General features: G+C 31.6%; 2 long non-coding RNA genes across 2 annotated transcripts; both read left to right on the forward strand.

The window, feature by feature from the left end:
- The first annotated feature begins 55,830 nt into the window (after nucleotides 1-55,830).
- LOC143079689 (uncharacterized) lies at nucleotides 55,831-69,513 on the forward strand. Its single transcript, XR_012979462.1, has 4 exons — nucleotides 55,831-55,974; nucleotides 64,679-64,782; nucleotides 65,272-65,494; nucleotides 66,719-69,513. It is a non-coding gene; the product is annotated as an uncharacterized LOC143079689 (long non-coding RNA).
- A 22,561-nt stretch (nucleotides 69,514-92,074) lies between these two features.
- Nucleotides 92,075-100,063, forward strand: LOC143078159 (uncharacterized). The gene is made up of 3 exons (XR_012979078.1): nucleotides 92,075-92,105; nucleotides 96,089-96,229; nucleotides 99,153-100,063. It is a non-coding gene; the product is annotated as an uncharacterized LOC143078159 (long non-coding RNA).
- The last annotated feature ends 24,413 nt before the right edge of the window (nucleotides 100,064-124,476 follow it).

Consider the following 124,476-nt stretch of genomic DNA (forward strand, 5'->3'; position numbering starts at 1 on the left):
TTTTTTTTTTGTTTTTTTTTTCATTTGTCCATTGTCTATACACTTGATTGATTTAATTACCCAATTCTTACTAAAAAAATATAGTTTTGCTATAGAATGAACACATATCTGGAATGTTTACTTCATCTGTCGTATAAAAATATTTATTTTTTTTTTTATAAAAGTTTGATCATATTAAAAGATGTATGTTGATACTTTAGGATAACATACAGTTATCCTTGTATTTTTAACATTTTTTTCACTTATTTCCCTTGCCTATAAATTTATTCGGAACTTTAAAAAAACATATTTTGTGTCAATAATCTCGATTTGTTTTTTAGTTTCTTTAGGGCAAGGTATATGGGGTTTGTTCTCCTAAATTGTGTACTGTGACCTGCATCCAAAAGCCATATTAGTGGTGAAGTAAGACATATGGAATTTTTATCTTGAATAATAATGATCGGACTTTAAAAAAAGACAATTGCATCAGATGGTATCGGATAGTCTATATTTAAAATTAGCGTATATAGATTTTTCTATGCTAAAATAGTAGATTTCAAACTACAATTTTCCAAAACAATCATTCTAGATAACGATACCATTGAATAATTTTTTTTGGCAAATAATACATGAAAAAATGATTTTTTTTTTGTGTAACTATATTTCATTTTGAAAATATTTAATTCCTTCAAAACATGAGAGAACTTGATTTATAAGTTGAATTCGGGGTTTGTTTTGGCTTTCAGTAACAGCGACTATACTTAAATCGATACCTTTTGTCTTTAGTCCTTTTGTCATTTGCTTTTGTACTCAGTGTCGATCTGATGAAACAAGCCCTTTCAGACAGATTATACATTTTGTTCTTGTGTTGTAACACCATTGTTCTAGGTAAAGAATAAGCGCTAACAAACATTTTGAGACGTAAACATCGCCACATTCTTTATTTTTTCTCCGTAAACAGGTTGTCATTGTTTTATGGGTATAAAAATTTCATATTTGTATTCAATTCATTGAATATATCAGTTTGATTTTTTTCTCTTTTGAAATGTTTCACATTTTGACATTTTGGTGACTTTAAAGCTAACTACTAGCATGTGATAAGAGATTGCTCGTATTTTGAAAGCCGACTATTGATCTGTATTTGTTCAGAGCTTTATACTTTGGATTGCAGATGGTTGCCTTATTTATGTTTTTGTTCCCATTAATAAATCAACATTACGACAGCTAACAGCAGACAATTAATATCAAATAGCTCACTTTTCACAATTCACTGAATTGTTTCACATTTGTCATTTTTTGGCTTTTAATAGCTGACTATGCGGTATGGGCTTTGTTAATTGTTGAACGCCATATAGAGACCTATACAATTGTAGTTGTTGATTTATGTGTCTTTGACTCTTGTTGTGAGTTTTCTAAATGGCAATGATTCCACATCTGCATTTTATATTCACTGTCTAATACCTTGAATGTGTTATATATAAAGAAAATCTGACATGATTGTAAAAATACTCAGAATATCAAGATGTCTTAAATTTCAAATAAAAGCTTCAAATTTGCCAAAATAAGAGTTGTCTTATTATTTTATTTGGAATGAGCCACCACTTTACCCAGTAATATTTTGACGTTAGATGATTAAACAAAGATTTTGATATAAGTTTTATATTTTTGGATGCAAAAAGGTGTTTCATACTGGATGGTGTCAAAAGCATTTTCTAAATTTACCAATATTGGCCAGCTAACATGTTTTGAAACCATTTGAATATGTACAGTCAGGGAATACAACGTGCTCTCATTTCAGCTGTTCGTTTGAAATGTCTTTGAAACACTCCTCAATATAAATAAAAAGAGAAAATAGGCACATCCTGATTAAACAGTATCCAAAAAGGTGGGCATTACCCGATCATTATACGATCTTCACTATGTGCCAAGACCTAATTGACCTTAGTCTACACATATTGTGTCTGTATACTTGCGATATGATGTTGGCGTTTGTTCATTAATGAATATCGTTCTAAAACCTCCTGACGTCTATTTGGTGAACAAACGTTGTTTTGTTGTTTCATCGCCTAAGGACTTATCAGGGATGTACATTGAAATGCAGAATAAAGTATGTCAGTTGAAGACGCTAGGGAACAACAATTCATTAAATTAGTTAAAAAAACACTCCTCCCAAAAAAATAACAACATAAAAAAAACTTGATGTGCAAATCCTTCTAAAAATGTAGGAGGTGAGTAGCACTAGTTTAAAAAATCAAAATAAAAGAGGATTTTCTACATTATATTTGGTAACTTCTATTTATATGTGCTAACCATTCCCCGTCAGAATGGAACATTATAAAGAGAATACTTTAACATTTAATCATTATTGACTCTGAAGTCGTATGTTTTCTTTTAATAGTTTTCCCCGTCTAGCATCAACTTTCAAGACAGCAATTTGAAAGACTACTGATACCTTAAAAATTACATTCAAGAATATGTTTCTTAATGGGTTTTTTTATCAATCCTTAAGATGGTAGTTGCTCTTTAACCTTGTTGAGATTGTAAAAATTATTAATGTTCAGTCGCTACTGACAAATTGATCCCAAATATGTTATGAACAAATACGCTTAATGTTTATAAAAGGTAAATTTGTGTTTACTCTCTGCCATTTTCTCTTTATTCTTATTTTTTTTACCTGTCGTTAAATAATTTTGACAGCCATAGCGACATAGATACAAAATTTGATGTTTCTTTTGCTATATTTTCTTACTAAGTAAATCTGTAGGTTTCTTTATCTTTCTTGCATCTTCCTGATTCATCACTTCTTAGATACAAGTAAACTCATCACATAAATAAATCTCTGCTTGTCAAATCATTTTAGGATTTTGAAAAGTGTAGACAAAATTGCTTGTATTGTCACTGTGTTGTTTTTGGTAAATATTCAAAAAGACGGTGCGCGATCATTGTCACTGGAACACGGTATAACATCATGTTTTGCATGTTTGCTATTTCTGCTCAATTCTGTCGTGAATCTCATTTACATGTAAACTTTTTGAACCGTGTCCTAGACTTTTCATACGGGCATATTATTATATCTCAACACCTTGATTTGACATTTATGTCATTATTTAAATAAAGGCAACAGTAGTATACCGCTGTTCGAAACTCATAAATCGATAGAAAAAAAAACAAATCCGGGTTACAAACTAAAACTGAGGGGAAAGCATTAAATATAAGAGGGGAACAACGACACAACATTGAAATGTAACACACACAGAAAAGAACTAAGCATTAGACAGAATCCGATGAGAATAACAAATATAACATCAAAGCTAGATACATGAATTTGGGATAGAAATGTACCGTGACACGTCTTACAGTAATGTAAATTCACACTCAAATATAAGAGGAAAGAAAAACGACACAACAGAAACATAACGTTTTTAAAATGTAACACACACAAAAACGAACTTGTAATGCCCGTATGAAAAGTCTAGGACACGGTTAAAAAAGTTTACATGTAAATGAGATTCACGACAGAATTGAGCAGCAATAGCAAACTGTTTCCTCTAAACTAATAAACATCAGATATCAAACGTCTGGCTATGGAACGGGTTCAACTTTTGCCAACAGTTGCTCCTTCTCATGTAGTCCCCGCTTTATTTTGTTTTACGGCTTGTTAAATCCACTACCAATCTAACTTCTTTAAATGTTTAGTTGCAATCTTAGTTTTATAATAATAACATGACTTTATGACGAGAAATTTAGAGTAAAGGTCGATTTTGTAAGTCGTGCTATGGTAAATATTTTATACTCTTGTTTTTCCTTTTTGGTAATGTGCTTTATCAAATGCTTTTTGTGTTCATGTTACATATTTGTTTTATAATGATTAACACATTATTGACTGCTGTACCCTACTTTTGACATCTCAGCCTCTTAAGTCTGTTTGTTTTGTTCACACATCATTGACAATATAATGAAATTTTATTCGACGGTTATACAAGAGAGTGGTTTAGCTAGCTATAAAAAGAAGTTTAATCCATACATTTCTACATAAGAAGATGCATGTACCAAGTAAAAAAAAAGACAGTTGTTATCCATTTGTTTGATGTTTTTGATCTTTTGAACTTGCCATTTGATTACGGACGTTCCCTGTTTAGTTTTCCTCGGAGTTCGGTATTTTTGTTATTTTACTTTTTTTCTATTTCAACACTGCAGAAATCTAAAACTTGTTTGAGCTGTCTCTCGGAAAGAATTATGATTCAAAATTACAAATGTACATTTTCCTCTTTTTAATTTGAATATCCGTTTGGTATTTTTTAGCACATCTTCAAAGATACTAGGCTTATAACTATGAGTACTATTTACACTAGTGCGAGATTCGTCTTTTTAATCTCAAAAGTTGAAAGACCAAATTGAATACGAAGTTGAACAAAACGAAAAACAAAAATTAAGAAAACATAAAATAAATACATTTGGGTAGAAAACCTTAGAATTTCGAATAATTTAACATCTAAATAAAAAAATGTATATTGAAAAAAATCAAATATCAACATTAGGAGGACAAACTGGGCAGTTTTTTTTACTTTGGTGTCGAAACGTCCTTCCATCAGCAGTGGTTGTAAAACCAATAAAAAAGGACAGGCTTATAATTTAGTTTCGTCTTTATAACTTTGTACTTGTTTGGCTTTATAACTATTTTGATCTGAGCGTCACTGATGAGTCTTATGAAGACGAAACGCGCGTCTGGCGTATTTAATTATAATCCTGGTACCTTTGATAACTATTATATGATATATGATATAAGTGGCGTTCCAATCAAAACAATTAAACGGCCAAATAAAAAACAAAGTTGAGGTTCATTGAATCCTTACATTTCAGAAAAACTTCATACTTAATTTGGCCTTTTTAATTTTTTTTATTCGAGCGTCACTGATGAATCTTTTGTAAACAAAACACGCATCTGGCGCAAATACAAATTTCAATCCTGGTATCTTTGACGAATTTATATACATGAAATAAAACAAAATTAATTACGAAATACCACTTTCTATACCCCTTCCCTTTTTGTAAAGCTGCCATCATAACTGACTTTGTTTTCTTCATTTATTCCATATATGTATTATGATATTTCATTGGAAAAGTTAAATCATTCAATACTTTTTCATATATGTATATTCAAATATATATACTTCGTCTCAACGCCTAAAAAGTGTACACAACAACACCAATAACAAAAAAGGAACTATAAATGTAAATATTTATAAATATTTCGGATAACAGATATCCTACATCTGTATGATTGTGATGTTAAATGAATCATATATCAGTCTGCTAAGATTAAACTATAACAATCTTGAAATTTATAAAAGTCCAACCAACATCAAGACGCTTGCACAATTCTAAAAAATTGTGAAACACGACGTAGGTTATATGGCTAACTACAACAGAGAGTTCAAATATATGCTTTAAATAAAGATATAATGTGAAATATGAACTAGTACAATTCTAAAACTTTAACGATGATGACAGTTGTGATGTTACAAGAACGATTGCGTCAATAAGAATTCCAAATAAACAGCACTGAACGATCTAAATTTGTGTATATTTCAAATTTGACAACGGTAGAGTAGTTACAACAGAGTCTGCGTATTTAAACATCGCAAAAAACGGCCGTTAATATATAATAATAATTTTTTACTTAGGTTAATTAGTTAGTAGACCAAGCAGAGTTGTGGTCAATGATTGTAATGGTCAGTCGATTGAGATCTGCCTTAGTGTGGCCAGGGCATCTTGAATGTCGACTGAAAGGGAGGTCTGGCTTGCATTGGTAGTCGCTACGATGACCGTTCGTTCGCTTGTGAAACGGCTGTTCTGACTCGACAACATACTGTTTACAAAATTTACACTGCAGGAGATCCATAACATCTGTAGTCTTGCAATTAACAGTACAAAATATGGTGTATTCTGTACCAGTGGAGTGACTGTTAAAAGTCTGGGTATCCAGTATTTTTTTGCAAGTCAGACATCGTTTGTGTCCGCAACCCTTGTAAAACCCCACAGACGAAGAGCCTGCTTGAGAAGACAAATCAGCTCTCACCAGCAAGTCTTTATGGCTTTTGGGCCTACGGAAAGCCAGTACAGGTGGTTCGGGAAAGATCTTGGATAGTTTAGGATGTTTTCAAATTGTTTCCAATTTTCGCGGATAAAGTGAGATAGGTTGCCAAATTTTGGATGGTAAGTCAACACAAAAGGCACCCTCCTGTTGACCTTTTTGTCTATATATTGTAAAAGTTCATCTCGGCTGATGTTGTTATCACAAGAAAAACCTCTTTTTGCAATATCGTTGGTGGAGCAAATCCTTTCAATTTGTATGGCCTGTCTGTAGGGAATGCTCTTGGTGCAATGTATAGGGTGACAACTCAAAGGATATAGATATTGATGTTTGTCTGTGGGCTTGCAATACAGATCTGTAAATATGTTTCCATCCATCACTTGCGTTGTAGTATCAAGAAATATGATCTTAGAGTCAGAGATGTTATCTGTGAATTTTATTTAAATATATAAATATCTTATGAAACCTTATGACCCGATTATAAATATTATAAAAGTTTTTGTTTCATTTTATGTAGATGCATGCAACATTTCGTTTTGATAATCACAGCGACTGTTTAAAAAAGGTATTCACTGGATGAATACCTTTGCGTCTACAATCCAAACCAACAATGCTATAGAATGAAATTCAAAACAGTGTGGCTGTGGCCATTGATTGACAAATTAAATTCATCCATTGACTGGGACAATTTATGTGAACGTTTGTATGTAACGACCACTGCTCACTATGTACTTTTTAAAGACACTTAAACTATGGGGTCACCAAAGGTTCTCAACACCTTAATAAAGTAATTCGAAAAATTAATCAGAAATAACACGATGTTTTGATTTATATCAATTATATTAATCAAAAACATAAAGGTTATTCCTGATTAATTTTTCGAATTATTTTATAATTAAAGGCGTTAAGAAACCTTTGGTGACCCCACAGTTTAAATGTCTATCGTAGGTACGTCGTGAACAGTGGTCGTTACAGACAAACGTTCACGTAAATTGTCCCAGTCAATGGATGAATTTAATGTGTCAATCAATGGCCACAGCCACACTGTTTTGAATTTCATTCTAAGTAATGAATTAAGAAATTATTAAGAAAGTACGATATAATCTTTTTTGCAAAACAAATACCCCTCGATTATTAGAAATTTGTTTCGTCGTGAATAATCTCATCATAAATACAAGATTAAGCATAAGATGATTTGTTAAAACGAATGCCTTACTTTCAAATATTAGGGTTAAAGCGTCCCTGTTAAGGTTAAATATTCACATTTGTCCATATAAGAGAGAAATGATATATAATTATAAATACGATAACACGATAATCTCACATTCGACAACGTTTTTTGTTTTCTTGTGTAATTCAAATAAGCATATTCTGAATATGTGGGATAGCCCAACCAGCACAATAAAATCTGGCACTTCAAATCATAAATCAACAGACACAAGAAAAGGAATATGCAAAAAAGGCAAGAAAAGCACCAAAATATGTGCGGGGATAAAATTTAATCGGTTACATATTTTTCTCCTTGTTAACACGGTATTGTTTTCAAACCTTAAGAATTGATTGTAACGCTCCCATTTGTTCTATGTTGGAGCTTTAAGATAGTTATTATACTATTAGCGTATCCGATGGAGGATTCGCTTGCACTTTCAAATGTATCATATATTTACATTATTGTTATTAATCTCTAATTCCATGGTTAACCCGTATTGCTCGATTTTATACATTAATAATTTATGATATGAGATTACTGAATTATGCAATTATTGTTATAGTCAAATATTTCCATCTGTAGTCGTTGTCGCCTGTTTAATTTTCACAAATCTTGGAAATACTTGTCAGTCAAGGTATTTTTAAACACACTGGTGCTTTGCGTTTTTTTGAAATTATATTTCTATTTGAACGACTTTTCTGTAAAAATTTATAAAATAACATTCTAAACAATTGTTTTAAACGTAAACTAGGATGGTCTCATCATATTTTATCAATAGGATAGTAATTTTCATTTACAAGGATCAATCCTACGCAAACATTTCATGTTTTTGTAAACAACCAAGGATCAAGATTGCCTACCACAATCTTGTCTAGACTGGACGATTCCGAGGTCGTTAAACCAGAGGTCCTGGATGGGGTTTTGAGAATAGAGAATAATGAATCAAAATAAGAAAGAATACAAACAAAATGGACATAAAAAAGAGAATGATGGGGTGTTAAAATATGGATAACAGTGAATTATTAGCGAAAAATTCAAAATAAAGATACCGACTAAAACTTAAAGAAGGAAATACAGCTCCCCTTTCTATAATCCAGACCTCAGGTTTTTTTATGTTAATGGGTGAATGTTTTTGTATCCCATGTTTTAATGTAAAATTTTAAAGGACACATAAAAATAGGTTTCAAAATAGAAGTGTTGAAAACTATCTAATTTCACATTTTTATGGACAACAAAACCATACATTATGATAAGCAATAATCCTGACAAACATTGCAGAAAAAGCATGTTCTTTTCTTGTGTACAATTTGGCAGTATTTAAAAAAAAAGTCTCGTTGATTTTTACGCTTTACCCTTATACTGTTCATGCTCAATTGAAAGATCAAATAAATCGTCTCATTAAACAGTGCTTTTCTACAAAAATAGAAAACGTAGACACAAATTACTTGTTTGAGGTTATGAAAATCTTAAATGCTGGAATTTTTTAAAGGTAACATATTTCTTACCGACATGTTTTTGTACGCATATAGACTTTAGTCTTTTATAGACGAAACGCGCATCTAGCGTAAATACAAAATTTAATCCTGGTACAGTATCTTTGATGAGTTTATATGAAGCAGAATTCATACAGAATCTTCTCAAAAGTTAACACATTTTGCAAAATATTTTCAATTTCAGATATATTGATCCAGTTCTGTCAATTAATGTAACCCACAATTTAATGAGTTCTTACTCTGCTGTCTTCTATTAATGTAGCACTCCACAGTTGGAAAAATAAAATTAAAATTGAGCCACAAAATGTTTAATCATCTTCTATTCTTGGCTCTCTAATACATAAATCCAACTGTTTGTCTCATACATGTTCATATGAATGTGATCAGTATTTTCCATAGATCTGATTTTCAAAAGGTTAAAATAGTCAAATATACTTCCCTTTTTGTGTAACCGTGGCAACATTTTGCATTTATTTACCATACAATATTGCAAAAAGTGGAACAAAATGTCATATATTCCCCCAAAATTTGGTTCAAACTAGATTTTCAATGCTTTGAGTAATATCTTTTCTGAAACTGTTAACATTAATCTAGCAATTGATCAAATACAAAATGGGTGTCTTTCGCCTCATTTTTTTGTCAAATTTTATTACAAAGTTCGTGCGAGGAAAAGTTGTAAAACCATTACAATAATTGCGGAACCAATGCTTGGTCTGGATATGAAAATACGGACTGTCATACAGAGAACAGGCCATATAACATATATTACATACTCTTGATGTTCCTATGGACCCACTATGAAGGCTTTTAATTATTAGCTATTAAATAATGAATTGTATTGCACACTATCTCTGTAAACAAAATTTTGAATATAAATACTAAGGCTTTTCTACCTCAGGCATAGATGACCTTAGCTGTATTTGGCAAAACTTTTAGGAATTTTGGTCGTCAATGCTCTTCAATTTCGTACTTTATTTGGTCTTTTTAACTTTTTTGGTTTCGGGCGTCACTGATGAGACGAAACGTGCGTCTGGCGTCTATACACAATTTAGTCCTGGTATCTATGATTAGTTTATTCTCATATTTGAAAAATCTACAGGGGCTAAAATGCAATACTACACACCTAACTGGGTAGTGCTACCTAAACCTGATATAAATTATAATTCGTACAGAAAAAGGTCTGCTTCGCATCTGGATCTTTAACTCAATATTGACACAGATGACTAAAATCTAAATTAACGTGAAGATTTTAACTTTAAAATGTCTATCCCTCATTTCTCAAAAGTAAAATACCGTCTGTACCATCACGTTAATATATCTAAGTTAATAAGTCTATACGGACTTCATTAATATGTGCATGGTCCTAAAACAAAACTTGCTTAAACATAGCTACGCTGAAGAAAGGACTGATATCGATGCTACATAAGTTGTACGGTCACAATCATTAAGTGTTTGAACTCACTAGCGACATTTTAAAGAGGTCTTAGGTCTTAGATACTAGTATAGTCGACTGCTCCGTAATTGTACTGATTGTTTTATACCATGAGGGCAAACGTTAATTTTTACTGAGTGTTTATGTGCCGTATTTATAAACACATAATTGAACGAGCGATGACCTCTCCTTGGTTGGTATTTGTAGGCTGTAGGTGATTAATGTACATCTACGCAACAATAAAACAATCAAACGTACGCACAGAACGACCTATGAAGTTATCCAATCCAGTCAGGCTAATTGATGTATAATTAAAGGAAATACAATTAGATATATTGTTAACAAAATATTGAAATGTAAAACTGTACAAGCTTCAAATGTGTAGTATGAACACTATTCTTACATATGAAATAAAACAAACAACATGAAGTTAGCGTTACAGGCAACATACTAATAGTTGATATGTTCTTAAATGATAAGTTAAATTACATCATATCGAAGACATTCACTGACCTAGACGGAGTGTAGATGTAGTACCGTGACTTCTAGTTACAAGTCTTATAAAGATACCAACAGGAATATTTATAACTCGAAGAGTTAAATATAAAACCTCGAATGATGTGAATCTAATAGCAAAGCGAGCATTTCAGAAAATAGCATTGACGATGGCTCGAAGCATAACAATGTGTTACTTCTAAAACCTCTCTATTGGTGACATGTTCAGCACTGGCTAAGCCCATGTCAGAAATACATAACTCACGCAAACTTAATAATTACTTATCATTTATGTTTTTTTTTATATTATTTATTGACTTGTTGATTTGTTCACCGACAAGAGGGCTTGCTTATTACCAGTTTTATACAGGGCTGCTTAACAACTCGTGGTTGTCTGCTGTTGTCTGCTCTATTGTCGGGTTGTTGTCTCTTTGGCACATTCCCCATTTCCATTCTCAATTTTATAGCATATGACGAATACTATGTCGAAGCGCCCGTCCTGTCTCGCTCCTTTTGGAGTTCATGAGATTCCTTTAGCTTTTGTTCGTTGCCTTAATTTTTCAATTCATAACCTGATTTATGTTGAAAGCATCTATCCCATCGAAGTAGAGATAACGGATACAACAGATACAGTAAAGTCGGCCTCATATCTTGACTTACATCTACATGAGGGTCGGTTGAAAACAAAACTTTACGACAAAAGAGATGATTTCAGCTTTCCACGTGAACTTTCCATTTCTAAATTGCAACATTCCACCTGCATACGGGGTATATATCTCCCAATTGATACGATATTCCCGTGCTTGCATTTCCTATCATGATTTTCGTGATAGAGGGTTGTTGCTCACAAGCAAGCTATCAAACCAAGAGTTCAAAATGGTGAAGTTGAAATCATCCCTTCATAAATTTTACAGACGCCATCGATATCACTAGTTGGTTGACCGTTATAGAATAACCTTTTCACAGATGATATCGGATATGTTTCTTACGTCGTAACTACAATCCCCTTCCCTTTCATGAATGTGACCTACCAAAATTAGACTATTTACTGGATTTGTTATAACATGAGCAACATGACGGGTGCCACATGTAGAGCAGGATTTGCTTACCCTTCCGGAGCATCTGAGATCAACCTTGGTGGGGTTAGTGTTGCTTATTCTAAAGTTTTCTATGTTGTGTCATGTGTGCTATTATTTATCTGTTTTTTCTTTTTCATTTTTAGCCATGGCGTTGTCAGTTTGTTTTCGGTTTATGATTTTGACTGTCCCTCTGGTATTTTTCGTCCCTCTTTTATTTGCAAAACAATAATAGAAAAAAAGATTATGATACAAATAATAAATGCCAACCACTGAATAACAGGTTTCTGAGTTGGGACATACAGAATTCAGCGGGTGTCCCTATCTGTTCTTATCCTGTGTAACCGATTTAACAGCAAAACATTTGAAATGACTTTAAATCAGATAAAAAGGGTTGAACTCGTCAAATCGATACATAATGCAAAAGCATAATTGACAAAATGTACATATCTGGTGAGAGTACTCGCAGTCTTTTTTTTAAATTCATTTTGGTTTTATATATTTTATATTGTAACGAAATTGTCTTTAGTATCAATAAAAAGTGCTGAAAAAGGTTGTTTTTTGTTTTTTTCATGTGTCATTCTGGAACTAGGATTGAATAATGTGTCAGTATTGCTTCTTATAATTTATATTGAAATAAAAGTTATAAGTTATGACTTGAACCTATGCAATATTGATATTAACTTAAGGAGATGTGGTGTGATTGCAAATGAGACAACTATTCACCAAAGTTCAAATAAAGGGAATGTAAGCAATTATAGGCAATCATACGACCTTTAACAAAAACCCATACCATAATTTAGTCAGCTATAAAGTGCCCCGACATGGTAAAATCAGAATCAATTCAATTGAGAAAACTAACTGTCTAATTTGTAACAGAACAAAACTATATGCTTCTGACTTCGGAGAGGCATATAGGAATGTGACGAGATTGAACATGACCAACTGAAACATATAAATGGTATTCTAAAGAACGTATAAACAATTGATGGATTATAGAATAATACACTTATATTATCATTAAACCCGTTCGGTAAGAACAAATAAATTTCAAAAAAAATCAATATACTATGTTATATGTTGTATAATATTGTCATAAAAATTGAAAACCACACGTTAAATAATTTCTTGCGTCCGAAGCGCTTTTCTGCATTTACCTTCATCAGGAACGCTTAAAGCCAAACAATTGAAATCCGAAGATGTATAAGTACACCTGTATTATAGAAGACATTGAAGATTTCTAGTGCGGTGACTGAAAGCAGATTTTTTGGAATTTAATCTCCCCACCGAACACACACCTACATAATATATCATTGGAAAGAGGAAATCGTGTACTATAATAATATGCCTGTCGTCAGGACTTGATGTGGTCACATTTTTTTTTAAATTGAGGTCAAAGGTCATATGTAAAAATCTGTGAAAGTTTGGGAGGGTTTCAATTTTGACATTTTTTTCTATTTTTAAACTCTACCTATATATAAATGATGCTGTTTTGGCTTTAGTAATGTTTGTTTTTATACATAAACCTTAATCATTGAGATTTTTTTTATCAAAAAAAATCCTAAAACGACGTTTTATAAACAAAACTTCAAAAATCAAGTTTTCAACCTATAAAATGTAAAGCACCTTAACCTTATGAAAAATATCAATTTCAGGTAAAAATCAAGTGTCATGCAGGACAATACTTTAAAATTATTTTTTAAACTATCATAGTGGGTGAGTCATCAAAACAAAGCCATAGAACACTACAGTCAAATATGACCTCAAATTGAATTTGCGAATACTTCAGTTTTTTTTATAGACTACTCGTTGCTTTTGGTTTTTTTTTCACAATTATTACTGCTACCATAGTATTATCTTTTGTTGTGTATTTAACTCTGGTTAATATCTATTACATTATAGGTTTTGTAACTATATCCCCCCTTTTATCCCTTGCAACGTACCTCAAACTTCAAAAGTATTCCATATAAAAAAAAAGATGTGATATGATTGCAAATGAGACAACTCTCCAAATGAGAACAAATGAGACATAAAACAATTATAGGTCCCGTACGGGCTTCAACAATGAGTAAAATTCATACTGCATAGTCTTCAATTCCCGAAATGAATAATGTAAAACAAACAAAAACTCTAACGACCTGATTAATGTACAAAATAAATAAGAAAGACACAAATATAGTATATAGAAACACTGCATTACCGTCTCGTGACTTGAAACAGACACATACATATATTGGCGGGGTTTAACTTTTTTGAGGGCACGTCAACACTCCCCTAACCTCGGACTGGAACCGTGTGTACCAGTGCAACAAGCTTTATACCAAACCAACCGTTATCTCCATCATCTTCATTTTCATCAACCGTCACAAGACATGTTTTAATATTTCTACACATTTCACTCATGGCCATAGGTCTGCACATGAAAGGTTCTGCTCAAAGCAAACACTTTATTTTGAGTTTTTCTTTACAAGTACAGACAAGGTATTGTAGGAAGTCCGAACACATTTGTTCCTAAAAAAATACCAGCTTCAAACCATCCCTATCAATTCATCCAAGATTTTAAAAGAGATCTAAAAGGGGGTTTAGGAAGGTGTGATAACATCCATATGCTTGTCTGCAAAGATGCTGGGGAAACATTATACGAGACGTACGCACTATCTTGAATTCGCTCAATTTCATGGTTGGCAACACATTAGATAGCGTCGCACTTTACTTTAAGAAGCATAAAATCCATTGGCATTCAATGTTTTAACAAGATGTTTTGAACCAAACTCATGGTACATTTGTAAAGCCAATCCTAAATGAAAAGGAGTAAAACAAAAACGATTGCCTCAACAATTGCTTAGCTTTTCCACAATTTCTCTGGTGCCATTTCCTGAGAATAGTCTTGGCTGTATGCATTTTCATTGAGTAACCATAGAATGAATTGCAATAAATACGAAGGCATTGGCTGAATTAAGAACGAAGAGACAATTCATCCGAAATTGGGTAGTCTTCTTTAGAGTTTCGATGTCTTTTCTAAGTAAACTTGCAGCGGAATGAAATATCTGTCCGTTATTTGTGTCTATTACAGTTGACATTGAGATTTTAAGGTCAGTTTTCAATTGACTAGAAGCTTATATGGCATCTTAAATAGTTATTTTGCTATTAAATATTATGTTACATTTGCCTTGAACTTGCTGAAGTTGTTTGACAACTGAATTTCTATAGAAATAAATTAGTTTAGACTGCATTTTACATGTAGAATATTTTAAATTAGAATCAGCCGGAAGAAATGATCTATATTTATCGAGTAACGGTGTCATGAGGAATGACCAATGAGGAATCGTTGTCAATAGCCAAAATAAAATTACTAAAAGCAGTATCGTGTTTTGAGATATCTGCTTCCACGGGTTTGGATTTTTTTTTACGTTTTAAGCAAATAATTTGTAATGCAACCAAAATGACAGAGTGATTGAAGTTTAAAAGATGGACGGGAAACTATTTCAACTTTAACTTTATCTGACACGGATAAAACATTTTTAATACGCTCATCTGATTCAAACTTGAGTAATTTTCTACTTTCTAAAATGTTTTGTTGCAACAAAATATACAAGCGCTCCAGTTGAACGACTGCATTCTAGAACGTGTACAAATACCCGAAACTGAGGGACAACAGTCAGATAATTGTATGTCGTCATTAAATATTAGACAAGAAGCTTCCTCGCTCTAAAAGGGGGAACAAATATGTTTACTTGTGTAAGTTTTGTAGCATGAACGATGAATAACTGCCTGCACGGAGTTTTTCAAATTAACAGCTATTGCATGAAACAGCTTGATGTTCACCTCATCCAATCTTTTATGCAATGCAGATACAAAAATCAACTTCCCTAAACTGGTAAATTGACTCAAAATTTCAATCGAGGTTTTTTTATTTGGCATATTATGCACTGCATAAAATGCAACGACTTTTGTCTTTTCTTTGAACTTAATGGAGCAAGTTGCAAAGGACTTGACATATCACGGAGTATTTACTGAAACTATCCGTCAATTATTTTAATTTTACAATAAGACTTTTCTGACAAAGTATATTTGATGTTTTATAACGAAAAAACATAGAATATAAACATATACACACAAAGTATGTGGCATATATCAGTGCACTGTAATTGAAAATATGTGTATATAATAGCGAAAAAGGTAGTAATTTCATATATCATTTGAGAGCAAATTATTGACTAATACACAAAATGTGACGGAAGGCAAGTGATTGAGTTCCGTGTTGAAATTGAAGATATTTACTCCATTCTTTTTCCATTGATTTCTTAAGGTTTTTTTCATATTTTGGTTCCGAAATTTTTATCACTAATTAGTTTTATTAAATATTATATGCTTAAAATATTATGGGATAATTTTTATTACTACTATAAAGAGGAAACTAAAGTTTGAGTCTGAATTTGCAATTAAAATTACCTCAATTTCAAATAGTCTAAACTTCGCAAATTTTATAGATTAGAAGAAAATAAAATACTGAATGGAATATTTTGACATATAAAAATAGCTTCAGGAAAAACTATTTCAATTAAATGTAAGCAAACATACACATTTTTTTCATTTTGAAAAAGGGGGGTTGAAACTCTCCAATATACTACCAGTCATTAAAACGACTTTTTAGAAAAAAGTGACCGTACGAAATTCTGACGACAGGGCAAAAACTAAAGAAGACATATTTGTCTTTAAGTTAAGACCATTTTTAGCCGTGTGTTATTTGGGGAGATTAAACGACTTTTTACACTTCTGTCACCGCACTATTCATTCAATGCCATTTTTCTTGTTTTAAAAAAAATCACAATGTGGCAGGTAGGGTTGTTTGTTCAATTAATAGTTGCTTCCCGTACAGCGATTGATATTTTATTGATATTTTGAAAAATTACATTTTCATTCAAATAATAATAATGCGTGTAGGGCACCTTCATTAATTTTCCTACAATATTTCCCTTAAATAATTTTTACGATATAATGATATAAATCTATTTAATTTTCTTTATATTGTAAAATGATGATTAATTTTTGTCAGACTTCGTTATTCCCTTGAAACCTATCTTTTCATCAACAGATGATTTGTCCACAGACATATAATAGATTTCTGACATGGCATTAAATACGTGTTAAAAGAATCTAAATTAAACCAGGAAGACAAATTATGTCCTAACTAAACGTCCTTAATGATAATGATGGTGTATTATTTTATAATCCATCAGTTCTATATGTTCTCTAAAATACTGTAACACTTCCATTTCTATTCCAGGGGATGAGTGTATTGCAAATTAATCAAGACAAAAAATCTCCGAGAAAACAAAGTGTAACTTTTAGACAGTTTTAGACAGTCTTTGAATTTAAAAATAATGTTAGCAATATGTTGTGAAAGTGTTATACTTAATCTAGTTTACCTTAGCTGTTATACTTAATCTAGCTTACCTTAGCTGTTATACTTAATCTATATTACCTAAGCTGTTATACTTAATCTAGATTACCTTAGCTGTTATACTTTATCTAGATTACCTTAGCTGTTATACTTAATCTAGCTTACCTTAGCTGTTAAACTTAATCTAGATTACCTTAGCTGTTGTACTTAATCTAGATTACCTAATCTGTATTGGCGAAACTTTTAGGAATTTTCGGTCCTCAAATTAATGCTCTTCAACTTTGTACTTTATTTGGCCTTTTTAACATTTTTTTATTCGAGCGTCACTGATAAGTCTTTTGTAGACAAAACTCGCGTCGGGCGTAAATATAAAATTCAAAAAATTTAAAATGGCCAAATAAAGTACGAAGTTGAAGAGCATTGAGGACCCAAATTCCTAAAAGTTTTGCCAAATACAGCTAAGGTAATCTATTCCTGAGGTAGAAAAGCTCTACTATGTCGGGTTGAGAAGAAAGTAAAAGAGAAACATAATAGTCTTTATTATGTTAAAGTGTTCGTATGCAAATTGCAAATGATACTGCAGATGATTGGTTTTGTACAAAATTATAATTTCCCTTTTCAGTGTTGTTTTAATAAAACTGCAACAAATACTTACTTTGCCAATCTATGGCATTTAGTTATCATAAGAAAACATAAACAATAGTTGGTAGTTGTTTTAAGGCTCCGAATGTTCATTTATTAAAAGGCGGGGGTAAAGTTCATTGTTTGGTCCTTAACTTTTTTGTGGTATTTGTAAGGAAAACAAATCAATATATTACTTCCATTATTATATAAATTACGTTTTTGATCGCAACATAATAAGACAAGATATACATTACATATCATGTGGTTAAAGATTAGCAGCTTCAACCCTGGTATCAAGAGATGATACAATGATAAGCTTCTCCCGAATGCACTTATATATAGTGTATGAACCATGTGCTTTTATTTACATCATTTGATAATTGGCTATGACTCTGGGATTTAGAATAAATGTGTAGATGGATAAATACTTTGAAATAATTTGATAAAAGAAATTTAGGGGAAAAAAACATCATAAGATTGTAATAAACGTCCAGAAAAAATCAGCAGCTTAAATAGACCTGACTTTAGTGATACTTCAAATTGTCCAATTTTGTTCAATTCATTATCATCCGAGGTTTTAATATTCTACTGAATATTATTATGGAGAAGCTTGGAAATCAATACCCTCAATGAAACTTACATTTCATTTGAATTCTATCATAAAATGCATACTTCTTTATTTTATTTTCGATTTTTAAAACTATTGTTGCGTTTTCAATACTATCAACCGTTTCTGCATGATAGCTTAAAGATACTGAATTGTAATTGCAAAGTAATGTGATTTTGGAGATTTTAAAGCCAATTTTTCCTTCAACGGAGGCTTCAGACTAAAATCAGTTAAGCTTGACTTGGAATAATAAAATTGGTTAGTATCAGTTTAGATTCTTATTAAGAAAAGTAAATATCAATTGATTGTTCACATAGTGGATTTTTCGTTAATTACAAAGCTACGGCGTAATAAAAAAAAATCTACTCACCTTCCATTTAACTATACTTCATTCCAAAGTACTCATATTCTTTCTTTTTTTTAACAAAACAAATAACACACTTATGATTTTTTAAGTCACGAGGACTTTGATTTACCTAATACAGATCAAAAAGATACGAACACACAAGAAAAGAAGTAATAATTTAGACATTTGTACTAAAGTGTTCTTCGAAAATGTTCTTTTGTCAGTATACTATATTAAAACCATCAAATTCTTGAAAACAACCTTTAGCTACGGCTTGCAGCACCGAATTAAAGCAAACACGTGTTTTTTCATAGGGTGTGTGGAAAATGTTTACTTCTTTTACTATTAAACATGAAGATGAAAAAGAATAAAACATAGTTTAGTGCACTGGGACACTCGTATTGTTGATTTTAACATTTAAGTTGATGGAAGTTTTTTTCTTTACACTATGCCTACTTAAATAATCAGCTCTAGACAACTTAACAAAGGTGTCTTAATTAAGCAGTTAAGTTATAGTGACCTTTCATTTCCTTAAATAACCACAACCGGTACACTCTATAGCTTTCTGAATTAATTAGATATCTGTCTTAAGCAATGTCACCTTGTATATTTCTATTTTAAAGAATAAACTAAACAATCTCTTGAAAAGGTCAAGTTCATAACTTAGACAATCAATTGTCATTACAGTTTTCTTGATTGAATCATAAGAATAAAAAGAGATAGTTGGTATTGTCAATAAAGCAGTAACTCGACCACACCAAAGACCAAGTGACATGAAGCAGTCAATATACAGTTTCTAACAATAAACATGATGGTCTCTTTATTAAACTAAGAGATCATTGATCAGCCTGTATTGTTTTTTTTTTTTTAAATACTTTGATCAATATATATTTTTCAAAAGTGCATAAATTACAAGTCTTAAATACAAATCAAACACAAGTATTCTGAAACTTTAAGAACTTATAAATCCGTCTCTCTTTCTTTTTAACCACGTTTACGTTAAACAAATGAGTGAGAAAAAGATAGTCTGTGCTTGACATCCCTAATTGGCAAAACTTCCCAAAAGGAAAGCAAGAATCTATTGACTAGTCAAAAGTTAAACTTGTGACCCAGTCTTCGTTTACTGTAAAAATTTAATAAAAATGTGATAAAAAAATTCTATTGGAAGTATCGCTTATTGCAGTATATTGAGCGTCATAGATATATATCGAGATGTTCCCAACTGTTGAATTGGCGTTTAGTTACCACGAGACCCATTTATTTATGTTGTAAACCTATCAAGTTAACAAATAGGCAGCAACATAATCTATCTTAAAAAGTTAGTGCTAAAATTAGCAGATGACATCTTGAAGGACTGGACCAATATTTAAAACAGTGGTAGCATCCTGTATGTTGTAAGTAAGTAAGTAAGTAATTTTTATTGGTTTGAAATCCAAAATTACAGGATTGATACCAAGACAATACACATTGGTTATACACAAACATACACACATGTATATCATACCAAATTCATAAACATTGTATATATATATATATATACAACTCGTCTAAACCCAACAATGTTAGATCTGTAAATTTGCTTTCGCAAATTTTTTGTTCTTCCCTCGTCGGGATTCGAACCCATATTACTGAGATATCGTGACACCAAATCGCCTGCACTGTAGCCGTCCCGCTAGACCACACGACCACCTGGGCTTCACAATAATAAAGCTTTCGGTGGCCGTGTGTTACCTTTCCTCGTCAGTTTTAATCTAGCGGCGTACTACAGTACAAGATATATAAGGCATGGAGATGTTTTTGTTACAGATCAGCTCATATATATGAGGAGGTAGTACCACAAAGTTATTTAGTACTTAATAAAGCATTTCTAGAAATGTTCATGTACATGTTGCTAATAAATTTAACAATAATTCTAATTATATCAGTCTCACCACACGTATACAAAAATTTAAATTTTGCTTCATTAGTTATATTTAAAAAGATGGAACTATTCTACTAATTTCGGAAAACAATTGGTCTGTAGTTTTGTACATTTTAAAGTGAAATGAAATTATTATAATATGTGTTGTATGACACTGATTAGTTTCGCATTTCGACATCGCCCTGTTTCGATTTTTTGGACTGGTCGTGTACTATGTCTGATTTCCGCTCAGCCATGCTGTTGGGAACTCTTTACAACCTTTCCGTTTTTGATACATAACCATAAACTAGTAGTCGGCCCCCTAGTACAATCCATGGAAAAGATTATTGCACTGGTAAAGTTTAAGTTATATAGAATCATTGGTTTGTTCTTTGTTAATTGAGGGGAAAGTAAAATCACAAAAATACTGAACTCCGAGGAAATTCAAAATGGCAATCGCAAAAGCTCAAACACATCCAACAATTGATATCAACAGTCATATTCCTGACTCGGAACGGGGATTTTCTTATGTAGAAAATGGTGGATTAAACCTTGTTTTAAAGCTAGCTAAACCTGTCACGTGTATGACAGTCGCATCAAATTCCATTATATTGACAACGATGTGTGTACAAAACAAAGAGACATATTAGGCATAAATGTCAAAATAGAGGTAAAGCAGTCAATATTGTGTTATAATCTTAATCATTGTTTGAAAACTGAGCTTGCGGTTGCTTAATGAAAAATTGTTCTTTTTCGATTTTGAAGGCGTAGAATGTTTTATTTCTATAAACGGCTGTGTTGTCTATTTTTCCGGTTATAAGGAACAATAATGAAATAATGCTACCCTTCCGGCTATCCGAACACTTGCCATTTCTTTCATATAATACCTTTATTCTTGCCATACATAACAGAAATAATAGAAATGTGTTATATTTTTTAAGAAAACATATTCGAGTTAAAGGGTAATTTAGAAATAAGAACAGCTGTAGACTGGTATGTTCAGAGTCAGAATAACACGTCATGTTAGCTTATTATAACAGAATAGTCATTAAGATACTGAATCTCAGAACTTCAGAACATTAGAATAGTGTTTAAAAGAGTATCATAAAAATGTATTGTTCGTGTTATTCATTCATTTATCTCATATTTATAAAATTCTTCATTTTATTGAGTACATAAAATTAATCTGATTACTTTTATATGAAAATGTCATCAAAATCAACGTTTTCTTTTCTGTTTCGCCTACATGTTCCCTGCCAAGTTAGGAGTCAGTAGTTGTCACTTATGCTTATGAATGAATTGAAAGCTTGGGAATGGACCAATGAGACAATGACTGATAGCCTAACATGGCAGTAAATGCCATACAGGTAAAAGAAACTGTGGCAGTTTAACCCATAATAATTCGTTACAATTAAGTAGACTTATATGCAAAATTTCTTATGACATTTTGGTTTATGTTTTTTGAACATAACCTCTATATAGCCAATTACCGGCTGATTGTGGTGTTTAGTTTCACACCTTTTTATACAGTTTGTTTACATCGTTAATGACACGAATGGCCACTAATAAACAACGCTCTTTCTGTACTTAGATTTGAGCAACAAGTTGATGAATAGTTATTCTAGCATGGACAAGGCCTACCAGCATTACTGAATAGATTATCGGGTTTTTTACACATTGATATCTTGAATATCAACCGCGATCAACAATGTGATTTTTTTTTTTGGCGAGGGAGCGCAGCGAACGTTCTAAAAAGCTTCAAAATGTGTGGAGCGTATGATATTTTAAGATATCTATACGAAGACAACCAAATTATCTGCGTATCGTTCTATTACTGGTCTTTCCCACCCTCCTTAAAACAGTTTTACGCTGGACGAAATCAAGCTAGATAACGTCTCCTCACACATTGTGACGTCGCTTATAACTTCTCCTTGAGTAAGGTGGTATAGGCGTAGGGAAGGACGATAAATCGCAGTATCACACGGATAAATTATACAGTAACGGTGTTTAATAAATTCATTGCTTCTTTATCCGCTTCCGTGATTTCGGTTTTCCTTGCACACACTATTTGTCTAGAGGTTTTTTTCTATAGAATTCGAATATCTAATTTAGTTCTCACTTTTTCCTTTATGGATATATTCAAAACCAATAACAATATCCAATTCTTAGAAAATCCTTCGCATTCGTGCGTTTTAAATTCTACACCTCATCTGTGACACATATAACCGAATAATACTACTAGTTATATCAAACATTTGTACAAGATTAATCGCATTGACAGTTAAAAACAGATTATAACTTTCATTCCAAATAGCAGAAATAATGCGAATTAAAATCAATAACATGTTTTCAGTCTGTAAAATGTTTTGTTTAAGATTTGTGACATGGGACTGTTCAAATACAACGCGGACTACAAATGTACTTATTTTTATTATTCTTGATTATAAAAAGTAAGTAACAAAAATACCGAACTCCGAGGAGAATTCAATATATAAAGTCCCTTGTCAAATGACAAAATAAAAAGCTCAACACATTTAACGATTGGATCACAACTGCCATATTATTATTTGACATATGCATTTTGCTGATTAAACCGTGTTTTATGCATAGCTTAACTTTCTTACTTCTAAGCCACTATGTCTTGAATCCAAATGCTGGTAGCCATGTAAATATACAATGGATTCGACACAAACATTTGATTCTTTCGTTCAATAGGTAAATTAATAACAAATCTGAATTCTTTGACAGAACCCCATTATTAAATGTGTCAACAGATTAAACTGTACCTAATAAGTATTTATAAACACTTGATTGATAAAATACACAAATGAGACTTAAGAGCTAATATTAATTTGTTTGGTCTCAAAAGATATCCGAAAGCTTTTATTTATATATCAATGAATTTAAAGCAATTAAAATTAACTTTAACGGTACCGAGTTCACTGCAATATAATATTTAAAAATAAAAAAAAAATTAAAAAATTAAAAAATTAGCAAAAACGTCGAGACCAAAAATGGGCATTTTATCCACAGGCACTTGTCTCAGAAATTTTTTTTCTTTCCTATATACCTTAATATAACACAAGGTACTTAACTAAATTTTTTGAAAAATGACACCCAGTCCCGAATTCCCGTTATTTTTCGATTTCTCGGTTGTCAAACCTACTTAAACTTAATATGGCGTAAATCTAAATTGATTTATCTACACAATGGTATATGACACGACTATCATTGTTGTCGGGATCATTAGTAGCAGGTCTCAGAAGTCGGTCAACGGGATTTTTTTTGCATTCGTCTCAAATTTTGGCAACACCCAGTCCGCATGTAATTTTATACTGGTTTCTCATTGGTCAATCGTCTGGCTAAAAATAAATGTGGGAAATTTTGGTCAATTTATAACTGTACATTAGTGTCGTTGTGTACACGTGTGTTTCATAACAAAATGAATGTCAAACAGCTTATAGCATTGAATGAAGTAAAAAATGGTCATAACCTTTTGCTTCTTGGGCAAAGTGGAACGGGGAAGAGCCATTTGGTCTGTACGATAGAACAAGAACTAAAAAAAGGGGGAAAAACGGTCGCAGTCACAGGAACAACGGGAGTGGCTTCCTTGAATATAGGTGGGATTACTGTCCATTCATGGTCCGGTATAGCAGATGGTCATTTTTCTAACGACAAACTATTACAAAAATTAACAATTGATGAACATTTTCAAAAATACAAATTGAACATCAGGCAAACAGATGTTTTGATTCTAGATGAAATATCAATGCTTTCTGCTAAAATGTTTAATCAGATTGAATTTATATGTAGAAAAATCAGAGATAGTGATCTTTATTTTGGAGGTATACAAATAATTGGGTCAGGAGATTCCAAATAACAGTTAATATAATGAGGCTATAATGGAATTTGTAGCAGTGGAAATTGCATCAGATATCATACATGTATGTCCCACAAAGCAAAACATCATGCAAACAAATGTCAAGGATAGAATTATAGATCATTGTATCAGTGGGACCACAACCATAGTTATATATCCACTTGATTTGAAGGCAGCTGCTGGAGAGTGGCATCAATTGCAATCATACCAAATCTCCTTATTTTGTGGGATTAGAATGTATATAGAATATAACCATATTCATTTGATTTTCCACTTCAAGGGGTTCTGCAAGTTTAGGATTTTAAAAATGTCAATTACCATTCAAATAAGGATTGACATATGTTTTTGTTTTGTTTTCCCTACTCAAAATGATATTAAAATGTTATTAGAAATATGCATACCATGAACAAATAGCATTATTAGCTAAATACATCTTTTCATTCAGTTCCATACTTCAAAATTTCCCGCTTTTTAAACCTTTTGGAGTTATCTCAATATCTTATGTAAAGTCCAGAGAGAGTCTGAATGATGTCAATAAAATGGGAAAATCTGAGTTCTAAAATTAGAAACTCCTGACACATTTGACAGACCTCAAAAAACACTTATTTGGGTTTGTTTCACATAATCTGTAAAGAATTTACAATAAAGATAATAATTGATAGTCAGAGGGAACCTGGCAGTTTTTATTTTAATAATTTTTATAATAATTCAATCACTGCGGGCTGGGTGTTGCCAAAATTTTAGACGAATGCAAAAAAAATCCCGTTGACCGACTTCTGAGACCTGCTACTAATGATCCCGACAACAATGATAGTCGTGTCATATACCATTGTGTAGATAAATCAATTTAGATTTACGCCATATTAAGTTTAAGTAGGTTTGACAACCGAGAAATAAAAAAATAACGGGAATTCGGGACTGGGTGTCATTTTTCAAAAAATTTAGTTAAGTACCTTGTGTTATATTAAGGTATATAGGAAAAAAAAATTCTGAGACAAGTGCCTGTGATTTTATCTACCTAATCCGGACAAGGAATTAGATATTTGCATGAGCAAGATATGTTTCTTCATTCGAAATGAATTTCTTCATTTGATGACTCGAAATTTTAATCTCAAAATATCCTTATGTTACCATCCCCTTTTCCTTGCATTTTACCTCACATTTATGTTACATATCTGCACATATATGTCATTAATGTCTTTCATAGAATTTGATTTCCAGTAGTTAAGATGGTTAAATATATCAAATTGTTTTGCTGCATTCATGACAACAATTTGCAATTTATTTGCTATAAAATATTGTGAACAGTGGTGCGAAGATGACACATATTTCCCCAAAATTTGTCACGAGAAGGATTCCAATTTTTGTTATACTTGTTCTGAAACAATTTACATATATCTATCAAGAGATTAAATAAAACAAATATATGTTTTATCCCATTTTTCGGAAATTTGAGTCAAAAAGTTCGTGGGAAAAAAGTGTTTGTAAACATTACAATAATTTCTTGGCCTATGACTGGTTCAGTTATGAAAATACGGAATGTCAAACAGAGAGTAACACATAAAAGACGAAGAATAATAATAGATATTTGGCTTTATAAATATTTTGATATGAGCGTCACTGATGAGTCTTATGTAGACGAAACGCGCGTCTGGCGTACTAAATTATAATCCTGGTACCTTTGATAACTTATTCAAATACAACCCATTTGAAGCTGAATTAGTAATCAGCTTTCTACAAATGAATTTCATATTGAAGCAGTTATGCATTTTGACAATTTATGTCTCTTAAGTGGTGCTAGAGACCGAAATATTTGAAATTCCAAAGTCTAATAAAAACGTTATTTGTTTATTGATTTATTATTTTTTTCACATAAAATCTATCAAGCCCAAGATGTAAAATTCAAATCAACATATTGATGACAACGTGTTAGTCAATATGCCATCCGATGGCATGTTGAAACCACTTACATAGAGAATCACGTGCAATATTTCATTTTGTATAATGATTATCCTGCATGCATATGTAGTAATCATTCATTGTAATTAAGAGCTGTATTAAGATGAATTGTTTGAACTTCAATCTTTGTTTAGTAAATAACACATTTTATTAAGTTTTTACTAAGTATCATCCAAAAGGTGCATGTAATGTGAACGAATAAGAAAAAAAAATATGTTGGTATATTTACGATTTCAGAGATGTATTACGATTATCATTAACCAATGGGATAGCATAAACAAAAATACGCTACCAGGAACATGTTGGTTTATATTGTCGAGCATTTATAGCGAACCACATGCAAGTGTTCAACAGAGTCATCAGCTTTTGGTTGGGGTATATAAACTTTTGTGTGCTCTATTGTCCCGATGAATAAGGACAAAAGCTAGTGATGTCTTCGTAGTTTATTCACTGGGACCTTCTAATTTCTTCCAGAAATCTATCATTCATTGATTAAATTTCTTGATCAAAAACATCTTTTAATTCATCAAAAAACATGTATGTTTAGTTGTTGTCATTTGTTGATGTGGTTCATAAGTATTTCTCGTTTCTGGTTTTTTATATAGATTATACCGCTGGTTTTCCGTTTGAATGGCTTTACAGTTGTAATTTTGGGGGGGGCCTTTATAGCTTGCAGTTTGGTGTGAGACAATGCTCCGTGTTGAAGACCGTATTTTGGCCTATAACAGTTCACTTGTCTCATTGGCACACATACCTAATCTCCTTATATCTTTTAACTCAGAACAACTGCATGTGATGTAGTTTTTAATAATTACTGATAATATGTTTTCAATCTCTTCAATTTAAACACAGATTTAATTATAAAAAAAATAGTGTTCCAATGAATTTGAATAATTTTTTTTTTTGTTGTTCAGTTAAAGAATACATTTATGAAGGCTTTAAGCTAAATATTACCATCTTCAGGTTTTCATTTGTCCAACATAGAAAAAATTTAATAGGTAAAATATTCGAATCATCAGAAATCAAAAAATAATTTAGCAATCAGTGTTTATATTTATCAAATTTATTGATTGATTGTTGTTTGCAGCATTAGCACAAAAAGGCTAATTTGAATATTTTTACAATTTAAAGCATATTTCAAAATCAGACAAAAGGTCCTTCAATTAACTAAAGTTCTGGACTAAAACAAATTGATTATTAACAAATAAAAAAACAGTAAAATAACGTGATAAAAATTACAATCGTTTTAAATATAATAACATTTTTATGTTTTATAATATACTCCAACTTCTTTTTAGAATGAAACGATATTTTTAAATGGAACATTATTAAATAAATCATATATATTATTGACATTGAAATGCTACCTACGAATATCAGCTAAGTCAATACAATTGATAAAAACATGTTTAATAGTATACTTGCAGTTGCAAGGTATACATTGTGGTTAATCTCATTTTTTTTAAAGATATTTGTGTGTTATTATAGTATGACCAATACAACATCTAGAAATAACTAACTGATCATTTCAAATTGAAAATGTAGTATTGATATTAAATAAATATATCACATGCAGTTTTGTGAGTCCTTATTTAGTATTGGTACATGTATTTTCATCATTAAAAGTGAAATATTTTGTTCAGATAAATTTATCATTAAGCTATTGTATTTATTTGATGTGACAAAAGAACTTGCAAAAGTTTAAATCGACAGCAACTTTCAAGTGAATTTGTGGAAAGGTTTAAACTATTTTGCAATATTTCGTCCGTTTTTTTTTTTTTTTTTCTTTTGCTCCTTTTTAAAATTTACCTTGGAGTAAGGTAGTTTTATTTAAAACTCTTCCTCTTAAATATACAAAACGCCATATGTTTTACCAAAAAAATATTCGTTTTGTCACCACGCGTCTGGCGTTTACAATTGTTTTCCTGGTATCTATGATTAATTTTTTAATATAAACATTATAAATCGTACTGGGTTCCTGGCACAATATTCTCAAAATGTACAATGCAGTTGTTAGACCTGTGAATATGTGAATCTTGCAACATCGAAACTGCTTCACAAGGAAAATATTTTGTTAATAAGACAAATCAGTTTAACACAAGTGAAAAATGTTATGGCTTGATTTCCCAGAGGGTAAATTTACTGTTCACAAAATTTAAAATTTTTGAAATACTAAGGCTTTTCTGCCTCAGGAATAGATTACCTTAGCTGTATTTGCAAAACTTTTAGGAATTTTGGTATCTATAATGAGTTTATTGAAATCAGTCCTTGATATTTAATTTCAGTCATAAGAATAACTAGTTTATTATTATTTTGAAATTAAATAACACTAGTTGATAATTTTCTTTTTACAATTACTATCTTTTGATACGGTTTTGACATAATAACGTATACATGTACACTTAAACACAAACGACGTTTTGAGCGGTAAATAAACTTTATCCATAGTAGAATATGCTTACGATATACTTATATATTCAAAATCTAATTCATTTAGTAAAACCTACCAAATTTCTATCAATATGTTATATTATATAAAATTCACCTATGAAACCTAAAATTGTGCACAAAACAAATGTGTTTTACACATGACGTCATACAGGGGATTAGCAATGTGCCTTTGCAATCGTGATTGATAGCGATAGCACAATGTATGGATTTAACAGAACGATATTTGTAAAAAAGAAGATGTGGTATGATTGCCAATGAGACAACTGTCCACAAGAGACCAAAATGACACAGACATTAACAACTATAGGTCACCGTACGGCCTTCAACAATGAGCAAAGCCCATACCACATAGTCAGCTTTAAAAGGCCCGATAAGACAATGTAAAACAACTCAAACGAGAAAACTAAGGCCTTATTTATATAAAAAAAAGATGAACGAAAAACAAATATGTAACACATAAACAAACGACAACCACTGAATTACAGGCTCCTGACTTGGGACAGGCACATACATAAATAATGTGGCGGGGTTAAACATGTTAGCGGGATCCCAACCCTCCCCCTAACCTGGGACAGTGGTATAACAGTACAACATAAGAACGAACTATAAAAATCAGTTGAAAAAAGCTTAACTCATCAGATGGACAAAAATACAAGTGGACGTGGCCGGGTACTTATACATCCCGACACAAAAAGACACAAAGAACAGATCTGAGAGTACTCGCAGTTATCTGACAGCTAGTTCAAAGCCACTAACAACTAATAAAAAAAATCATGCGTCTAAGACTAATCTATCAATCCGTACACATCCAACTTCCAATGTATTTAGTGTAAAGACGTCATTAACAGCCAGAGAAAAACGTGACCTTGTGCAATGCCAAGTAACGGGTATCGACAGATTGTAGATCCATGAATATGGATATGTATATAACATACTAGTAATATTTAGTTAGCTTTTAATTTACTGATAACAAAATCAATATTTATACCAATAAAAACAATATTCAATTATCTCATTACCGTGTTGAATAGGTAACCTTTTAGAATAAGTTTATTTAAAGGAACGACAAGTTTACATGGATCATTTCTAAATTTTAGGGCACGGTTAACAACATTTCCGTAAAACTGAGGATGTGCTATCCCTTTTGAAAAAAGCTTTCTACAGGTACAACCAAACTTCAAAACGAAATCCTTATATTTATGGAAAAAATTAGTAAAGGTTTTAAGTAATTTATGGTAACGATATCCCTGGTTTAATAATTTACCAGTTATACATAGATTGCGTTCGTTAAGATATATGTGTTCATTTCTAAATATTTCTTCTTCCGGTAAAGAACCTGCCTTCATTTTGTCCAGTATCATTTACATGTCAAAATATAAATAACGACTTCCAAAAGTTTACTGAATGTGGGGCAAAGCACATACCAAACAGTAATTCGACTGCAGTTGAAAACTCGGTCATTAGTTAGTTAATGTCAAGGTTGCATGTCATAAACACACCTATCTGCAACAATCATTACTGACGTAAACGTCATTCATAACAATAATTATATACTTTAAATATACTAATTACATCATGTCATTTAGTAGCAATGTTACTCAAGTCGAAAACACCTGTCCTTAATTTCCTGTATTTGGAAACGGTGGGTAATTCCCGAAAATTAAATTTGATTTCCATCTTTGTAGTACAAAAAGCATGCATTTTGTTCAATAAAAAGGTAATAAGTGTTTAATGATTCTCGATTCACAAAGTGTCAAAAATCAAAAGTTCAAAGGGTTAATTGAAGCCCGAATCAAATTTAAACTTAACCATAACTGATGTATACGTAAACGGGTTTCACATGTGAATCAAGATCTGATAACTTATTTGTTGGAGCACATAAATGAACTATTCAAATGAGATAATTGTTGCTGAGAAAGGAATCGTATTCACATGATTTCACGTCCCCTGTGAAGCAAGATAGCAGAATCTCAAATATTGCTAGAAAAGGAGAAATGTATAAGTAAACATGTTTACATTCATTTATGAACAGTTCACCTTAAACCGGTAGTTAAACTTGCACAGGCGGTCATAAAACTTCTATATTAAAAAAAAGTGTCAGAGTGTATGAAGCAATGACTAATTAAATTCTATAATAGAAACGAAGGAATTTGTCATTATAATCTACATCCAGAATCATTAAAAACATAAATACTTCACAATAATACTAAAGTATGTTGCATTCTTCAAATCATTCGACATCACCTTTCAAATCCGTTCTTCACCGTCAATCTTCATCAATTCAGAAGTAAATTTTGCTTTTAATTGTGGGGAAAATGTAGAAACAAATTAAATCAATTTTGAATTTGCAATTGTGGTTTTATTAATTAAATCAAGTGCCACATGTTTGTAACAAGGTGATTTTTTCTTAATTGAAAATATTTGCAATATCATGTTATATTCATGTCAATTATAAATCAAAAGTCAAATGGATTTCAAGGACAAAAGGTCAAATAGGAAATTTTCGTTATGTAAATACTGTAAAATGTAACTTTTTGGCCATGCATAGTACTCTTTAAATATATGTATATATATTTTTATTCTTACTATTTAATATATTTTCTATTTAAATATTCAAAACAACTTGAAACTTTTCTCTCTCTCTCTCTCTCTCTCTCTCTCTCTCTCTCTCTCTCTCTCTCTCTCTCTCTCTCAAGACAAATCATAAAGGCGGGTTTGTATCATGAATGTCATCACTCAGATTTTTTTAGCAATAAGAAAAGTGGTTCTGTCCAATTTAATTTTAAAAACCATTATCTGAAATATGTATTGTAGTCCTTTTTGTGATTTAACCTAATTATGAATGTTTTTAACCGTGTGAAATTTATAAGTTAAACCACAATGTGCACAAAAATGTACTATAGGTGTATCAATTTTGTTATACTTTTGTATATTTATATAGAATGATATCATTTGTTTATATGTATGTAATAGTAGATTGCCTGTTTTGTTCATGATAGTGTATGTAGAATTGGTTTAATCCAAATGAGTTTCTCTCTTTAAATAAAGATGGTAATTATTATTATTATTATTATTTATTATTATTATTATTATTATTATTATTATTATTATTATTATTATTATCATCATCATCATCATCATCATCATCATCATCATCATCATCATCATCATCATCATCATCATCATCATCATCATCATCATCATCATCATCATCATCATCATCATCATTATTATTATTATTATAAATAATGTTATTATTATTATTGAAAATTGCGACGATAATCCAAGAACGTTTTTATTAACAGGTAATGCTAAATAAAGGATATCTGTTTCTTAAAATGAAGAAATGAAATCAAATTTAAAGTATCGATTTTACGGAACCAGATGATTTGTTTGACAAACCATGTCTTTTAATGATGATCGAGGCCAAACTATTTGAAAAAATAAAAATCGAATTCCGAACAGCAACAGAACACTTTGAAAACTTTAGTATTAATGTGAAGTGTTTAGGTTTTTACTGGACTAAAGATACACTCAAGGACTTCCAGTCCAGCGGTAAACGAAACGACCAATCGTTAGTAATTGCATAGTCTGTTACTGAGAAAATAGTCATAACATATTCAATTTAGTTATGTAGCTTCTTAAGTATTATACATTCTTGGCTTTATATAGGAATGTCAAAATATTTAAATGAAATAGTAGAGTACAGAGTCATGATACTCACGAGTATTTGAGTTTTTGGATAAATCCTTAATCAGTATCGAATTTATAGGAATGCATACATAGAAAAAAAAGAAGGTCTGGTATTATTGCCAACTCTCAACAACAGACTATTTTAATTTATTTATTTTTATTTATAATGTAAGCTATTTTTTCCATTTAGTTAATGTAAATATGAAATAAAAAATATACCTTCATGTGCTGTTTTTAAAGATAAACGGAGTCTATTTTTTGAAAATATTGAAAATGTCGGTTTCTTTGACATTTCAATTCTTTGGAAAGACATTCCTAATCTTCAATTTGATAGTAAATGGACAAAGACGACGATAAGAAAAATCGTACTTCATAGTACACACCATATAAAGTATATACTTTCTCGATAAAGTACAAATTTAGAAAAAAGTAAAATCACAAAAATACTGAACTCCGAAGAAAATTCAAAACGGAAAGTCCCTAATCAAGTGGCAAAATCAAATAATAAAACACATCAAACGAATGGACAACAACTGTCATATTCTTGACTTGGTACAGGTTATTACAAATGTAGAAAATGGTAGATTGAACCTGGTTTTGTAACGCTCAACCTCTCACTTGCATGACAGTCACATCAAGTTCCATTATATTTACAACGATGCGTGAACAAAACAGAAATAATAAGTAAACTTGTCAAAATAGGGGTACAGCAGTCATCACTGCGTCACAATCTCAATTAGAACAATACAAACAAATATTTAACAAAGAAGCACAAAAAGAATCTATCAAATGTAACAACCACATACATTGTTTACTTATATACGCATTTTGAATCAACCCATTAAAAAATTATAAATGAAATAGTAAACAAAATTGAAATTCATTGTAGAAGCCTCGTGTGTCCCAATCGTACCATAGGATGCACCGGCAGGATTGATCAAATTAAATAAAACAATACCAAAATTTTACGTATGTCCCAAAATCCTTAGTCATTTTCTTTTTATTTAGGCGTTTCTGTTAACGTTCTTTTATGTCATTTAGCTGTTTCAAACTATATATATTCTTGACTTCTTTTTTTTAACAATCGTGATCGCGATGAAGGAAAATTTTAATAAAACAAGTGCAATGAAGATCTTTTAGATTGCCCCACATTAGATCAGATTAATTTCATCTTTTATTTCAAATGGGCACTTGGTCAGACACAAACTGCATCTTGTAGACTGTTATCCCAATAGTCAATGTTTCGACAAAAAAAATAATAAATTATATCAATTTTTCACCGATTTATAATATATATATATAGAAACTAAGATTTAAGCCTTGTAATACAAAGTTGACTTTATAGGGTTTAAACAAATAAATATATATATATATATATATATATATATATATAAATGTCTAAGAATATAACTTAAACACGCTAATTAATACATTAAAAGTTCTATTAGATTTTAAATAGAAATACGCAATATTTCACTAAACAAATTAGCTTCATCAGGCGTGTGCATCTCTCAGGGTGAAATCGGATGCATGACAAAAAAATATTTTTGTAGCTTAATCTATACAAGATTTGAGGAAAAGTGTAACATATTGATTGATGTTGCAGAAAATATGTTTGTAGCTACAACTACATGAGGTTGGAATAAAAGTTTAACACATTTATAGATGTTCGATTAATTGTATGAATTTCTATAAATTAATTTGTATGATTTCAAGATAATTATGGTTTTGATTTGCTTTTAAATCTTTTTTCGTCTCTCTCATTGAGTCCATCAGGTTCAAGAGTTCGTTACTGGTGCATCCAAAATCTCTCTCTTTTTTGTCTTTCTTGTGTATCCCAATTTTGATTTTTCTCAATGATTTGAAATGTGACATTTTCAAAATCATGTCCTGCTCTTAAAAGGTGTCTTGTAATTGGGCAGTTCCTTTCTTTTGTATAAAATGACCGATGGTTATTTAGTCGGATGTTAAATGGTGTTTCTGTTTTACCAACATATTGTAATTTGCAAGTTCCACACGTTAGAACATAAATGCAATTTTACGTTTTGCAATTTGATGTTATAAATATGTTGTATTTTTTCTTTGTGGCTGTGCTGACGAATTGGATTTCTATGTTGGCGACTTTGCAGCACTTACAATTGCCCCTTCCGCATGGTTTATAACCTCCGATTGTTGATATCTCCTGTTTAGATACTTTGGATGTTACTAGAATATCTTTGAGGTTTTTGGGTCTGCGGTAAGCCATAACGGGAGGTGATGGAAAAATCTCTTTTAAAGAAGGATCATTTTCGATAAGACACCAGTGTTTGTGGACAATTGATGAAAGATTTGTCAAGTGAGGATGAAAGCTAACAACAAACGGGATTTTATTTGTCTGGACCGTCTTTTCTTTGTATTCAAGTAGGTTTGTTCGGTCTTTTTCTTTTGCTTTACCGAAAGCTTCTGAAATATTTTTGTTCTTATAACCTCTTGATTTGAGTTGCTGTCTAAGTTGCCCCAAACGATGGTTTAATTTTGATTCCGATGAACAAATCTGTTTTAACCTGATGGCTTGGCTGTACGGAATGCTCCGGGAGCAGTGTTTCGGGTGACAACTCTTCGGAGAGAGAAATTGGTGTTTATCAGTTTTTTTGGTGCGAAGGTCGGTTGTCATGACTCCATTTTCTAAAGTTATGGTGGTGTCGAGAAACGCAATTTTCTCATTTGAAACTGCAGATGTGAACTTTATCGATTGATGAAAGTTGTTACAGAAATCGAGAAATTCTTGCAGACGTTCTGCAGTTTCGTTCCATTTGATGTCGATGTCATCAATGTAACGGAGCCAAGACAAGGGTCTGTATGGTACATTCGAAAGGATACGTTCTTCGAGACTCCCCATGAAAATGTTGGCAAAAGAAGGTGCCATTTTGGTTCCCATACTGTTACCGTCAATCTGCAAGTAGTGCTGGTCGTTGAATACAAAATTGTTGTTTTCAAGCACTAGTCTCAGCAACTGAACCAGACAGTCTGTTAGGGGATGTTTATCCTTACGATTGTTCCATACTTGTTCACAAGCGACTATTCCTTCATTTTTGGGAATATTTGTGTATATAGAAGACACATCCATCGATACCAAAATTGTGTTGTTTGGTAAGGGATTTAATGAATCCATTTTCTTCAAATAACTTGTAGTATCTTGAATGTAAGATGGCATTGTTCTAACATGTGGTCTAAGATGGTAATATCAACAATTCAGTGTAATAAAGCGTCCGGGAAACGCTCAGAATGCATGATTTTACGTGATTTTTCTCGGAGTGTCTGGGGGCCTTGAGCGATCCCCCGACCCCTCGCCCAAAATTTTTCGCGGATATATTTTGCCTCACCTTTATAACAGGCCAGTTACGGCCCTGAAAGACGGCCCAGACAAATAAAATCCCGTTTGTTGTTAGCTTTCATCCTCACTTGACAAATCTTTCATCAATTGTCCACAAACACTGGCGTCTTATCGAAAATGATCCTTCCTTAAAAGAGATTTTTCCATCACCTCCCGTTATGGCTTACTGCAGACCCAAAAACCTCAAAGATATTCTAATAACATCCAAAGTATCTAAACAGGAGATATCAACAATCGGAGATTATAAATCATGCGGAAGGGGCAATCATTAGTGCTGCAAAGTCGCCAACATCGAAACCCTATTCGTCAGCACAGCCACAAAGAAAAAATACAACATATTTATAACATCAAATTGCAAAACGCAAAATTACATTTATGTTCTAACGTGTGGAACTTGCAAATTACAATATGTTGGTGAAACAGAAACACCATTTAACATCCGACTAAATAACCATCGGTCATTTTATACAAAAGAAAGGAACTGCCCAATTACAAGACACCTTTTAAGAGCAGGACATGATTTTGAAAACGTCACATTTCAAATCATTGAGAAAAATCAAAATTGGGATACACAAGGAAGACAAAAAAGAGAGAGATTTTGGATGCACCAGTAACGAACTCTTGAACCTGATGGACTCAATGAGAGAGACGAAAAAAGATTTAAAAGCAAATCAAAACCATAATTATCTTGAAATCATACAAATTAATTTATAGAAATTCATACAATTAATCGAACATCTATAAATGTGTTAAACTTTTATTCCAACCTCATGTAGTTGTAGCTACAAACATATTTTCTGCAACATCAATCAATATGTTACACTTTTCCTCAAATCTTGTATAGATTAAGCTACAAAAATATTTTTTTGTCATGCATCCGATTTCACCTTGAGAGATGCACACGCCTGATGAAGCTAATTTGTTTAGCAAAATATTGCGTATTTCTATTTAAAATGTTATAGAACTTTTAATGTATTAATAAGCGTGTTTAAGTTATATTCTTAGACATTTATATAATTTTAATTCAGTAACTGTATCAGTTTATTTTCCCAAACTGATCCACGCTTAGATTGATTGAATGTTGAGTATTTATTTATTCCTTAATTTCAAATCATTGAGAAAAATCAAAATTGGGATACACAAGGAAGACAAAAAAGAGAGAGATTTTGGATGCACCAGTTACGAACTCTTGAACCTGATGGACTCAATGAGAGAGACGAAAAAAGATTTAAAAGCAAATCGAAACCATAATTATCTTGAAATCATACAAATTAATTTATAGAAATTCATACAATTAATCGAACATCTATAAATGTGTTAAACTTTTATTCCAACCTCATGTAGTTGTAGCTACAAACATATTTTCTGCAACATCAATCAATATGTTACACTTTTCCTCAAATCTTGTAAAGATTAAGCTACAAAAATATTTTTTTGTCATGCATCCGATTTCAACTTGAGAGATGCAAACGCCTGATGAAGCTAATTTGTTTAGCGAAATATTGCGTATTTCTATTTAAAATCTTATAGAACTTTTAATGTATTAATTAGCGTGTTTAAGTTATATTCTTAGACATTTATATAATTTTAATTCAGTAACTGTATCAGTTTATTTTCCCAAACTGATCCACGCTTAGATTGATTGAATGTTGAGTATTTATTTATTCCTAAATTTCACATAGCTCTCCAAGCATTTATTGCACTGACTCTCAAACTGTAGGTTTTGTGCATTCCAGATAAAGGCAAATCTATGAAAGTCCTCTGGACAGACAAGTATTATGTATTTAATTTATACATCTGCGTTTCTCATTTTAACTGGTCTCTTGATTTTTGAAACATTAACTTTAAAGGAAACATCAATGACCCAGGTCGATCGGGGCCCACGTAACCAGAGTCGACCTAATCCCACAGTAAAATAATGAATATCTATTAAAGTAATCGGACGGTTTTGTGACATATGCGATGGATCTTCAGTGGAATTTTCACATGAAAATTTGACGATCTGTGTATTTCATGCGCATATAATCCCTGTTATTATTTGCACCATTCGAAAATTTATGTTTCTATGGATGCCATAAAGAATATAAGTGTTAAACTACTAATACATAATGAGAATCCAACGTGCGGTACAATAGAAATTATATTGTCTCCGTACATAAAATTGTTCAATATAAATATTCTGTCATCTATCAGAACGGATTTGTTTATGTTAGACAAAAAATATGTAAAAATAGGAACATTGTGTTTTATCGGGAAAATGAAGTTTTAATAACTATTTAGCCTCGAGGTGTATATAGTTTTTGAAACCTTTAGAATCAAATTCATTAAAACTATTGCCCACTATGTTATCGTTATGCTCTGTGATATCCATACTACATTTAGTTTAAATTGGTTCCAGTCACTTTAATCAGGAACATTATCTTTTGTTCATTCTGCACGTTTTGATGATATTTTTTTTGTTGTCTGTGTAAACTCTGATTGTCTCATAATGCAATTAGAGAAATAGTTGTCTAAAACCCATTTTGAATCCAATAACCTCATTCCTGCGCACAAATAATCAGCTAATTGTTTGACAAATCTAGGTGAAATACCACCAAATCAAACTACGTCACATCCGGTTACAAAAAACAATATTCCCTTGAATTTGACAGTTTTAGGTAATTAATCCTACATTTCATTGCATTTAAACATTTAAACATTTCTGGGTCATAATATACAAAAAGAAGATGTGGTATGATTGCTTATGCAACAACTGTCCACAAGAGACCAAAAGGAAACCGACATAAACAACTATAGGTGACAGTACATAAACATATATTTTGGTATTTCAAAGCATAATTATTTTTTTATTTATGGTTTCTATAGAACATTTTGGGAACTTGAGGTTACATGGTTACTAAAGCTTGTACACAGGTTAAATAAAGGGGATAATTTGAATGGTTAAGTGGTTTTTTTCTTATATGCAATGAAATGTAATGTGATTTTTTTTTATATTGTACTGGAGAGTATAAAACTTTACTTTTGTCAAGTATTTCTTTATTTGAAACAAAGATGAATTCTGCACAATTGAAAAGTGCAAATTTAACAAAGGCTAATATGGGGGAAATCAATGGAGGTCTCAATTTGAACTTTTCCCTACATTCAGATTTTGTTTCTTTTCACGGTTATATTAATATAGGTCAAATTTTCTTATCTTATTTGGTCGTTTTCTTGCATAGCTCTGACTCATTTCAAGAGAACCATCTAGTACTTTGATATTGTTATTCCTTGATCCTTTTCGAAAGTTGGAGGTCTCTTTCATTATCTCGTTAATTGTGATTTTTTGTGACTCGGACAATTTAATCTGGTTTGTCCCTATGGTTTTCTAAAATCCATTTGAACGCTTATTAAGAAATGAAGTTGAGCTGTTATAGTAATTATCTAATGAGTAGCTTTTATTGAGTTCTTTCAACTGAACGGCGTTTTGACCATTGACCTGGTTATGTGTCTGAGTTCGAATAATGAACTAAACAAATAGTTTATAATACGACGGAAGTAAACACTATTCATTGTATCTTATGTGCATATCTGAATAAAATATTTTCTTAAATTACAAGAGAAGTCATTAACAGCTATTTTTGAGGTCATTTTTAGTAAATTAAAAAGATTTGCAAACGAAAACCACAAATCTTTTAACCATTATGTTTTAATAGAGGTCGGTCATTTTAAGACGTATCGACCGTATCGTTTTCGTTGACGTATCCGCATCTGCAGATTTATAAAAAAAAACAGTATATGATCTCGAGTTTTAATTTTATGTACTATCAATAATGCAAATGAGCAACTGATTAATTTCTAATGCAAAAATTAACAAAACAATTAGGAAATATCGAGTTTTTGAGGAACATGTAATCCGACTTTTAAAGATATTCCGGATAGATGGAACAGCTTACAGGCATGATAGGAGTGAATACGGTAAAATCGTTTATTTGTGTGCTAACTTGTGCTCACGTAGAACCAAAATTGTTGATTGACAAATAGAGTGGTACTCAGTACTGTTTTATTTAAAGTACATGTATTTACATGACATCTGAAGACAACTCGTGTTTCTATTACCTCTTATGATAACATCGCAAATGAACAATATTCAAAGTTCCTTACATGTATATATAAGTAGTACATTTGATTTTTTGTGTGTGTTTATTCATGTAAGATCTTGAAATATTTTTTAACTAGATTATTAAAGGATTGTTTACGATATTCGTGTATCTGCCCTACATTGGCTTCCTTTTAAGGGCATGTAAAAATAGTTGATAAACCCCCTTATTATTATTTTTACAAAACACCACTATTGCAAATTTTGAAAGTGAATGTTTGATTGTTTCGAACGTAAAGTGTTCTTAAGCTCGGGATCACATAATATTTTTTGATAAATCTGCAGATGCGGATACGTCAACGTATACGATACGATTGATACGATTTTAAATGACCGACCTCTACTGATAACTATTCATCATTTTACCTTTGTTAACAATTCTAATAACTACGACTTTTGTATGACAATTTCCTTTATTTTTGGAGAAAATATGTTTTCAACTTTTTTTCACATATGCATCTATTAGTTTCTTTTATGAAACATTCGCTTTATTTACATAGTTTGAAAATAAGTTTGAAACGACTAAGTTATTGTAATGCACTCAATTTAACACCTTGGTAAGTAATGAGACTAGCTAAATTTTTAACAGTTTATCTGAGAGAGAGAAAATAAACAATGCTTTTATTGATATTACTTGAATAATTTTCATTTCCTGAGGACTTGTTCTTAATATCAGGGGAAACAGGAGCACACATTTCAATTCATTATTTGTCATATCACACGGTAAAATGAAAAATGAAATAAGAACGAAAACAATTCTAACTGATGAAAATAAAACTAACGAGTTGACAAGTTTGTAAGCAAGAACACATTAGAAATGCAACAAACGTATAATTTTGTTTCCTGTTCACATATTTATCTGTGTATGAAACGAAGTTATTTCGAAAATTGCCAATAGAAGAAAGTATGCAGAGTATACAAATTTAATCTGTTAACCAGTCCATATCAGGACCAATATGAACGAGTTATTAATAAGAAAATTGGGAGATACAAAATTTAGGTAATTCCACAATAAATAGCCAAAATAGCCTTCATTCAACTCCGTCTTTTGTTGAAATGTTATAAAATTATTCGGTTGTTAAATCAATAATTTTTATTCATAGTCACAACACTGAACTCTTAGCGGTTGGTTCGATCTTTTCGGGGAATACTTGTGATACTTTTCGTTACAAGGTTAAATGAGTATCCTTATGTGTAGAAATGTGCATGTACATTTGCACTCTATGTGGGAATGTTATCATTCGATGGCCTGCATTCAACCGGTATACACATTTAAGAATGTAATTATTCTTAAGATCTGTTTGACTTTCTGTAAATAATTCTATTTCTGATCGTTGAATCGTAGGGTTTTTCCCTGAGTTAAAGTTATGATACTAATATGTTTAAAACAACTGATAGAAGTTGTATAACATGTTATTTTGGTTACAAATACTAGTACATTAAGCCCATAGTAACTTCGAACGATATTTTACCATCTTGCGTACTCTTTGTCTACCCCATATCTAGACCATGATGATAGAAACATGTACAATCTTCCAACTGTGCTGTTTTGCTCTTTTCGTCTGCATCATGCAATGCATAAGAGCAACAGCAGAATAACATTATACAACAATTTGAGAGTTGTATAAGTAAATCAGAGGAAGTTACTGGTGTTGATGCAACATACTTAAATGTCGTTGGAAACGAACTATTAATTTCCAATCAACATTGTGTTTCTACTGTAATCATCTCGTTCACATCACAAAACTCTGTCCATTTAAAAGAGTCCCATCTGCAATAAACTGATCATCTATACCAGGATTGAAATTTTACATTTGCGTTTCTACTGCAAAAGATAAGATAATTTATTCCTCAGGTAGAAAAGCCTTTAAATAGTATGTCAAAAATTCAAAGATTTGAAAACAGTTAAGTTATAATTACGAACATATCAATGATTGTTATTCAAACAACAATCAATTAATCATTCCAGGTTAGCACTGATTATATCTTTCAGGAAAAATCTTTTGTGTTTGTAATTGTTTAAGGATGAATTATGAAATCATTTATCTTTTGAATGATATTAAAATATCAAGGAGCAAATACTAGTAGTATATCTGACGGTTTACTTACATCATTAACGAAATAAATCAAATAAAATAAATAACTGCTGGTCAGATATGCTTTGACACCCGAGCAAGTTTATGTCGAATAATAACATGTATTAACACTCGGCGACACATTAAATCTGTTATTTCATGTAAGATTGATTCCTACTGAATCATTTTTACGAAAATATGTGTAGGCGACTTATTCTTATTTGTCAAAACTTGTTCATCCAATTGAAGACCATTCATTATTTACATTAGTACAAAAGTACTTAATCATACTGCTTCATCCGTTTTGCATGCAGTTAAATTGCAACCCCAAATCATTCTTCCTCCTCAGCAACAAAATAGTATCTGCTCAAAAATCTTACATGAACTCTTTTATCTTATTAATTATTTTGCTGTTTGTTTGGTTTTAATAGATATTTTTTTCTAAACCTTTGCGAATATTTAATATTTTGATTATTACCATAAACAGTGGATTTTTAAAATTCGTTTTATATACACGTGATTTCTCTCTTTTTGTTATACAGAAAAGAGGGTGTCCGCACGTGAAATTCGTTTAACATCACTACATGTTGTTCCTGTTCAAAGGCTTTTACTGAACAATGTCCGTAGTTGTTTTTCTTTGTTTGTTTGTCTGATTTTTTTATCTGATGTATGGTGAGTGTGGTTTTTTTTATACTGTTCGGCATGTTTTAAAGTCAATTTGTGTTCTATAAATTTAAAAAAAAATATTTTTCTTATTAATCGAGTTTATATGTAGTATATGAATTTCTATTCCATCTTTTTCTTATTGCTATACACTCTCGTACTGATTGTAGTGTCAATCAATAACAATTATGTTGGGCATTGCACAAATTCTTGGTCTATCAAATCTCTTTTACTACATATAATTTTGCCTTGTGAAAACAGTCTAGAAGTTCAGTGTTAAACAGTAAAATGATGCACATTGCAAACACTTGCAATGACCTGGATTATGATGTGATATGTATGTACATCTGTAACTTGTTTAAAAAATAAGGTTACAAAAATAATAACAAGACGGTCGTCTACTGAAAAACATGTCAGCCTTTGAACGACCCTGAAAAATATATTTAGACAAATGACAAACTACATTTTAAATAACCTGCTGAAGATATATACTGTACCTTTATTGCAAATTTTGTTTATTTAGATGAAAACAATTCTCCTTCTCAGAACTATTACGAACATGTCAACCTGACAACGACCATGAACAATGTATTTAGACGCTTGACAAATTGCTTCATGAACAACCTGCTGAACCAGATAATAAGTGGTAACCTTAACATGTATATTCACACCTGCTTTAGACGAAAAACCTGTTTATATGTATAGTTACAAAACATGTCAGTGTCTGAGATAAATGTGTGGGTTTATTTACAAACAAAAAACAAGGACGTAGGTGGTGAATGCTGGTCAACAAAGTTCAAATATCTCAGTATGATAATCAGTCTAACGATTTTGTTCTCTTCAGATATGTTTTTTGTTTACTTTAAAATAATCGGTAAAATGTTAAGTTTTTTTTTTTGTCGTTAAAGGTTTCGGGATTGGCAAAAGAAAGACACCTCCTTTACGGTCGATTTTTAAAAACTAATCCTCGCACTCCTTGGTGTTTTAAACGACATGAAAACCCTTCAAACATATCTATATATAAATGTAACCGGACAATATATCATTTAAAATTATAATGCAACGAAAACTGCCTTTTAGTTGTAATTGTCTTATATTTCAAAGTGCCTTCGTCGAACGAGAAATTGTGTTTACTTAAAACGCCTTCACATTTTTGCTGTAGGAGAAAAATAAAGGCAACAGTAGTATACCCTGTTCAAAACTCATAAATCCATGGACAAAAAACAAAATCGGGGTAACAAACTAAAACAGAGGGAAACGCATTAAATATAAGAGGAGAACAACGACATAACACTAAAATGTAACACACATAGATAAAATCCCACGAGAATAACAAATATAACATATATATATAACATCAAAACCAAATACATGAATTTGGGATAGACAAGTACCGTGACACGTCTTATCGCAATGTGAATTTACACTAAAAATAAGAGAAAACAAACGACACAACGTTATAATGTAATACACACAGAAACGAACTATAATATAACAATGGCCATATTCCTGACTTGGTACAGGGCATTTTTATAGGAAAAAATGGTGGGTTGAACCTGGTTTTGTGGCATGCCAAACCTCGCACTTTTATGGCCATGTGAAATATAACATCAAAATGACAACACAGGACTACAATATAAATAAATTGGAGAACACAATTGACAAAGAATCACACGAACAACAGCCAACAAAAGGCAACAAGTTCAAAATTTTAATACGCCAGAAGTGTATTTTGTCCACACAAGACCTACGTGTGACGCCCAGATACAAAAGTTTGAAAGCCGAAACGAGTACAAAGTTGAACAGCATCGAGGACCAAAAGATCAAAAAGGTTGTGCCAAAAACGGCAAGGGTTTTCTGTTAGTTGCCAGAAAATCCCTATAATTTAGAATAATTTATACTTTTGCAAACAGTAAATTTTATAAAATGAATATTCAAAAGATGTACATGATAAAACTGAAGTATTAACTAATTACAGGAAACAACTGAAATACATTTACATAACCAGACATTTGAAACACAAAAGTAGACACACCCGAATAAGTTTAAAGCTCTACGCCAAGTGACGTCCTATTTGAAACTGAAAAATGACGAAAAAATGACGTCATTAGAATTCGTAAAAAAGATTTTGGTGAAAAATCACTGGTGTGTTTTTTAATATATTAATTATAGTAAGTTAAAGAATTATTCAGACAATTCAATATTGAATCCCAGTACCATTGATAGTTAAATTATTGAATGTTGAAGTTACAAGTTAAAGATTATAAAGCCATGTTAAGGGAGTGTAACAAATAAAATTGAGAATGAAAATAGAGAATGTGACAAAGAGACAGTTCAACCCGACTATGGAACAGACAACAGCAGAAGGTCACCAATAGGTCTTCAATGCAGTTAAAAGTAGTTGCTTCACCGTAACAAACATTCAATAACATATGCGCATCTTAGCAAAAACAGAAGTTTTGGTTAGAAAATGGGAATCATACAAGTGCACACACTTTTTAGTCTTAAGCAATTATCCACATTTCAAAACATAGTTAGGTTGCATTATATAATACGAATTGTATTGCCGAATCCTAGCGAGTCGGGTCCCAAGTTTTATATTTTGCATTAGTTACCTCAGTTTTGAGACAAGCGTCAAATGTTTGTCAATTATCCATTGAACATGTTGAATAATAGTTTATAATTTGGTATATATATCGATCACATATTCAATGCATTATAGTTACTAGAACACACCCGAGAAATCGCGGGCATTTAGAGCTTGGTTGAAAGTATGTAAACTGTTGAAGGGAGAATTTTGGAAAAAGATTTTGTTTCTGGAGAATTTCAGTAAAAGATCTCATTTCTGGAGAATTTCAGAAAAGGTTTCAAAATTCATAGGTACCGTTGGAAACAGTTTAATCCCGCTTTATTTTTTATTTTTGTTATCTTTCATACGATTGGATCTCAATGTTAAAACTGGTAGTCATGTCTGACATAAAAGTCGGCCTGATTACGGAACAATATCCGGCCACCTTTATTTTCGTTTTTCTCCCAAATAACCCAAACCGAATAGTCATAAGAATGGTTGACAATTGCGACTATGCATGGTACCTATAGGACACAGAGGCGGGATGATTAATTTGTTGTGGGAGGAAGAGAAGCGACACACAAAATGGGGTCCTCCCGTTTAATATTATAGACAGAAGATATCCGTCAATGTTTTATATCAGTGGTATCGGTATGTATTGTTTCAAATACGTCTTTGTAAGTATGCTATTTAGCATATGTTCAATTTGTATAAAAAAAATCGTTAACAATTCTATATAACCCCTGTGTCTGCTGCTGTTACTTTTAAAGGTTCTTGTTGACTTTGAAAATTTATCCCGTTATCAGTTGAAATATATTTTGCTCAGGGTGCTATCTTTTTTATTAAATAAAAAAGTCTTTCAAAGTCTTGTAAAAATTCCAACTTTGTTTAAGCCTGAAATGTTTAACTACACACTACCTGAATGTTAACTACAAAACAAACTTAACCAATTTATAAGTAACATGGAAGACACAAGTTCATATAATTACATCTCTTGGTCGTTCATGAATAATGTGTTGTTGTATTTTCCAGAAATTCTATAATGGGTTGAAAAAATTAATATATGTTTCAAACGATTTATATCTAGTCTGTATCTAAATGTGAAATCAATTGTGTTCATTTATAATGAGATACTAAAAAGTAAACAAAGTTGCTATCTAAATATTTTAAACATGTTACTGTATCTTAATTTTAACAGAAATTTTATATTTATTCTCCAAATGCTATCTCTTAATCACGAAGAAGCTTTTTTACATGTTTTACAAAAACTCAGGAAGATTTGCCAAAGTTATTGATGTCTTAAAAAATGTAACTGGTGAAATCAAATTTGAGATCTATTCCATTGGTCAGTTAAAAAAAAGGAAAATGAGACCCAAAAAATCCAGATTTAACAAACACTGAATTACAGGCTCCTAACATAGCACAGGCACATACACAATTTGGTGTGGTTTAAGGTTGCAATCTTGTAACTAACTGCTCCATATGCTTACATTCAGTACACCTGATCTTTGAATTTATTTTAAAATAAATGCAACATAGAAATGTTTTTAATCGAGAAGAAAATGGGTCTTGCCACGAAGAATAAAAACTTATGAATGCCTGAAGTCAAAATTCATATTTCTTTTTCTTTTTATGTTTGCTGTTTTTATTATGCCGCACTACCTAGATTAAACATGATGTTCTTCACCTTTCCGTAATACATATCCCATAAAAGATGCAGTATTATTTTTGTATATCTATTAAATGTTCCAATTCAGCATAAACTTTTAATCAAACAGAAAAGAATGAGCCCAGAAAAAATTCAGAAAAAATCATCTATTTTATTTTTACTCCATGTTTTGACATGTATCGGAAACTGAAGTTGTTATACAAGACTGGTACCTAAACATCTTAGTAAAGTCAATATAAAATACCTGCTTTACATGTTTCATTTGTTATCTGGAGCATACAGATTAATTCCAGGTCAGATGGTAAATGAAACATATAAATCATTTTTGATTTCCACAATGAATGATTGTTACCTAATGATTGATTTTATTTCTTTAATATGACCTAGCTTTTGAGAAACAGTCGTCTCACTTACCCATTTAGGTGTGATGGTTTTAACAGACTATGAAAACCAAATGCATGGTAAAACATGTTGTTGTTGAATAAAACTTTCAGAATACGAAGTCTAATACTATGGTTATGAATAGAACTAAGGTAAGCTTTTAGTTGTAGGATTTTGGTATGAGTAAGGGTCAAGTTGACGTCATTTGTGTTCAAGTTGCTCCAAAAATTTGCCCGATAACATCGTTTTCCCCGTTATATTAAGGGCTAATGATATAACTGTTTCTATGAAAGTTATTTGAATTTGCAAATATTATTGTAGAGTAAAACGGTAATTAATTCGTTGATCTCGTTAAAATAAGCGTACAATGTAATGAAGTTCAGTGAGAGTTATAGATAGATATTTTAAAGACAAATAAAACTTGTTATTTGTGTATAACCTCATTATTGATAACCGATTTGCAGTTCATAACACAACGTCTGAAAAATTAGAGAAAGTCTTTTCTAACTTACATGTTGAAGGAAATTTGATATACAGAGTGTGGTCATAAGTATTCGTCACTTGAGATTTTTTGCTATATATTGTATATAAAAGATATATATTGGGGTCATTTTTTGAGTGATTTTAAGTAACTTGGTACAAATAGAAGCAAAATTGTCACAGGTTTATTTGTTTATTTGCTATTTATTGAACCAAATTAAATAATAAAACTTTATTGTATGTGTTCACATCAAAAGAAAACAAAAACACCTATAGACAAAACTATTACCAACTAAACAAACATACTTAAGACAATTCTACGTTTTTTAAGGCTTTGTTGATAAAAATCCAACCATAAATGCCTCCAAATATTTTTTTGAAAAAAATGTATTTTTATATGAAATAAATAGCAAAAAAAATGCAGGTGACGAATACTTTTGTACACGCATTTTATCTTATAATAATAGTAATTGATATAAATTTGAACATCGATAAAAAGATTCACTACAAAAAAACATTAAACGTTATATTGTAGGCTAATTTACATCTCCTTTTTACTCCACGAACTGATGATGGATTAGTATTTGGATTTCAATTCTATAGTACATTGTTATTGGTCAAATGTACCACAAAAGCAACTTATACACATATGATGCCGATTTCACCCAAACTCATATGATAACCTTACTCCTAAACTCGTACATTAATCCAAACCATTATATAAAAAAAAAACGTCTTCAAACGACGATGTGTTGGTGACACGAATTTTCTCAAAAACAAGTTCATATTGCATTAAATGTATTATTAAAAAACTGTATTTTAGATAATGTAACGAATTGCTACCCAATCGTACAACTATGAGTTTGAATGTCATGTATAGTAATTTCTAAACTGGAGTTAATGACGTGTGCCAGTCACTATACTATGTCAGATTATATCAGCATTCTACTGGTCGACTTATCTTCCTGTATTCTGAAATCGTTGCTATTTTTCCATTGCGCAAATAGGTGTTTCATATGCGCCAATAATACAGGTAAATAGTATAAATACTGAAAAAATAGGGAAGTAAATAACAATGTTATAACATATTTTTAATAGCATAATAAAACATATTCATCATAAATAACATTCATAAAAAATGCAATTAAAACACTATACACTGATAAATAAACCAAATATATATTATTTTTTATAAATTACTTATACGAAACGCGCGTCTGGCGTACTAAATTATAATCCTGGTACTTTTGATAACTAATTATATTTATCATTTGCTCGTCATTTGCTTTTTGTGTTAATTCAGCGTTTGTATAATAATTTATAATATACCACAGGTTTCACAATCCTCATCTTGCAACACTTCTTTGTTGACAAAAATAGACTTCTACATTCGATAATTGTCAACTTCGAAACCATAAAAAAGGGACGAAAGATACCAGAAGGACAGTCAAACGCATAGATAGAAAATAAACTGACAACGACTGACTAAAAATAAAAGGACAAACAGACAAATTATAATACAGAAGACACAACATAGAAAACTAAAGACTAAGCAACACCAAAAACTGGGTTGATCTCATGTGCTCCGGAAGGGTAAGCAGATCCTGCTCCACATGTGGCACCCGTCGTGTTGATTATTATATTACATAAAGTTGTAATGACAAAATTGACGGTAAAAGTATATTATATAGTCCGTAACGGCGTTCGGCGAATGTGATGAAATTATTAACTCTTCTCGACATTGATTCAGTCATGGTCGTCGTCAATGTACATCACCTACTCTCCTTTGTGTCTCTGTTGATGACATGGTGCTATAAATACAAAAGCCATTAGGTATTCGTCGCATTCGCTTTATTCGTTGCCTTTTTCAAAAGTTCATTATATGTGCAACTTTGGAAACCATTGTTTAAACCAAAACAAACTTACTGCTATCATATCGGATATTGCAAGACACCGACTTTTCAATCCAGTTCGCATTGGAAAAGACTAAAAGAAGAAAATTATCATTTCTTAAACTTTCCTTTGCCAATGAAGGTCTCGATGTCATCAATTATAACAATATCATCATCATAAATCAGTTCACTCGAGAAAAACCTGCCTAATTTACAAATTGGTCTGTGTCTATTATTCCTTATACATATACCAAAAGCAATTGCATCTAAAGATTTCCATTTCAAACACTGTTGCTTCAATGATGCACATCAGAATTAACTACTGAATCTTTTCAGACCAAAAAGGTACAAAAGACTTGTCCTTCCTCTGAGGCAAATATGTTGTGTACACGCAATCCAGAGGAATCCTGGATAAGCATAGGCCTGTTTTATGTTTGCCTTAATTGTTTTGAATTTTAACCAAAGATGAAGAACTGGATCTTCCTTCACTGTATTGGAAACCTAAACTACATATAAGTGTCCTTACAAAAACGTTACATTCAGTTTGTTGGGTCTTCCAAATGCTCTACAGAACATCTTTCAAAATTATTAGCATCAATATAATCAGTAGTCAAAGCAAGGCTTCAAAGTTATTATAAAACACTCTGATTCAAAAAGAAAATCCCTGAAACGGGCAGTATTCTTCAACTTTTCTTTTCGATTTATTGATAATATTCTCACACTAAATAATTTAAAATTTAGTGACTATGTTGAACGCATCTACTATAGTATGCCATCGAATTTGAGATAAAAGATACAATCGATACAGTTAAGACTGCCTCATATCTCGACTTCCATGTAGAAAATTACAATGAGGTTCTAAACAAGATTGTAAGACAAAAGAGGTAGTTTCAGAGTCCCAATTGTGAACTTTTCATTTATATTTAACAATTATTCCTAAACCGCCTGCATACTAAATTTTTCCAATATATTTTACATATAAAATGGCACAAAAGCATCAGTTTTTAGGCGCGAATGAAATGAAACCGTGTAATACAAGTAAAAAACTGCATTTTTCATAATCTGACGCAAAAGCAATTGAATTCAATAACCTACAAAACAGAAATCAATATCAAGAGAAATATATCAATGTCGAAGTAGTAATATGTGCTGAAGGCAGACATAGTTATCCATGAACAGACGACAATATCAAAAATATTAAAATGAGAAATAAGAAATAAACCTGAAACTTATATTATGTTTGTGGAGACCAATTACTTTTAAACCAAAAGTATAAGGTTAGCAAGGCCGAACATATCTTTAAGTGCAATATACTAAAGTATCAAACAGAAATAATAAAACAAATTTTGGTGTAGTGACACCGGCCGCTAACTTTTTAGTTCTTATTAAACTCAATAAAATATCAAATTAAATATCTTAATTTGAAGGTAAACCAAAAACAGAATTGAACAAAAATAAGCCCGAATCATAAAAATATCGTCCGATAGAACACAGAGGTCAGCAATACATAAACAATACTTATTCGAGTATTCCGGTAGAAGCAGAAAATCTACTAATCATGTTTTTATACTAGTCCACCCCATAAAAACATAAAATATCAATTTTTGTTCATGAAATTTAATTGTTTTATCTTTTAATATTTTTTCATTTAATTTGACATTCAGATATATTGGTGATGTTCTTTTAATTAACTATTCAAACTTTTCTGATTGGTGTCCATTAATATAATATCCTCCAGAACTAAAAATGAAAGAAACAGCTCGAACGGCGCCCTCTGTCTCATTTTTAGACTAACCCTTATAGTTTGACACACGCAGTTATCTCAGTAACAAAATCTATAACAAACTTCACCTGTATATGGGATATACATTTTCCTATTCCTTTTGTATTCAGTAGCTTACAGCTGCTACTTTATAAAACGTCTCCAAGGTCTAAGCAGAAAGTTGATTAACAAGTGTTATGTCAAAGAACGTCATGTCCTTTTTCTAAAAAATAGAAAGTTCATTGAAATATACGAAGACTTTGTTGATAAATACAAACAAGTAATATAATTATAAACTTCACAAATAATACATGATGGTCTTCATGTATAGATTATAGGTACTGAAATGTTTTTCTTCAATACTTATTAGTTCTATTTTCTTTTGTTATTATATTCTTTTGGTGTGGCTTTTATCATTTCAAGCCGCCATTGTGTTGCTGTGCAATGGTAATTTCTTGTTTTTCATTTTTGTTTATCTGCTTTGTCTATTGTATTTCCTGGTTTTCAAACTTGTTTGTTTTACAGTGATTAAGATTATTATAACACAATGATGACTGCTGTGCCCTATTTTTGACATTTACAGACCAGCAGAGTGATATCGAACCAGTGCTAGAAAACCAAAATATCTCTTTTTTTAAATTTTGGTGTGTTTTCAATAAAACTTTATCAGAAACGCGAAAATCGTAAAATTTGAAAGTCAAAGACAACCACTGTTGCAGTGACTTCGACGAGAACTTGAATATGTCACCAGTCTTCTCATTTCCATGAAATATAATTGATTTTCATTCTTTTATATGCATCGTTGCATTGCTTCTTTTTTTCTTCGTTTCGCTGTTAATTTAAACTTTTGGCTTTTATCTTAATTAATAAGATTGATTGTCATCGTACTTTTAAGATACGATTTTGTTGGTGCCTGTTTTCCTTCTCAAAACAGATTGCAATTGATTCTGTACTACAAAAACTTTTGCAGTAGTTTGTATTTGCCAAAATAAGTATATTTAATCCAAACAACGTGCAAAAGTGTGTCAGATCCTCTGTGACTGTTGAATGGCATGATATAAATCTAATTTTATTCGTCTTATGTAAGAATTCATGCGAAATATATTAAAATTTCATGAAATCTATAAACAGATAGATTCACACGTAAATGTCAAATTTAGACCACCGCTACAGTATGAAGTTTAATCGCAAAATATAAATAATAAATGTATATTTCACTTAATTGATCATCAAATGAAATGAAATATAAGTTGAATATCCACGTGAATTTGTATGTAAACAGAAACTGTGTGTTGAATATGGGTTTGTATATTTCTTCTTGAAAGTGAGGGATGTTGTTAACATTTAGATTAAAATCGTCCCGTTTCAATAGATTCTGGTACTAAGATGACCGCTTATATCAATTTCGTTTTTTTCGAGGATGTATTGGTTAGTTTATAAAAATGTATATACTATGAAATTTAGATCAAGGGGTTTGCCCGGATCACTTTATTTCATAGTATATTCATTTTTTATAGACTTTCCAATTTTGGCTAGATTGCGCTGTACTCTTTTCATGTTTTATGGAGCATATTTGTAATTTTTTTTCTTTCGAATATATCTTAAAATCAAAAGATTTTCTAATAGCTTGTATATGGTTTATAATGTATCTTATTTCTTTTTAAAGATGTCTTTATCAAATACTTTATAAACAAGTCTAAATTAAAAACAACGTTCAGACCTATGAGTGCGTTGGATAAAAACCGCAGTTTTATACGTGTGCATGTTAGATAAATTTCTTGCAGAGGGGTCTAAATACAGCACAAACAACATTTTCCGAAAGACCAAACAAGTGAAAAAGTATATTTTAACAAAACGCATTACAATAACAGGTCGAACAACGGATGTTCTTAAACTGCCATTGGCCATTGCAATTGATCACAAGATACTTTATAAGATATCTTATGCAGGTTATATGATTTTTTAAAAAGTATATAACATATCTTATTTAATCATCGATATATATTTTCAACTTTATAAGATATCTTATAAGCAATACAATATATCTTGAACAATTTATTTATAAGATATCAGATATCTTATTTAATATATGAGATATCTTATTAAAATATTTAAGATATCTTGTTTATTATTTAAAGTATTTTATTTAATATATAATATATCTTATTTAATATATTATATATCTTATTTAATATATAAGATACCGTATATAATATATAAGATGGTATCTTATTAAATACAAAAGATATCTCATATATTAGATAAAGATATCTCATATATTAAATAAGATATTTCATAAACCAAATAAGATATATTATTTAGTTATAAATATATCGCTATTCACTTATAGAATATCTTATTTTATATATTCGATATATTATATAGTATGCAAGAAATCTAAATTACTTTTAAAAAAAGATATCTAATAGATATATCTTATTAATTTGAAAAGATATCTTTTTTTATTAAAAAAATATACTATTTAGTTTAAAAGATATCTTATTGCGTTGAATAGACAAAATATATCTAAAATATCGTATGTTGTTTATAAAATATCTTTGAAAACAAAGAAGATATTTTGTAACAAAATGAGATATGATCTTATACTCAAAATAAGATATCTAATTTCATTTATAAAATATGTCTTATTTAATTTGTAAGATATCTCAACTACTTTATAAGATATCTTACTTAATTTTAAAGATATCTGTTTTAACTTGATCAGATATCTTGAAAATGGAATCAATATAAGAACGGCTTGTTATAGTACATATCTGTTAAGGTGTTATTTATCACTGAAGATTAACGTAGAACATGACACGTCGAATTCGAAATATCAGATTGCGAGAATGACATGTTATCTGCACATCAAAGAAGCGCCATGAGAACTTTTTTGGCATTACAAAAATACTGTTGGAGTATGATATCGATAATTATATCTCTTGTGGAATATTTTAAATTATCCTTATTGAAGGAGGGGCAAAAAATACCAAAGGGACAGTCAAACTCATAGATCGAGAATAAACTGACAACGCCATGGCTTTGGAAAAGGAAAAGGAAAAAGACAAACAGACAAATAATAGTAGACATGACACAACATAGACAACTAAAAACTAAGCAACACGAACCCCACCAAAAACTGGGGGTGATCTCATGTGCTCCGGAAGGGTAAGCAGTCCTACTCCACATGTGGCACCCATCGTGTAGTTTATGTTTTTTACAAATCTGGTAAATAGTCTAATTCGGTAGGTCATATTCGTGAAAAGGGATGGGGACTGTAGTTACTACACAAGGAACATATCCGATATATCATCTGTGAAACAGTTATTCCATAACGGTCAACCAACTCATGATGGTGTCCGTAAAATTTACGAAGAGATGATTTCAACTTCACCATTTGGAACTCTTGGTTTAATGGCTTCCTTGTGAGCAGCAATAGCCCTCTATCAAGGAAATCATGATAGGAAACACAAGCCCGGGAATATCGTATCAATTGGGATAGTTGTTCATCATGTCTTGAATGTCTTGAATATACTCTTGTTATTTTCTGCTTTACAGTAAGCAATTGACATTCAATATAACAATATCGTTGCACTACCGGATACAATCCCTGGCATCGTTTAAAATTGTAGTGTTACGATATGAACAACGTCGACAAAATTTTTAACCAAAAATACAAAGGTAATAAAGTTGATTTGCATCTTTATCTTATAAATATTTTGTAAAATGTGACAAATATGTGGAATAGTCCGTTTCTTAGAAGATTCACTGACTTCTAAAGTATGAATTACATCACAAAACATAATAAACGACATCATTAATCAACATTTCTACTTCATTAATATGCATTTTACTTAATGAACGAGCGATCGTGGTTTCTTCTTTCATATATAGTTTGTTGACAACGTCGTATAGCACTAACTAACCTTTTACACAGTTCGACTTTTGTCTTTGCTCTTCTATAACACGATATGAAACTTAAAACTGCTTTGTGGTTAACAAGGCTTAATTTACGATTTTGTACTGCCGCTCAATCTTTTTTTAATGTTTTGAACAATCAATTATTAGAAGATTTCCAACATCAGTAAAACCATGTATTTAGTACGTCACAAAAATGTTCAGGCGTGTCACGTGATGATATGCGTTTCATTCACGGTGTATTGTAATAATGGAAATGATTGGATATTTTTCATTAGGAAAAGCATTTATAAAAGGATGAATGAAACACATTTGTCAAAGTTGAATTGTTGGACAAAGGTAATAGATATAAATCTCAACACTACTTGACCATACATAACATAAGTGTATAGCTATTCTTTAAAGATACTATTTGTAAGTACCTTTTTAATAATCTTATTTATATATTATTTTGATGCTTTATTTATACTTTTGTTGGTAAAAAGTTATTTATCTTTTATTTAACAAAAATACGTTTTCTTATTCTGTATACGAAAATAAACGATTCGGTTATTTTAGATAATTATGATACAATTATTTTTTAGTAAATTGAAGGCCGAAACCGAGCTAAATGATCTTAAATTCAAATTTAATTAATATTTTATATTGCAAAAATACCAACAAAGAGAAAAGGGATGAATAAAATAGTTGGTCAGTAAGCAATAACTGTAAATTAATCTTTTAATTCATTTCAACTTTTATATAATAAAAAAAATATATATAAAACACCCCTACCGTATACATTATATTTTGCATGCTTAATTTATGTTTTGCAATACTAGATAGTTTTATTTCTGTTTAACGAACTTATATTTTCCTATTTGATAATTACATGCACGATATTATATGTGTTTCAACTATTAAGGTTTATGGCCACATTATGTAAAGGAGTCCGAGTATTTCGCTATCGCCGTTTTTTGTTACATTTCGTCGCAATTAGTTTTTTAGATTGTTATGTTTCTGTTCTTGATTAGCTTTTTTTAAGTGAGTTTTTTTTCAGCCTTGTGTCCATTTCGGCCTTTCAGCTGCCAGAAAAATAAGTGGTTTATTAGTTCACTGGGTCATAGAGAGGGCTATAGGTCGGCACAATGTCAGTCATAAAGTCCGTTTGCCAGATTTCTCATGACCATTTGAGTAATTAGATGCATTTATCATATGCATCATGGTCAGTAATTTAACAGTTTGAGCGTAATTTGATACATAATGGTTTTACGAACCCCTTCCACCAACAAACAAATTCCCTGAAAAGCTAGCTATACATTTGGTATTTCAATGAACCCCTACAAGATAACCGTGCGAACCATAAAAATAACAATCTAAAGTTATTGTTTTGTCCCAGTCAAATGAAATTTTACAGTTTTTTGAGTTAAGTAGTTCGGTAGATTTTTCAAATACTGCTAAATATCAGATTTTATTTAGTACAAGAATATGAAACGACAAAGATCGATTCAAGTTTGCTCTTGGTTCAGTCTAGTTAATGAAAATTTCAGTAAGTTAAACCGTATATAAAACAAACTTTTTTGGTTGGAGTCTGATTTCAGTATACCGTCTTAGATTTATATTGAACTTATTATTTGTAATGGGTTTCGATCTTCGAAGATTATACTAGATTTACAGGAGTGGGATCAAATTAGAATAGAATTGTCTAATATTGTGTTGAAAGCTAATTGTTATTAGTCTAAGTTAAAATTTTCACGGCTTTTCAGAATCAGGGTAAACGAAATATTTATAATTTTGCTTAGCAAATCTGAGATTTGTTTGTCAGATGCACTTTTGAATACCTTGATAAAGAAATTACGAGGAATTGACAATTTGCAAGTTTTTCAAAATTTTAAATGTCGCTTAATTTTCATGCGATACAATAGTCAAATGCTTGAAATTCGTGAAGATTTTCGCGTGAAAAATTAGGTCCACTTGATATTTTTTTCATATAAAAAAGAAGATGTGGTATGATTGCCAATGAGACAACTATCCACAAAAGACCAAAATGACACAGACATTAACAACTATAGGTCACCATACGGCCTTCAACAATGAGCAAAGCCCATCCCGCATAGTCAGCTATAAAAGGCCCCGATAAGACAATGTAAAACAATTCAAACGAGAAAACTAACGGTCTTATTTTATGTAAAAAAAAATGAACGAAAAACAAATATGTAATCATGCACGGATTATCATTTGCGAGAAATGTACATTTATTATTTATATTTTACCCGTTAAAGTAATATCAAGGTATTATAATTTGACGTTCACGTGGATTCTTTCTGTATATATTGTATGAATAGTTGATGTCCTTTCACATGGTAATATACATTACTCGGACAAAATTTGTTTGAATTCACGAGGTTTTAAACGGTCACATAGGTTCCCAATTTAATGGTAATTCCTTAAATTTTCTGAGGTTTAAACGACAAATTATCTGTGTTTTTGTTCTACTGTCCCTTAGGTTTTTGGTTTTCTATGTTCCTCATTTTTGATATACGATATCTGAGTATCCGTTTATTTCCCCATACGTCTCTTAATCACATGTAGGCATGTTTATTCTTAATTGTGTAAAAGAAGTCTTTGAATATTTGGTGTTATCGTCTTCTCTTGTTTCTCAGAGAGTTTCTAAATTTCTATTTTATCTGATGTTCTTGGCATTGAAAGAAGTTCTTTAATAGTCTTTTATCAATTTATTCACAACTATTTTGATCGATACGAATCACAGCTTGTCACATCACAGCGATACGTGTCGTTTGTTGAATATATATCAGTGATCTCTAGATTTATTTTGGTTGCTTGTATATGTGCGTTAACAACATAACAAAGGGCGTATTACACTCTCTCCCTTTTTTTTAAATTGCAGTATTGCTATTACGCAAAAATAATTCATTATTTTTTCGCAAAATAAAATATTGAGTTTACGCAAAAAAGTACATAATTAATTTCCTCAATTTTATTGACTAGTTACCTTCCTAAAATTTACTCTATAGAAAATACCTCGGGTATAGAAGTATAGTCACATGGACAGTGCCACCCTTTCTGTGCGTGAGATAATCCTTGAAACAATTTATTTAAGGAGTTCGTAAAGAGGTGTTCCAAATGTCTTCCTATCCAACCTGACCTCTCTTAACGGTTATATTCCACCATCCTTCATCCACGTCGACCCAACTTGCAGAACAACGTGATGTAGTAATTGATTCTGTCCAGAATTGGCATGAAATATCTTTCACTGAACAACAAATCATTCGTGTTGGAAACAAATTAAGAAACAATAGATGCAAGGTATACTTTATTGTAGTTTTAACATAGATAGGCATTATATTCGTGATTATTTTTGCCCGAGCGATATTGAGGGCTAAAATAACACGAATATAATGCCTATCTATGTTAAAACTACAATAAAGTATAGCTTGCATCAATTATTTCGATTCTGTTCTGAATGGGACAATTAGGGTAGTTACTATGTCCGATAAGTATAAGTGTAAAACCGTTTGTGTAGGCTCTTCCATGAACCTCCTTTTTTTTGTTTGGAAAGAAGCAAACGGCTGGCACTGTGATTTTTCAAAGGGAAGAGTTTGAACAGCCAGCATGAACGATTGTCGTATCTAGGTCAAATGTGTCAATTTCGGAATGCAACACATTACAGTCATAATACATAAATTAGTAACATTATGTGCACCATTTAAAAGTTGAAAGTGTTTTAAAGTTTAGGAAATATATTAAGTACATGATAATTTGATAAAATTCATTATTCTGAAGTAGTCAATATACGCATGTGCAAACAAATTTTATTGGATTTAGAGCATGGGTTTGTTCACAAAGAGAAAGAAGCACGTCATATTAGAATGCCTAATACAATTAGTGAACATAGCTTAAGAAGCCCAGTTGAATAACCACCGTCATCTAAAATTGGTGCAAACCAGTAGAAAACACATGAAGTATTCAATGTCAATTCTGATCACCCCCCCCCCCCCCCCCCCAGTTTTTGGTGGGTTAATGTTTCTTATTTTGTTTTATTTATTGTGTCTTGTGAACTGTTATTTGTCTGTTTGGCTTTTAATTTTTAGCCATGGCGTTTTCAGTTTATTTTCGATCTATGAGTTTGACTGTCCCTTTGGTATCTTTCGCCCCCTCCTTTATGTTGTAAAGCAACTAATATAGAATCGAATTGCGGCATTTGTTTTTAAATGTATACCATATTCAAACTGAGAGCAAGTGGTGTTCATCATGTGGATGATGCGCTTCTTGCTAAGATGTGACCATCTCTTGCTTTTATTTTGTATAATTTTCTAAACACAGTTTTTGATTCTTATTTGTTTACAGATATTTGAACATGTGGATGATGCGCTTCTTGCTAAGATGTGACCATCTCTTGCTTTTATTTTGTATAATTTTCTAAACACAGTTTTTGATTCTTATTTGTTTACAGATATTTGAAAATATATATAAAGATATGTTTTTAACATTCTGAAAGTAAAAGTCTCAAATAACAGAAATTTGCTATAGAGATGAAAGCAGTATCACCCCTTGAAATGAATTGTACGTTATGTAGCTGAAACTGGTATAATGAAGATTTCTAATGCTCGTGACATTTTCAAATTATTGAAAACGTGATTTGTTAAAACATACCCGTTACACGAAGAAAATGTAGTATTGATTGATAAGGTGGGCAAAAGCAAAATATTGTATAATCTTGTGCCGTTTTCATACACATTACTTAATTAGGTTAAGAATTTTGTTTTTTTCAACGTTATTTTACATCAGATAAAAAAAATGTAATATAAAACAGTTACCGATTTAAAATTATACTTAACGGTCGAAAATAATTAAAATTTAAAACACCACGGTCCCGGGTAGGGGAGGGTTGAGCGTTTACAAACATGTTAAACCCCGCATTATTCTTATTGTGCCTGTCCCAAGTCAGGAGTTTGTAGTTTAGTGGTTGTCGTTGGTTCACGCGTCATATTTAATTTTTCGTAAATTGTAATTGTTATGAATTAATCCGCTTGATATCTCAAACCCCACTCCATCCTTCCGCCTTGTTAGCTTTCTTCGTCGTACTTGAATCTACTGTAATTCCCAAAAATAATAATTTATTAAATTTTGAAAATAAAGATATCTTCCGCTTATCTGACTGCTTAGAAAAGTTTAGTGGCGTACTTTTTAAAAATTATCCTTATTTTCGAAGTTTCTGCATATACAAGTTAAAACCTTTTCAAGGTAGAATGTACTACTGATTTTAAAGTACACGATTATAAAAGTACCAGATTCAGGAAGCAACACATCTGTATTGTTAAATTATAATTTCCTTATTGTTATTCTTTAATATGTCAATTATATTGGTATTCTAACAAGCGATTGTACCGATTTAAGTGCAACTGGTAAAAAAGAACTTTATGAAATAAGTTAATCAGAAAATATGTTCGCGTGGGAAACCTTGAATACGTTCATTCAACTTTTTTACTTTGTTTACTATAATTTTTCGTAACCTGTTTACTGAAGAAGCTAATTGGTTCAAAAATGTCTTAAGGATTGATAGCTTTAAAGTAACAAAACACGTCAGGCTGTCAGTTTTTAGTGTAATGATATCTTAAAGAGTAAAACTATGTACACTTTTAACATGAAAAAGATACTAACTATGCAAAGGAGTTTGCATTATAGTAATTAAACTTTCTAAAAATAATTATAACGATTTTTTTAAGTACTACAATTTGACAGATAAATGATCGTCATATTTTCTAGCAGATTGTATACAAAATGGGTATTGGGCCCTTGACTGAATACCTAAAATATTTGCAACCGTTTTTGCCCTTCAAAACATACCGCATTTATGAATGAAATTTCTCAATTAACCAAATTCCCACTTCAATTAAAAATGATTAAATCAAAGTCGATCTGTTTTGGGTTTCAATTTTGTTGTTTTGTAAACACGAGAACGAAAGTGATTTGAGCACAAAAATATTTAAAAGGAATGGATTCGATTCGTTCAGATGAATTTAATTGCATAAGTTTGTATTCATTCAAATAACTAAAACCAAAATATTATAATACAAAGAATTTTTGAAATACATGCTATTGAATTTACAATTAAAAAAACCTCTTGGATACTTTGTATATGCATAACCATAACTGTGAATTGACACATGAAACATTTGCGCACATTAGGAATTTCCTTTTTTTTTTACGTTTCCTCGCAAGATTTTCATACATTTGCACATATTTGTTTCTCAGACAACACCGAGGTAATGTATATTGTTCATGATTAGCCGATTCAATTTAAAAAGAAACGCGTTTTTATTTATTTATTTTTCATATTTGAAGTCACAAATATGTGATATTTTCTCGAAATCATCTGTTATAATCTGTGAAATTAATGCGGGCAAAGATAATAAAAAGCTGCGCGCACAGCCATGTTCTCCGAATATTTCGAAATATGAACTCTAATACTAGAATAGGACTTCGTATGGTTTTCGATGGATAAGAAATGAGTGGTGTCAAGCCATCTGCATCTAAATGTATTACAACTTGAAGTGTTTTTAGAGACATCCAGGATTTGCATTCTAACATCTTTATTGAAACACTTGTATAATTCATGCTCCACTTATGAAATAATTGCCGTTTTGTCCATATCTTTAAATGTTGTTAGTTTCGACGTTTTCTATTCAAATAAGGATAGTCAAGACATTGTGAATTCATTAGAGTAAATTTTATTCAATATTATGAGGTTTTGAAAATTGCAGATCTACAAACATGCTCAATATTGATAGCATTGTTTGCAAGATATTCATAAGATTCGCATATTTTGTGGTTCACATTTGCTGTTTAGTAAAGTCGTCTATTTATGATATTTCATTAGTATGTCTGTCAACGGAGCGTTTGAAAAATGTCGTCAGTACGTCTACATTACTTGTTCATCACCTTCAATGTCGTATGCTGTGAAATTTATCACATATTTTACATACCTCACAAACATGTTCAACGTTTATTGTTGACACACTTATGAAAAAGTGCGACCTATGAAAGGTAATAAATAACCTTTACATACATCAGTGAAAGGTCGTTTCCGCATATCATTTTTCATTGAACGACCATATAAACTCCGGAATGTAAATATATGTTTATAAAAAGTTGAGAAGAAAAATAAAATGGCAACCAAAAATCACCAGTCGACCATAACAGAAAAACACCATGGCCAAAACAAATGACGCACAGAAAAACAATAGTGCACAAAACATAACACTTACAACTAAAGAATAAGCAACACAAACTTATACAAAGTTTTAAAATCATTCTAAAACTGAAGATTTGTAATGGGAAATCTGATTTATCAAAATCTACAATAATTGTATTTTTACGTCAATGCCTATTATTAAATGTTCTTGTAAGATGCTGTATTTCAGAAGCATATCATTTCAATTTATTTTAAAAGAAAATTGAATCTACGAAAAGTTCAATCACAATAATTTCCCCAGTTTACAGATTATAATCATTGTACATGACATGTTTATGTTTTTCAAATTGAATTCTAATTGTTTATTAATGTTAACTGTTATTGTAATCAAAATCTAGAACAATTATGTTCCTTTTCACAACCAAAATCATAGTATTGTGCATTCTTTGTTTTTAATATGTCAAACACTTGTAATAATCCATTCTTTGCTGTCACATAATAACATAAGTGATAAGTTTTATTAAGAATCGATGCTTCCATCCATTAATAATTAATGTCAGAACTAGGTCCCATGGCATTTGTGACAAGAAGTCTAGCATGTTTTGACATATCACTCGGGAGTGTTATTTAAAAAAGAATCATCTTATAATTTCTTCATTAACGTGGAGGAGGAATGATGTAATAACTAAAGTTCAAACTGTCATTAAAAAATCGCCATTCATATGTTGCCTTCAAACGAGATACTCGACATCTGGCTGTAAATCAGTTAACCAATTATCATACTAATAAATCCCTAGAATGTAAGTTAGTAAAAGTTCATCTTCGCTTGATTGTCAGTAGTGTACTGTGATATTCAAACGTTTACATTCAACCGTCTGATTATTTACCTATTATAAACATACAGGTATTCAATTTTGTGAAAATTCAAATTAAAGTTGGATTCCATTTTGCGAAGTTGCCTTATAGGATTTTATTTGTTTTCTTTTTATATCCATTGTTTGTTAAAGTAGAGAAACATTCAAATCTTCACTCGTACAGTAGATAAAATCAAACCCTTTACTCATGTTAATGCAGTAAGAATATATACTTTGAACATTGAAAACAATTTTTCCCCCCGTACAAATCGGTATGAGGAAACGCCTTTAACATGGAGTGAAATATGAGTGCTTGTTCTCTGCGCCTAGCTAAAGGCTCAACTATATCTTGAAATTAAGAAAGACATTGAAAACCCTACATTGCTATGGGTTTTGTAAAAAAAAAATGGGTCATTAATAATTCACAATATCTTTTCAATTAAGAGATTATTGCCGTATTGTAAAAACAGCTCAAACAAATTAATTGTGATAAAAGAATGATCTCTACTGATGTTGGCTGTTCTGTTCGGCCTTTTGATGTTATCTAATTGTATAGTTCACGAGGAACACGACGGAAGCCACTTGTGGATCAGGAATTGCATACCCTCCCACAACCCATAGTTTATTTCTGTTTCTTTGTAAGGTTAGTGTTGCTCAATATTTAGATTTCTGAATAGTGTTTTATGAACTCCTGTTTGACTGTTCATCGCTTTTCATGTGATCAAGTTTTCTTCGGCTTATCTATTCTTTTGCTTCCATTTGTGTCTTCTTTCCCTTTGAATGCACATATGCTATTATTGTTTGTCCGTTTGTCTTTTTAAGTTTAAGCCAGGCGTTGTCAGTCTATTTTCGATTTATGAGTTTGACTGTCCCTCTGGTATCGTCCGTCTCCTTTTACAACGGTATCCCGGTATTAATTTCAACTAAAGTAATACAAACTACTTAAAGCATGCGCTTGGACGATTTATTTTATATATGCTTCCCCTTTTTCTTTCCTAACAGTTTTCATAGATAATGTTCTGTTTTTACTTAAAAGATGTGAAAATGATTTTTATTTTTTATTTTATAGATTGAAAGAACGAAATGTACAAAGTCGTTTTTGTTGTTGTATTTTTGAGTACATGTCTTGCCATGCCTCGATTTAAAAGGAATACATGGAGAACACCGCCAAAGGTAACTCATACAAAATAGAAACTCTAGAAAAGAACACTGTACTATCGTCTAAATTCCAAACACGTCCATAACAACAAAATCAAAAAATCCATTGCTAATTTCTTACACATTCTAACAAAGCTAGAAAACAATTAGTAGTGTTTTATTTGTTAAAGGAAAATATATAACACACGGCCAGCGAAAGCTCTTTTTAAGAGAGCCCAGGTGGTCGTGTGGTCTAGCGGGACGGCTGCAGTGCAGGCGATTTGGTGTCACGATATCACAGTAGCTATATATATATACAGAAATAGTAGCTATAATAAAAAATTAAAATGACATTGACAATTACATTCTATAGAAAACTAAAAACATATCTTCCTATGGTCTAAAAGGAGTGATTTTGCACATGAAAGCAAACCCAGCAAACTTAAGAAAACTAATTTAATTGCTGTTTGGATATTTGTCATTTCATGGTAATCATGTTTTGAATATGATTAATTTTATATTTAGAGAGCATCAGACGAGCCAGCAGATACTAACATGATGTATACCCTTTTAATGAACGAGATGTATATGTATTTAAACGCTGATACGGCCACTGGAATTACTGCAAGTGATGTAACTCGTTTCTTCGAAGAAGTAATTGGAAAGGATGCAAGAATGGCTGATAATTTTGGAGTAGATTATATTTTCTGGGGAGACCAAAATGGTGATCATCGACTTAATCGAACTGGTATGCTTACATTATCAAGTAAAATATAATTGTTGATTTATTGTTCTGCCTTATTTGGTTTGTATTTCATTGTCCTTTCCTCTATATCCCCTAGGACAGAATCAACAGTCAGTTACTCAGGGGATATAATTATTATCTTTCCCTTTCGTGTATTAACCAGGTATTGATGTTTGAATCCCCGTAGAAACATAACTTTATACAGGTTATATATCACATCCCTATGCATATGGCAGTGTTGTTTACAGAGCCCATTATATACAACCCATGTTAACACTGAAGTTAGACCTTTGAATATTATCTTTATTAGTATTGAAATCGATTTTGTAATTAATAAAGTAAAATGTTAACCTGTAATGGTTTTTCTTTTACAAATTGTGACTTGGATGGAGAGTTGACTCATTGGCACTCATGCCACATCTTCTTATATCTATAAATAGATATATAATGTATACATTGATGAATACTTACGGTCTCATATCATGTCGATACTTATATAGTCATTGTAAAAAGTACTGCTTTTCTCACTGTTGATGACAGTTGACCGCCAATCTACGATGTTAAAATCTCGTTAAAGGAAGAGAAAATCAAGATACCAAATTTAAAACGAGAGAATATCAAAATAACAAAAGGAGCGAGGCTAGACGCATACCTTTGCCAAGCCAGGAGCATGCAATTAAGTGTTTGTCTTTGTTTGCTGTCTGTCATATCAAATGTAGCTGTTGCATCGACAATCGCTCACATCTCCTTATTTCAAACTTATTGCGCATGTGAGGCAACACACATAAAGGCATCATAAGCACCTTCAAAATAATAATATTTACAAGGAATGATTATTCTTCTGGGACACCTGAGATCACCCCAGCTATTTGTTGTGGTCGTTAGTTTTCTGTGTAAGACTTTGTAAACTGATGTCTGTCTTTTCCTCGTTTTTATTGGCTGATGGGTTTGGTTAATTTGTATCTTCTCCGTCTATTTACCATTCATAATTTTTTTTATTCCAAGAAATAGAAGGTCTTTGCTCATCAATTATTATATTTAACGATTATTGATATATTAATAAGTGTTGGTATTATACTAAAATATGTATATGCATACTGTAAACTAACATGCCATTAGTATTACGTTAGCTTCTGTAAGTCCTGCAAATCTAATGCAACATGTCAACAGATAATTTTTCAAGTGTTTTTGACTTATTATTCAATCCATATTTTCTTTTCATTTCAGAACTTCTGAGAGCAATGAAGATTCACAAAGTATTTGAATACATATGAGCGTCAGCAACCACGTGAAGTATTGCCTTCCTTTTGTTGGCAATGAATTGTTTTCAGTAACCGTTGACATGGAACCATTTTATGATCGGCATCTTAGCTTTTCCTGCCTTCAGCTTTCCTCCTTTGTTGTTGTTGGCTGTAGACCGAGCTATTCCAAAGATTGGTCATGACAGATTTCCAATGTTGAAAGTGTGTTTGTGTGGACCTGTAAAATCGTCTATGTTTTTTCGTTGATTTTACGTTTGCATCCGACAATCACGCTGTGTGAGTTTAAAGTTTGGTTTTAAACTTGTTTAGATCGTTTGTTTTTAGGTTGTTTTGTGATTTGTGATTGTTAATTTTACACACATACTGTGTATGTTTTTGAACTGAAATCCATGCGCTAGAATGTGATTAAGAATCAACAAGATTCAGAAAAGATGAAAAACACGAAGTTTTTTAAGCGTGGGATTTGTGTTTACATTGCTTTTAAGCTGTATTTATTTGGTGCATTACATGCAAATATTATTTATTATTTATTTATTTAAAGTTGTTATTATACGTGTGAACAAAATGTATGTGTTAATACAAATGATACGACTGTGATATACTTTGGTAATATTTATTTAAACTAATATTTTCTGTCTTCATCTTTAAAAGTCATTGTTGTTTGTTACTTCATAGTTTCCTTTCTAACTTCATAGTTTGTTTCTTCTTAAATTTTTTATCCATTTGTCATTGGCATTAATGTTACATTATTCCATCTTTGGTCATGTTTTTATCCTTTTTTCCGCCAAAAATGTTTGTTTTTTCTTGTCCGGCAATTAACATTGTGTTAATTGCATGTAAACGAACACCGTTATTATCATTTTTCAATTTTGAATAATTTCATTGCTCATTTTCTTAACATTCACTTTCGTAATTCTTGTTATTATTTTTATAACAAAAAAGTAACAAAGGAAACTTTCAAAAGTTACAACAATAAAGTGTATTAAAGCATTTAGGGGAGGGGGCTCATACAAGAAAAATAATACATTTAGGGTTGATGACTGAAATTTTCAATTCAAAATTTATAAAGAAATGTATGACAATAAAATAAACTAAAAACTTTACTACCCCAAATCCTTCTCTATAAGGATTGAGTGATCTTTCTATTTCTTTGTTGTCATTATTTTCTGTCAGATTTCATTAGTAATTGTGAAAGGAATAATTATGCTTTTGTGGAAAACAAAATATTATATATGAACATGTTATGAATTTATACTTAATGTGAGATATTTAGAGAGCTGTGAAATTTTAAAAAAGAAAAGGTTAAATATATAGGATTTTAAATAGTTGGAGGGGCACCGATACTTACATATTTTTTATTTGTGTTTAGCCATAACGTGGTTTACTATTGTAAGAATCCATAAAATGAGAAACCCGTTCATGGCAATCATATTTATTCCTTTTCTAAGGCAGCTGAATTGTAAACGTCACTTTTAAGATATTTTTATAACAAACAATCTGAAAGATGTTTGAATAAAATATATATAATTTTTTTTTTGTACGCACGAGGGTGGTACAAACATTTCGTTAATCAATTGTATTTAATGTTTGTAAAAACAGTATTCTTCATCTTGTAGATTAACAGGAATAAATGAAAAGAACTATATTTTAAATCTCCTCATATATTATCCACAGCGCCGATGGTGGTATAAAATTAGATTAAATCATTTGTTTGGGGATATTTGTTTTGATGCTGAACCCGTTAATCATTACTTTATTTATTATACTTTAACCCTTAATTGGGGTCATCATAATTATCACCCCTAAGTGCTCTTTGATAGATAGAAAATCGTCAGTAGAGCGGCTTTGTGAGTCTTCATGATACATAGAACGATGTTGATTACAATCAACACAAACTTGTGCATGCCTACACGATAAAGTCATCTGTCAATGTTATTGCGTATTACCGTCTAATTGGTTAAAAGGACGCACCAACAAGAACTGGCGATTATGATAGGGGATTTGTTTAATGCATTATTTTCTTGGATTTAATAAGCTGGTGATTTGAAACTTACGTAATAGATTGTAACCGGCAGATCATTTATTATGATTTTCATTCAGTAAAAACAACAAACATCGAAGCTAAGAGACAACTAAGACCTACATGCTTAGAAGAGCTTTTACTTTGTTTTATCATACTTTAGCTTTGCTAACATTTTCTATCTCCTTGCTTATAGTCAAGCCACCAAACAATCCATAGACATATCTGGCATGGCATAAAGCTGTTTTTTTCAAGCAAGGAATAAGTTTGTCAAGATCATCAAGATAAAGATATGAACACTGTATATCTTTTTATTCATATCAACAAATTAATTGAAAATATTTGTTTTGTCAATAAGCAATCTTTCATAAAATTGTTTCTTTTTTCGTTTTGATATTTTCGGTACTCAATAACTGTACTAACATGTCAATTTAAGAGTTCTGCATTCAGTGTTTTCATTTAAAAATAAAGAATTGACAACGAGAAACAATTTTCTGTTTAAAAACAAAGAATTGACAACGAGAAACAATTTTCTGTTAAGTTTGGTTTATAACTGTTTTGACGTTAAGCATCAATTATGAGACTTATAAGGATAGATCTTGCATTAAATCGTGCATGCTCTGTTGTGTTATTATTGTTTGTTTGCACGTGTCTTATCATACTTGTTTCTGACAGACTTGTTTTCATTTGAAATTTAAAAAAATGTAAATTTGCTCAATTTAATAAAATCATATAATTTGTTCTATATTTTTATTGGTTGTGTTGTGGATCTATCAAAGTGATAATATTGGTTATAATCTTGTTTGCTTTAAAAATCGGTACTGCAAATAGTTATCAAAGGTACCAGGATTATAATTTATAACGCCAGACGCGCGTTTCGTCTACATAAGACTCATCAGTGACGCTCATATCAAAATAGTTGTAAAGCCAAACAAATACAAAGTTGAAGAGCATTGAGCACCAAAAACTATGCTCAAATAATTAGGTAATATATAGATATATAAATTGATATCATTTGAGACATCATAAGCCCAGGTACAAACTAGAAAACATCGGAACCAGGAGGTCCACGCACATTGAGAACAAGTGTGTTGACGTGTATCATCCTTCCTTTTCTGTCTTAAGAATTATTCAGCAGGCGTGAATTTCAAGAACATTTTAAAGACGGTGTTTTCCCCATGCCAATTTCCCCCCGAGGTTTAATTTGACATGATCTCATTCTCCCGGGGCCGGGTAAGTTGGCAATATGTATACACATAGCACATTTTCCCTACAATATATTACTATCAAAATCGCACTGCCATTTGTTGCATATATTTTCCTGTTTTTCAGTTTGAAATGATTGATTTCTGGAATCTTTTTCAGTTTGAGTTCCATAAGGAAATGTTTGGTACTAATTTTATTCGTATTCTCGACACACCTCTACCTGTAAATGTCTAAGTTAGGTAATGGATATTGGACACCTTTATTTTTTTGCAGGGGTGTCATTTGCATTAAAAAATACATGCTTTCATATGTTGATTCTGTGTACAAAAACTATATTTTAAGGCGTCATTCAGTCCTGTTACGATAGTTGTTATCTATTTGTTTAATGTGTTTGAGTTTTTGATTTCGCAATTCGATTAAGGACTTTCCGCTTTGAATGTACCTCGGAGTTCAGTTTTTATGGTGATTTTACTTTTTGTAATTTTATTTTCTTGTGGCTAAAATGTTAGATGGACCCAAAGATGAAGAACTGGATCTTCCATCACTGTATTGGATACCTAATATCGCAGTCCCACTAGGCCACGATTGCACTACGATCTGTAAAAACATTGCAAATTTTAATGATCGTAGTACGATCGTGTAGATCGCAGTAAGGTCGTATCACGGTCGTGGTGAGGTCTTCGAGATCGTGATGAGCGTGGCCAACTTTGAACATGTTCAAAATAATCGTGGTGCGGTAATGTGGAAATCAGGTCGTAGGAGAAGCGTATTGAGAGCGCACTAAGATCGTAGTAAGATCGCAAAGGTCGCTGTACCATCGTAGCGAGAGCGTAGAGAGAGCGTGATTCTATTCGGAAAAACTGTGCTACTATCTCACAGCGACGTTATTACAACCACAATAAGACCATCACGATCTCACTGCGACCCAACTACGCTTTCACTACGACTATACCACGCTGTTCACGATCATAGAATGATCCTAGCATGCCCTTCCCGTCCTCATCACGCTCCTCTTACGACCTGACTACGTTCATACTACGACCATCATTCCCATTGTCATTTTCACATAAAAAATATTTAAAAATCTTTCCAGGTTTTGTTTGTTTGTATGTAATTAGGACTTTTTGTCCATTTTCTCTAACGGCTCAACCATGCTTCTCGTTTTTTATATAGATTAGACCATTGGTTTTCCCGTTTGAATGGTTTTATACTAGCAATTGTTGGGCCCTTTATGGCTTGCTGTTCGGTGTGATCCAAGGCTCCGTGTTAAAGGCCATACCTTGGACTATAATGGTTTACTTTTTATAAATTGTTACTTGGATGGAGAGTTGTCTCAATGGCACTCATACCACATCTACCTATATCTATTGACACATATGTGTCATCTCTGCTATCGTTCACTGAAATATCGTCATTTGAGCTTTATGGACATGAAATAGGTTGTGGTCTAGGTTGGTTTGGTCGGTCCGACATCTCCGCTTGATCAGGCCTTGAAGTCTAATTTTCGAGTCAGTTTTTGTACTCATACTAAAAAATCAACTAATCAAAATGCTGGATTTTATGTTTCTAGCATAATTTTTGTGCTCCGAGGACTGAGCAATTTTTCATCACTTCAATCCAAGGATTCGTTGCTATTAGAGCTCCCTCTGCCTCTACATCAACTCGTACCACCACCCACGTCCACGTGTTTTAGTAGATTTTGGTGGCATTACTGTATTGTTTCCGAGAAATCTACGTATTAATCAGAAATAAAAGGAATGGAACTGTAATGATGTGGGACACGATATTGACGTTATTGCTGAGAACGTAGTAAGATCGCGGTATGAACGTAGTATAATCGTGGTAAGAACGTGCTATAATCGCAGTAAAAGCGTGGTAAGATCGTGTTGCAATCGGATAGCTCGTGGTATGGTCGTAGTGACAACGTGATGAGCGAAGAAAGATCTTGATAAGTGAGGTCGCAAAAATAAGCGCGGTGAGAACGTGGTATAACCATAGCGAGATCGTTGTAGAAGCGTAATGAGGACGTAGTAGGATCGTGAAAGCAACGAAAATTTACATTTTCATGCCGCTCATACCGCGACCTCACCACGATCTGAATTTATTTTAGATCGCGGTGAGCATGGTGCGGTCGTGGTCTTGTGGGGCTGGGACTTAAACTACATTAGTATCCTTACAAACAACGGTATATTGCTGGGTCTTCCAAGTGCGCTACGAAACCTCTTTCTAAATTATTATCATCTATTTTATCAGCAATCAAAGCCGGGCTCCCAAGTTATTGTGAAACTGCCTATTCTAGAGATGGCGTGAATCAGATGTGGATACTTACAAATTCCAAAGATCTTTTAGATTACATACAATTTAAGACTCTTTCATCTTGCAATAGTATTAAAGCATTTGACATTTCTACACTTTACACAAGTATTCCCCGTTACAAACTAAAAGACAAATTGAAAGAGTTCGTATAACTTTGTTTCATTAAAAAGAATGGCGAACGTCGATACAATTATATTGTCTTGTGGAGGGATAAATCCTTCTTTGTAAAGAATCACTCTGATTCAAACAAACAATTCTCTGAAACTGACATTATCAAGTTGCTTGATTTCTTGATTGACAACATATTTGTTACGTTTGGAGGACGTCGGAATTCCAATGGGAACCAATTGTGCCTCTCTGCTTGCCGACTTGTTTCTTTATTATTATGAGGCTAACTTCATACAGGAACTTCTAAAAATAAGAAGTTAGCAATATCCTTTAACTTTATGTTTCGCTATATAGATGATGCTCTCTCACTAAATAATTCAAAATTTATTGACTATGTTGAACGAATCTATCCCATCGAAATCGAGATTAAGGATACTACAGATACAGTTCAGTCGGTCTCATATCTTGACTTACATCTAGAAATTGACAATGAGGGTCGGTTGAAAACAAAACTTTACGACAAAAGAGATGATTTAAGCTTTCCAATTGTGAACTTTTCATTTCTGTGTAGCAACATTCAAGCAGCGCCTGAATATGGAGTATATATCTCCCAATTGATACGATATTCCAGGGCTTGTATTTCTTATCATGATTTCCTTAATAGAGGATGATTGCTGCTCAAAAGGAAGCTATTAAACCAAGAGTTCCAATAAGATTGGTTATAATCATGTTTGCTTTAAAAATAACGGTACTGCAAACTGTAGTCAAATAAGTAGGTAATATATAGATACATGTGGAGCAAGATCTGCTTACCCTTCCGAGACACCTGAAATCACCCCAAGTGTTTGGTGGGGTTCGTGTTGCTTAGCCTTTAGTTTTCTATGTTGTGTCTTCTGTACTATTATTTGTCTGTTTGTCTTTTATTTTTAGCCATGACGTTGTCAGTTTATTTTCTATCTATGAGTTTAACTCTCCCTCTGGTATCTTTTGTCCCTCTTCCAAATGGTGAAGTTGAAATCATTCCTTCGTAAATTTTACGGACGCCATCACGAGTTTTCTAGGTCCTTGGTTTATCACCTTGAAATTGATCTCAAGGTCATAGCTTAATTTTACGTTCTAGATTTTGACCTTTGCTTTTACCTCATATGTATACATGATAAAGCCATGAGACCTTTTGCAAAAGGTATCAAATCATTTAACCTTGAAAAAAACAACCGGAAGTGACCTTGTAAAACCGGAAGGAGCTTTTTTTGTACTTAATTAATATAAAAGTATATAGAACCAGATATTTTTGGAATCAGTGTCAAGTAAATATTCAAATTTTATCGGAAGTAACAAACCGGAAGTAACAAATTATCTCCCTTATTTAAAAATATTGTATAGAAACCATGTATTTTGGGAATCAGTGTACAATAAGCTATCAATTGACGATTGAAAGGACATTTTAATCTTAATTTTACAACTTCATATCAAAATACATTGTTTTGAGTGGAAAGACCTTCAATTGTTCTCTGAACAAATTGGTTTTTAATTATTATTATTTTTTTTTTCCGACAAATTTTGTTCTTGCGATAAATGTTGGTTTTGCAATATGTCGCTTAGATATTTCTCATATGGTATCGTATACTTTATGCGCTTTTAAATTTCACCCTGCTAAGGCTAACCATTTTCTTTGTAAGAGTTATCTCCCTATTCACTGTTTACGATCTGTGTGCATCTCCTTCGTAACAAAAAAAAAATACCAACAAAATTCTTTTACAAATTGTTTGTTACATCCTCAGATTTTTGGTTAATTTGGATCGAAGCGATTCAATGAAATTTTGTAGGAGTTATCTACCCTTACACAATAAATTTGTTGGTATGTGTTTTCAACTCATCAATCGTTAACCGTATAAGCCTGGGATATTTATATTTGAGGCTCCTAGGTCCTAAGGTCAAGTTCTCAATTGTGACTTTTGCTTGTTTTTTGCATTTTCTCCGACACTTTGAAAGATACATATAAAAGAACAAGTGCAAAATGTCTGCTTTATTGTAATAAAGATATGCTACAAATTTAGTCTGATACAATTTAATGGCATCTTATAGGAGTTAGTGCCACTGAAATGTCTTGATATGAGGTTTTTGATTATAACTTCAACTAAGTTCATTATAAGCCATTTGACCTTGTACAAAGGTTAGGTGACATATGACCTTGAAAAATGACTACCGGAAGTAGCCTTTTTGGGAATTTTTTCATAAAAAAGTACTCGGAATCCATATATTTTTTCATATAGATACATAAACTGATTACTGAAGACTAAAAATGACTTCCAACAAACCAGAAGTGGCCATTATCTCCCATTCTATATAAAAAAAAGTATATAGAAATTATATAGTTTTGGAATCAGTGTGAAAGAAGCTATCATATGAGACCAGAAGTGACATTCATTTCACCGGAAGTAGCATATTATCTCCCTTATTTCACTCAAAACCATGATTTATCGCATCAGTATGAAGAAACTATCTTCTTATCAAAATTTTTTTGATGTGGAGAGACTTTCAATTGTTCTCTGAACAATTGGTTTTTAATTATTATTGATTTCTAATCACCTGTCAGTGTTACCATACGAATTTACAAAAGAATATGTATGATATGAAAGGAATAGAATAATTTAGAATATATATATATATATATATATATATATTTATATGTGGTATAGCTAAGTATTATGAAATATCGGCTATTGTATTATTCTGTTTAAATATTTCTAATTGTGAGATTAATATTTAGAAAACATATATGTTAAAAATAAGATATTTACACGCTATTTTTCCTTCCTTAAATGTAATCATAATACGCGTGAATGTTTTACTGCTTCTTAATTCTACTATTTAAGCACATCTTCTAGTTCTGGTAAATTATTCTATGTTACGAATCAAAGCCGAGGGTAAGCGAATACTTTTCTCTCATTTAAAAGTGTTTTGAGTCACAGATTAACATATCAAGTAAAAGCTTACACAGCAAGAGCAGCAGAAGCTATCCTGGTGACCGAGCCTACTATACGGAGGATTAGTCGAGATAAAAATGAAAAAGGAAGACTTTTTGCACCAGAAAGGCAGAAAGTAAGAGGTCCATATAAACCCGTTGATGATTTCGATAAATGTGCCATACGACAGAAGATTCATGATTTTTTTACAGTTCGCCGTTAGTAACCAACCATTGGTAGACTTTATGAATCGCTTAAGTATGACATTAATTTTCCCGGAAGTGATTCAAATTTCAAGTAGAAACGCTCATAAACAAAGAGAAAGGTCCTTATCGAGAAAGATGCCATCGTTGAAAAGCGAATTCAGTATTTGCACAGAAAAAAGATTACTGGAAGAAGGATATAAACTTGGGTGTACATAGACGAGACATGGATTGACACTGCATGTATTGCAAAGAAATGGTGGCAACATGAAGATGAATGAAGTGCTTAAGAACCAGTAGTCAGCGGCCAGCGTATTATCATCGTTCATGGTCGCGGAAAGTTTGGATTTGTACCAAATCCGCTGCTAATTTACCAGGCTAAATCGTGTACTGCTGACTACCATCACGACATGAATGGTAAAACTTTAAAATGTGGTTTACAGAAAAACTTTACAGTAACCTACCAGAAAAGAGCGTTATCATAATGAATAATGCATTGTTCAATTCTGTACAGTTTGACAAATGTCCTACAACTAATAATACCAAGAAAGCAGATACTCAGGCTTGGGTACGTTTACACGAAATACAGTTTGAGAAATAACATATCCGTCAACAGATACTAGTAATTGCTTTAGCAAAGGCCACTAACCAAAAGCCAAAATATGTCATAGCCGATATCGCAAGAGAAAGGGGACATGAAATTTTACGTCTCTCAACTATCATCAAGACTTAAATCCAATAGAACTCCAATAGAACCAAGTAAAACAAGGTTTCACTTCTCAAAAAATTACCCACATAATAGACGATGTGTTGAAACTTGCACATGAGACAGTGGCAGAAATAACAGTTTCTTTTGGAAGAAAATTTGTCGTCATGTTGCAAGCATTGAAGATGAATACAGAAAAGAAGACATTGTAATCGATGAACAAATAGAGAGTTTGATCATTGACCTAGTAGACATCAGAGATAGTGCTAATGGCAATGATGACAAGGTTTTACTTTCTATTGTATTTTCAAACGTCTGTGCTACATTAAAATTCTGTGATAAAAATATTAGTTTCAGTTAATATGTCTTATAGGTAAATCGAAGTTACAAATATGGTAAAAATATAGAACAATAAAAAAGAAAGAGAGACAGTGTAACCATCCCATTCGCCACACACACTTGAAAAAAAATCAGAGAGAAAATGAAGAACGTTCGATAATACATAAATACATGGTTTAGAATGGAAGATATTCTGATAATTCTGGTGGTGATCTATTTGAATTTGTTATTTAACCTTTTAATTTCCTCTTGTTACATTTAATATACATCAAGTAAAATTCTAAGGGAAACCTTTAAAGAAAATTCTGCTTGCTGTACAATAAAGGAAATCAATAAACTTATAAAGTCGAAGTACCATTTGTAAGTTATCCCAATGCCCCATTCCCACCCAAACAACAAATTCATTCGGAATAAAAGAAAGAAAACAAAGTATATCAAAACGTCTTAGAATTACGAAATATGCATATTTTGTAACTGTCGTCGTCGTAGTTATACTTTGATATCCACATATTTCCAAAATGTGACACTTATAATGTGTTTTAAAACTCTGTTTCACAATTCAATGAACGGCTATTTCTCACTATTTACTTTGTGAATACACATATTCAGTGTTTACATTTTTTATCCCAAAACACCTTGGACTGGTCCATGATGAGCAAACCGCTTAAACTCAGCCCAGTCAAGTGAAATAAAAGTAATACCTACAACTGAAAGTTTCGTTACATATACCCAGGGCGAACGGAGGAGAACAGATGTGATCACAACACCAGACTCTACAAGAAAACACATCATAGAAAAGTAATATGGGCAACACGCTAAACGAACAAAGGACACTTTTACCACGTCTCAGATTGTTTTTTATCATTTACATCGTCTGGTACCGAACATGACCTATTCCTGAATATGAATGTTTTGCTGAGTGTGAATTCGCATTGCTATAAGACATGTCACGGTATTTGTTTATCCAACACTCATGTATTTAGTTATGATGTTGTATTTTGGTATTCTGATCGGATATTGATAAATGTCTTATTGTTTTGTAGTTGTATTTAAAAAAAAATCTATTCGTATGTAAAAGTACTGATAATTAATCACCCAGTTCATTCATATGATTTTAGGTTAAAGCAACTATATGTACACGAATTATTAGGTCTTTCCACTTTTCGTGGAAATACCTTTTGTTTTTCTTCTTATTATTAGGTCTTTCCACTTTTCGTGGAAAACCTTTTGTTTTTCTTCTGATTATTTTTTTTTTCTTCTGCCGTCTGAGATGCTTTTTTGTCTTACAACATATCGAATGGATTTTTTGACCAATGATGTTGCACAGTAATGGGGATTTCAAAACTCACCCTGTGTGACCGAACACTTATTCTTTTAGGAGTTATCTCCCCGCATCCCCTTTTTCTTGTTATCCCTATATCTCTGAAACTGTTAAAGATTTTAGCAAACTGTTTTCACCAAATTGTTTGTCTACTCTTGAGAATAATTTTGACTTGAGTGATCGGAAGACATCTTATAGGAGTTATTTCCCTTTGAAAATTTAAGATAGGCAATTTGTTGGATAAATTCATACGATATAAGTCGTGGAGACCTACAGTCTTATGATATGAAGTCCTTGGTCCATTTAAAGGAAATTGAGGTCAAGGTCAAAGGTCAAGGTCATGTTCTAAATTTTGAATTTTGCTTGTTATCGTTATTCCACAGAAACTGTGACAGTAAATGATATAATGTGTTTGCCAAATAACTGTTCACAATAAGGCGCAACTTCAACCTATTTCAGTCAAAGTGTTTTGGTTAACCCTTATAGGAGTTTTCTCACCTTATGTTTTTGAAATCAGTATTTCTCCACAACCATACAAGTGATTGACCTCCGGTCTTCCGTTTTGAGTTCACTGACCTATGACCTTGAAATTGAGATCAAGGTCGAAGGTTAAGGTCATGTTATCAATTTTGAATTATGCTTGTTATCGTTATTCCAAAGAAACTGTTACAGTTAATGATATGATTTGTTTGCCAAATTACTATTATAAAAAGGCGCAACTTCAACCTATTTCAGTCGAAGTGTTTTGGTTAACCCTTATAGGAGTTTTCTCCCCTTATGTATTTGAAATCAGTATTTCTCCATAACCATACAAATGATTGACTTGGAGTCTTTTAATTTAAGATCACTGACCTATGACCTTGAAATTGAGGTCAAGGTCAAAGGTCAATTTGACGTTCTAGATTTTGACCTTTCCTAAAAATTATTTTCTGTTCATAATAAAACAATCAACTCTTCTGCATATACCTATTAATCTTTTTTTTTATATCAATTTGAAGAACCAAATTACATCAACAAGGAGTGACATTTTCTAACATAGTTTTTTAAATTTCATTCTTATTATCGAGGTGGAAAGACCTTCAATTGTTCTCTGAAGAATTGGTTTTTATTTTTTTATTTTTTTTATTTTTTTTTTCTTCTTCTTCTGCCGTCGGAGATGCTTTTTTGTCTTACAACATATCGAATGGATTTTTTGGCCAATGATGTTGTACAGTAATGGGGGTTTCAAAACTCACCCTGTGTGACCGAACAATTATTCTTATAGGAGTTATCTCCCCACGTCCCATTTTTCTTGTTATCGCTAAATCTCTAAAACCATAAAAGATTTTAGCAAACAGTTTTCACCAAATTGTTCGTCTATTCTTGCGAATGATTTAGTTAATTTTGACTTGAGTGATCAGAAGACATCTTATGGGAGTTATTTCCCTTTGAAAATTTCAGATAGGCGATTTGTTGGATAAATTCATACGTTATAAGTGGTAAAGGCCTACAGTCTTTTGATATGAAATACTTGGTCCATTTGAAGGAAATTGAGGTCAAGGTCATGTTCTAAATTTTGAATTTTGCTTGTTATCGTTATTCCACAGAAACTGTGACAGTAAATGATATGATGTTTTTGCCAAATAACTGTTTACAATAAGGCGCAACTTCAACCTAGTCAGTCCAAGTGTTTTGGTTAACCCTTATAGGAGTTTTCTCACCTTATGTATTTCAAATCAGTATTTCTCCACAACCATACAAGTGATTGACCTCCGGTCTTCCATTTTGAGTTTACTGACTTATGACCTTGAAATTGAGATCAAGGTCGAAGGTCAAGGTCATGTTATAAATTTTGAATTTTGCTGGTTATCGTTATTCAAAAGAAACTGTTACAGTTAATGATATGATTTGTTTGCCAAATTACTGTTTACAAAAAGGCGCAACTTCAACCTATTTCAGTCGATGTGTTTTGGTTAACCCTTATAGGAGTTTCTCCCTTATGTTTTAAATCAGTATTTCTCCACAACCATACAAATGATTGACCTTGGGTCTTTTGATTTGAGATCACTAACCTATGACCTTAGAAATAGAGGTCAAGATCAAAGGTCAATTTGACGTTCTATATTTTGACCTTTGCTAAAAATTATTTTCTTTTCATAATAAAACAATTAAGTCTTCTGCATATACCTATTAATCTTATTTTTTTATATTAATTTGAAGAACCAAATTACATCAACAAGGAGGGACATTTTCTAACATCGTTTTTTAAATTTCATTCTTATTATCGAGGTGGAAAGACCTTCAATTGTTCTCTGAAGAATTGGTTTTTAATTTGTTTTACACTTTGAATTATAAGAAATACCGACATAGCTAGATAATACAATAGATTATCTAATTACAAACACAATTCTATATTAACATTCTTGTAAAAGTTTTAAAATACATCAAATAACATCATTACAATCCTAATCTTGATCTATATTCAATTTTTAGAAATTAACCTGTGACGTCACTTTTGTGACCTTTTTAAAAACATTCGTGTGACGGACAGTTCGTTCTTCTGTTATGCTGGTTTCGTGTGCTTTCCTTGGTTGGTTTACGTGTTCGTTGTTGGATTTGTTTTCTCTCAACTGATTTATAAGTTTTGAACGGCTATTACTACTGTTGTCTTTATTTAATGTATTTTTATAATTCTTTAATCCTTTTTTTCATCTGGCAAATATCAACTTAATAAATATAAAGGTGACAGACTCAAAAACTAACTCAACAAAGAGAAACTAACAACACTAATGACAAAATAACGAAAGACGACAAAAAAAAACCACCAAAAAAACAAGTCACCAAAAAATACACTGCTTAAAACAAAAGTATTTGCATTACGAACTCAACAGACAATTAAAAACCAATTGTTCAGAGAACCATTGATGGTCTTTTCGCCAGTAAGGATCTTTTTTATATGAAAATATTAAAATTCGGTTTTAAATGTCAATTTTAGCGTCAAATGACAGCTTATTGAACGCTGATTCCAAAAATATATGGTTTCTATACAAAAAGATATACATAAGGGAGATGATTTTTTACTTCCGGTTTAAAAGATGTTATTTCCGGTATGTTTTGATAGTTTACTTGACACTGATTCCAAAAATAGATGGTTCTATATACTTTTACATTAAATTAGCAAAAAATGGCTACTTCCGGTTTACAAAAGGTCACTTCCGGTTGGCTTTTTCAAGGTCACATTGCTTGCAACCTTTTGCCAAAAGTCCCATGGCTTTATCGTGTATATATAAGAGGAAAAAGCAAAGGTCAAAATCTAGAACATTAAATTTACTTATGACCTTGAGGTCAATTTCAAGGTCATCAACCAAGGACCTCACATCAAAAGACTCTAGGCCTCTACTTTATATTGTTAATGAGTTATATTACCAAACAACTAATATTAGATATAAAAGGGGGCAAAACTTGCATTAAATGTTACGCACCATTTTAAGTAAAATTTACGTGTTACGACATGTCGCAACTAACAATTGTCTGAAAATATTTTGTCGATATCTTGTATGATTTCTGAAAATAAGAGATAACAAGCCAAAATCAAAAATTTGAACATGACCTTGACATCATTTTCATATTTTTGGACCAAGGACCTCAAATGAAAAGACCCTAGTCCTCTATCACGTATGATTTTCCAGTTACAATTTTATTTCAATTATATCAATACAAAAGGGGAAATTACTCTCATATGGGGTCTTCGTAACGCTTCGGTCAAAATAAAACGTAACATCCTGAGGATATAACGAGCAATTTGGAAAAATAAATTTGTCTCTTTCTTTTACGGTTGCGGAGGAGATCTGATAACAAGAAAAACAGTGTTTGGGGAGATAACTCTTACAAAGAAAAGTGTTTGGTTAAACAGGGTGAGTTTCAAAAGCGTATAGACTGTATGATATTATATACAAAAAAACGAAGTGCCATCTTTTGAAACATTTTTACACCGCAAGAAAAAAATTAGGCGGAAGAAAAAAAAAAATTTAAAAACCAATTGTTCAAAGAACAATTGAAGGTCTTTCCACCAATAAGGATCTATTTTGATATGAAAATATCAAAATTCAGTTGAAAATGTCAGTTCCTATGGCTAAATGAGATATAAATATGAATTTCAAGCAAAGGTCAAAATCTAGAACGTCCAATTAACCTATGACCTTGACCTCAATTTCAAGGTCATAAACCAAGGATCCCAAATTAAAAGACCCTAGGTCTGTATTATGTATGGTTCATGAGTAATATCACTTTCCGCATAATTCTAAATATAACAGGGGCAAAAATCCCATTTATTCTCTTCGCACCCTTCCAATCAAAATTTATAAGTTACGACATGTCGCAACTAACAATTTAGTAAAAATAATTTGTTGAAATCTTATAAGGTTAATGAAAAAGAGTGAAAATAAGCAAAAATCAAAATTTAGAATTTGACCTTGACCTTTGACCTTGACCTAATTTTCATTTTTTTGGACCAAGGATCTTAAATCAAAAGACCCTAAGCCTTTACTTTATAATGATAATGAGTTATATTACCATACAACTAATATAAGATATAAAAGGGGGAAAAGTCACATCAAATGTTTACGTACCCTTTTAACTAAAATTTACGTGTTACGCCATGTCGTAACACACATTTTGTGAAAATATTTTGTCGATATCTTATAGGATTTCTGAAAATAAGAGATAACAAGCCAAAATCATATTTTTGAACATGACCTTGACCTTTGACCTTGACCTCATTTTCATTTTTTTGGACCAAGGACCTCAAATCAAAAGACCCTAGGCCTCTATCACTAATGGTTTTCCAGTAACAAATTTATTTCATTTATTTCATTACAAAAGGGGAAATAACTCTCATATGGAGTATTCGTAAAGCTTCGGTGAAAATAAAACATAACATCCTGAGGATATAACGAGCAATTTGGAAAAATAAATTGTTGCTTTCTTTTACGGTTGCGGAGGAGATCTGATAACAAGAAAAACAGTGTTTGGGGAGATAACTCTTATAAAGAAAAGTGTTCGGTTAAACAGGGTCAGTTTCAAAAGCGTATAGACTGAATGATATCATATACAAAAAAACTAAGCGACATCTTTTGAAACATTTTTACACTGCAAGAAAAAAATTAGGCGGAAGAAAAAAAATAAAATAATCAGAACAAATACAATAGGTCTTTCCACAAGAAAGGTGGAAAGACCTAATTAAAATCCAATTGTTCAGAGAACAATTGAAGGTCTTTCTATCAAAACAATGTATTTTGATATGAAAGTTGTGAAACTAAGTTTAAAATGTCATTTCAATCGTCAAATGATAGCTTCTAGTACGCTGATTCCAAAAATATTTGGTTTCCATACATTTTTTTTAAATAAGGGAGATAATTTGTTACTTCCGGTTTGAAAAATGTTACTTACGATTATATTTGAATATTTACTTGACACTGATTCCAAAAATATCTGGTTCTATATACTTTTATATTAATAAAGTACAAAAAAATAGCTACTTCCGGTTTACAAAAGGTCACTTCCGGTTGTTTCTTTCAAGGTTAAATGGTTTGATACCTTTTTCCAAAAGTTTCATAGCTTTATCATGTATACATATAAAATAAAAGCAAAGGTCAAAATCTAGAACGTCAAATTAAGCTATGACCTTGAGATCAATTTCAAGGTCATGAACTAAGGACCTCAAATCAAAAGACCATAGGTCTTAATTATATTTGGTTAATGACTTATATCACCAAACGCGTATTTTTAAATACAAGAGGGGAGAAAACTCCCTTTTACGTTCAACGTGCCCTTGCAATAAAAATTTATGTGTTATGACATGTCGCAACTAACAATTTAGTAAAAATAATTTGTTGATATCTTATACGGTCTTTGGATATAAGTAAAAATAAGCCAAATTCAAATATTAGAATATGAGCTTGACCTTTGACCTTGACCTAATTTTCATTTTTTTGGACCAAGGACCTCAAATCAAAAGATCCTAGGTCTCTATCACTTATGGTTTATAAGATAGAAATGCATATCACTTATATCAGATGCATAAGGGGAAATAACTCTCATATGGAGCGGTCATATTGCTTCGGTCAAAATAGGACAAATCATGCAAAGGATATAACGAGCAATTTTGTAAAATAAATTTGTCGTTATCTTTTACGGTTGCAAAGGAGTTGTGAGCACAAGGAAAACAGTGTTTGGGGAGATAACTCCTACAAAGAAAAGTATTCGGTTACGCAGGGTAAATTTCAAAAGCGCATAAACTGTTCGATATCATATACCAAATATCAAAGCGACATATTGCGAAACAAATGTTTATCGCAAGAACAAAATTAGGCGGAAGAAAAAAAAAAAAAAAATAATCAGAAGAAAAACAATAGGTCTTTCCACAGAAAAGTGGAAAGACCTAATAATCAGAACAAAGTCAATAGGTCTTTCCACACGGAAAGGTGGAAAGACCTAATAAGTGGACGAGTTTGGGTCTGAGTTAGAAAACTTCTTTTACAGTTGAATCGCATAGTTTCAAAATGAGGTATAAATAACTCGACGATAAACAAAACAAAAATATTCACAGCAGTTATTATTATATAACAGTTTACCCATGGTTATTTTATACGAAAAGAGAGACAACAAACACAATGACTTATCATCTACATGGCTATCATTCGGTATCATTCTCAGTTTATCGAGATAGTTTATGATTTCGCGGAACTCTTTATCTCGCTTGGTAGTGCTGCTATCACAATAACAGTGCACTGCTGACTGCCAAAAACTAGGTCCAATCTTTAAAATATGTGGAAATGAATAATAATGTTCTAAATATATCGCTCTTATTGTTTTTTAATATAGAGAGTGTCCAAGTTCATTAAATTTAATGATGGTTATGGTGAAAGTTATTGGTTTTCAAAAAAACACTTTAACCACAGACTGAAAAAAATGTTGATCAAACATGTAAAATTGGTTTGTTTCGCTTCCGCAACGTTCATCGCAGACTTGAACCAAATTGTCGTTTGTCGGTCTTCCAGTTTTGCCATCAGATCGTGGATAAAATAACAAAAGGGCCGAAAAATGAAGAAAAAAGAGGAACATATGTCTGTGAAACGAATAATATATCTCCGTAATACTAAATTAAGGCAAAGCCATACTTTTAAAAGACCCCCCCCCCCTAAAAAAATTTAAAAAAATACTCCTTTCCGAATCATTATAGAATCATATTGTTTATCATAGTCACATTCCAATATATCATCGATAAATTTGAAACTAAATCTGAAGTGTTTCAGATAGTATAGTATATATGAATTGGTTTTTTTATTCTCTTTATTCTTAAAAAAAAATCATATTTCTTTAAAAGTAGGATTGTATTTCCTGTATCGCTAATCAGATGGAAAAATCCAACGCGCAAACACATCAAACGAATGAATAACAACTGTCATAAAGATTTGTCTATATTAAAATTCCTTAGTGTGTGATCTTCAGTTATAAGTAAAGATAAAAGAATTTCCATTCGTCACCCATGATATCGTTTCTAAAGATATCGATGCCCAGTTCTGTTTTTAATTTTCTTGTATACAAGATTGGGGTTCCCATATTTTGTCAAATATAAATATTGGTTACTGTTTTGATACTTTTTCTTCTTCTTTTTTTTAAACAGTCACATTTAAGACGTTTGAAAGCGATTTTTGAATGGATAACTTTGGAAATTCATACAGTAGTCAGTCATTAGAGCTGATTGAAAGGTGATGCTTTATTGGAATTTCAGATTAACTACTAAAAAGCGTCCGAAATGATTGCAACCTTTAACAGTAAAAGATGGTCTTTATGAACTTTGAAACGAGTTTTTTTCAATAAAATGCGGACTTTTAAATTTTTCTTCCTTCTTAAAATTTTTATAGATCTCGAAAATCTGCAACCTCATTCTTTACAATTTTGCAGTATAATATTCTGATCTACCTACGCGTTACAATATTGTTCATTGTAATCATTTAAAAGTTTAAATGATTAACTACATCGTAGAATTGAACCGAGGTGGGTTTTCTTTATTTTATGCGATTCATTCAGTTTGTTGTGTGTCACCTAGATTTGTATCTTTTTAATAGATTAATGAGATATGAAAATCTTTTCTTTTTTGCATGTGAAACAATATTGGTTGAGGCCTCATTGCCTGCTGAAACAACCACGTATATTTTTGTAAAGAGAAGATAAGGAACCCACAACCACGGTCTTTTTTTAACAGTTCGAAAAATGTTTGTGCATGGTATACTGTAAATGAATAGTGCACCTTTGAATGCATGACCTAAAATAATGATTCATTCAGATACAATGTCTGATTCGGTTAATCTGGCTCACGCTCTGCTGGGATGGTCTTCTATGGTATGCATCAGTATCTTGAAGTTCTATTCCAAATCAAGGTTTGTCATTATATAAATAACACATAACTGAGAAGGTGATAGAGCAAATTGGTACCCCCGAGAAAATATTGTCAAATACGGCGATGCCAAGGTAACAAAAAATGGAGTTCATCCTCAGTCACATTCAAATTACAATATTGACAAAGTCTTTCACATCGTGGAATATTCTCTAATTTACCTGCCATATTTACCCTGCGTTCATGACGACCAGTTTCAACTCTTAATTTGTGATTACTTAACCTATACTTAGTAAGAATTTGACAATTGCCATTATTTATAGAGGATAGATAGGTTTCTTTACCAAATAAGAATTTAAATTTAAAATAAGTACTCAATTTTCCTTTATCCTGTAAATAAGAATCTCTGGTTACTTTCCAAGTCTCAAGAAAACTGTTTCGGAGACATTGTTTAAGTGATTTTTTAAATTTATATTTACTTAAGGTTTTACAATAAGCCAACTAAAGTTTAACTTTTCCCCATAAAAGAGTATATTGGTGTACCAGGAATTATTACCTTTGTTTAAGCTATGTAAATGCATATACTCCATATATGTATTATTCAGCAGGTTTGGTGGGGAATTCTCATATCTGTGACAATACGTGAAGACTTGTTTTAACATGTCTATGTAAAGAGGATATCTTCCTAGTTCTGTAAGAACTCCTATATTAGTGCACAATTTAGTAACACCACAAGGATATATTTACAAAATTTATGGTGAAGTTTTTCAGATTCCCAGTCCTTAAATATATCAAAGAGAGATGATGATTTTCTCTTAGGGTTATATTTAATACAATGATCAAATAAATGAAGAAAGTACCAATACTGGGACTTGAGGATTTCAAGTCCCTATGAATAGAATGTATGACATTGTTATTATGAATTTAAGAAATAATAAGGATTTTCAAATTCACAGTCTTCAAATATACAGCATATGATACTATCTTAAAAACACTTTTAGGTTCATTAAATAATAAAATATACAATAACATTCAAATGATATGTTGTCAATGGTTTCGAATTGCTTATAAAGGAGCTACAGTGATGGACAACCCTCCAAAATAAAAATAAAACAAATAAAAAGATGAGACAATCATAAAAAAAATAAGTCGTTTTTGTTGGTCATTAGTTTTAAATTTATTACAAGAATTATATATCATACAATTTAATTGTTTTTAAATATTTATTATACTTAAATCAATGCATTAACCAGATCCGTTATTCATATTGTCTTGTTTTGTTTTGCAGCTATTCAAGTCCATCTTGTACAAAGAATACTGTGAAACTGATATTATCATTCAAGATGCTTGATTTCTTGACAGCGTATTCATTACATTAAAGTGTTTTTCAACAAACAATTGGTGGAGCAGGATCTTCTACCCTTCCGGAGCACCTGAGATCACCCCTAGTTTTTTGGTGGGGTTCGTGTTGTTTATTCTTTAGTTTTCTATGTTGTGTCGTGTGTGCTGTTGTTTGTTTGTCTTTTTCATTTTTAGCCATGGCGTTGTCAGTTTGTTTTAGATTTATGAGTTTGACTGTCCCTTTGGTATCTTTCGTCCCTCTTTTAGCATTCTGTGCTCCTCTATCCGACTTCCTTGTTCATACGAGGACGGTGACGAACAGGAGCTTATTAGGAAGAATAAAAATACGCTAGCCTTATCCTTTAATTTTAGGTTCTTTTTTATATATGAGGTTCTCTTTCTGAATAATTCAAAGTTTGTTATTGACTATGTTAAACGCATCTATCATATCGGACTTGAAATAAAAGATATAAAAGATACAATTAATTCATCTAAAAATTGACAATAAAGGTCAGTAGAGAACAAAAGTTTATGACCGCAAAAATTTAAGCTTCCCAATTGTGAACTTTCCATTTTTATGTAGCAACATTCCAGCAGCGCCAGCATATGAAGTTAATTTCTCCCAAAGGGTAATCTAGACCTTGTAGTTCCTATATGGACTTTCCTAAAAAAAGCGGGTTGCTTCTTACAAGGAAGCGTATTAATTAAGTTCCAAGTCATTGTGTTGAAACAATCTCTTCGAAAATTTAAAGGACGCCATCACCAGTTTCTACAACATTATGGAATATCTGATTGGCAGATAACAAAGAATATGTTCGAATTGACGTTGCCATAATCCTCTTTCCCTCGAATGTTGCCTAGCTACCAAATTAAGCTTATCATCGAGTTTGTACTTACATGAGCAACATGATGGGTGCAATGTTGAGCATGTTCTGTTTACCCTTCTGGAGCACCTGAGATCACACCCGGTTTTCGATGGGGTCTTTAGTTTTCTATGTTGTCTTTTGTACTGTTGTCTGTATATTTGTCGTTTTTGTGTTACAACATGGCATTTGCAGTTTGTTTTCGTTTTATGAGTTTGAATGTACTATGGATATTTTCCGCCTCTCTACTTTTTTGCTGTCTATAACAAAAATATATTTGTTTTTGTACCAATGACCGAAATTCTAACTATAAAGTTAGAATTTCGGTCATTGGTACAAAAACAAATATATATCAACTATGTGCGTATTATTTATTATTTTGACTTGTAATATCTAAATGACTTTATGAACATTCAAATGCTATTCTCGGAATCGAATGGCTTTAAAACATTGTCTTTTCAAATCAACTCTTTACGAGATGACGCATGTTGAAATCACAAATGACCTGAATCAATGGAGTTTCTTTACTTTGCATAAATTTGTTATATTTAATAGCTATCAAGATATAAAGTACACACTTCTGAATTTCCATATAAAACATCACTTACTAGAAAACAAAGTACATATTTACACGTAAAGATTTAATAGTATATATATGGAGAATTTAAAAGCTTTTACCTCATACGAATAAAGTAAACAGACATGTAACTATGTAAGGATTAGTTAGTTTACCATTTGATAACTTTTTTTTTAAACAATTTGAAAGGAAATTGAAAAACTTCAAATTAGGAGACTCGCATTGCAAAACAAAATACAAAAGATTTTTACACAATTATGGCTTTTTGTTTTGCCAGAAAATACATTATCAAAAGAGACAAAGGTTCCTTTTCCTATCATTAGTTTCCGTTTAATCGAGTTAAAACCATAATCTGTATAAAAGATCTATTGTTATTGCACATATGCATCTACCATTACAAATTATAAATAAATTGGGAAAATATATAGTAAATTATCAGTTTTAAAATGGCACCATTACGTGTTGGTCATATTTTTGTGAGTATAATCTTTATGTTTATATTGTCTTATATCAACGAGTTGCATTGTGGGAAATTTTAGACGAATGTTAGCATTATTACGAAGAAAGGCAGATTTCTCGGTATACAGTAAAGACTCATTTCTTAAAACAGGGTGACATTTAACACGAGATACGTCTGCTGTATAATTTCCACGAATTCTTTTATATAATAAGCAAGGTGTATTTAAACGAGAAAATTGAATAGTTGAATAAATGAAACATAAATGCACGATTTATCATTTGTAGATGTACACATTCAATAAATATCATGTAGCAAATCCAGTGGAATGCAATTGAAACGAATTCAATTGTTTGCTAAGTAAAAATCACCTGCAAGTCAAAGATACTGCTATATTTTATTATATCAATGCGATGTTTGTCTAATATAATAGCGATGTGTTTTTAATATCAAAAATTTATGAATGCGATAATTTTCTAAAATAACTGCTATAGTTTTCTAATATAAAATGAATACGATAACACGTCACAATGCATGTCAAGAAAACCGCAAACATAATTCACAAACTTAGTTCATGACCGGTTTAATGTTTGAGGATCAATATCACTAAAATTTAGCACCTGATACAAAATTAACGCTTACATGAACTTATTATTTCGAAAATGTTGCTTGTACCTATTGATAGTTGACAGTGTTTACAACCTGTTGAGTCCATTATTTTCAATCACATGGTTTAACCGACTAATTTTGTTTGAAGTGATGATGCAATGACGGAATTTAAATGCGGCTGTAAATAGTCTACCGACCTATTAGATTCTAATATAGATCACACTGCTATATCCTATTCACATGGGTAATATCGAAATAGACAAAAAATATCATTACTTAAAAGAAAAAAAAACATTCATTCAAACAATCCAATCCAATCCAATACGGTGAAACATTTAACTTGACAATGAATATGGTAAAATGAATATTCCAAACAAATTAAAATGCTGATGTCCCGAAATTTGAAGATACCAACTGAGTAGCCTCAGACTATAAATTGAACAACTTCAGACACTTTCAGGTAATATATGGTTATTTTCTAAGACAAGTGCTTGTGACCATCCACAAGAACTTGCGGTCATCCGGTGTTCAGTACTCTATTACTTTTTTTCCATTCTCAATTTTATTCAATTTTCAGAGGCCTTGCAAATAAACTTCTTCCTTTTGGCCCGAGAACACAGTTATTTCGTAGTGCATTTCTTTTAAACAATAAATTCAAATTAAAAACATCGCACATGCTCTATCTCAAAAAGATACCGTATAGTGTACTTCTGGTGGATCAAATAACAAATAATATCAAAATTATAGAAACATCTACCAGCTCTAACTCAAAATATCAAACAATTCTGTGTTAAGGGGGTGTGAAATTCAGTTTGACAGCTTCAGACGTAATAAAATATCACCTTTTTTGACTGGACCAAATCACTACTTAACATAAAGATTCAGCACCCAAATGACGTTTCTGGAGTACTGGAAAGAAGTTATTTATAAGGAGAAATTTTACAGATATAAGAAGATGGTGCATGAGTTCGAATGAGACAACTTTCTATCAAAGTAATAATTTGTAAACCATTATAGATCAAAGTAGGGCCTTAAACACGGAGCCTTGGCTCACAGCGAACACCACGCTATATAGGACCGAAAAAATACTAGAGTTAAACCATTCAAACAGGAAAACCAACGGTCTAATTTGTATAAAAAACGAGATTCAAGAGTACAGGTCAGATTTTGTCGAATCAATCTGAACGAGGACAGTATTTTTCATCTTTGGCAACAGTTAGTTTCATTGTTACCAATAAAGAAAGTCTTCCATGTGTGCGTTGGGAGAATATCGGATATATATTATTTCGATGCGTTCATTATAAAATTTGCTAAATGTTATATATGTGAACAATAAATGTGATACTTAGCTATTTGATTACGACATTGTTTATTAAACCCTTATTTGACTAGTTTTGCTTCCAAAACCAATTGAGAAAGATGTTACCAAAAACAATTTGAATTTAAGCAAATGTCTTAAAACTGCTTATTGACATACATACAATATTACTAAGAAGTAAAATTACCAAAATACTGAACTCCGAGGAAAATTCAAAACAGAAAGTTCCTTATCAAATGGCAAAATCAAATGATAAAACACACAAAACGAATGGAAAACATGATACAATGATATATTTGACCTAAAATTGTTATTTAAATCATAACTTTGACAAAATTAGATAAGAGCAAAAGCCATCACAAGCAGATAATCTAACGCCTTGAACTTATTTGTATATAAAACATCTTATTAAAATCATATTCTGCGTAAGCCCTTTGCTCATATCATATCTAATTATGTAGACTTGTTGGCAGGCTTGCGTGTAAATCAAGCATTTTGAAGACCTTACGATAGGCAAAACACTATTCAACAATATGAATATTCAAAGAACCAAAGAGTTCTCTATTGCACATGTGTAAAATTTGTATGTTACAGGTGCTCTGTAGCTGTATCCTGATTTGTAGTGGTATGTAGCTTAACTTACAATAGTGTATGCTATAAGTAATAATATAAATGAAGTACATTCATTTCTTTTATTTAAATAACCATCAAGTGTATATACTGTTTATTTTGGACATTCGTCATTTTATCTAAAATTTTATGTGACAATCAATTGCAAAAATCTTATGAATAGTTGTATTGCACGCAGTTCTAATTGAAGCGTCTTTCGGTACTCGTTGAAAAGGGGTGGTGGAATATTGCACGATATCAGAGACAAAAGAATGAAAAACGAGGATGAAGACTGCATAGAAACTATACATTGAGTAACACTAACCCTAATAAATATTTTTCTAATTGTTAACTTCCCATTTTGCAGTAGCAACATTCTTTGACCCATCATATTCCGTATGCACATCTTCATTATTACGTTCTTACTGATTTTCTCATTACACGGACCCCAGTTACAGTTTTGTGTTTCTTATACAAAACACCAGCAGGATAATTAGGAAAATAACTAAAATCTACACCAAGTCTACTGAAACGTTTTATTATTACCATCGTCAAGTGATTGACGATATGATGTGTTTGTGTCGCAACTATTAACAGAAATGTTTCACAGTTTTAAATCTTTAGACAGTAGATTGGTGGTTAAGCTGCTTTTAAATTTACCAATTTATCATGTCATGATGAATACATAGCAGGGGACACTTAAACGGACAGTACACACACTATTATTTTGTTTGGAGGTGCGATTGACGATATATATCACCGCAGTAGGATCAAAATTACTGTCATACTTTTGTTGAACATCTGATGATATACTCTGTAGTTAAACCTATCATTCATTTTTCGAAGCAATGTATCTATAATGCAGTGCTAGACACTGGGTTTTAAAATTGTCAAAAAGAAAAAACAAACGAATAGTTTGTACATTGTTTGGATGCTTTTATTTATCCTATTCTTTGACCGAAATTATGTCATCACTATACAGTGATCTTTTGACCCGATACAATTAGTGCGATGACGGAATAGGAAAATGTCGATTATTATTATTATCTAATTTCTCTTTAAAGAACACGGATAAAAAATTGCTCAGCAAACATTGTGTTTCACTGGATTTCACAATAAAGCGCTAATGTAAAAATTTATCCTAGCTACTATAAATTAACAAAAGTACAATTTCTCTTTTCATATATACACAAATTTTTATGATGTAAGATTTAAAAATCTTTTAAACTATTATGACAGAGGTCTGATTACATTGATGATTTGTTCAGCTTTATTAATAACTTTGATTGTTATAAAAGGATTGATAAGTTTACCCGGATCGTTTCCAAATTTCCAGTCTCGGTAAACATCATCTTCATAAAAATGAGGATGTGTTATCCCGTTTGGAATAAGCTTTTCTACAGGTGCAATCAAACCTTAAAACAAAATTGTATATCTATGGAAGTATTTAATAAGTGTTTTAAGTAATTTGTGGTAACAAAATCCCCGAATTAATAATTAACCAGTAATAGTAGTATATATAAGTACACACCCGTGATATCGCGGGTCCGTGACTGAATTAAAGTATATAACTATGCCTAAGCCTTATTTTAGTAATTAGTATTGTCATCTGATAAAGTCATATCGATTATAAGATAAAAAGTTTTCTCTGCTTTCAAATCTTTCTGTTTGAACCCGTCGACCTGGAACTTATCAATTATTGGTAATATTAATTATTTGGAAAACAAAAGGTCCTGGCTATCCAGGAATGGAGTATTTTTTAATCAACAGCATTGTCCTATATTAGTTATCTTAGAAAGTCTTGCTGATTGCTGAATAAAACTACAATAGGGAACAATTTGACAATGATTGAATTTAGTAGTGTCAGCCCTTTGATTATGACCCGTGTATATAGCAAAATCCTAAATACACCGTTTGGCGGTGCGCCTGTCAAATGCGGAACGTACAGATAAGGTAATAGCTAACAGGTGAATATACTATTGGTATCGGTATCGGATTTGACCCGGAACTTGTTAATTATTGGCAATATTAATTATGTGGAAAACAAAAGGGTCTGGAGTGGTGTAATTTTTAATCTACACCATTGTCCTATATTAGTTATATATAGAGTTGAATTCTTTGATTTGTCGTTTTTACCCGATGACGGCTGACAAATTGGACCTCGTAATTTTAGTAAATGGATATATTACGTTCACTGAAATACAAAAAACAGACACGGGCATGGAGAACGAGTTATGTTATATAAACACCATAAATGTTAGTGTAGAGTTTCTCGTGTTAAACTGAATAATACAAATTTAGGAAAAGACAGTAATTGCCGTTTATATTTGATTTATTTGAAGTAACAATCTAATTAAAAACCGATCTCTCATCGCTCCCGTTTTCTGATATGTCGCATGGGAGATCTCCCACGCGACATATCAGAATCAGGAGCGATGAGAGATTGGTTTTTAATTAGATTGTTGAAGTAAGTTCCTTTAGGTAAATTTAGGCAGTATATTTAGAAAATCCTTCATTATTCGAAAAAATATCATCGAGATAACGGTTAATTGTTGTTGAATTTATCAATTGAATACAATTTAAATGGGTCTTTGTTAAGTTTGGCCAAAAACTGTAATTCGTAACCGTACACGAACAAGTCGGCTATTAAAGGGGCGCAGTTTGTACCCGTAGGAATACCTACAACCTGTCGATCAACTTTATGATGATACGAACATATCTCTAGTAGGTAAATCTAGCACATTTACCTTTCTCGCGCATTATAGAAGAAGTTCAGATATCAAATCAATGCATACAGACCAGATTGTAAGACTGAACCATCACGGCAATAGAAAACAAAATACAATCATGTGATCAAATGTATATTGTCGATTAGAGATTCGGTTTTTTTTTCTTTAATTTTGTTGATGGAGATTTAGAGTTGCAAGCGACAGTACAAACTATTCCTTTCCAAAAAAAATCATTTGTGCTAGAAACGTCCCGATGAACTTACGTGTGTCTTATATTCGCATTATATATTGATAAGCCTGAAATGTACAATGCAATAACGCCGAAATTTTTTGAAACTCCCATTTATGCTGAACAAAAGCACGCTTCATGTTGTACACAAATATTCGACCAGCACTCGATTACTCTATATTATTTGGTATATCAAAAAAAAACGAAAGTTGCTACATGATTTTCTAAACGAGTTCAAGCCAAACTAAACGCAAGCAAGGATCTTTTAAAGCCTGTGTGGAAGTTTTGTGATGGTGTTATCTATGTTAAATAGTCAATTCGGAAAAATTCCCCTGCCTCCTCCCCTCAAACCCCCGAATATTAAGTGAAATAATGGAGTGGTATATCATTTATTCTAATACAGTACGTTGTATTTTAAAGGGCATACGATACAGTTACAGGGGAGTTGATGACGTTGATAACGTAAATTGTTATTTTCGCGACTATCACTTATCGGGAAAATATTCAGTTTTCGACTGATTTTTATCATTCAAACTTCTCTAACTTGAAAACGAGTTCGTGGACCCCTCTTTTTTAAAATGCCATTTTTTTTATTACGTAAGAAGATAATGTGTGCCAATTTGCATGAAACGAAAATAGTGCATTTTTTTAAATTTGATAAATATACCGCAAAAAATTACGGTTTTTTTTAACATTCGTGAACATTTGATTAATATGAGATATTTGAAAAACAAATTGCACAAATTTAAAGGACATTTATATAAACCAGAATTAACAAATAAATTAACAAAAAACAGCTTTTAAATCAAAAAAGATATGTATTTCTGTCGAAAGGAAACATTCGTCCACAAATCCGAATTTTGAGCAAATATAAAAAAAATTACTCAAAAAGTAGCACATGAAGGTATATTTTTTATTACATATTTGATTTAATCAGGCAAAAAATAGCCTATATGCAAATTGTCAGCAAAATTTAATAATATGGGATCAAAACTGTATCGTATGCCATTAATATGACCTGCATTTTAGTATAAATTACAGGTTGGAAATTCAGGCATCATGGAATATTCGACAGTCAATGGTGGAGTGGCTTGTCACTTTATAACTATAAATCGGCAACATGGAAGATCCTGTTCTCGTCAGAACCTATATCAAATTCTTCAGTTGACTTCAATTCAACAGGTATATTGAATGACACATATGTTAGTTTAGACTAGATATCTAGATCAAATAATTTTTTTTTATACTAGCATGTAGGACCATAGTTACCAGCAAAAACCCATAGAAATTTGGTGACCTTATTTGAAATTTGGATTTTATATTAAATTTTATAAAGCGTGATGAAAATTCAAAATTCAAAATCGAATTGATTTGAATTGAATTGATATAAATTGCATTTAGGATTTCCGTTAATCATTTCTATTACGGACACTGGGAAATATGAACGTTTATCATGGATCTAAATGAGTTTTTATCATGTAAATATAATTTTCAAAAATTAAAAAAAGTTTGATTTCGCGATTAACGTTGTTAGTCTAGTATTTCAATCATTGATGTAACAAAATTATTCGTCTTCCCTCTGTTTACAATTTATTGCTGCAGCGTGGGAAGACTGAAATTACTGGTTTTCTTCATATATAGCGAGTATCTGTATATAGATATAAAAATATAGATTTAAGTTGAACGTTACTTGTAAGCTTATGATGACAAGTACACCTTTGGGGATATACAACGTGCTATAAAAAAAGAAAAATTGTTATTTTATATCACTTTTAGTGTTTGACATGTATAGAAGTGGGAGATAATATGCTGTAAATCAATAATTCGAAAATATAACACATGTTTGCCATGAGATAAACTGACACAGTCAAAATATATTTGCAAGCTGACATTACATTTAACACTCTACTATAAGTACTTGTCATGTTACATGTTATGTCTAATGCTCAAAACAAACAAGATTGGTTCGCTGTTTCAGTTTTCGTCTTGTTTTAAATTTTAAATTACCTAAAATCGTATTTTAGACATCTGAGGGAAAATCTCCGACGACTTTCCTAAAATTTCAATTAATACTACAATTGGTATCGTCAGTATATAATATCCATGCATACAACACTAACTCCTAGTGTAATCTTCATCAGGTGCGCTTGCATGAAACAAAAAGTTGGAAAAGCAAGCAAAAAAAATCAAAAAAGACAGTAGGGTGTATAGTTTTGCAGCCACGTATTGTCCTGATGTCAATTCCGACGCCACGTGTAGGGAAAGTCACACATTTTTTGCACGTCAGTGAAACAATTTCAACAACTCTTTAAGAGCATCATGGCATAAAAGACTAATGTCTGTCCCTTTCTAATAAAATTATCATTTGCCAGTGACATTCCAAATTTTCTGCCTTCGATAATGGACCAGAAATTACTCAGAATCGACCTAGAAAGTACTATTATAGTATTTTATCGGACCTCAGCTGAATTATCACGTTGTGATTGGTTAAACGCCGTCACGTGGTGACCCCTATGAGACCGTATGGGGTTAGTAAGTTTCATATGAGGTTCATCACGCGTTAATGGCGACGTCATCTTTTAATGTTGTTGTGTTTCATTGTTTATTTTTCAACAAAACGCCGCAGAAAAAGTCCAGCGTCCGATAAATTCGTTATACGGTTAACTACTGTCCCCCTACGGATCCATAGAGGGTGAATAAAATTCATAGGGGACTCGGCCTCCGGCCTCACCCCTATGGATTTTACTAACTCTCTATGGATCCGTACGGGGTCAGTAGCGAACCATATAACTTATAATAGTGTTATTAACTGGCTGTTTCTGTATTGGCACTGGTTTAGATTTAAGGTTTGCTGTAATGGCCTCTAGATCGGTAGGATCGAGGACCAATACAGCTGACCGATAATCTATACCAGTGCCAATACAGAAACAGCCAGTTCATAACACTTTTATTAAATAATCAAACTTTTTCAATACAGACTTGTTCTGAATGCTGTATTACATACATCAAATGTGAATATAGGGCCAATATTTCCAATACGGACTTGCAATGATGTGAATATAGGGCCATATTTCCAATACGGACTAGCAATGAATCCTGAATTACATGCACAATATATGTTTACATGTAATTCAGGATTCATTGCCAGTCCGTATTGGAAATATTGGACCGGGCCAAAAAGCAATATAGATCACGTGATTTATATGACCAGGACGACCTCACCAGTATGACACATGCCGTTTGGTAAGTTTTAGGGCTGTTTTTTAATCGTATTATAGAATGAAATTCAAAACAGTGTGGCTGTGGCCATTGATTGACACATTAAATTCATCCATTGACTGGGACAATTTACGTGAACGTTTGTCTGTAACGACCACTGTTCACGACGTACCTACGATAGACATTTAAACTGTGGGGTCACCAAAGGTTTCTTAACGCCTTTAATTATAAAATAATTCGAAAAATTAATCAGGAATAACCTTTATGTTTTTGATTTATATAATTGATATAAATCAAAACATCGTGTTATTTCTGATTAATTTTTCGAATTACTTTATTAAGGTGTTGAGAACCTTTGGTGACCCCATAGTTTAAGTGTCTTTAAAAAGTACATAGTGAGCAGTGGTCGTTACATACAAACGTTCACATAAATTGTCCCAGTCAATGGATGAATTTAATTTGTCAATAAATGGCCACAGCCACACTGTTTTGAATTTCATTCTATAATAAAAGATAAGATAAGATAAATTTTAATGCTAATAGAGCTATAAACCAAAAAGGACAAAAAGTATGCCAAAGCCGGGCAAGGAATTAGAGCTTTGCATGAGGGAGATAAATTCCTTAATTTTAAATTATTTCAAAAACTTTGTAACACCAAATTTTAATAACACAAAAACCGTATATTCATACCAATACCTAAGTATTGCATAGCTATTGGTATACGTTCCTTACAAAGGACGGGTTGCGTTTTTAAAACTTCCAGTACACAGCGGACACCGCTAGCTTAAGTCGGAGGAATTAGATATAATTTATATATATAGTATCCGGCTTTCTCTGGACATTACAATTAAGACAAAACAATATCATACCTACATTTACTTTTTAGCGATGGATATGGATCCTGCAATGCGACTATGTATGAAGGCACCAACTGGTGAAATAAATCACATTGCTGATATCATGATTATATCGACAGACCATGTTTTGGAGTGCAGCCGAGAATGTATGGCAAGAGAGAATTGTACCTTTTTTGTCTATAGCAAGCAGGAACAAAAATGTGGTTTGTACAAGGATGACGAGGAACACGGAAACGTTATCGAATGCTCTCAGGACATGTTTTGTTATTTTGTCTGGGTATGAATTCTGTAAACATTAGGTTTTGTGAAAAATATTTTGTTATTAATGAGAAATAACACTTTCATCTTCATCAATGCAACTTTTGAAAGGGGGACTCATCTGAAAACAAGAGATGTTGTATGATTTGCCAATGAGACAATTAACAACAAGCGACCATTTGACAAAAAGTAAACAACCTTTAATAGCGGAAAATAATTATTCTTGTATTTCTATGAAGTTTTGTATCACAGATTTGTAATTGCAATCTAATGGAATTTGATGCGAATGTCATACAAGTGTTAGGTTTGGCTAGCTATAAAACCAGGTTCAATCCACCATTTTCTACATAAAAAAATGCCCGTACCAAGTCAGGAATATGACAGTTGTTATCCATTCGTTTGACGTGATTGAGCTTTTAATTTTGCCATTTAATTAGGGACTTTCCGTTTTGAATTTTCCCCGAATTTTTAATAAGTATATTTTTGTGATTTTACATTTTTTTATACAGAATATGTATTTAGTTACTTAATATGACAAAGTTTTATACACTGGTGTAAAAGTCGTATTTTGAATACGTGAAAAACAATTAAAAACCCGCTACTTTATTCTAGAACCATATTTGTATTTGTACCTTTTATATCGAATTTTAAGTGTAAAATAATAAAACATTAATGTATAATTGACCTGTGTTCCTTTTTCTGTCGTTGGTTGCCGTCTGTCATCATTGATTTTATAGTTAATTATTATAAGCATTGCTTTTTTAAATATTTCTCTTGTATTATGTTGCATGTTATCTTCCAGTTCATTTACTATATGGTATATATTTTGCACATTGTTGAAGGTCGTTTTGTGACCTGCTGAGATCCCTGATCTTATTCATTTGGTGGAGAGCTGTCTAATTTGCAATCATTTTCTACATCTTTCCAGATAATTCTATTTGAAATTTGCAGACCAGAACGACATCTTATTCGTGTGTTTCCAAAAATGTTTGTGTTAAAATGAGATAGTTTTCAGATTGTTTGTTTATTAATACAAATATAAAGTATGAAGTACATGATTTATTTCCATGTTTGACAATAAACGAAGTAATTTTTTAGTCATTTGTCCAGTTTCTACATGTAAATGTCTACTATAAATACACATAATTTTGCCTGCTTGTTTACAGGAACCTGTCAATTTTTCAGCGGTTGTCGTTTGTCGATGTGGTTCATAAGTGATTTTCGTTTCTTGTTTTTTTTTTATATAGATTAAGACATCTAGTGTTCCTGTTTGAATGGTTTTACATGAGTCACGTTTGTGGTCCTTTTTAGCTTCCTATTTGGTGTGAGCCAATGCTCCGTTTTGAAGGCCGTTCTTTGACATAGAATGGTTTCCTTTTTTACAAAAAATATGACTTGGATAGAGAGTTGTCTCATTAGCATTCATGCCACATCTTAATATATCTAGCTAGACATACTTCTTGCATTGGTATCCAAGATCGTTACCCTCTCCCCCGTAGAAATATGAGGTTGAAATTCAAATTCAAAATATCAGTGTTGTGTGTCAGTACATACGAACTGTAAAGAAATTATGAATACAAAATGAGTTTTGGTGTATGATTGGATTGACTGGGACTTTTAAATAACCGTAAAACACCAAAAGAAATGCAGAGTTCAAACCATCTTGAAAAAGGCTTCATAGGCATCCATTTAAAATCTATTATACTTAAATGTGATAATCCAATAATTAGAATAAGAAAATAGACAAAACTTCATATAGCCCCGCTCTGTCTCTCTCGTCATTTTTATGTGTTTTCTGGCTTGTAGATTGAAAGGGAATTTCATATTGTGAAAGTATGATTTTTCTCTATCGCGGTAAATTATAGGAAATATTTCACACTCACACACACACACGTCTGGTAGCAAGTTAATTTCGTACGAAGTATTTTTTTCGATCGAACAAAAAAATAAAATTGGTTTTAAGGACCATACATTATACATTATTTCTGTCAATTTAGGCAAAGTTTGGTACAGATTTTTCATTATCAATGTAGTATTAGAGCTGAAGATAAAACTGATTTCCATAATGGTTCAATGTGTGTTTTCAATACTGCAAATGAGGTTAGTCATGATTATCGCCATTCTACTTTACCAAACGATCAGCAATTAAATAAAAGACACTCGTTCTGAGATGGTTCCAAAATCATCAGTAATATAATACGGAAATCAAGAATAAAAATTTAAAACAAAAACTGTATTATTTTTATCCTGTTTTCTTCGTAGATAGGAAATGATGAAAATGTCAAATATAAACTTACAATATCTATATTTGAATGTCAGTGTACAATGTATTATGACAAACTTGCTGTCTAAGGCAATTAAGACCAGAGTTTTCGTGAAATATTTGATGCTGGATGAAAAGTTACCAAACTCAATCCAACATTTATCACACGAAAAAACGGGAAAGGGGATAATGATCCGATAATCCAAGGACACAATAAAGCAAAAGACTTTTAACAGTAAGTTTCCAGGCGTTTACATCACTGAAAACAAGGTTATGTTATAAGAAGTTTATGCAAGTCATTCGCAGGGTTATAAGATAAAGGTGCATGTAAAGAATATAACATATAAATGTTAAAATAATATATGTTATTGGTCGTGGGAGACTGGTGCTGAGAAGTCATTACTCGAAGAAATAACTCCACCTTAGATATTAATTACTGAACAAACTGTTTTTCCTGTCAGCATTAAACTTCTAGAGAATCCTCTATATTTAACATTTGCGTGAAATTTAATCTCAATTTTGATATAAAGTTAAATATGGATTACACTGAAGGCGTGATCTTACCAATCAGCCTTAAGTGAAACGATTAAATTTGATATTTTATTTTCCACGTTATTTTTTGTTATGCTGTTATTGTCTTTTACTCTGTTTTCCTAATGACCATGATTTTGTCTGTATTCATTTGACGTGTGATTAATATGCTGTCTTATGCGTAACTCTTATATTACTTTTTATCGGACCACAGATGAATTATCACGTTGTGATTGGTTAAATGTCGTCACGTGGTGACCCCCTATTATAAGTTATATGGTTCGCTACTGACCCCCTACGGATCCATAGAGGGTTAGTAAAATCCATAGGGGTGAGGCCGGAGGCCGAGTCCCCTATGAATTTTATTCACCCTCTATGGATCCGTAGGGGGTCAGTAGTTAACCGTATAACGAATTTATCGGACGCTGGACTTTTTCTGCGGCGTTTTGTTGAAAAATGAACAATGAAACACAACAACATTAATAGATGACGTCGCCATTAACGCGTCATGAACCCCATATGAAACTTACTAACCCCATACGGTCTCATAGGGGGTCACCACGTGACGGCATTTAACCAATCACAACGTGATAATTCATCTGTGGTCCGATAAGAGACCGTATTGGGTTAGTAAGTTTCATATGGGGTTCATGACGCGTTAATGGCGACGTCATCTATTAATGTTGTTGTGTTTCATTGTTTATTTTTCAACAAAACGCCGCAGACAAAAACCAGCGTCCGATAAATTCGTTATACGGTTAACTACTGACCCCCTACGGATCCATAGAGGGTGAATAAAATTCATAGGGGACTCGGCCTCCGGCCTCACCCCCTATGGATTTTACTAACCCTCTATGGATCCGTATGGGGTCAGTAGCGAACCATATAACTTATAATGTTGTTTTGTCTTTACTTAATATGGTTCTGACATTACGTAATGATGTTTTAATATAACTCAATATGGAATAGTCATTACTTAATGATATTTCGATATTACACGATATGGTTTCGTATTGACTTGATATAGGTTTGTCATTACTCAATATGGTTTTGTCATAACTCGATGTAGTTTCAACATTATTTAATATGGTTGTGTCATTTGTCAATGTGGTTTTGACATTACTTGATGTGTATGTGACTTAACGTAATGTAGTTGTTTCATTACATGATGTGGTTTTGTTATTTCGTAATGATGATATGTCTATTCTTTATATGATTTTAACATTACATAATGATGTTTCAAAATTTGACGATTTTTTCAAAAACTTACATAACTATCAGAATTATGAATTACTGTCAACGAAACATGTATTGAGAATAGATATAGGAAAATGTGGTGTGAGTGCCAATGAGACAACTCTCCATCCAAATAGCAATTTATAAAAGTAAACCATTATGTCCATTCTTTCAAATTACTTGGAATTGACATTGATGAAAATTTAAGCTGGGAAGATCATGTTGATCGTTTTTGTAAAATTATCTCGTCTAAAATATCACTTTTATATAAAACTAAATATAAAAAAGAAGATGTGGTATGATTGCCAATGCGACAACTGTCCACAAGAGACCAAAATGACACAGACATTAACAACTATAGGTCACCGTACGGCCTTCAACAATGAGCAAAGCCCATACCGCACAGTCAGCTATAAACGGCCCCGATAAGACAATGTAAAACAATTCAAACGAGAAAACTAAAGTATATTTGCCAATACACACAAGACAACTATTTCATAATGCATATATTCTACCATCTATAGACTATTGTAGTTCAGTTTGGGGAAATTTATTACAAAAAGATTCAGATAAAATCATAAAACTTCAAAAAAGAGTAGCAAGAATCATACTGGAATGCGATATTTCTATTCCATCTAATTTCATGTTTTCATCTTTAAAATGGCTATCTTTTACAAAAAGAATAAAATACCCACAATCAATTTTTTAAGTATAAAATTGTAAATGGACTAACACCTGATTACTAAGCAATGCTAAATATTGATGATGTGCAACACCACAAATTACGATCTGTCTCTAAGATCAAATACATTTTTTTATAAAAAATCTTTTCATTATTTTGCAACCAAAGTATGGAATAATTTACCACTCGAAATAAAAAAATGTCGTCATGTGGAATTATTCAAGAAACATTGTTATAATCATTTTCTTGAAAATTATATGCAAATCAAATAATTTGTTTTCCTTTAACAAAACTTTATCAAATATTGCCATTTATTGTATAGCAATATAATATTCCCCACAGAAAGTAACCAAAAGTTAGCGTGCAATAAATTCCAATATTGCACTAGTGCTTTAAATCTTCCGAACATTTAAAATCTTAGTTTAAACCAATTTTTACTTCCAAAATTATATTGCTATACAATAAAAGGGTTATTGCATGAATATTGGGGAATATTGTCCCTCGTAGAACATATATTGCACTCCCAAGCTCGTGCAATATAAAATTCTACTCGGGACAATATTCCCCAATATTCATGCAATAACCCTATATTAATGCATAGCAATATAATATTTCACACAGAAAGTAACCAAAAGTTAGCATGCAATAAATTCCAATATTGCACTAGTGCAATAAATCATCTAAATTTTAATTTAAACCAATTTTTACTTTCAAATATTATATTGCTATACAATAAAAGGGTTATTGCATGAATATTGAGAATTATTAACCAACTAAGTACATTATTGCCAAAAATGACTGGTTATTAAAAATAACATATTTTCTGTAATGGCCCTGTTTTTCTGTAATGGCCCTGTTTTTTCTGTAATGGCCCTGTTTTTCTGTAATGGCCCTGTTTTTCTGTAATGGCCCTGTTTTTTTCTGTAATGGCCCTGTTTTTCTGTAATGGCCCTGTATTAATGCCCGGTTTGTCTGTATAAAGCACAGTTAGGGTTTTTAATAAAGTTAATAAAATTAAGTTGTAAAGAGTATAATACTTTTTTGTATTTTATTTAATTTAGTAACCAGCAATCAAAATTATGAACCATATATAGGGATCACTGTTCCTCCTGTTTTTCAACACATAAGTTCTGTCAACTTAATATCTTGGATATTTGGTATATTAACACTGTAGTTGTATACACTTTTATTCAGTTGGTTAATAAATGTATTAAGAAATGGGTGTTTTTATAATGGCTCTGTTATATGTCCTCGGTCAGTAATAATGGCCTCGGATGTCTGTAATGGCCTTCGGCGTTGCCTCGGGCCATTACAGACTTCCTCGACCATTATAACAGACCTTGGACATATAACAGGGCCATTATAAAAACACCCATTCATTAATACTATAATATTGTCCCTCGTAGAACATATATTGCACTCGCAAGCTCGTGCAATATAAAATTCTACTCTGGACAATATTCCCCAATATTCATGCAATAACCCTATATTATTGCATAGCAATATAATATTTCCTACAGAAAGTAACCAAAAGTTAGCGTGCAATAAATTATAATATTGCACTAGTGCAATATAATATTTGAAATTAAAAATTGGTTTAAACTAAGATTTTGTCGTTGATGATTGCTATACAATAAAAGGGTTATTGCATGAATATTGGGGAATATTGTCCCTCGTAGAACATATATTGCACTCGCAAGCTCGTGCAATATAAAATTCAACTCGGGACAATATTCCCCAATATTCATGCAATAACCCTATAATATTGCACTAGTGCAATAAATCTTCAAAATTCATGACGTCATTAACCACAAAATCTTAGTTTAAACCAATTTTTACTTTTAAATATTATATTGCTATACAATAAAAGGGTTATTGCATGAATATTGGGGAATATTGTCCCTCGTAGAACATATATTGTACTCCCAAGCTCGTGCAATATAAAATTCTACTCGGGACAATATTCCCCAATATTCATGCAATAACCCTATATTATTGCATAGCAATATAATATTTCCTACAGAAAGTAACCAAAAGTTAGCGTGCAATAAATTATAATATTGCACTAGTGCAATATAATATTTGAAATTAAAAATTGGTTTAAACTAAGATTTTGTCGTTGATGATTGCTATATACAATAAAAGGGTTATTGCATGAATATTGGGGAATATTGTCCCTCGTAGAACATATATTGCACTCACAAGCTCGTGCAATATAAAATTCAACTCGGGACAATATTCCCCAATATTCATGCAATAACCCTATAATATTGCACTAGTGCAATAAATCTTCAAAATTCATGACGTCATTAACCACAAAATCTTAGTTTAAACCAATTTTTACTTTTAAATATTATATTGCTATACAATAAAAGGGTTATTGCATGAATATTGGGGAATATTGTCCCTCGTAGAACATATATTGCACTCGCAAGCTCGTGCAATTTAAAATTCTACTCGGGACAATATTCCCCAATATTCATGCAATAACCCTATAATACTGAATGCAGTGGTGTAATTATTATTTTTCTAGCTTCGATGTACGATCTATAAAATGAAAAGGCGGGTTACTCATCAATAAATTTATACACATTTTACACACACAAAATGTACACAAAATGACACGTTGGTTGATTTTACTTGCATGCAATATTTTGAACATCGAAAAAAGATAGGCATTATGTTTGTTAACCATATTGATATCTTTGTGTGAAAATCTACACGAAAATCTGTATTTTGGTGACATAAATCAATCTTTATTTAAAACCAGGTCTGTTAATGGGTCGGATGTATAAAACCCGGTCTGTTAATTGGCCTGTTAAGAGTTATAAATGGCAATAAAAATGTAATTTTATTGCTATATGGGGTGTTATTGGATCAAATGGGTAGGCTCAAGACGAGCAGCTAAAATATACGGAAACAACACATGAGCAATGAAACATAAAATATTCTATAGCAACACGTGAACAATTAACAATTTAGACAATGGAAATTGAAAACTGATAAAAATGGTTTCAAAAAGTGTTATATTAAAGTAATATTAATTTCATCCAAGAATGGTAGCATAATGAATGACACCAATTTGTCATCTTCATTGGTAACCAGTATATAAATCAGAGATAAACGTCTTAATGTAACTAAACATCAGTAAGTAAAATATATTGGGATGCTAAAATATAAAGAATTGAGAAAGAATAATATGCATTTATTTCCCGTGCCTCAGGGAGATATGAAGATTTGTTCAATGACACGTGGAATAGTCTCAACCAATCAGATATTGATTAAACTATCAATATGTATAAACAGTGGTATAATATACAATTACAGCCTTTGTATGAGGGCAATACTATAGTATTAATGAATGGGTGTTTTTATAATGGCCCTGTTATATGTCCAAGGTCTGTAATAATGGTCGAGGAAGTCTGTAATGGCCCGAGGCAACGCCGAGGGCCATTATAGACATCCGAGGCCATTATTACTGACCGAGGACATATAACAGAGCCATTATAAAACACTCATTTCTTAATACATTTATTAACCAACTGAATAAAAGTGTATGTGTTAATATACCAAATATCCAAGATATTAAGTTGGCAGAAGTTATGTGTTGAAAAACAGGATGAACAGTGATCCCTATATATGGTTCTTTAATGTTGGTTGCTGGTTACTAAATTAAATAAAATACAAAAAAGTATTATACTCTTTACAACTTAATTTTATTAACTTTATTAAAAACCCTAATTGTGCTTTATACAGACAAACCGGGCATTAATACAGGGCCATTACAGAAAAACAGGGCCATTACAGAAATAACAGGGCCATTACAGAAAATATGTTATTTTTAATAACCAGTCATTTTTGGCAATAATGTACTTAGTTGGTAAATAAAAGAATTTATCATATACTTAGACTAAATAACATATGATTTTTACTGTATGATAATAGGGAAACTTCGCAAAAAAATCAAAAATTGATATTATGTTCATTCTGTATAAAAATGCTCAAATTCATAGATATTAAAGTTTTATTCCGCTAGATAAGCGATCATCATCGATTTTAAATTTAGAGTATCAATTCTCTGCGATCCGCCATTTTGTCTTCTTTCCCGATTAATAAAAACGATATGTCTATAAACCACAAAGAAACAAAACTACAGTAACCGATGTAGTCGTAATTGCGTGTCGATATCTTGTCAATCGTACGGTTGTTTTATCCGACTAACTAACTTGATACGAAAAATATTCTTACTTTTTTTAAATTACCATGGTCTGTTGTTTTTAAACTGTTGATATTGGAATTAGGTGAAAAGTCAAAGTTGAAATCATAAATAAGTGTTCCGTGAAAATTGTTTTCGAAAATCTAATTTGTTCATAATTCTTTAAAGTAATAAACAAATATATTTTGATCTTCCCTCATCTGATCACCAGCATGGCTAAAGGTATTACTTCCAAAGGTATTGTGAGGGGTGTGAGGTATTCAAGCGATTTCCTGTCGGGCTTGCAAGTTCATGCATCGTTTCACTTCTGCAGGTATTGATCAGTGTACACGGCTGATAACTTATAACTTATAACTTTCCATTTTGAACTATCAGATGAATAATATACAACTCTGTCTTACTTGTCATTACTAAACTCATACGCTTGTTTAGAAATAACATTTCTGGTGTAAAGAATATAATTCATAAACATATAAATAATACCCAAAAAATAAGATTTGATGAAATTAAAATCTATTTAAATATTTTTTCCAAGGGTGAATTTGGGAAAATGTAATATATAGTCATTGTCAATAGTGAAGGACAGATTAAACAGACCAGAAATATTGATTTTAAAAAATGTACGCACTTGCCGACGATTCGTTTATACGACTGGATAGAAAGTTACAGAACTATAGCGCAATTTAAAATATATACATGTATACATTGAACATAAGAAAAAAACATATATTTTGAATAAATAGGGGTAAAAGTGTTGTAAATAGACTAGTCCACGTATGCCAACAGTATGTAATCATCGAATGTCGATAGACTATTGTATACCAGAAGAAGAAGAGAACCAATTTGATTTAAATACAGGTCGATGTATAACTTTTGCTTTGGTTCATTGAAGCTGTGGACCTAGTAAAATCACAGATTTATATTTCAATAAGATTGTTCTCGAACAAAGGAAGTAATTCGTCATCACAATTGTTATATATGCCACTGGACGAACACTAATTATCCCCAGGGAATGTGAATATTTTGCTGGGAAACTTTTGAGTATCAAAGTTTCAAATTAATTTCGGGATTTATTTTCTTTCTTGGTATTCAATAACAGAAAAAAGAATAAATTACTTGTTCGCTAAATCGGGGTATTCTTGTCAGATAAAAGACTTTTAGTTATATTTAAAAAATAGGGAAATATGACATTAAATTGGTTCTGTCTTTTTTTTAAACATCGTTAAAAAGATGTGTGTCTAAGGTGAACGCCACAAGAACCCTGTAATACTAGTACGAGAGTATAGCATGTAAACATTCCTTCTCAATAATATGGTTGTATTGGAAATCTTTTCATACAGATTGACAACTCATTGTCCGATATGCATGTAATATTTGCCACATGACGCCCATAGTTCTTTCTACCATCATCATCTTATTCTGTGATATTGCTGTAAACATCGATGGTTCACACCCAAACAAAATGGGAGTAATGGACCTTCAGAGCTTCTCCGTGTTATACACTTGTGAAATATATAGACGAAATTTCTGTATTGAAATGAATCTACATCTCACAAACAGGATTTTCAAATAACGATTGTGAGTAATCACCTTACAAACCAATATAAACGTATGGCAAGATATAATCATGAAGGAATTTAGTTTTTGTCAGACGCAAGAACTCATCACTATATATATCATAAACGTATACGTATATATATGCATACAGTTTCAAATATTAAGAACAAGCGGTCGATGTCGATAGTCTGTTTTCTAACTGTTCAGAGTTAGACATGTCACTTGTTCATTCTTGGAAGCCTTCATATTCCCCGTCTAACGATGGGAACTCTTTCTGATTGTGTTGACTATAAATGCTTGTATGGTAATTCTGTCGTTTATCTGTACAAGCGGTTGCATTTCCTCTCCTTTCCCAACAAACAAACGAACGAAACGCCACTAGTCTGATTTCTCTGGAGCTCATCCTCAATGGCTCTTATATGTCAGGAAACTTACATGTATACTAATAATGATTGTTTCAAGAACAACGATGTATGGACGAACTATTATAAATTCGTCAATATCAGTTATGCATGACTAAAATATAACTTTTATTACAACTACTGTATTACTTATTTGGATTAATGACGGCTATCATGTTCAACATTGCACAAATATTATCATAGAATTTTAAAAAAAATCCTCAAAAATCCTCAAAAGAAATAATGCCTTAGCTTAGATAATTGATATTCTTTTCACAAAAAGTTCGTGTAAATGAATGTCAAATGAATTTAATTATGTAAGAATAAAATGTTAAAAAGAAACTAAAAAAAAATCATGCATGTTGTATGTTGTATTTTTTTGTCAATTAAAAACTTTAAAATTGCAATAGTTTTATTAGCATTTAAACACAGCCAGATTTGAATACAAGTTAAGAAATTCCGGTAAAGTCAATGATATCAAACAGATGTACAATGGTATATCAAATTGGGTAATATTGCATTTAGTTTTTATAAAAGATTAAAACTACTATTTTTTGCTTCATATTTGAATCTTTACGCCAATTGCCGCTAAGAAAGTAATCAAAAATTGTTTCCTTTTATTTTTATACACTTTCGGAATTACGAATCTGAATTTTATTTTCAATTAATTTACACAATTTAATTATTGTATCTTTATTCTCATCGTGTATTAAATCTTAGTGTATTAACATCGTGACAGCATACTCTTTCTAATCCTTTCTGTTTATCCTTTCCAAATAACAACATTTATACCTGTGTACGCTTGAACTCACACCTGCGGCTAAATAGCTACAAGGTAAACGAATTGACCTCAAGCCGAGACATATACAGTGACCTTTACAAAATAATATACACACTCTGCTCACACATTAGTTGCATTGAAATGATTATCAAAACAATAACGGTAAATAGAACTGAAATATTTTCAGTTCAATATCAGTAAAAATGTTCAATAAATATTTTATGAAAAAAATCTCAACAATAATTAATTAAATTTATTCAAAAACATTTACTAGAGATAATTTTATAGGAGTTTAATTCAATCAATACAAAACGGTATATGCATATTCATTTTCGTTCATTCTTATATTGTGGTTAATAACTTCGACCATTCGTCAGCTGTGCGCTTTTAATTACGTATATTGTCGATAAGCTATAAGAGTTAAACAGATTTTATTTTTTCCCAGAATTCAATAAATCGGGCTAATACGTCACGACCCACTCGAGAATTCAACCAAAAAAGTTACAAATACTTGATTTTCTCCGTTATTAGAAGGAATATAAATTTAAAACTTTGCAAATGTGTTTTTTATGTTAAGATGAACATAATTAGATGATAAGTAAAAAATCGCGGAATTTCCCTTTAAATTAACGTAATTTCCATATTTTTCCGAAATGGTGCTTAGCGGGCTGATATGAAAAGTTTATCACATGGTTCGATTGTTATCACATGCCTTTCCGTAACGTTATCGCATGGCATTCCGGTGATACTCGGCAAATTTCGGAAAATACGCCTCAATGCTACGTGTTCTGTGTGTACAAAACAATTATTTGGATACTGGAAAGTAGATTATGTAAAATAATTAAAAAAAAACAAAAAAAAAAAAAACAAAAAAAAAAAAAAAACAAAACAAACTAACAAACAAATTATTAAATAAATGTATTTCAAAAAGTTTCAAACATAATTTAGAAAGTTACTTTAAAAAGTTGACTTTTCCAAACAATGTTCATTATGTATATTTTTGTCGATTCGTCCATATTAAAATGTGTTTCTTCTCTGTTGAGGCATATGATAGAAAAATTTCATTTCAAATGTACTAAATTTGGGGTCCGATGTCCGTGAACTTTTCACTCTTTGAACTTCTATTTGGGAACCACGTAAAAGGATCAATAGAATCTGTTATTTTTCTCCATTGTTGAAGCATATGATAAAAAGATCATAACATGTCATATTTCATATCGCATGTATTATCAGCCCTCGGTCAATATCAGCCCTCGAGCCAAGGGGCTCTTGGGCTGATATTGAACCTAGGGCTGATAATACATGCGATATGAAAAATGCCATGTAATAATCTGATAATATTGACCTGAAAGAAGTATATTGACTGACGACGAAGTCCTAGGTCGAAATACTTCTTTGAGTCGATATATCCTGTAGGCTATAATTGTTATATTATTAAATTTCCAACCATATTTGTATCAAAATCGTCATTTGATTTTGTTTGAATTTTATAGATATCATATTGTCTCCTATACATTAACGACATATAAATAAACCGTGCAATATGCTTTTTGCTGTGCAATATGCATTTTGCTATCCGCCGTTTTTGATCACCTTCGATAATATAGTTTAACATGTGACTGAACGAATCAAATAAGTTAAAATATACGAATTAATAATACTGAGTAAATAAAATGTAGAGAAAAGTGACATAACAGTTTAAAGAATACAGAAATAAACCGTGACCACCCCCAATCCGGACCCTCATGGTATACACGGGAATCTGGATGGAGACGTAGAATATAGAATAGTAGATAATGACAGTAGAGATTGATGCATTGCTAAAAAGAGAGAAAAAAAATAATAATTGTGTAAGAATACAGACATGAAACACCCCTGGGTATTGAAACAGTAACGGATTGCGATGTACTTATATTGGTGACGAATGCTAGAAGTTTACATGCGGATAACTGCAGTTCTCCTCTGCACTTATGTAGAAAGGAACTAAACAGAATAAAACGAATTAAAACTTAAGTTAACAAAATGTAGCTGCATTCGCTCCTTTCCATTTACTTCTTTAGAATGATTTGAAAACAACATATGATTAAGTAATAGAAGAAAAGAACCAACTGGATGATGCTGACGAATTAGGGGTTAACGTCCAGTGACAAATATTATATGCATATGAGAACGACAACACGATATATGTACCCCTGTGATGTATAAGAACGACACTTTCAGTCGGATTTGAGAACGTGCTACTTTGAACAGATTCAAAAATTAATGCTGATTGAAAACGTTGATATTAAATTCGTGCATATTCCAGCGGCCAATCCATATCATGCTATATTGAAGTGACACACCCTTCAATAAAATGCAAAGAAAGTCAAAATAAAAGTGCTCTTACTAGAACGATACTGTTGCACTGCCGTATTGTCATTTTTTTTACTCAAGAACATCTCATTCTTTACTTTTTCAATGGGAAAATATAAATGTAGCAAAACTATTGCCGTGGCTAAATAACTCTTAACTGACACAATTTCAATTGTCCAACCCATTAACAGACTTTATTCCCATAATTTTCACTAAAACATGGTATTATTCGCGTTATATTACAATTATGAAATATTTACTAATGTCATTTATTTTTTAGAACCAAAGTACTATTTTGTGTCCTTTAAATGATATCTAAATTTGGTTGTTTCGCCTTTTATTAAAAAAAATGCTATGCGTATAAGCATAAATTATACATACTTGCGCGACGCCTTTTAGTTTTACTGAAAACTGCGCAGACTATGAAATGTTTTTACAGGTGGAAAATATTCTATGATAGATATCATTTTGTCAGACACTTTTCTTTTTTCTTTTTTTTTTTGGTTCTTATAATATGTCAAAAATCTGTATATTTAACAGAGTTTAACATAAAATTGTGCGTTTTACTCTTAACAGACGTATAACCAACCCGATTAACAGAACAATCGCCCATATAGCCGCATACTCAATATAGATTAACCGACCAATCTCTCGGTTAGCCGAGTGTCGGCCGTGCTTATGTTCTATTTCAAGCCATGTCGGCAGACTGCGTCATTCGATACATTTTTATGTCTCACCTACGAAAGTAGAGGGTCATTATGTTTTCTGGTCTGTGCGTCCGTTCGTCCGTCCGTCTGTCCTGTTTCAGGTTAAAGTTTTTGGTCAAGATAGTTTTTGATGAAGTGGTCTGTCCTGTTTCAGGTTAAAATTTTTGGTCAAGCTAGTAGTTTTTGATGAAGTTTAAGTCCAATCAATTTGAAACATATTGCACATGTTCCCTATGATATGATCTTTTTAATTCAAGTGCCAAATTAGATTTTTTTTATCCCAATTTCACAATCCACTGAACATAAAAAATGATAGTTCGAGTTTCAGGTTAAAGTTTTTGGTCAAGGTAGTTTTTGATGAAGTTGAAGTCCAGTCAACTTAAAACTTAGTACACATGTTCCCTATGATATGATATTTCTAATTTATCTGCCAAATTAGTTTTTTTTTTTTTTATCCCAATGAACATAGAAAATGATAGTGCGAGTGGGACATCCGTGAACTGTGGACACATTCTTGATTAATCAAGTTTTGTTAAATTTGTCCTAGCAGTTTCAGAGGTGATGATATCTGTAAAAGGTAACGGCGACGACGACAGACAACGGGCAACAAGTGTTTAAAAAGCTCACACTGGACTTTCGAACCAGGTGAGCTAAAAAGGAAGATATTATGTACTGCGGCGTTCAAGTCTCAGTCATACTTTCATAACTTTTCCTGTCATCACTGTCTGGTCACTGTCTGATCACAGTCGGATCGATTTCGGGAGTTTCGGCATCTATCTACCAAAAAAAGTGAGTGATGAGACGGAAAATTAAAAATATTGTGAACTCTTGTATTAACCACGACACGAATCATACTTTGACGCATTTTTACAAAAAACAATTAAAACAAAAGACATATAATTTTTATTTGATCTCTTAATAGATATATGTAAACAATTTCAGAAAAGGTATCACTCCAAGGGATTGAAATTCGACTTTTGGCCAAATCTGGGAAATGTCTAAAATGTTTAACCCCATTTAGAAATATACAGTTAGGAATATGTTTGGTATGTAATCAGAATCTTCCATAGATTTTATTTCCAGTAGTTGAAATTGTTAAAGATTTTTTATTTCTGGTGTATCCATGGCAACAACCTGCATGGGTAGAAACTCAGTGGTTAATAGAGTCGGACCATTAGATAAGTAGCATAAGGATGAGAATTTCGTATTTGTATGTTAAGAAAAATTGTGTCAACATTCAATTGATACTATTCTTCTATACTTTTTATCAATAATCTCAAAATGTCACAGTCATAAAGGGAGAAATGATATGTATATTCAATTTAGATTTCATTACACTTAGTACAAAATTCCTTTTTAATAAATCGTCCTCGGCTTGCAGTTTTCAAATCACTACAAAAACAAGGTATTGAATTATTGTTCAAATTGGAAAAAAAATAGCAATATTATGTTATATTATATTATACAATTTTTTATTGTTTGCATATTATTCTGATATTATATTTTGAATTCGTTTTAAGTTTTATATGTAGTTTTTGAATACATTTTCTTTTTCATATTATGTAAACTCTAAAGCAAATTCGTCCGAGGTTTTTCTTGCAAACATGTTCCATATATATAATATACATTCCATCTTTATTTTATTCATCTTACAACTTCCCTTAGTAATGGGAATTTTAAACTGCCATTTAAATTTAATCAACAAAAACATGTTAAAATTCTAAATAAAAAATGAAATCAATTTAGTCCCCCAAGATCAGATTAAGTTACAAAGTTGAATGTATTGTTGATCATTGTTTTACAGCTTTACACCATTTAACATTTAAATGTCATATGCATAAGATTTCATGTGTAGGCAACGTCATAAATGTTCTATTAAACGCAATTTTTCAACTTTAATTGTCGAAGATAAAGAGGAATACTCTTTGTAAATTGTGTAAATAATCTATTATATTTCATTATTTGTCATAACTTTTTTGCAAGGGTTATGCTCATTCATTCATATACACTAGAATATATCTTTATTCAATAAAGATGCTAAGGGTCATGCTTGATGGATAATTGTACCTGATTAAAATGATATAAGGGAAACACTACAATTAGACAGCAACGGAACGACACAAATATCCAACAGACATCAAGAGGAAAAAGTACAGTCCTATCAATTGATCGGTGTCAATTGCAATAGTCAAAGGCAAGCTACAAATCGTCCAGGTTTTAATCAATAACAAAGTTAAGGCAATGCAAGCTATGTATTAAGGCACAAACGAAAATAGATATAAAAAGCAGAGTAGATCACATATTAATCATTACATACGTAAATGCATCAACAAGCAAATGAACAGGGCATAGCCTAGGTACACCATACGTCTATAGTTATCTATTTAAAGTGCAATATATTGCAATAAAATGTTAAAACGGGATCAATTCATCATATTATAATTCGAAACTAACAATACAATAGGAATCTATATAGACAAGTGAAAAGGTTGGAACATACATGCTGGTTGTAATTTGGCAATGATAAAGATGTGTAACTCTATAAAACAAGTTCTCCAGGTGGTTCCGTTATTTTTAGCTCTACTGGTGACATCCGTCGTGCTACTTTTGTTAACATCCGTTGAGGAGCCATTACAAGTTATTCAACGGCGGATTGTGCCATCTCATTAATTTAACACGGGTTATCGTCGATGATCTAATCAAATCTAAAATCAATTGGCAAAGGACACAAGTAAACGAGACCAACTCATATCCAAAGAAATAAGATACAAAGCCGTTCAACACAGAAAACCGATAAAAACAACTTTAAGCAAGGACTTCAAAATTGTGTTAACAAATTAAATAAATTTACAGTTGATTATAAAATGACAAAGGTTCTTGTATTTAACAAATCAGGAAGACTTAAAAATATTAAAATATCATTAGGAAACCAGACTTTAGAATGTGTACAGAACTACACATACTTAGGTATAAATTTTTCATCATCCGGGAGTTTCCAAATAGCAAAGAAAGAACTTTATAACAAAGGAATGAAAGCATATTTCAAATGAAGGAAGACCTTTTCAGTGGAAAGCCCAAAACCTAGTACTTTATTACACATCTATAACCATACAATCCGACCAATCTTGTATGGATCTGAAATTTGGGGTTATATACCACATAAGAAACAAATACATTTGGATAACTTTATATCAAAAGAAACTCATTATCTTGTACTAGAGAAAATTCATACTAAGCTTTGTAAATTTTCACTTGGAGTTAATATAAAAACATCAAATATGGCGAGCATGTAGAGGAGAACTAGGTTCACTCCCTACACTGTATTATGTAATAATGAATATGGTAAAATATTAGATCCATCTTATGAAAGATATTGAACCTTCAAATATTATTCTAAGGGAAGCCATAAATCTATCTCATTCTATGGACAAACATAACCAGGAATCTTGGATAGGAAACATTAAACATAAATTAAATTTCTAGACTTAGAATATCTATTTGTTAACCAGTCTAACTTTAAACAAAACCATATTCTAAAGAAAGTAAAAACATCTTTAACTATTAAATTCAAAGAAAGCTGGTTAGCTAGTTTAGAAAGCAATTCTGGGAAGTGTACTAATTTACAATTTAGCAATAAATTAAGAACTTACAGAAAATTTAAAAATATTTTTATGTTTGAACCATATTTAAAAATGAATTCAAAAAAGACAGGCAAATAATCACAAGATTTAGAACTAGCTGTCATGATCTTGAAATCGAAAGAGGGAGGTATATCGGAATTAAAGCTGAAGACAGAAAGTGTAAGCTATATAAGAACGCAGTTGAAGACGAACTACATTTTCTTTTAAAATGTCCTGTTCTAAAAGATACCCGATCTCAACATCTATCTAATTTAAATTATAAATTCAAAAATTTCAGTCAAGATTATCTGATGAAATGAAATTTGTTTGGATTCTTTCATCTGAAGATTTGTTTGTTACTTCAAACTTATCTAATTTATTGCGCTCCCTTTTTGAAGAACGAAAGAAAATTATAGAAAATATTGTTGTTTGAAAAAAAAATAGAAGAAATATATATATATATATATATATATATATATATATATATATATATATATATATATATATATATATATATATATATATATATATATATATATATATATATATATATATATATATATATATATATATATATATATATTATATATATATAGGAAATAAAAATATATATATATATATATATATAGGAAATAAAATTGATCAGGAGTTGTCTCCCATAGACCTAGAACTTAAAGAATTATGTAATTTCTCCAGGTCACAGTGGCACCCATAACAACTATGTTTTGTCAATAACTTGGTTTATATCAGGTTAATTAGTGTAAATGTGTATTCATGTGGTTTTTTGTTTAAATGTGGTTTTTTGTTTAAATGTACTTTAATCATTCTAATCATTTTCTGTGCTTTATTTTGTAATTCATTTGATTGTATAGCTCAAATTTTTGGCACCATGATTGGTTAATAAAATTATTTATCTATCTATCATCACTGCGTTTGTTGTTGAATTTCAGTCAAAACATACGGGGCAGGTCCAGTTTTGAGCAAAGGATCACTACGTTTCGGTTCGATACACTTCGTTACGTATATTCCCGTTTCGAGAGGCTTTCAAAACGTAGTATTACGTAGATTTTAAAACGTGACAGTGTGACTGCGGCTATATCAGTATAACATTATTTCAATTTTGGTCTAATAAGTGTTTGGTACGCTCTTCCTTTGATTGTTTGCACCGGATTGGGCTTTAAGGTTTCTTGTGATGAACCGGATTTGCTTCCTTTAGCGGCGGTATGTTGGATGTTGGTGTTTCTTTTAAAGTCAGCTGAGATGGTACGTGATACCTAAGATAACCCGGGTGTATGGCTCATAACTTGAAGAGGGCAGTGTTTCACCGTGATTTTTATCGACTGCTTATTGAAGTTTTCTGTGAGTTTATCATCATATATTATTAATTCGCCGGTATATTTTAACAAGTCAGTTGATTCGTTCAGAGATAGTCACATGTCAAACTTTATTCTCGAAGGTAGATAGAAAACGGCGGATAGCAAAAACTGCATATTGCACGTCTATTTTTAGATTATCTAATACCGATATACTTTGTGACATCATGCAATGAATTTCAAGTTATTGCAAAAAGTTTTAAAAAATATAATTTCTGATCGATTATTTGAAGAAAGAAAAAATCTTCAAATACATAAGATGAAAAAAAATTAAATGAAATAACAACTTATATTACAGCTTACAAAAGGTTTGTGCTTGTCATGATAAGGGACGGTGCAATATTTATCAAGCAAGGGGGGGGGGGGGGGGGCGGTGCAAATCGAAAAACCTGTTTGGAAAAAAGTATTGTCCCATGCTGATGTGATAGGAAAAAAAGTTATGTTCCATGACCTCTATTCATTACAAAAGTATGTGTCCCATGAATATATTGAGTGAATAAAAACACAATCTGTACCTTAAATAACGTAAAGCAACAATATGTATTGTGATATAAATGTTTTTGACAATCATTTTAACATTTTGATATTGAAAGCATACTCCCATCAAAATTTTCTGATTTTGACAGACTAAGTTTGGCTGATTTGGTACTAGAAGGCTGCTTTCAGGGACCAGCATTAGATATCATAGAAGAATATTTGTTACAATATTGCATTGTAGTTAGTTAATATAAACATGTAGTTAGTTAAGTTATAACATTTGGACATTCCTAAAATTGTTCATACCACAGTCAGTGGCGTAGCTATGTCATTTTCAAGTGTACGCCCGAACCTCGGTCAGGGCCTAAAGACCCTATTGGATGCAGGCCAATGTAGATGAGCGGGTGCTAAGCCTCCGGCAGTTTTAAAGTTATCATGAATGACATACCATTCCTGACATTGAAAACTCATATCCATAACAACATTCTTTAGATTCAAAATGGTTACTTTTTATGTTTAATCTATTCATTGTTTATTTAGAATAGTAAATGAACATGAAATGATTAATTTTTTGAAATGTTCAGGTGCAATATTAAAGTGTGTAAATAGAACCCTGGTTCTCGCCTGAAATTTCTCCCCGCGAAAAGTTTATTCATTTATCAGTCCATTACACGGGGGGGGGGGGGGGGGGGTAACTTCCTATTATTGGGTATATGGGGATGTGCCAAAAATATGGGTCATAATTTTGCGAGATTTTATATAAAAATGACCCTCCTTTTTAATGACATCCTATATTAAAATGCATTTACGTTTGATAACTGTATATTGATTTGGGGTATGATCTACATATCATATATAAATATGCTATTGATATGCACCAAACGATGTCAATTCATATATAAAAACTTAAGGGTAGCTGGTATATTTATGAATTATGAGTGATGATGAGTTAGTGCTTATATAAGCACACTATGGGTCATATTTTAAATATTGTGACGGTATAAGTATAGGTCATTCTTTCTTAAATATTTATATAACTATCGGTACTGAATTTCAGTGAATGTTATATTAAAATGGGTACGTTTTTTGAGGCAAAAATGGCACACCCCTACCAAAAAAATATCGAAGTTACCCCCTTTTCATTAACTTTGACCACGGTTTTACAAATAATTTATGTGTACCAAATTTTAACCTTAGAATGTAAATACTTCAAGAAATTCCTTTTAAAAATCTATGGTTTTTTTTGGAAAAAAAAAGTTTGTTTCCAGTTTTTGGAGAAAAAAATAATTTGTTTTTGATTCTGAGAAAAAAAAATTGTTTGTTTCACCCTCAGCTGCCACTATATGTAATGCTAAAATTGAAAGAAAAAAATTGTTTTCGACTTGTCGCGAAAAAAATAGATTGTTTTTCGCCGCAGGCGAAAAAAAAAAATTGTCCAGAAAAAAAAAACCATAGCCCCCCCCAGAAAATCAAATGGTTGCTGCCTAAGTACATAAGGAATTGCTTTAAAAAAGGTAAGCGAGTATAGAAATCACGGTAGATTTAGACTTTGACAGAAAATGAACAAATATATAAATATGACACCAATTTTGTCATTTTTATTCCAAATTACAAGCAATTGAAGAAAGACTTAGAAGGTTAATGTACTGTTAACCAATTCTTTTAATAATATCTAGATGAAAATATTTTGTTTTACCAAATTCAAGTGTACGCCCGGGCGTTTTGACGTAAACGTAGCTACGCGCATGACAGTTTCCAAAGTCCATTGCACATAGCTGCGTCCTTTGCTTTTTAAGGGTCTGTAGATAAAAAAAAAAAGATAAATTAATAAATTTAACAAAATTGAATTTGAAATACAAAAGATGTACATACTATAATGCTCAAAACAAATAACCATTTACTCGTTAGACTCTAGAACCACACTTAGTATAATAATATTCGAATAGAAAATAAATGGAAATTTGGAAATAAGTTTGTTTTTAAGAAAAGTTTTGAAAAGTTAATAGAGACTCAGCTATGTGCAATGGAATTTGTTTGTATCACACTTTCAATTACGTTTTAAATTGTTATTAAACCATGTTTATTGTTGTTTACATGATACGAAACATACATTTTACTGAGTTACCTTTCCATGTTCATTTACATTAAATCACATTTTATTATGTTTCATTATTTTAAATATGTTTTTAGTATATGTTTTTGTTGGTATTTTCTGAGTCGCCTGAAATCAAAATATTTATATACATGTATATCATTTCATAAGTCGAATTAGCTTAGCATGTCATGCATTTTGTGACATTTGTGTCATCTGTGTCATTTTGGTCTTTTGTGGATAATTGTCTCATTGGCAATCATACCACATCTTCTTTTTTATAATTTGATTTGTTTAATTAAAATCAAGTACATGCATGCTCAATTCAAGCTGCTCAAGTGTTACTCATGTTACCAGTATTATTATTTTTAATATCTAGTCATGTTTTATTTTGTAATTATGCCCCACCTACGATAGTAGAGGGGCATTATGTTTTCTGGTCTGTGCCTCCGTTCGTTCGTCCGTCTGTGCGTCCGTTCGCGTCAGGTTAAAGTTTTTGGTCGAGGTAGTTTTTGATGAAGCTGAAGTCCAATCAACTTGAAACTTGATACACATGTTCCCCATGATATGATCTTTCTAATTTTAATGCCAAATTATAGTTTTGACCCCAATTTCATGGTTCACTGAACATAGAAAATGATAGTGCAAAGTTCAGGTTAAAGTTTTTGGTCAAGGTAGTTTTTGATGAAGTTAAAGTTACGTCAACTTGAAACTTAGTACACGTGTTCCCTATGATATGATCTTTCTAATTTTAATTCCAAATTAAAGTTTTGACCCCAATTTCATGGTCCACTGAACATAGAAAATGATAGTGCGAGTGGGGCATCCGTGTACTGTGGACACATTCTTGTTTTTGTTATGTTTTACACATTTTATATTAAAAATTATTTTAATATATATACATGTATTCTACTTAAAGAGTTTTTGTTTATTCATAAATATATTATGTTATTACAACTCCAATTGATTTTTTTTATTTAAGATTCACATTGTTTATCATATTCTGTTTCTGTTTGAATGTTTCTTGTGTGTATTTTTGGGCTAATTAAAATAAAATGTTTACTACTTAAGCATTTGAAAAAAGTGTATGTCCCTGCCTTAAGAGAATGAAAAATCATCAGGTCCCACTACTTTGCACGTTGAAAAAAGTACCCCTACCATTTGCACCGGCCCCCTGCTTGATAAATATTGCACCGTCCCTAACAACACAGAGGTGTCAGTATATATTCAGGAAACTGCCGGGGTATGTGCAACGTTTCTATCCCCAATTGGAACCTCAAAAACGTTATAATAACACCGGTTAACGACGGGTGCCACATGTGGAGCAGGATCTGCTTACCCTTCCGGAGCACATGAGATCACCCCTAGTTTTGGATGGGGTTCGTGTTGTTTATTCTTTAGTTTTCTATGTTGTCTTATGTGTACTATTCGTTTGTCTGTCGATTTATGAGTTTGACTGTCCATCTGGTATCTTTGCTGTGTGACGTAGTCAAAAGCTAAACAAAACACTAAGTAATGTCAGAGGCTCACAGAGGGAAAATAATGACGTGCTTCAGTCAATAATACATTTTTAATACACAATCACGCAATTTACACTTTTAATACTTAAAATTTAATGTTAAAAGTGTTATTATAAATTATTACATACACGATATTATTATGTTTTGTGATAGCAAATTAGAAAATCCTTCACGTATGCCGAACATATCAAATCATACCGGGTTGGGTTTTTCAATATATGTGTTGTAAAAATTAAAGCCACACACACACACACAAACATAAAATATGATATCTAAAAACTTTTAGATATGTCCTATTTTCCTCGGACACAAAATGAACGCTAACTAAATTTTGTACCGGAACCTTGCACTAATGAAAACTTTATTGAAACTATTTTTTCACGGGAAACAAATTGTCAAAATAAAAAAGGTGCATTTAAATGGATTACTCAAAATATTAAAGAAACGCTAAACATAAAATGAATATACATGCTGCATTGTGAATGTTCAATAAATACCTGCACTGGAAAATAACTTACTGTAAGCCAGACGTAATTCGTAATATATGTGTAATTCAGGTCTCTGTCCTGCCTTTTTATTTTTCACTCTGTTCGGTCCTGCATTTTTTTTTTAGTTTATCCTGACTTTTTTTTACCTAAATTGTCGTCCTGACTTTTTTTTTTGCAAGTGTCTCATCCTGCCTTTTTTTTTTACTCAAAACTCCTGTCCTGCCTATTTTTTTCAAATTTCATCCTAGCCCCCCCATAAAAATCAAATGGTAGCTCCCTTAGAGTTTATATCCCTTGAGCCCGGAAACTCTAAGCCGGGAATGTCACAGTATATACCCTGTCTGAGACCTGAATAACATATAATATGCTGTTTTTGTCTAGGCTATGGTATATATAAAACTAAGTTCCAACAAAATCAAATAATCGAATTTATTCAGGATATATAAGACCCAACTGAGAAGTATATCGACCTCGGACCAGGGACTTAACGGTTAGTAGTATAGAAAGTCCCTGCTCGGAAATAGTCCTCAATCAATATACTTCTTTCCTGTCAATATTTCCCTGCATTAGACCACTTACTTACTTACTTACTTACTTACTTACTTACTTACTTACTTACTTACTTACTTACTTACTTACTTACTTACTTACTTACTTACTTTACTTACTTACTTACTTACTTACTTACTTACTTACTTACTTACTTACTTACTTACTTACTTACTTACTTACTTAAGTTATAGTTGATTTCCAGTACAGGATCCCTCAAGGTTCCTCTTCACCAGACTCATACAAAGGC

The sequence above is a fragment of the Mytilus galloprovincialis genome, chromosome 6, assembly GCF_965363235.1.
Source record: "Mytilus galloprovincialis chromosome 6, xbMytGall1.hap1.1, whole genome shotgun sequence".
In the NCBI taxonomy this organism is placed as follows: Eukaryota; Metazoa; Mollusca; class Bivalvia; order Mytilida; family Mytilidae; genus Mytilus; species Mytilus galloprovincialis.